The following is a 144,179-nucleotide window of genomic DNA, read 5'->3' as shown; positions in this document are numbered from 1 at the left end:
CTTTGCATGTCTACAAATCTATCTATCTATTTATCTATCTATCTATCTATCTATCTATCTATCTATCACCTATCGAGTGGTTTACCTTTTTTACATCTGCTGAGAAATAATGTATGAAAATGTATTAAATCAGGGGAAATGGCATCCTAAAATACATATATAACTGAAAATAGCATATCATAACACATATATTAGCAGAAATGTACATCTGAGAGCATATTGCCAATAATATAGGCATTTCTTGTTTACTCTGTGCCCTAATATAGGCATTTCCTATACTGTTTTGTCTGAAGAACTTTGCCACAAGATTCAATAAAGTGTGAATTTTGAATGACTGCAGCATTTCAATTTGCATCTTGGCTCAGGAAGTGTAAATTGGGAATGTTTGCATTAAAATGTCAACCAGATGTATTTCTCCTCTGATCCCTAATTCCTCTTTGGGTTTTGCAAGCTTGGCACACATTATCTCTGCTGAAAGAGGACATGAAAAAGTGCCAGGTGACAAGATTTTCAAATCCTGCCACCTGCACAGTCCAGCCTTTATTGGGCAGTCTTCACCCAGGGCCTTGGGAGTCTTCCTCTCTTTTTTTTTGCTGCATCCACAACAACAGACAGCCATGGATGTCTCTTGCTCTCTCTTTGTGGCACCAAGCTTGGTCAGAAGTGCCAACAGCTGTCCAAGAAGAGAAGAAAGGAGGGGAAATGTTGTATTTCCCTAGTCACCATTTTCCCCTCCATGTTTTCAAGGAGCCTTTGAATGTCTCACACTCCTCAGAAGCCTGCTTATAATCCTAAACAAACAGACGAGGGAAGGAAACTCATTTCCATCCTATTGGCAGCCATCTGAGAAGACACTGGAAGGCAAAACCAACAGAAAGTTCTGTGAGCTTTGGAGGTCTCTTCTGTGACGTGCAGAGCACCCATTCATATCCTGCTGGTTTTCACTTCAGCAGAACCCTTTCAAGTATTCCGAGCATTTACAAGGAACAACAGGATTCCTTGCCTCTGAGAATACTTACATCTTAAATAAAACAAGTACATGACGAGGCTGAACATTCATTTACTGCTGCTGGCTACATATTGTGATCATGCGGTGCATTATGGAGGCAATACACTCTAGCATGTGATAAACCCCACCTCTGTGATCCTTGCCTCTTAAATAATGTGTGTTGGGGGAGTCCCATATGTATGTTCCAGACAGTTAACACTTTATTGTCAAAGATAACACTGGTGCTTCTACAGCTCTGAATACCTGCACAGTGATGTAGCTAGCTACTTGGGCACCACGCACGGAGGGTGGGGCAAGGTGCCATGGGGTGGGAGGCACCGGAATCCCAGTGCCTAAGCTGTGTTCTGCTCTGGTGCCATGCAGGCCCGTGTTGCTTTTTCAAGCAGTGCGGAGCCTGCAGGGAATCCGCCCACTGCCTCCCCCTCAGCTGTAGCCCCACGCTGCTGTTTGGGGCAGCACGGAGCCTGCAGGCACTCGAGCCACCGCGTCACTCCCAGGAGAGATGTTCCTTCACTGACAGGTGTGCTGCAGGCCCTGCGGTAAGTGCTGCCCCTGTGGTGTGGTGCCCAGTGTACCCCGGCCCCCCTAGCTACGCCTCTGTACCTACGTACACCAATCTAGCATCTAAGTGGCTATCCCGAAGTCTGAAATCTATTGAGCAGTTACAACAGCTGGGGACCACTCCTCCTCCACCAGTTTATGTACCTTCCCCCAATGGCCTCCACTCACGCAGCCAGAGACTGCGCCCGCATGGCAACTTCCTCTGCTCCTCCCTTTGCAATCCCCTCCTGGTTCTGGGAGGAGAGGGGGTGGGGAAGCACCTGGCCCTTCACTTGCCTGACCTCCCTCTTCCTCCTCTTCTTCTGATGCATCCTTTCCTCCGCCCTCCAGCTCTGAAGCTTCCACTTTCTCCCACCCTTGCCGGTACAGTTCCCCACAAATCACTAACCCCCTCTTCCGAGTCAGACTCCAGCCCGCTTCCCCCTGTCACACTCACCGGCATCTCGCCACTACCTGACAGTGATACTATAAAGGTCCATAGCAGTTTCTTGAAGCTCATGAGTAGATTTTACAGAGCAGCTGCTATGCCTCAGTAGATGAGGACTATTTACCTTTATTAAAAAGCCTTTTTGATCAGGAGAAGGAAGGAAGTATACTATAAGAATGGCTCATGCATTGGTATTTTGAAATCCTGTAACTCACCATAAGGGGGTTGGGAACAAAAATGTGCTTTTAGAAAATAGAAGGGACTTTATAAAAGGCCTATCAAAACTATGTAGTAAAGCTCTTCTGGTTGCCTGTGTTCTTTCCATTGGACCAGGTGTCCTTCTGATTGAACTGCCCTCTAGTGCTGTGGCTCTTAAATATGGTTACACTTGCCCTACTGCTCTGAGCAGTGTGGATATTCAAGTGGCACAGGTTTGCTTGCCCAGGTTTGGTTTCTCTTGGAAAGGGGATATTGGAGGCTTATTGGTATTTTAAATATAGGGGTTAAGCATAGGCAGAGGAACAGCTGATGATTCCATTGCACATCAGATCTCCAGAAGGAAACAAACCCTCACAAAAAAGACACTTTCCAAAGCTTGTAAAACCCCAAACTCAGCCCAGCCTTGTCTTTGCATCTCTCACTCAATCTGTCTTACTTCCCAAGTCAAGCTGAAATATCTACTATTTCTTTTCACACAGAGAATTATTACATAACCTGTGGCCAGAAGCAAGTGGAGGAGGAGAGAAAAGTATGCCCCTTCTGAGGGCCTTCCAAGCATTTTCCAGCCGTTTAGAAAATATCTGCTGGCCTTTTAACCAGCAATCTCTCTAACGAAAGGTAGGCATAAACAGACCTGCCCATCAAGCTTGAACTTCTTTAAGCAGACCTTCCAGTTCTATTAACTATCTCCTGTCCAACTCCCTAAAATTACAACAATATCTGACTAAAGGTGTCCTTTTGGGATCTAGGCCTCCTAGTCCTTAGGTTTAATCTGTCAACTTCACAGGCAGCCTGCAATCCATAGCTCAGGTTGATGGGCACTTCAGGCCATGAAACTTGTGGAATGTCTTGCTGTCCCTCAAAGCCAAATAGCTTTTCCAGTTTCCACTACTTTGGAATGAATCTACTTGGCAGCTTTGGGGAAAAACACAGCACAGAACATCGACTGGACGGAACTTGGCTCCCAAATGGGGTGGAGGGAAGGTAGACGTCTCTCCTCTTAAACGTGTCTGAGATATGACATGAAGAAAAACACTGGGTATCTGGGAAAGCTATTAGAATTCCACAGTGCCTGACGATCACCTGTTTAATAGTTAAAACAAACAAAATAGCCAAATAAAACGTCTTTGAAGTGTCTTCCTGTCCTGGCGTCAATCACCTAATTTCTCATATTGCTTCTCTTGAGTTCAGTAAACAGCCAGAGTGCAGTGTGAACCTACCAATAATGCCAGTTTCTCCTCCTCATTCAGATCCCAGCTCAACTGGTCATAGACACACTTCACACACAGAGGGGCACCACGCCACTTTCAGGAGGAAAATGTTTAGCTCCTAGAGAGCTGTGGGGATAAAGAGGGGAAAGTACACTTGTGCTTGGGTCCTGCTTGCTGGTTTACTACAGGTCAGGTGTCTAGTTGGTCCCTATGATGCTGGACTACATGGGCCATTGGCTTGCTCTCCAGCAGGCTCTTCTAATGTTCTTATTGTTGCAAGATGGCCAATAATTGTGTCTTTCTTTCTTTCTTTCTTTCTTTCTTTCTTTCTTTCTTTCTTTCCTCCAGCACTCTGTCACCTTTCTGCCTAACTGCACTTCCTGATTTCAAAACGCTCCATGGGAAAGAATTACCTCATGGGTTACATCTAAGCACATGGATCTGGGAAGGCTGCAGAGTGCACACCACTGGTGAGACGATCTGTAGAATGAAAGAGGGGTCATGGGTGGAGCTGTGGTCTAAACCACTGAGCCTCTTGGGCTTGCCAATCAGAAGGTCAGTGGTTCAAATCCCTGTGATGGGGTGAGCTCCTGTTGCTCTGTTCCAGCTCCTGCCAACCTAGCACAGCAGGGCAAGTAGATAAATAGGTACCGCTGCGGCGGGAAGGTAAACAGCGTTTCCGTGCGCTCTGGTTTCAGTCACGGTGTTCCGTTGTGCCAGAAGTGGTTTAGTCATGCTGGCCACATGACCCAGAAACCTGTCTGTGGACAAACATCAGCTCCCTCGACCTGAAAGTGAGATGAGCACCACAACCCCATAGTCACCTTTGACTGGACTTAACCATCCAGGGGTCCTTTACCTACCTTTTTACCTTAGAATGAAAGAAAGGACATTCACAAACCTCTCTCAGCCACCTCAAAAATAAAGCCAGTGAGACCAAAAACAAACAAACAAACAAACAAACAAACAACCCTGCTGCACCCTGCCCATGAGAATTTCACCAAAATTTTCTCTCCACTTTGATAATGTTTGCATGTAATTGATTTCCCTTTTAATAGAAGGAAAATGTTAAAATATTTTTTTTCTAGCACTAGTTTTTACAGACAGAATAAGGAATCAGGCAAGAGAGGCTTGTGGATTGGCTGAAGGTGGAGCACCCTTAGGGCTCAGGGGCTGTCTGAGGGAATCTGATGCAGAGTTAGCAGATGTGCTACCCATTTTAGGAGTTTGCTTTCTTCTGATATGCAAGACTCCACTCCTCTGTTATCCGAAGGAAACCAAATCTAGTGGTGCAAGGCAGTCGCTCAGTGGTAGAGCATCTGCTTTGCATGCAGAAGGTCACAGGCTCAATCCCCAACATATCCGTTTCTCCAGGGATTGAACCTTGCCTCAAAACCTGGAGAACTACTGCCAGCCAACATAGACAACACTGGGCTAGATGAGCCAATGGTCTGACTTTGTATAAGGCAGCTTCCTATGTTCCTATTTGTAAAGTATTTATTAAACTTTTCCCTTGCAAAGTGTGTGTGTGTTTGCATGTGTGCAGTACATGAATCCTCTACAATTTATGCAACGTATGATTTGTTGACAGCTGACAGAGTAAGTTTCTCCTGTAAAGCTTTCAGCCTCAAAGCTGGTTATGCCTCAAAGATTCCACTAATTCACTGCAAAATACTTAAGTAAATTTAGGTTCCAGCCATATTAGACTTAACAGATTTTCCCCCAGACAGGGTTCTGGTGTCCTGAAAGCATCCTGATGGAAAATGTTTCTTCCCTGGCTCAGAACTTTATTCCTCAGCACACAGGATAACTGAGGCCCACTCCCAGGTTACCACTCCTTATCCTACCATAGTGTGGGTGGGTGAAGGAAAGCAATACACTGCACAGAAATAGATACCAGTGTAGGTAGAAAAGCCCTATAAGGAAAAGGGATTCCAAGCCCTAGTGGTAAGGGTTCCACCAGTCTGTCTCTGGGGCTCTGAGGATTCTCAGGACCTGAAAAGGGGGATTTCTTGTCCAGTAAGATCTGGAAGACCACAGGAGTAAACACCTGCCCTGCCCTAAATGAATTGAACACTTTGTCACAAAGAATCTCTACTGTTTGGGGACCGATTTACCTGACTCTTTGTCACACTGTAGGTACTTTCAACTTGAGTACATGGAAATTCATTGTTTTCAACAGACCAGTAGGATGAAGCAGTTGGCACTGACTATTTCTGTCCTCCATCAAAGCCACCTAAATGCGCCCTTGTGGTGGTGTGCAAAGACGTTTCAGGTTGAGAGCATTCAAAATCCAAGCACATATAATCATAGGGCTACAGAAGACTGAAGAGTTTGCGTCCCCAACATAGTCACAGAATTACAAGGTTTTCAATGGGTGGATCATTACTTCTGTGATTAGAGACACCAGCACTTCTGGCTGTTTTGACACCCACCAAATAGTCTGCATAGTATGGAATGGTGGCAAAATGTTGCAGAGCTCAAGCAAATGTTTAATGCACATTGCTCACAAAGCTTGTAGTTCTTACATGATTTTAACTGAGTCATTCATTCATTCATTTAATATGTATACCACCTTTCCTCCAAAGATCTCAGGGCAGTTAATGGCATTAAAATAGGAAAAAGTCATGAGCTCCATGATATATAAAAGGGCTGTGCACCAGCTCTGCATGCAGCCAAAACTACAAGGTGGATAAGGATGATTTTGATGAAGTTTTCATGTGCCAGGGGTCAGATTACACCATTCACAGGGCATCTCAGTCAGGGGCTGCCTAAAGTCCCGAGTCACTCTGTGTGCTGGGTGCACAAAAATGCTGCATTATTTTGCTATTTAAAATAAAGGGGCCTTGCATTGTTATTTTTTAAAGCAAAAACCAAACTGGCTGGTGAAACAGCCTGTGCTCAAGTGGGGGGAAGAGAGTGGGCAAGAGGTGGGGGGCGATTTTTGTTCTGATAAGCAGGTCTAGGTTTTAATCACAGTGAATTATTTTCCCAGGGAACTCCAGTCTCAGTAATTTGGGGGAGGGATGTTGAAGTGAATAGAAAGCTTTTACTTTTCACGTGGTTGTTCTCTTGTGAGTTCTGCCTGGGAAAGTAGAGAGGTGGACTCTTGGCATCTTTCCCAGTTGTTTTCTGCTTCCTAACAAACCACTCAAAATCAATACTTCAGTCAATTTGTTTTCATTCTGCTGGGATTTTTGTTTTTCATTTCCTTTTGCTTTGTGTTAGTTTTCTTTTGAGTCTTCAAACTTTCAGGAGAGCTCAGGAAAGGGCTCATCCACTGTCCTCCTCCTTCAGTTCACTCATAAGGCTTTCCATGCGATTTATTTGCTACTTTCATTTTAATTCCTGTCTGTTTTCCAATGAAGAACACCTAATTTATTTGCTTTTCCTTCTATTTGTTTTCTCTTATTTTTCCCCCAGCTATGTGAAAACTTGCAGTGTGTGCACGCGATGCCTTTTCTTCATTTCCAGTTGTTTTTCTCCCAGCTTTGGTTTGCTTGTTCAGAGTCCCATTTACCTCTTTTCAGTTTCAGGGTACCTGTGATTCATTATGCTGAATTCTTGCTGCCAAGTATTATTTATATTTTTATTGAAGTTTTATCCCTTTCCCCTTTAGGTCTGGTACTTTCCTCTACCTTCAACTAAGCCTGATTGTCCCTTAAGTCAGCTTCCAGTCACATTGCTCATTGCCAGCCTATTACAGTAAGCTCAAAACTTATGTGGGGGTTACATTCCGGAGATTGCACCTTGGAAAAAAAGGTGCATAGTCAAAACACATTAGGTTCAATGGCGAGGGGGGTTGTCAAAGTCTTTTTCCCCAGACACCTGCTCCCTTTTTATTTTATTTATTTATTTTTGTCGAGTGCAGAAAGCTGAATGTGCACAAGTTAAATGTGCGCAAGTTGTGGGCTTACTGCCCAGGGACATCCCCTCATGTCACCAGTTTTTGGACAACTCACAAGACACTACAGGGGGTTACATTATTTGTTCTTTACCTGCCCCAAAATGGTAAGGTCAGTCTTCACAGAAGAATTTTCTGCTCAGAATTGTCTCCTTCCTATCTGTTTTTCTACCTATAAAGGTAAAAGATCCCATTCTCCCTTACGTGGGAAATCAGCTTGGGGGGGGGGGTGATTTTAAGCAGGAAAATAGCCAAAGCCTTAAACAACTCCCCTTACCCCACCATTAAACTCACAAACAAGAATCTGGGGAAAGTCACACGTGACTGTATGCCATAGTTTGTCTGGCTCTCAAGCAACAGGAGCATGCAAACATTTGCACAACCTCTGGGATAAGCAAGGTGTATCAAAACTACCATGTAGTATAGCAGCCATTTCTGATGAAACATCTCCAAATCTTGCCTTGTTCCATAAAACATTTCTCCTTTAAATGTCAGCACTGTATTGAGTTTTGATTGGAAGCAACAAGACTGGTATGGCTTGATCCAAGAGAGGTTCCACTCAATAGAGGGCAATACTTCACAGACACATTGGCTAGCTTGTGCCTATATTCCCATTAATTATGTACCAAGGCATAGATCCTGAGGTGCTGTCCATACCTATTCATTATTTGCAGGCACTGCTAGCCCTAAGAATTAAGCCACTACCTATTATTCTAACGAAGATTTCCTCTCTGATATTTTGCTACTTAAATTGAAAACACATAAATCTGGGGGCCTTCTTGTGTCAAGGGTAGTACGCTGGCCAAATACCACAGTGCTCAGCTTTGAGACCTGGAACTGCAAATGCCCATCTGATAAAACCACAAAATTTGTAACAGCAGAACGGTGCTACAAACTAAACAGAATCAAGTTCTGGGAAAGAAAGCAGAGATTTATACCAGGCTGTGCTCTTGAGCATAGTGGTGGGGAACTGTTTACAGCTTAAAGGCCCCAGACCTTTCCAGACAACCTTCTGAGGACCATATGCCCATGGTGGTTGGGGCAATATGCAAAAATGCAATTAATGTACATTTCTATCTTTATATGGTTCATATGGTAGTTTCTATGTACACCCTCCTCTATCCTTTAGCTAGACAAGAAAGAGGCATTATCAGAGGGATATGCCAGCTGGTCAGGCAAACAATCACCACTACCCAAGATGCAAAGCAGGGCCAGTGAAGGATATGGCCTGGGGAGAATCTGAAGGCCAGAGAGAAAAGTCTGGAGAGCTGAATTTGGCCTCTAGGCATAAGGCTGTCCACCCTTTCTCCAGCAGTACAATACAATGGTACCTTGGGTTACAGATGCTTCAGGTTACAGACGCTTCAGGTTACAGACTCCGCTAACCCAGAAATAGTACCTTGGGTTAAGAACTTTGCTTCAGGATGAGAACAGCAGCGGAGGAGTGGCAGCGGGAGGCCCCATTAGCTAAAGTGGTACCTCAGGTTAAGAACAGTTTCAGGTTAAGAACGGACCTCCAGAAAAAATTAAGTTCTTAACCCGAGGTACCACTGTACCAGGAGAGTAAATAGGAGTTTTAGGAACTATTTCTAAATGATGGATGCCAGTAGAACTTAGGAAGCCTGTCTAACGATCCCCCATAAAAAAGCCTTTGTACACAATATTGACAATCTTCTAAAGTGCTTCTACTTTGTTGATGTTTTGTTCTTATTTTTAGCAGATGTTTCACATCTGCTATAAGGGGCCAAGAATAGTTCTTTTCAGAGGAATGCACCTCAGGCAAAGTGCATTGCAATCTCTCTGATTCAGGTGAATAAGATGACTAGTTTTGACAAAATATTTATTTGCCATAGTGGACACATAGCCACTTGGTAAGCCAGTTGTCTATACTATGCTGTCAGGTGGTGAGAAGAACATAGCCATACCTCCACACCTGATCAAACATTTTTGGAAATGCGATAGTGGGTCTTACCATTTGGCATCAGAGTCAGATAGTCAGATGAAGTGGGGGATCTTTGAGACCAGTCAAATGCAAATAATGTGCTCTGCCTTTCCAATGTGGATCTGCTGCCCTCAATGGTGCCCTGAATTATTCTTATCTTGCCTCATGGAGGTGGGGCTCCTTTGGCTTGCTCACACGGCTTGGTCTTCCTTGCACTGCAAACAGCTAATCTCTTCCTGAACGTAAGCAAAATATATTCTTGATTCTTTTCCTGATAAATACTGGAAGGCAGATCTTGTTCCAGCCCTTATTTTTCCTACCACAGATTCTGTACCTTTCACAACGGCATGTTGTTCAAAACGTCTCCGAGTCTAGCATTCCCCATCCTGAAATTTCTGTGCTCAGAAACCTTCACCAACTGGTTTCAACCTATTTGGCAGCTCTATAGGCATGGGTCTTTCATCTCTAATAAGGTGGCAACTCTAATCAGGACTATCATTATCAACTGTCTTGAATGCATTCACACCCAACTTCATCACATTTGCTTCAGATTGGCAGCAGCTTGCCTGATCTGGGAAAGAATTATCACTTCCTCTCAAAATGTTGCACACGTCATTACAAACATTGCGTCTTTCATTCGCTCAAAACCAGACCCATTTTTTATCCACCTGTATGGAGGACAACTGGAAAATGTAGCCTTCTATTATTATTATTTTCCTTTTTCCCCTTCTTGTACTAAAGTGTTTTTTACACTCCTCGGAGCTCTGTACAAGCTGTCAGGGTAATTTGTCTCTTTGCCTTAAAAAACCCCAACAGAAACCGTAGCACAGCCAAGTACAAGTGAAAGCACTCCGTCAGCTGCTGCTGCTGCAGAGGTTTTCTGCCTGGAAGATATCAGAGGTTAGAACTGCAATTGCTGAACTAAATTGACAGAGCACATTGCATTCAGTCACTATAAAAGAACACATAAGCCTTAATTCCATTTACCTTCAATGCATGCAGACCCTACTTGTAAACGCACACCTGTTTACTGTGCTTCCAGTGTGCTTCCACCACTGGTTTGAGAAGCAGGGTATACATGAAATTAACTACAACCCATATGTATCCTGTCCTTTCTAATGCAATACTGCATTTTGATCCAGCTTCAATTTGTCATGAGAACTTAAACCGAGTTCAATTTGCATGCCAGTCCTGGTGTGTACAGCTCTGAAAAGTACCTTTCCTGCAGGAGACTATTGTATAAGGGCGATGTCAGCATTGGGGCATACCACAGAGGAGCACCCCACTTCCAGGGAAAACACACACATACAAAATATACAGGTGTGCACACAGAAATAAGCAAACTATTGTGCAGGGCTCCTATTGCCTTTAACACCCACAGAACTGGTAGAAATTTAACTGATGAAGCTCTATCAATATAGAGAAGCAATATTAAAAAAAAAAAAAATAAGTGTGGAGAAGCCCCCTCCCCTCGTGGCTTCTACTCTGCCAGTCCTTGCACTGGGTTAGTGGGGAGGACATGTGGGCAGTTGGCTCAGAGGCAGTTCCTCAGTGGTACGAAGATTGCTGCCCACTTGCTCAACCTGTTTGTCCTCAGGCGCTGATAATTAGAGCTTCTGTTGATGCACAGATGGCAAGTGGGCCTGCACAGGGAAATATGTGCCTGCTATGGCTGACTAGCCAGCATAATAACACAGAGACAAGTGATTCAGTAGCTTCTGTGCTGGAGATGGTACCTAGAGCTTCCTGGTTTATTGTCTGGGGAATCTGGAATAGGAGAGAGGAGGTTACCCTCCTTCTGACCATCAGACCCTTTACTTTAACTGAATCAAAGCAGCGTGGAGTTTTGCCTTGCCTATACATTGAAGTTTTGCAAGGCTTGTCTGTGTGACAGCATAAGCATGCCAGTAGACCAGCGCAGGAACAGGTCCACAGCTTTCCTTCCTTCGTGCTTCCCACCCATCACCCTCCCTCTGCCTCTGAGAAACCAGGGAAGAGTGCTGATGGAAGTGCTATTTATTCCTGCATGCATATTGGCCCTCACCCTTTCTCTGCTAATGAAACCCAGCTCCTATCAACAGCATCCACCCCTGTTTTTTTTGGGAACAAGGGTGGGACCGAATTTGGAAGAGGAAGCATGTGGTTGGATTTCCCCCTCCCCTCCCGAGCACCAGAAAGAATGAAAAGGATTAGGACCGTGCTGTGCTGATGTGTAAACTCTGGGTCTCTTTGGCTCCCCAGGTTCTCTATGGCTGGAAATAAAAACCCCAAGCAGCCAGCAAAAGAATGTCAGCGTTTCCTATAGAATCCAGCACTTACATTTCTGCTATGCTCATTGTTGGCTTATGTGAGAGAGAGGGAGGGAGGGAGAAAGAAAAGAAGGAGCACTGCAGGGCTTTATTGGAATCAATGGTCTAAAATAAAATAGTAATAGATGCAGCACAGTCAGAGGGGAGTTATCTTGGGGGGGAGGGGCTTCCTTTGAGCACTTTCACAGCTGAATGGCTTCCTCGATTCAAGGAAATGGAGCTAATTATCAGTCCAGCGAGAATCTATGGGATGAGGTGGGAGAAAACAGATACAGAGGTAAATGGAGCTCCTTAGTGACTGCATCTGTCCTTGGCATGATTCCTGAAGGCTGATGTATGAGATCTTTTTTTTTAAAGCCCTGTTCAGCTATACAAGCACGGAAGTGGAATTGCTTAAGGGAATGCCTGGGAAAGGGAACTCTTCACAGTGTGCTATGCTCACCTGCGTCCATTCATCTTGCACTCATCACAGACTGATTCTCAAGATCCAAAGTGAGAAGAAACATTCATCAGTATTATCTGGGTCCTAGAAATCTTGGTTCTGCCAATGATTCGCTCATGGGAGATTCAGATCGGGAAACAACAACAACCAACTGCTTATATGCTAAAATGACTTCTAAGTAGTTTAGGATGAAACATAAGCAGAACCTGCTGGATCAGGCTAATGGCCCATCTGGTCTGGCATCCTCTTTTCCTAGTGGCCAACCAGATGCCTGTGGGAAATTCACAAGCAGGACAAGGGCACTCTCTCCCCTTGTGGTTTGCAGCAACTGGGTATTCAGAAGCATGACTGCCTCCAACCATGAAGGCATCGCACAGCCATCAATGGCCTTATTCTTCATGAATTTCTCCAATCCCCTTTAAATAATAAGAACATCAATTATAAAAATACATACATAATTAAAATTCATAATAAAAAGTCGGGCAATTAAAACACAATCAATTAAAATACACAACAAAACAAGCAAATTAAAAAGCAATTGAAACAACTGCAACCAGTTTAAAACAAGGAGGAAAAGTGTGTACTGTAGCCAGTGCTCAAGTCTCCACACCCCTTTGCTGATTTGTGGGCAATAGCTAGGCTGCTTTCATTCTAGGGTGAAAGGGGGAGACTTCCTTCAATGGTATGTCCTTTCCAGAACAGTTTTATTCCTTTTGTTTTTTTAGACAGAGCCAAAGCGAATCACCATTTTCTGGGAACATTTTCAGCAGTGTCAAAAACACCTCCTGTTCCCAAAGGCTTTTCAGCACTACTTGCAAAAAAAAAAAAAAAAAAAAAGGTTCAACTGTTCATTAATCTTATTCCACAGATCCTCAAGGTGTTAATGGGCTCCATCTCCCATCATCCTTGACCATTCCTGCTGAAAACAATGGAGGGCACCAGTCTGGAGGTTGTTCTTCTTTGTGGTGAACAATTTCCGCCCTCCCTTCCCTACAGGTGGGCAGGGTTTGCGGCACCAAGCAGGGGCTCACCTGGACAGGTGCCTCCCACCTGCTTGGGTTGGCCTTTGACCCACCCTCGGCCAGGGGGTGGGGCTAATGCCAAAGAAAAGAGGCTGACCCTTTTGACCAAGCCTCAGTTGTTTTTCTTCCTTCCAGGAAGTTTCCTTTTGAGCCACAAATGACTCATCAGGCTAATCTTTCTCTAAAAGCCTATTGTATAGGTCAGGCTAAAAGGAATAGTTTTGTACACTGTGCATTTGGCTATAGAAAGCAAAAATTGTTTTGTGAATGTTTTCTAATATATGCTGCTGCTGCTTTATATACTGCCTTTCATTTTGAGAATAAATACCAAGAGATATTTCTGACAAGTTTTTTAAAAATAGGATCTTAGGGTGATTGACTGAAGCTGCTTTAAGACTGCCTGCTCCCTACTTGGTTAACTTGTTTATTCTGTATATAAGGGATAGTGAGCCCATGGCCCTCCAAATGTTGTCAGGTTGATGTGTGTTGGAGTCTGACAGCATTTGGAGTGCCACACCTTTCCTGTCTTTCTTGTAAATATACAATGACAGAAGATCCAGAACAGATGAAAGTAACTATTTCTTCACACAGTATATACTTAAGCTATGTAATGTGCGAGATGCAAAGATAGCTACAAATGTGAATGACTTTAAAAGAAAATTAGACAAATTCATATAAGATAAGACTATCAGTGGGTACTAGCCGTGCTGGTTGTGTGTCATCTGGCTTCCCTATCAGAGGAAGCATGCCTCTGAATGTCAGTTTCTGTGAATCACAAGTGGAGAAATTGCTCCTGAACTCAGGTCTTGCTTGTGGGCTTCCCACGGGCACCTGGTTGAACAGGATGTTGGACTAGATCTGTGTTTCCCAGACTTGGGTCTCCAGCTGTTTTTGGACTGCAACTCTGACCATCCCTAGCTAGCAAGACCAGTGGCCAAGGATGATGGAAATTTTAGTCCCAAAACAGCTGGAAATTCAAGTTTGGGAAACACTAGACTACATGGACCATTGGGTTGATCCATCAGGGGTCTTCTTGTGTTCTTAAAGAGAGGTCATAAATCAATGAGGAGAGTGCAGGAGAGGTTGCATGATCCCCAAATATTTCATAAGAGCAGGTTACAGGTGAAATGGATGCCCCCAAACTGTGAGCATACCACTCTATAATAAGAGTTGAACTGTGCAAGCTCTGTTCCCCTTGAAGCCTTATGCCGCCTACTGCTCTGGGCTGGCTATATGTTTGTAGCTCTTTGAGAAGAGTAGTGGTTGCATTACTCTTCAGCTTCTCTACTTACACACTTGCCGTCCAGTCTGCTGCCATGGCCCCGTAACTAAATACAGCATGGCGGAGACACAGTCGGCGTCAGAGAGAAGGGAGGCTGGGTGTTTACAGTGTTCCATTCCTTCTATTTTTAGAAGATGATGGCCTTCCAGGAGCATTCCAAGTCCTCCATCTCAGAAACACTGTTTTCCTTTTCTTGCTCACATACTTTCAGTAGCGACCTAATTCTACATTCTGAATCCTCTTGGTTATTTGGGTTGTGTTTAAAGCAATCAGTATTTCCTGTTGATTTGTCCTCTTTCCAGTGTGCTTCACACAACCCTGGCTTATTATTCAGGTCAAAAAGCACATCTCCTTTGCCTTCATCCTCCCTCTGTTCATCCCATGCTGTAAACAGATGCTGCAATGAATGCAGGCCTGATTAAAAACAACAACCCGAAGTGGATGGAAATCTTTAACACGAAGAGCAGTTGAAGCTGTATTTGCAGGACCAAAGCCAGCACACAGGCATCAAGTTTTAACTTCTGCACTGCATATACTTCATGTATGGGCTATGTATGATTCCTTTATGGAGGTTCAGGGGTCATGTGGAATGAGAGTCTGCTGGCGAGATGCCAGGAGCTCCTAGAACATGTATGTGGCCACTCCTAAGTGATGAACCATTGAACTGCAGATAACAGCCTTCTTGATGAAGTACCTTCCACGCCAACTCTGCCCATCCAGGCTGACCCCTGGATTTTTCTGAACAAGAAGTAGCATAAGAACCTATTTTCTTTAGTTAATCCTTGCCTGAGCAACAAAGTCTTTCTGAGCCTTGGGTGTTCCTTTGTGTTGGCTTGTTCTTTGGTTCTGCTTCCAGGTTTGTCCTGCCTCACTCATTACATCTGACCTGCTTTGTAGCTCCTGGTTCTCAACTTGGGCTGCTACTCATCACTCAGCCCCAACAGAGAGGAAATAACAACCCCAAATTGGGTTTTGATCCTAAAATAAATGAACTTAAGGAAGGAAAGTTTCTCATCTTGTCCACTCTCTACAACCCCTGAAAAGTTTCTCCAAAGAGTTGGGGTTCTTCCTGAACGATGTGAGGTGCCAGAGGAGGAGAAGTTAGGAAACTCCCTGCCTTGAAGTTCCTTAAACAAACTCATCTTAGGAGCCAAGCCTATGTGTGTTAAACTGAAATGGGCTCCTATAAAAGAATGAAAATGGTTTATTTTTCTTCAGATACAGAAAGGCATGTCAAAATTCATGGGATAGAGAATACTAATCTCACAGTGTGAGGAATGGAGAGGAAATATAAGTGGGAAGGTGGTGGTCCTTTGGGAATCCATTGTCACCAGACAGTGGCATTAGAAACCGGTATGTACCGGTAATGAAAGGACAATATATTAAAGACTCTAAATTCTGTCACAAGAATAGATGATCTGATTGGCTCCTGATATCTGTAAAACACAAGCCCCAAAGTTTTAAGGCCCAAGCAAAAAAGGAATAGTTTTTGGTTGCTCCCCTAAAATATTCAAAATATCCCCAAAATGTGCTCACCCCTTTGTTGCTTTATGCAGGAGGAGATCACAGTTTTTGAAATTTAAGTAGACTACAGAAAATGGTCATTTCTATTATTTGGGGAATATCTGTCTTAAAACCCAGGTGCACAGAAGTCTCAGTTTGCAGCAAGGAGGCAGAGGTGGTCAAAGGAGCCAACCAGAAAGGATGCTCTTCAGTGGTCCAGAGGACTGTTGTGTCTGCTGTTGTTTTGGGTACTTCCATACTTGCCTTTACTTCAGCCAGTGACACCTTTCGACAATTTATTCCCAAGATCTCGCCCTGTTTCTCTCACACAGTTGCAATCCTGTTTTGTTTACTTCTGTCTCTGTTGTGTCATCCTAATTTGTTTTAAAGCACAGCTATGGGTGCCTCCAGACTGCCTCCTGCACCTGTAATAGTTGTATGGAAAAGGGAATGTCAGCAGGTATCATTATTCATTTATTACTATTTATTAAATTTATGAACTGCCCTTCATCCAAGGATCACAGGGCAGTTTTCAATATAAAAAACACAAAAACACATACTATAGTAACAAACAAAAACAACCACCACCCTATACACAGTTTTTGGCACGAGCTGAAATTCTCTCATCTGCACCTTCCATCATAAATGTACAAGTAAAGGTAAAGGGACCCCTGACCATTAGGTCCAGTTGTTGCCGACTCTGGGGTTGTGGTGCTCATCTCGCTTTATTGGCCGAGGGAGCCAGCGTACAGCTTCCAGGGCATGTGGCCAGCATGACTAAGCCGCTTCTGGTGAACCAGAGCAGTGCACGGAAATGCCGTTTACCTTCCCGCCAAAGCGGTACCTATTTATCTACTTGCACTTTGACTTGCTTTCAAACTGCTAGGTTGGCAGGAGCAGGGACCAAGCAACGGGAGCTCACCCAGTTGCAGGGATTCAAACTGCCGACTTTCTGATCGGCAAGTCCTAGGCTCTGTGGTTTAACCCACAGCACCACCCATGTCCCAAATGTACAAGAGACCTGCTTTTTCACCTGATCTCATAGCAATAGTAGGATCTGATCTGCTGCATCCAGGATGCTGTGTCATGGGTGTCGAGGAAACTTAAAATGGACTTCCTGATCTGGCTACCTGATGTTGATCAGAAGAGCATGTTGTTGTTGTTTAGTCGTTCAGTCGTGTCCGACTCTTCGTGACCCCATGGACCAGAGCACGCCAGGCACTCCTGTCTTCCACTGCCACCCGCAGTTTGGTCAGATTCATGTTTGTAGCTTCGAGAACACTGTCTAACCATCTCGTCCTCTGTCGTCCCCTTCTCCTTGTGCCCTCCATCTTTCCCAACATCAGGGTCTTTTCCAGTGAGTCTTCTCTTCTCATGAGGTGGCCAAAGTATTGGAGCCTCAGCTTCACGATCTGTCCTTCCAGTGAGCACTCAGGGCTGATTTCCTTAAGAATGGATGCGTTTGATCTTCTTGCAGTCCATGGGACTCTCAAGAGTCTCCTCCAGCACCATAATTCAAAAGCGTCAATTCTTCGGCTATCAGCCTTCTTTATGGTCCAGCTCTCACTTCCATACATCACTACTGGGAAAACCATAGCTTTTACTATACGGACCTTTGTTGGCAAGGTGATGTCTCTACTTTTTAAAATGCTGTCTAGGTTTGTCATTGCTTTCCTCCCAAGAAGCAGGCGTCTCTTAATTTCGTGGCTGCTGTCACCATCTGCAGTGATCACGGAGCCCAAGAAAGTAAAATCTCTCACTGCCTCCATTTCCTCCCCTTCTATTTGCCAGGAGGTGATGGGACCAGTGCCCATGATCTTCGTTTTTTTGATGTTGAGCATATATATATATATATATATATATATGGTGGGGTAGGGGAAGCCTCAGCCCCAGAGCTTATGGATCACAACTAGTAGACTCTAAGCCAGAATACTATTGCTAGGGGAGGAGAAAAGACAGCAAGCAAGTCATGTTCTATCCAAGCTGTGGACAATTAAGAACAGATGTGAAAGCTTGACCCCTAGCGGCTACAACAAATAGCTGTGAAGATCCAGCTGGGTGAGGAAGGAAGAGGGGGAATTTAATAACAAGGAAAAAAAACCCAAACAAACAAACATGAAGCAACAAAGAAAGTAGAATAATGAAGCTACAGAGTCTTGAATTCCATCCTCAAATTATGCAACCACAAACCAGCTTGGGTATTTAAGAATAGTTTTGTAAGATCCGATCAAAGACCTGTCTAGCACAGCACTCTACCAGTGACCAACCAGATGTTACTGGGCTACTTGCAAGAAGGGCTTGGTGCCATTGCTGTTTCCATTGCTTCAATCAAAGGCATATACCGGTATATCATTTCCCAGAATGCTTTTAAAACCTTACAGGTCCACCACATATGATAGAAGGTGCCTTCCTTTTGCTTACATTTCTAGCAGATATTTGCACTTGTCTTATACATTTATGCAAGCTTACTAGGAGTCAAATATCACCTGTACATCATTTGCATATAATTTTCTTTCAGCGTACAACATGCTGAGAATTTCACCACCGCCCAAGCCTCCCCTACCTGGATTGTGCAGTGGTGCCTGGCAGCAACAATGGCAGATTCTGGTGAGATCTTGTGAGATCTCACTGAGTTCTTGCAAGATCTTACAGAGCTCATGAGATCTTGTGAGATTTCAGGAAGATCTCACAAGATCTTGCTAGCTTAATACTGTTATTAAACCAACTAGATTTAGTAGGATTATGCATAGGGTTTCCAAGTTGGGTTGCAGCTAGCACTGTCGGCAGGGTAAGGTACTGGCACTTTCATGACCTCCCACTACTGACATTGCTGGTGCTGGCAGGGTTGAGTAAGGTTGGCACAGTGTAAACACACCGGTGCAGCCAAACTGGTGCTCATGCCAGTTTGTTCACACCACATCAACCTCACCTCCTTCCTCCTCTACCTTCTTGTAAGCCACAGTGATGTCAGGGTTGGGAGATATGCTAAGTGCCTCCCCCCACCAAATGCTACTAGTTGTGGATGGCCTATGATTTTAAAATATTCCACCTTCTGCCCAAGGCATTGTAGCTGTGCTTTTAAAGGACCACAATGGGACTTTCCTCCCTCTCTTCCCCCTGTGATCCCCCTAAATCCTTTGTATGGGTTCCCCCAAACCCAGATTCAGGGACAGCGCAGGGTTGGAAGAGAGGAAGGAAAGTCCCATTGCAGAAGTGGAAGTTGCTCTGCTCATGAACTTGTTCTGCCAAATACTGCCTATAATCCTGATTCAAAGGTTGTCCAGAACAGGCCAGACACTCTTGTTGACTTTTTCCAGACCAATTGGCAGCAAGAATCTGCTGCCAAAATAGCTCCTCCTTATTGGCCTGGGCAGGCTATCGGGTCTTCCTGTTATATACCTGCTTGGGGGGGGGGGGGGAATTAGCATCAGACGTCATGTGCATGGAAGTTGCCAAATCAATTAACCAACTAGGGTTACTGTTAATAGCACCAGTTTTCCTATAATTTGATATTGCTGGATAGTTCTGATGAACTGCAAAAGCATTATTAGTTTGCTTTCTGTTGCCACCCTGGAACTTTTCTTTATTAGTGCCACTTTGTTTTTTACGATTTCTTGCAAATAAAGGAAAATTTCCCCCTTGTATATGTTGATAATATGTTTTTGGTTACTGAGAACAAGCAAGAATGTACAGGAACAAGATTGGGTGCAGGCCTGTTTTTGCCTGGTGCCTGAAGGTGTATAATAAAGGTGCCAGCCAAACCTCCTTGGGGAAAGCATTCCACAAATGGGAAGCCATTGCAGAAAAGGCCCGTTCTTGTGTTGCCACCCTCTGGACCTCTCATGGAGGAGACACACAAAGAAGGGTCTCAGATAATGATCTCAGGGTCTGGGTAGGTTCGTATGGAGAGAGGTGGACTTCAGTTGTGGTCTTGAAGTCCTGAGGTCCTGAGCTGTTTAAAGCTTTATAGGTCAAACCCAGCACTTTGAACTGGGCCCAGAAACTAATCAGCAGCCAGTTCCATTGGGCCAGGATTGGTGTAAAATGTTCAAACCACCTTGCCCCAGTTAGCAATCTGGCTGCTGAATTCTGTGCCAGCTGAAATTTCCAAACTGTCTTCAGAGGCAGCCCTATGTATAACGTGTTGCAGTAATCTAACCTAGAGGTTGCCAGAGCATAGACAACAGAATTGAGGCTATCCCTGTTCAAAAAGGGGTGCAACTGGACCAACAGCCAAAGCTGATGGAAGGCACTCATCACTGAGGCTGCTTGAGCCTCAAGTGACAGCCAAGGATCCAGAAGGACCCCAAGCTGCATACCTGCTCCTTCAGAGGGAGTATAACCCCACCAAGAGCAGATACCCTCCCATCCATCTGGACTAGGGAACCACCCACTAAAAGTGCCTCAGTCTTATCTGGATTGAGCTTCAGTTTGTTGGCTCTCATCCAGTCCATTAGCGAGGCAAGACAACAAAGGTTCTATCACATCCACTGCTACACCTGCAGATGTGACGTAGAGCCTGAGCCAAGTCCCAGGGAACATATTTGTGACTGGGTGCAGTGATCTGAGGGCAAAATGCAGATAAGAATAGCCCTGCTAGAACAGGTCAACAGTATTGTGCTGTCTGAGGCTGCTGGGAATTCTAGTCCCAAAACATCTGGAGGACACCATGTTGGGGAAGGCTGACAGAGGGGCTCCATTTTGTTATTATCACTAAAACCCATTAATAAACCTGACATCCATGAATTTATCTAATACTCCTTTAAAGGCAGTGATAATCACAACTTTTCTTTAAATAATCATAGTCCTCATACTTCAGTAAAGATGTTGTCTTGCAGTTAAACTATATTTAACATACAATGCTGTAGAACTTTAAGCAGAAGCCAAACATCCTGTCTTACATGAACAGAGAGTAACTAAAAAAGGGCACCGCTGTTCCAAAAGCAACACGCCTACATTTCTTGAGCCTTTCCAGAGTCTTATATAACGCATGAGGCTATTCATCAACATTGTATGCCAACTTCTCCTTGTCCAGTCTTCTGTTATGGGACTTATTTGCAATAATTTGCAAGCATGTTATAGGCAGCAATTGATAAGTTTGCTAGTAGATTCCAGTCAATCCCCCCAAAACTGCATTCTTCCAGCATGTCAGAAGTATAATAGAATTTAATTGACGTTTGTACCCATTAATATCTTCCATAATGTTTACAAGACTTTCCCAGAAAACATCCACATACTTCCAATTCCACCCAGCATCTGCTTGACAACACCTCTGACATCTTGCATTTGTTGTTCTATATATAATTTTAATTGATTCTTTTATATTAACAAATGAATTTTAAATATTCTCTTCATTTAAAGGGAATTTATTACTATTTGAAACACTCTAATTGTAAAATAAAACATTCAGCTGATATTTACAGAGTAGATGGAGCGGTGGCCCAAATAAACATGATGTGGTGATAGTAGGTGAGTGAAATGCAGGTAGTTTACTGGGGCGGGGGGCAGGATTCTAACCCTTTAGAGTCCATGGGTCTATGATATACAATGTGTCAGTATGTTTATGCAAACTTATTTCCCTGTGCCATTCTGTGTGCATCTATAACAAAAGTCCAAATCTTGTGAGACTTGTTGGAGCCAATCTAGAGCAGCGGCGGAGCAAGCCGTTTGGGCGCCTGGGGAGGCGCGTGTGCCCTGTGCCTAGAGTGGGGCGAGCCGGGGCAGGATGCTCCGTGGGGCCTCCGAGGAGTCTGCCTGCCTCCTCCCACTCAGCCGCCCTACAGCTGAGGGGGAGGCGGCAGGCGGACCATTTGGGGGAAGTGCAGAGCCTGCGCACATAAGCTACCACGTCTCTCCCAGGAGAGACGCGTGGCTCCAGCATGCTGCAGGCCCTGCGGTGAGTGCTGCCTGGCATTTTGTCACCCTCCTCAGTGGTGACACCTGGGGCAAACCGCCTCCACTGCACCCCCTTCCTCCACCCCTGATCTAGAGGTGCTAACAAAAATGAGCAGCCCTGCTCAAATGCTTGTGAGTGGGACTGAGGGCAGCATAACCCTGCTGCTTACAGCCTTCATGCCCTGTTTGTGGACTTCTCAGAGGTATCTGGATATACCAACTGTTGGAAACAGGATTTCTGAGCTAGACGGCTATTTGGGCTGATGACCAAACCAGACTTTACTATTCAAATAACTCACCCCAGGATAGAAGAGAGGTGGTGAACAGGGCACCAGAAATGTTGAATGTGTTGCAAAATGTCGCCTGGCTCCAGAGTCGTAGCTAAGTGATCTTGCGCCCCTGGCAGAACCGTCCAGATTGCGCCCCCTAGGGAATGGGGTACAGAAAAACAACAACAGGGAAAATAGGGCCCCTGCATATCATATAATGACCCTCTATTCAAAACCTTTTCTTATGAGGTGATAATTGTTATTTTTATTTATAGACATATTTTTAGCCAATTTTGCGCCTCCCTATCTGCGCCCCTGGCGGGAGCCCACCTCACCACCCCCTAGCTATGGCCCTGCCCTGTTCTCCAGAATTATTTCAGAGTTTGGGAAAGAAAGTTAGCTTGCATAGGTTTAGATCCTCAGTCTGATGCAAATCAACCCCCCTCTCTCCTTCCAACACAGTTTTCCCTTTTGGTTTTCTGCATTTTTTCATGCCAGCTGTACTTCTGGCTCGGGTGTCTCCCAGCTATGCTCACATGTGTGTACTGTTTCAGAGGCTGTGCTAAAAAATAAACATAACTCGCTTCTAGCTCACATCCCCAAATGTTGCCATTGGCTTCATTTGCAGAGCCTGGAGCCCAAGGACTAAAGGGCTTTTGTTGGGGAAGACAGCTGCAAAGTTCATTTCTGAATTGTTTTTTTACTTTGGTCTGTTCTTTCCCTTTCTGCCTGGCTTTCACAGAACTATCAGGTTATTTCCCTGACAGGTCTCTGGCCCCTTTTCTCATAAAGATGAGAAGCACCTGTCTTACCCTCCCCACCATGTTACTTCTGTAGCTGCTGTGTCATCCTCCAGAACTAGAGAGGCAGGTGGAGTTTGAGTTGCATGCAAAAATGTGATGGTTTCTTTGCATGGGGCAGGGAACCACATAAGGATTTGATCTGCCTAAGTAAAAGAAAAAAATATTCTCAAGTCAGAATAAAATTGTGCATGAAATACGGATGGCACATTTTTTTTTGAGGTGCAAGACAACAGTGCAGGTAGGAAGGCCAGTGGCTTGTGAGATACTCTTCAGGATAGATGAGATTCTTGCCTCAAAGTTTGAAAATTTTAGCATTTCCCTACTCCCTTTCTAAGAACACATCTGTTCCTCTATGTTGAAATGGGCTGAGCCTGCCACTATAAGAATCCCTATATCTGCCAATGGGCTACGGTACCTACTCCGTTTCCTGCTGGCAGACTGCTCAGGTGCTATGCATCCATCAAAACCCACACATTCTAACAAGAAGGAATGTGAAAATCCTCTTCGTTGTGTCACCTGTTTATTTCTAATTGCCTGAGTTGGAAATGTGTCAGTAGGTGATCTCCAGGTGCCTACTTGTCAAACCTTGGAAGATGACCATATTTTTTGCTCTATAAGACTCACTTTTTCCCTCCTAAAAAGTAAGGGGAAATGTGTGTGCGTCTTATGGAGCGAATGCAGGCTGCGCAGCTATCCCAGAAGCCAGAACAGCAAGAGGGATCGCTGCTTTCGCTGCGCTGTGATCCCTCTTGCTGTTCTGGCTTCTGGGATTCCGAATATTTTTTTTCTTGTTTTCCTCCTCCAAAAACTAGGTGCGTCTTGTGGTCTGGTGCGTCTTATAGAGCGAAAAATACGGTACTTCCCCTCCTGTCAACCCCTCTGCTTACTCCACAGAGTATGGCTGCATGTTTTGATCACCCAGGAAATATTCTCCCATGTGATAGATCTCTTTGACATACCCACTATGGTCTTAAGCAGAGATGGGAAATCTGGGGTGCTCCAAACAGAAACAATTCACTGGGTGGGAAGGTTGGTGCAGTGCAAATGCATTGGCAGAGCCAAATCCTGCACTCCTGTACATGCATACCACCTGGGGCTGATGAGCACTGGATGTCAACTAATGAGCCCCATTATCAGAAGACCACAAAAATTGACCAGGTGTGTGTTTGCTGGGTGCAGGGGAGAGGGCAGAGCACAGAAATGCTTGCACTGGTGGAACAATCTGCTTAGCACTACATTGAATTCCTCCCCCAAAGTTTGAATCTCTGATTTTGAGATAGAAGAACTTTAGACTACTTGACATTTCATTGTTGCTTTGATTTATGGAGGCTTTAAATATGAAATATCATAAGCTGTCAATGATCATGTATATCCATCAAATGCTGTATTTTCCCTATGTGCTAGCTATCAAATGCCATCTAATATTAACTTCTGTTGCATGCCAGCCATCAAATGCTGCCAAACATGACATGCCAGCAGTTGGCAAGCTGTCTTCTTGGGAACCCTGGGTTCTTCGGAAGTTTATCAAGGGCCCCACTATGAGACGTACAGCTGAAAGACAGCTTGACAACCACAACTGTTCTTCCCTAATGACCACACATTAAAAAAGTAAGTTTTTGTGGGAACACTTTCAGGTCACAGTGGACAATGGAGAGGAAGTTCTATACTGCTTTCTCCCCACTACCCCATGAAATCGAAAGGACCCTAGAATAAGCTCCAGAAACCTGTGGCAGCCATGCAGATGTTTCTTGGTAGATGCCAATGTAGAATATGTACCCTGAAATTATATGATTTGCTAACCACTGTGATATATGATTGCATATCAGCTATCTAAACTGTGTCCTGTCAAATGCTAAAACCAATTCACGGCAGCTTTCAAATATTGCAAAATATAAATGGCCAGACATTAAATATTGAAATAACATATGTCAAGTTACAGACAGCAAATATTTAGACAAAATTCAAGCATACACGGAGCACCCGGAGAACAGCTAATGCACAAAGGAGAATATTGTGGAGAATTTTTGGGAGCAGATTCATTGCAGCTGTAACTTTTTCAAGGATCAACCAGTATTCTCTATCTGCTCCCCCTATAAATATCACTTTTCTTTTATTTCCCAGAGACTTGTTTTGTATGTAGCAGCTTCACAGTGTCTGAAGCTGAGGCCAATATCCATGGAATATTTTTCCATGTATGAAATGGTAATATTACTCATTTTAACATATAGACTCTTGTGGTTTGCTTAGAACACCCTAAATCATGCCAGAGCTAGGGTGTGTCAGGAAGCATTTTGGTCAGTCAAAGCATACTGGCTTAACCCCCCCCCCCAAATGAACATCAAACTCTGCTCCTAGTTGTATCCCAGTGAATCCATAATTTAAGGAGTATGCCAGACTTGCTTGATGGGCAGAAAGAACTGGGAGTATAAGCGGATCTCAAAAAACAGCATAGAAAAGCAGAAAGTTGCCTCTCCCAGAGGTCTCAGCTTGATGGAGCAAAAGGCAAAGACTTCAAGACAAGGGCAAGGAACAGAAATGGATGAGCAGCCGTAGAATAGAATCAGCTAGCTGGAACACACTGCAAGCACAAAATGAGGCTGATTTATGGAGCCGGGTTTGTGGCAGGCTTACCATCTAAGCCACATTAAAACCCTGCAGTGTATCAAAGTAAAGTCTCTAAAGGGCTCTAACAATGCTCAGAAATGCTTTATGCTACCAGTTCAAATCCATCCAAGATCACTTGTGGCCTCATCATCAAAGAGCTGTTTGGCAACACTTAGATAATAAATCTGCTAAGAATCCAAGTAGTTTGTGGATATAACAGCATGCCTGTTCAACGACGAGGAAATAGTTTCGGCAATTATTTCAGGGCCATTTCCCAAACATAGACATAATAAATACATGCAAATGAAAATCCAACCAGAACACAAAATGTCAAAATGTGAAAGTCACAAAATAAACCTTCGGAGTTTCTGGGCAGAGCTTTTCAGAAACTTGTCAATTTATTAGTGGTAAGAGTGGATAGTAATTGTTCAAGCTGAGACGCAACATAATTCTGATTGGCATATGTATGAAGGGAAGAGTGTCCACTCACACAATGGGACATCTCCTGGGTGTCCCCATATGTGTTCTGGGGTTTCCCACAACCCCCTAGTGCAGATTGGCAGGAGGAGAGGGGAAATGTCCTGTTGCTTGTGTGGAATAAATCCTGATGGTGGCACTGTGGAGCCATAGGGACTTATTGGCACCTATGGTGGACCGGCCTATTGGCCCCATACTTTCTGGGCTGCAGTTATGGGGGAAATTAGGAACAGTCTTGGTAACTGAATCCAGCCAGATCTGGCTCTTTAGCTCCTCTCTGTATTTCAAGACATCAACTCATCAGTAACATTAAAACCACTTGTCCTTTATTCTGTAGCAGACATGTCCAAAGACCGGGCCTAATCCAGTCTGCCGGTCGGTTTAATCCAGCTCCTGTGGCAGTTTATTTCCTGGGGTAAAATCCTAAAAAAAAAAACGTTACCAACTTCAATCTAAAAAAAAGGTCAACAACTTTGGTTGGCCCTTACGGCCCTTCACTTCATCAGATCTGGCCCTCTTTGAAAAAAGTTTGGACACCCCTGCTAGAGGTAGCCTTCCAATAAATAGCCCAGGAGTGGAAAGATGGTTCAAATTTTCCAATTGGTTATTGGCTCAAAAAGGTAGTATATATTCCAGCAACTGAAAAATATATATACTTATAATCTGTGTGTGCTGTAGGGAACTGCAGAACCTGAAGATTATGTTGGTATTTGATGGATCTTTATGGTGGACCTTAAGAATCAGTCCTATGTTAATATAGTCCTCACAAATTATGGATTCCCCTGTCAGTCGTTTTGACTAGTATTTTTCCCATTTGTCTTCCTCACCCAGGACTTACCTCATTTGTATATTTCCCCTCTAACTCTTCCTTACATTTTGATGTTAATGCTCTTTCACTGATTTACACACACACACACACACACACACACAAAAACACACACAAAATTGTAAAATCTCTATGCTGCTGTTTTTCTTTTGTATACCTACGATGACCATGATGTGTATTTTGTTGTTTTTCTTTTTTCTTTTCTTCCTTTTTTTAAAAGATGTACTCCCATTGATTTAAAAACTGTTAAAATTAATTTTGTTTTGTTTTAATTAAAAGTTGAGATTAACATGTTGCTTAGAATACTCTGTATCGACTATTTAGAACTTAAAACTTTTCAATTTTCATGCTGTATATTTGCTTCAACTTAACCTATCTGTAACCCCAAATGAAACACTTTAATCTGGACCCACTGGGTTGCTTTGTGGTGACTAGATAAGCCAAATGACATTGTGTCTCCTGCTCATTTCATGCCACTGATGGGTGGAGGGAATCCCTGACACCCTGCTAAGGTGCCATATCCAGCATAGACTAGAGGGAACAGGATGGATCTCAAATTTCCCAAGCCATGGAAACAGTGGAAAATGCTATAGTTTGGTGCCTAAATAAAATCCAAATCCTTCAGCAACATCTGACTCTGATTTTGGATATGGAGCAGTTGAAAATCTTTCCCAGAGGAACTGAGGCAATAAATCCAGGAACAGGACTGGGTCACAGCTTACACATTGATCAAAAGGATTATGCTGGGATTTGATCAGAGTCTAGATTTCAGCAACACTGCCTTTGATTTTATGCCAGATGCATGATCATCTCTCAGTCATTCCCAGTTTCCTTTTCCGCTCTTATTTTCATCTGGCTCAAAGCCATTTCCTGCTCTGTTCACTGGTCTTGGCCATACTCCTCCCTTCACTCTCATAGCATAGCTGGGTGTGACACCATGGGACTAAGCGCTGATGAAGAAAGAAAGAAAGAAACTTGTAAAGGAGATCAAATGACCAACTGAAAAAAGATCCCTAATATAACAGAAGGGGAAAACAAACAGCAGACATGAATTGGGCATGAGGCAGTGTTGGGATCAACAGTAGCGTAGCTCCAAAGTGGGAGGTAGGCTTGATAGATGAATGGACTTCTGAAAAGGCCAGCTTTTCTCTTTGTATGTCAGTAAAAGCTTATACATGTCTACTTGAAAGTAAGCTCTGCTTAGTTGAGTGGTGCTTACTCCCGGTAAATGGGTATAGGATCAGTGGTGGACCTTGGGCTTTCAATTCTCAGCAGCAACCTGTGTGACTCTAAAATTCAGTGCCTCCCACCTCTCATCTTCCATTCTACATCATTTCTGCAGTATCCTCTTGGTTAGGCACCTAGTGTGAGTGAACTGGTTGTGCTCCCCTAAATATGCCTCTGATGCGATTGCAGCGTTAGTTATATACGTTGGTAGGGCAATAAAGAGCCATGCAGCTCTAGATCTGATCTAGATTTGGATCTGACCATGGAGGGGTTGGGCTCCTCAAACAGCAGTCCTCACTGCCATATGGTGGGGACTTCCAAAAAAAGATTTCAGGACATGGTTTTGGTCTTTCCAAAACAGGGGAGAAGACAATTTTGACACACCAAATTTTTTGGGGGGGAGCCCAGCTGTGGAGATGAATATAATCAATGTCTTGAAACACAGTTTGACAAGACACTGTCCTGTTACACTCTTCTGCAAGAAGTAACATTCTGGGAAATTTGCTTTCAGTGAAGAAATGCTGCAAACCGGGTTTGAAGCCTTAGTTGCAGTCTAATCACACAAACCGTTCAGATCCCAATAAATCATGTGGTTAGAAATTAAGCTCTATAGCTCTCTCACCCCCTTTTATTCCTCTTTGTTTTCTTCTGGTTTTTTTAAGGAATGCAGTAAATTCCTTCACTGCAGTGATGGAACTATTTGCGGTAAGCAGTTTTGCTTTTAAGGAGCCACTTCCCTGCTGTAAAATAACTTTGCAACATGTACAGCCCGTGAATACCTGTAACTGTGACAATATATTAATCATATTAAAGCACCATGTAATCTGACCAGACAGCACAGCACTCTGACCACTGATGGAAACTGACCTGCTTCAACAGGCAATTTTATCCTCAAAATGCTATGTAATAAATCATGGTGAACTACTAAAACTTCCATCACTTCCTTTGGACCAGCATGTAAACAGTCTGATACCCCCCTGTGAGGCTCTGCTGAACAAGACACCAAGGAGTCAGTTGAGTCTTCCTCCACTTGTGTGGAGAAGCAGCTTCCTAAAGCAGTAGAAGTGCTCAAGGTGGTGCTACTGTGGGTGATTCTGGGGGGTCAGGAGAACCCACAGCACAGTGTGCACAGGTGGGAGGAGATTGTTCCATCTGGCAAGCAGAACTCCTATTATCATGTGGAACATTCAGTCACTGAATTTTACCATGGAACACTTCCATGTTCTACAGATCAAACAGGGCGTCAATAGAATTACCAGACCTGTCCGCAGGAAAAGTCCCCAGTGCTGTCTGGAAAGCAACTGGATCCATCAGGCTCTGAAGGTTGGTGGATCCAGTCTCTGCAGAGGGTGGAAGTCACTGTCAACCTAAATCTTAATGGGAGACGCTTTGATCATGACAAGGAAATGCTGGTAAGATCCTCCACCTTCCTCCTGACCCCCTGATAAATTGCCATGCCATATGTAATCTACAGACTTACTTGTCATGCAGTTTGTGCTACCTAGAGTAATCTACAATATACCTATTTTTTCTTTTTCTTTTAGCAATAGCAGGTTGTGCACTGAATGGTGATTAAGTGTTTGTGTGTGCACATTTATATGCTTCTGCATATCATCTATTATCAATACCCACTCAGAAATTTAACTTCCAGAGTTCCTGGGGAGGGAGCCAAACACTGCAGAATGGCAACTTTAGCAACTCATACTAACAAAATTCCAAGGTGTTATCTCCTACAGGCAAAAATAAGGACAAAAGAGAGACAGCAATTTACCAGGGACAGCTACCAGAAAATAGGGGTGCTTGGTCTGTGTGCTCGGGGTGTAAAGGTTTGTTTTCTAAATCTGGGCGAAAGATCATAGGAACATCAGAAGAACCTGCTGTATCAGGCCATCAAACCAGCATCCTGGACTCACAGGATGGCCAACCAGATGCCTGAGGGGCACCTGTAAATACAAGGGTCATGGGTAACCTGCAAACTTTGTATGCAGAAGGTCTTAGGTTCAGATCCCGGTATGGCCAGCTAAGAGGCCCAAGTGGTAGGGCTGGAAAGACTGGTCTGACAGCTACCAGAATAGGCAAAGATAGATCTGGCTTAGTGTGGGATATTTAAATGCAGTCAAACCAACAATTCATGTTTTGCTAGATAGGCACATGATAGGAGGTGAAGCTCATAGTGTTTTCATGTGAGATTGCTAGAGAGGACTCTGTGAAAGATACTCCCACTGTGCCCTCACAGGGGGAGGGCATAGTTATATATTAGGATTGCCAAATGTCCTGGTTTTCCTGGACATGCCCCTCTCCCACTGGCAAATCTGTCCTCTTTTTTGGTCTTCAAAATATGGCAACCCTATAATCTTCTACCTGCCTGGGCACCCCCTTTTCCCAGCTCTTTCCACTCTGCCAGCAATGTGAGAATATCTGCCATACCATTTTAAGCTAGACTTAAGTATGTCTTTGTAACTGAATTACCACTTTAAGCCTTCCTAAACAAAGCTGTATCTGTTACTCTTCAGCGAGTACTCAGAGTGAGGAAATATTATTTTGCCTTTTACAAGATTGTTTGTGTGATTATTGTTTTAAGGGGAAGAAAAGGGGGAAATAACAGGAAAATCCAGTCTGCCTTAAAGCATTCTGGATTACTTAAACTAAAAAGGCTAAAACTAACCTATCTAAGTTTCCCTTTAAGCTGCAAAGGGATGACACTCTGCTGAACTCACAAACGTGAGGAAGGAAGGATAATATCTAACAAATATATCCTCTTCTGGCATCTATACACATCCCGTTGGTTGGATCAATAGTCTTGCTCAGTAAAAGGCAGCTGTAGTATTAGACAGTGGCCTGATTCACACATCATGGTTAACCATAGTGGGGACTGTGGTTTGTCACACTCCAAACAAACCACAACTTCTAGATGGTTTCCAGAGTTTGTTCTTGGCTTACTGAAAATGGTTTGAGCAAAACAAACCATGGCCCAATTAGAACATAGGGATAAATGCTTGTTTCTTCTGAGAGCTAGAGCAGTAAACAACTAACTATGAGTTACAATGAGTGTGAATTGGGCCAGTGTACTGCTAGCTTTAAGCTGTGCTTCCAGCTATTAAAGATTTTGCGCCTAATTGCCAGATTGGAATCATATGGCATCCTGATCCTGTTTCTGTGAGTCTGAATTGTAATCTTACAAATTGTTGTTGATAGTGTTGTGTTAGCTGCCTTGGTTTACCCCCTCAGAAAGAAAAAGCAAGAGCGTACTGTAGTGGAAAATATAAACAAAATACCGCACTTTGTGTTCAGACTCATTAGCTTATCAGATTTCAGCCCAATGATGCTCTTTGACTTTTGAGCTGATGAAATTTCTCAGAGGCTGTCTTCTCCTACCTCTGCTTTGCATAGATATATATGCACAGCTTGTCTGTTGAAATAAGGAACAGTGACCCTTCTTCCACCCACCAGGGAAAGTGACAATTTGAAATGTGGAGCATAATGAAGAGCACAACATTTTTCTCGCAGATACAAATGGAAAATTGCTATAGATGATTTGCTGATATGTGCCAAGTATGTGTTTAGAAGCCAGAAATTCTGAGTCAATTTTAGTCACGGGAAGTTTTTCCTTAGCACAAGTCTATTCTCTAGTGTTGCATCATTTTAAAGGAATTGCTTCATCATTGTAAACTAAATATTCAGAGATGGCTGGTATTTAAAAACAGGGTGTTTGGTTTGTGTATGTGTTTAAATGCACAATAAGTTTAATAATAGAGTTCTTAAGCAAGAGTACACTCAAAAGTCTGTGTCTTAAACCAGGTTTGTATTTTTACTTCTGAAGTCCGGGTTTTTGTACTGTATCCCCAACCTACTTTAATCCACGGTCATTACCAAAAAAAGCGACATGGTGGCCATGTCCCTAAAAAGCACCAGAGTATATATCTTTTTGGTACATATTAAGAACTTGTGACCTTCTAGATGTTGTTGGTCTCCTGCTCCCATCTGCCCCAGCCAGCATGCACACAAGCCAGTGTGGTGTAATGGTTAGTGTGTTTTACTAGGACTTGGGAGTGGAGACCAGTGTTCAAATCCCAACTCAGCCATGGGTGGCCTTGGGGCAGTCAACATCTCTCAGCCTAACGTAATTCACAGGGTTGCTGTGGGGATAAAATGGGGAGGAGGAGAACCAGGTATGTTAGGTTGTGGGTGAACATATCAGACAACACAGCGATTCTTCAAACAGCTCTTGTTTATTCACAGGCCAGAACAGAACTGGGCTGAAGGGTTCAGCCAACCTGCTTATATAGAGCTCAACTACAAAGCAACAGTAACCACTTTCTGTAATTATCCAATCACTGAACATCACTTTCAATTCCTTATTTGCATATGTGGACCTGAGTGAAAACTATCTACAGTATCCCCCTGCTGGCCCAGAGTGCGAACTTCAATGCACATCACCTTAAACTTCTCAGAAGGAAAGGTGGTGTATAAATATAGGTGATGATGATAGATAGATGATAGATGATGATAGATAGATAGATAGATAGATAGATGATAGATAGATAGATGATAGATAGATAGATGATAGATAGATAGATGATAGATAGATAGATGATAGATAGATAGATAGATAGATAGATAGATAGATGATAGATAGATATAGATAGATGATAGATAGATATAGATAGATATAGATAGATATAGATAGATAGATAGATGATAGATAGATAGATGATAGATAGATCCAACAACATCTGAAGAGCCACAAATTCCCCATCCCTGCCTTAGACAGACTCATGCAGCTAAAAGGATAATACTTTATTGCACATTAGCAGGTGGCCTGTGTTACCAGCGGAGGGCTTTGATAATTCTCACCAGAACGATGCATACTTATGTGTGTAACATAAGAGCAGTGTACATTTTTTAAAATGTTAAACAAAGCTTTCCCTTTTCTCATCCAGACCTCTATAGCTAGCATTTAGACAGCCTCGTTTTGCAAAGCTGATAGATTTTGTAGGGTAGCAGAGCAGGCTTTGTGGGGGCCCTGACTTAACTCAGGACACTTTGCTGATGTTGTAGTTCAGCCAAAGGGAGGGATAAAATCGCCCTGCCATGCCTCACTATTTGATCCCAGCACAGAGTGGCTGCCCACCCCTATTTTATACTGCTCTTAAAGGTTTAGGAGCCTTTTGTGTCTCGCTTCGCTATTTGGAAACCATATAACTCTGATGAGCTCTTGTCATGGTTCTTGTCTATTCCACAACCAGTTCTGGTGTGAATCAGAGCAGCTGTTTTCTGTCTACACCAGACTGTCAAGAAAGGAGAGATTGTCAAGACAGGCATGCAGTTGCAGATGGTGATACAAAACCTCCTTATTTTCACCTTTCCGTGTTGAGGGGAGGGAGACTTGAGATACCAGTGATGGCAAAGCAGCTGCAGGAATTATTCCTTATGTCTGGGACAGCTGGCCAGACAGCTGGATGGGTAGGATTTTTCCAGGCCAGCCTCCTTAGTTTCTCTTTATGTGTTTTTATTTCCTATTAAACTCGCGCTGTCTCATTTCCTCTATGAAAAACAGAACTCTTTCATAAAGATAAACTTTCCAGGCCCAGTCTGCATCAACAGATAAACGATTTATTCAGCTTTTGTACATGGTCACCCATACACAGCCTCCTTCTCATTCCTTTACTTTACCCCCACAATCCTCTCTCATAGTGTGTGCTTATCCAGATATTACAATGAATTATGGGCACCAGGGATGCTGAATCATACAATTGTGATTAAAGGCAAAGTCTTTTTTGGCTCCCAAAATCGTTTCTGTCTGCTTTATCAAGCCCAGACAAGTTTCCATTTTAGGGCACAGTGTTTAGAGTTTGGTCAGAGGGCAGACCTCTGATTGCTAACTGAGGAAAGGCTGCGAAACAGTAACTTCTAACTTGTTTGGAAGTCCCAGCAATGAATATAGCATATTCTCTGATGATTTTCCTTTGTGTATATCATATGCCACTTATGAATCATGTACAGCCAGGCTGGACAAAATGTAGTCCGTATTCCACTGGTGGACTGCAGGTCAGTTTCTAGTGGATTATTTAGTCCTTGCTGATTAGCTAAGATTCTCACAAATAATGCTAGACTATAGTGCAAATTGTTTTAAACTCTTTTTAATGTTGTGTTTTCATTGCTGTAGCTGGCGCATGGACCTTGGAGATAAGGAGCTGGTAATAAGCTATTTTTTATTATTGTACTATTATTTTGCATTATATTTATATCCCACCTTATATTCTAGAATGCTCAAGGTAGCATACACGATTCTCCCCTCATTTTCCCTCACTACAGCCCTGCGAGGTAGTGAGACTAAGAGAGAGAGACCGACCTAAAGCTGTACAGTGAGCTTCATGGGGATTTGAACCTTGGTCTCCCAGGTCCTAGTCTGACACTGTAACCACTATGCCACATTAGGTGGGCCTCGCTCTGATCCCACATGGTTTTCCCTTCTGTTGCTAAGCAAAAGTGGAAACTCAGGTTCATCGCACAGATTGCTTATTACAGAATAGGTCAGAGGGCTTGAACAGGCACACTTGGCTCTGTATATTTCAAACATATAGAAAATAGGAACTGCAGTAAGAAAAAGCAAGAAGAAAAAGCAAGAGGAGAGGATAGGCTCTCCTTCCAGTGCTGTGCCTAGATTGACCTTTGTGAGATGAAAGCGGTGGTCTAGGCTGCAGTCTGGCAACATTTGGATGATCATAAGTTGTTGATGGGTTCCATCAGCATGAGCCAGCATGACAAAGACTGTAGACTTGTAGGAGGGCAAGTCCAACAACATCTAGAAGGATGCTTCTTCCCCATCCCTGCTCTAACAGATTTCTTTCCTGCTTGTAAACTCAGAGATGGAAGCTGCTTCTTTCCAACAAAAAAGGCAAGCCCTTTCCATGGCAACAGCTGTTCAGTTTTACTGAAAAGTTTATAGGATGCCCTTCTTAATAGGGAAAGTGATATATGAGCTAACAGTTGCTATACTGGCTAGGACTGGGGTGAAAGTTTAATATGAGGGGTTTTTTGGAGGAGGGTTGGTCTTAGGTTCCCTAAATGCTGGGCCTCCTGTCCCACAGAGCTGCCTGAACTGGCCAGCCTCCAATCCCGCAGTAAAACTCTCCACAACAAATACAGCAGTGGCCTCAGGCAGCCGTGATTGGTGCTCCTGGAGTATGTTCTGGGAATACTTTTGACAGCTGGTTTTACTACCTTGGCAATGATTCTCGTTTGCCTCCTTCTTTCCTTCCAGTGCATTTCTTTTGAAAGCAAAAAATAAATAAATTCTCAAAATTAAAATATCTGGAGTCCTCAGACTTGGAGAGGCATTTATTTTCCATCTGTGTAATTCAGAAAAGATTTGTTATTGAATGTTGGAGCTTGAGAAGGTGAAAGGCTTGGCAGAATTATAAACTGCAGCCCAGTTCATTCCCCAACCATGATGCAGGTCTCCCTATGGTCACACAGCGCAGAGTCAGCCAGTAGTGCTTTTCTCATGCTCCACCATCTCTGCATGATGGGAAGCTCCAGATAGCCTTTAAATTATTTGAAAGCTTGTGTTTCCTATATCTGATCAGGACTGTCCAGAAAATTCAGGCTGGATAAAACACAGGTGCCTTCCTCCTGAAATTGATGAATCACCCAGAGTATTGAACTATAAATGCTCCGTTACAGGGCTGGGAAACCTGTGAACCTCCAGTTGTTGTTGGACTTCACCTCTCCTCATCTCTGAGCATTGGCCATGTCAAACAACACTGGTGGGAGCTGGAGTCCATTAACATCTGGAGGGCCACAGATGTCCATCTGTGCTCTATTATCACTTTATGGACACAATTCAGGTTATGACTAGATGTGACGGTGGCATGACTCATGGGACATTTGTATGATTTTTGGGTTGTTTTTTTGCAGGTTTATAGCATTAACCCCAAAGATTTCCAGACCCTCTATTTCAAAGCCATTTCCCTCCATTAGTCGTTGCTTCTAGATAAGAAAGTATTGCACTGGCTGCTGAAAGAATTTCACTGCCTGTCATTTAGCCACTGGACTTAAGTTTCTACTTAAGTTTTGGTATATATGACTTTTGATCAGAATACCTGAAAGATCTCATCTCTTTTATACCCAATCAATCATTGTGCTCTACAGGGAAGAATCTCCTGCAGACACCATCTTACCAGAAGGCCTGTTCCACACAATGTAGGAATTGGGTCTTCAGTGTGGTTTCATCTACCCTTTGGAATACCCTCCTCTTAAGCATTAGACTGTTATCTCTAGTGCCTACTGAAGACGTTCCTCTTCCACCAAGCCTTTTAAGCAGAGCTCTTTCCCAGCCTGCATCTGTACTGGAATTGTTTTTGAGATGTTTTCTGTTTATTGTTTTATTACTTGTTGTCTGCCATTCTGGGGCCCCTTTTGAAGGAAGGATGGGATATACATTTAATTGAAAAAACAAAATAATGGTGCATGGGAGATGACTATGATAGCATGACATTTTGGATGATGCATGCTGGGTCCACGAGTGCCAGTGTCTGCAGTTCAGGTGGTCATGGGGAAGTGCTGGAGCCTGTGGATTACCAGGGCTAGATGTGTAGCGAGAGCATATTCAACCCCCTGAAAAATACCCAAGGTGGAATGCAAAGGAGTTATAGAATTTATCTTAATGCTGCCAGCATTTTCAGCTGTACACAATAAATTCCCATATATTCAATAAACATTTTCCAATCTTCTCTAAACGCATGTTCTTCTTGTTCTCATATTCTATATGTTAAGTCTGCAAGCTGTAGATATTCTGTCAACTTAAGTTGCCATTTTTCTTTGGTTGGGACCTCACTCGTTTTCCATTTTTGGGCTAACAAAACATGGGCCGCAGTAGTAGCATACATAAATAACCTTATTTGATACCAGGGAATTTCAGTCTGTATCATCCCCAGCAGAAAGGACTCTGTTTTTGTGGGGAAAGTACTTTTAAACGTTCCCCCCCCCCATTCATTATGGATCATTTCCCAATATTCTTTTACCCCTTTACAAGTCCACCACATATGATAGAACGTTCCCTCTACCTCTTTGCATCTCCAGCACTTATCTGATTCAGTCTTATACATCTCAGCAAGCCTACTTGGAGTTAAATACCATCTGTAAATCGTTTTCAAGTAGAACATGAGACTCTTAATGTCACGTTTGTGGGTTAAGCCCCACATTGGGCAAAAGATTCCTGCACTGAAAGAGGTTAGACTAGATGAACCTTGTGGTCCCTTCCAACTCTACAATTCTATCATTCTATGTTCCGGGGGTTCTCCTGACCCCTTCCCCACAATCCAATTTTTAGGAGGCATGGAGTTGTGAAGGGAGAAAGAGGGACACCCCACAGTACTAGCAAGCCTCATGCTGGCTCCTGTTAGCACAGCTCTTTAGTTGAATTCAGCCCATTATGTTTACACATACTATCCCATTTAGACATCCTTCTTTGGCACAGACACCCCTGGTAACCATTTATTTCTTCATTTGCAGTCTTTTAGATGGAGGCAGTCTCCTACCTTTTGGGGGAAAGGATTATAGAGAGTTTATTTGTAGAGCACTAAGCACAGTTTGGGGCCAGTAAAGACTTTCAGGACCATATTGAGGAGAAGGCATGTCAGTGCTTAAACAGTCTCCCTTGCTAAGGCAGTAGTTACTTGCATGCTGTAAAATGCGGCAGTTCCAAGCAAAATATACCCCCCCAAGCTGCTGTTTCTGCGAATTCCAACAGCAGGACCTTAACGAAATGGGTGTGTGTGTCATTATTTAAGGCAACGGCAAGCACAAGGAAGACAAATCAAGCAAGAGGGATCTCTTGATCTTTCCTACCCGTCTCTAAGGAAACGCAGAGAAAAGCAAAGAGCAAAATGCAAACCTGTGTCTGAACTATTCTCTTTAGTCATTATTAACCTCTGCTTTGTTAAATTCAAAGAAATGTCAATAACAGCAAAGAGGGCCTCTGGAGCTGTGCTACAAAGGTGCCCTGCGTGCTCCATTTGCTCTGTGGCTGAGACAGGATCTCCTTAGAAATGCTCTTGCTAAATCACTACTGACATGTTAATTCAAACAGAGAGAATGACCCCCTCCAACCCTGAGTAGGAATACTGTACTGAAAAAGCTATTAAAATGGCTGAACTGGAGGTGTGGCTGATTCATACTATTCCATCCTCCACCCCATCACCTGAACACAAACATGTCCTGACTGAGTTTATAGTGCCTCTTGCTGAAAGCTGGAAGAGGATAAAGCGTCCCTTTAAACAGATGCCTTGTGTTTTGTCAAAAGAGGTGTTTTCTGTTATTTAAAATACCCTTATAAATTTTCGATTTGATTGGGCTTTAAGACTGGGAAGCCATGCAAAAGCTCTGCCTTTGAGATGAATTCCTGCTGGTGTGGAAATTGATGTTATCCTGCGGATTGGAAACACAAGCTGAGAGGCACAGGATGCAGCAGTGGATGAAACTGATGCGAGCCAAGTTTAGCGGGCTGGGCTGGGTGGATATTTAGGTATGGTCTCAATTAACATTTTTTATGAATGGCTCTGGAGCTTGACATTCTTTCTTTTCACAGATGAATTGAGGTTGGGGTTGGAAAAGACCGACAAATAACAAATTAGAGCCAGAATAAGAACACTGAAACTGTGGATAGCTTTGTTATGGTTCGTATTTGGGGTGAGGGGCTGGGGAACAGTGTCTTGTACACTTTCACCCAGATCTGGTCTGGCCACCACTGAACTCATACAGTTGCATGTCCGATACTTCCCTGAGCAGTGGGGTTTTTGGGGGCAGTGCTACTTGGACATGTTTTCCTTGGAATAAAGTGCACTTTTGGGGGGCTAATTTTTGTTTTATGTACATGTGGGCTCTCCTTCCTTGGAGGTTTTTAAGCAGAGGTTGAATAGCCATCAGTCATGGATGCTTTAGCTGATATTGTAGCTGATAATATCTGCCCGCATCAACAACTACGTAGAAAGCAACAGCAGCACAAGATGAAATGCCAGTTGCACTTTTCTTTTAATAACTCAAAAGAAATATTATAAACACCCAAAATAAATAATGGTAAAATAATCTCAGCTGGAAGAACGTGATTACTCTTGATCTGGGTCACTTAAGTCTGAAGTTCAGTCCAGTGGCTGAAAGATTAAAGATCACTGGGCTGGTTATAGTTTTCTTTATAAACAAGTTTCTGGGAGAGGATCATAAAGACCCATGTGGGTTTAATAATTAGTGTTTCATTAAATTACCTAATGAAATGCTTTTTAATTGGTGGCTAGGGCTATTTTTGGCTGCCTCAGCGGTGGTATATTGCTTTAGTCGGAGAAGATTATTACAAAACATTTATTTTGGAGACAATCAGCCAGCAAGCATTTACTCAACACGTGAAATTTTAATAAATATGGTCATACTAATAACTAGCACAATCAATGCAGAAATAACTTGCCAAGGTTGTTTTTGTTTGGAACCTTCCTCTTGAAAGGATAACAGCACAATACATGTCTAATTAGAATTAGAAATGATTTACTCTCAAGTGATTGCAGTCTAGCAATGCAATCCTATGTATGTCTACAGGTGTAGTCCCCATTTTGTTCACTAGGACATATTATTAGGTAGCATGGATAGTAATGCAGGTTAGTCATCATGGAAACCGTAGCCCACAACATGTGGTCAAGGTGCTGGTCAAGGTCAACAAGAAGCAAGCTAGACACAGGACACTTTAGTATTACCATTTCCTCACAATAAAGGAACAGAGATCACTCAGTGCGTTACTTCAGGGTATATAGTTATTGGACAGTAATCAAAATATTAAGTCATTGCATCATCCGTTCACTGCACGTGCTCAAATGAGTGTTGTATCTATGAATACAACAAAGGAGACGCTACATGGCCTGTTCATATTACTTCATATGAAAGCACTGTCAGACAGTGGGAAGGACTTGATTCTTTAACGACCTATAAAGCAATTGCAGAGGAGATGATCTAGAGGAGATAATCTAAACCTTTGCAATGTACTTGGATCAAATGAACTCAGTATCTCAAGCTCCTACCAATCATAACAGAATGAAGAAGGAAATCAAAGATGAGATGAACCAGAGGAAATTTTGTTATGTTTTATTATTATAAAAGTAGTTCAATATATCCAAAAATGCAATGGGCTTTCCAACAATTAAAATTAATAATTTAAATAAAGTATATAAAAAAGCAGAAATACAAGTATTTAGGTCATCTGTGTTGCAGTAAGAATGGATGAGATTTGTATGGTGCTTGTAATATTCTTTATATCATATTAAATAAAGGAGGGAAAGAGAAGGAGGGAAGAAATCTACATTTGTTGTCATGATTACTGTAGTTGTCAATGTGCTTGGCATTCATTTTGCACACCTACTCACTGCTATTGTTCAGTTTTTGAGTTGTATTCAGCATAGCACCAAGGAGATTTCTGCTTGCCTGGTGGAATGATCTCCATCCCTCCTCCACTATTCAGGGGGTTCTCCCAACCCTAGAGGGGCAGGGGCACAGGGGGGAGGGCAGCATGGAAAGTCCTGTTGCCCTAACAGGCATCTTTGCACTGGCTTCTGCTCTGATAACAATTTAGTTGAAAAAGAGCCCTCCTTAGCTCCTGGACTTGGCAATGTCATGTGTCAATGAGTCCGATGAACCACCATGGTATTGAGTCAGCAACCTTTTCCTTTTAGGGATGTGTGTGACCTTTGAATTTCCATTGAAAAATATCCATGTTGTTTGTGTGTGAGCTGCCCAAAACATTGCAAGGACCTCACAGCCCCTGTTTCATCCACTTATGCTGATGTGGCCATAAGACAGATTTCCAACAAGTGGCACCAGCTGTCATTTCTGGCACAGCCTTCATTCTTTAATGGAAGATGGTGATCATTAGGATTAGTGCCAGGGGATGTGGACTAACTGTATATGAATGAAACTAGAAGAAGAGGATTACTTTCCTTTTCCAGTCTGCCTTAATGTCAGTGGTGAATAAACAGCATCTGAAGAATGTGTGGGAGATAAGAACAGCTGTGGGTTGGGTGGTGTACAGATGGGTTGTTTTTCTTCTTGAGCAATAAGGACAATTCCTTCTTCAGTCATGACCCAGCAGTGATAACTTTGGAGCTTCACTGAAGGTGGAGATCCAGTTTGCTGTGTTTATCTCACTGCAGCCTCTACCCTTAGTACCGCAAAATTCAAAGGAGACGTGAAATTGACTACACCAGGGCACAGTTTTGGAGGCAGCTGAAGGAACACATGGGGAGGAAAGAAACACAAGGCCTTTGAGTAAAGAACTATCTCATATTTCCACAGTAGGATCACAGAGGTTGGATTCTTTCCAGCATTGACTCTGGTTCTGTGAAACACAGAGCTAATTAATATCATGCTCTGCCCCCTTTCCCACCATAGATAACTTTATAGAGGATAAAGTGAGCTCTCGTGTTTTAAGCAGATGGGGGATCTCTTTCCTCCACAATAGCTCCTGGAAAGGAGGAAAGGTAACTTTATATTGTGGGGAATGGAGAATAGCATTGTCTGAAAGAATCCTGTGTATCATCCCCAAGAAGCTATTGGGCTACATCAGAAGATGTCAGAGAGAAGTCCAACAGAGAAATACATCAGCTCAGTCTCTTTGGGTTGAGGATCTCTCCATCATTTCTACTTAGCATTAAGAGGGTGCTCACCTAGGAGTGCGTACCAGACAGAGTGCTTTGGAAAGCAGCCTTTCTCAGAGGCTGACTAATTTGGCTCCTGGGTGGAATCTACACACATATAAAAGAAACACTATGAAAATGGTTTTTTTTAACACTTTGAAAAATACATTGAATTTTACATAGCTCACTGTTGCCATCTAGTGTCACATTTGTATACTGCACTTTACAACGCATTTAAAATGTTTTATTTGCAGCTGTGTAGCTGAGTCCCTAGACTGAGGACTGGAATGCTCTATATGGCCTTCAGGACTCACCCCAGGCCACACACCTCACCAGCACTACTCCACATCCTCCTGAATGGTGATAATCACTCTCACTTGACTGATGGAGGATGGAGAGGTGTGTATAGTCACATGTATCCTTTTTCAGGCTTACTGGCTTTGGAAAGCTTCAATAACCCTGGGAAACGGCTTTGGGTACTGATTTTTCCAGAGACTTCTGGAACTCCTTCAGCCCTGTGAATACCAGATGCATCATGTTTGAGCTATGACTTCCATAGCTCTAGTGAATGCTTCACAGTAATAGCTCTCATCAAAGGCTCTGTGTGGTTGCATGAAGTTGCTGGCAAGCCAACCAATATAATCATCACCTTGAAAAAAATATTCAGTGTGAAAAAGCTTCTGTTCTACAAATGTGTTCTGTGTCCTTCATCCAAGCATGGGATTCTATGGCAGACCTCCTCCTGCCACAAAGTAAGGTGTGAGATGGAATAAGGGATGGCACTCTGTCAAACATGTGTTAAAGCTACCTTGCTATATGACACCCAATATATAGGTTGCAATGCATTTTCCCTTCACAATCTGTGCAGTTACAGTGGGAGTGATGTAATGGATTAGTTCCCCCCACATTCACTACTCCAATTTGACACCCCCCAAACAGCATCTTGCAGTAGAGGGTTCTATCAATCTGGCAAGGAAACAGAAGCAGCCTCACACCTTAGTAAACCTGTTTTATTTGCCCCCACCTACAGGAGTTATACCACATGGGACTGGAGATCATTTGATTTCTGCATATGTGAGCAGGACAGGAGCTCATGAGATCCTTGGACATGCTGGTATTAATGGTTGTACTTAAATGCCCCCATATTTCTGGTTTTTCCTTAGCATTCTTTTTACATACCAGAAAGGCCCCAAGAAATATTGGAATGTATATAGTGGCTGAGCCAAATCTATTTACCATTTCTCAGGGACTTTTTCAGCTCTGTCAGAAAACACCTCTCTTTTCTAGCTCTGCACAACATCACCATGACTAATCCAGAGAAGAGCAGAATGCAGGAGAAACAGTGGCTGTGAAAAAGGGCTTCAGCATTGCTGTTTTCAAATTTGGAATTGAAATTCAGTACATAAGAAAAGGGTATTATGTAAGCTCCTTGCATTGATAAGATACTTTCCAGATAATCAAAATCAGAACCAGAGGTCTATAATGAGAATCAGATCCTGCTAATAGTTGATTCAGAAGTTATCTCTGGACCATAAAGAGTCTGCAGCCAAACACTCATGGCTAGACTCATCTCACTACATGATAAGTGGCTGCAGGAAGCTGAAGTCACAGCCTCAGTTATCATCCCAGGCATTTTCCCACTAGCAGCAGTTGAAAGACCAGAGTTATGTCACTGAGCAAGTATCATTGTACACATCAGCAGATAATATTTAGGTCTCTGCTTTCCATTCATTCCGTGAGCTATTCCCTGCATCTATCCAGCTACATTATTACTCCCACATGAGAGACAGAGAGCACTCACAACAACTGAGGCTATCAGAACAAGATACGAAAATCCCTCCCTTAAGACCATCCCAAAAGCTTTAAACACTTGACTGACAGAGTATACCAATGGATTAGACAACCTATTAAATCACAGTAGATGTTAAGAATATGAAAAACATATCCACTGGCAATGAAGAATGCTGCAATAAGTACCACTCACATGTCAAAACACTCAGCAGGCTATGAAGTATCCCTCATAATTCAGGCTCTGGTGTTTGCTACACTTGAATTTTGAAGGTTTTCTTTTCAAGAGGCAGAGGACCCGATTTCTAATGGGCTGATCTTCTTTATTTACCCATGTATCCTCATGAAGTACCCTAAGTGCTTTGAGAATTGAGGACTAGTTGTCAGTCTGCAGAAAGACTTTGATCCCTTTTTATGTAAATAAGCACAAATCCTCACTTGCTTTCCCACCACGCCATTGGGGGCAATAATTTGGCATTGCTTTGTTGTGTTGCTACATTTAACATGTCATCCGAATTGTTATTAATTAATGTAAACATTTTATTTCTCACAGTGCGGCAGTGACAAGACATCCTTGGAGATGGCACCATTTGGAAGGATTGCAAAAGGGGGTGGTTTTGCAGAAGGAATTGAGAAGACAACCCCCAGCGCGATGAGTTGTCAGCATCACAGCTTGGGAAATAGGAGAACATTTTAACAAACTAAAGGGATGGTGAATAAAAAGCCTAGCATCTTTTGAACTCATTCATCCAGACCACCATAGGTGCCTGCAACCAGGCACCAGGCAATTATGAAAAATGCTGTGCTGTGGAGGTTTGGGAGCAGTCAGGGCATGACAAACTTTCCAAGTATTACCCATGCCTGCTTTGTGATTCAAGGAGGGGTGCTGCTGTTTAGCAGAGGCATCTTATTGGCCATTGTGGAGAAACAGGAGACTAAATCCCCTGGAAATTTGGTTGATCCAGCAAGACTTATAACGTGTTCTCTCGGCAGGGCAGCTGCAACCGTGACACTTGCACCTATTGGATGCTGCTTCGGGATGGACAGAGTTCTGAACATCTACAAATTACTCTGGACTTTATCCCATGACTTATCCAAAAATAGATGTTTTCAAAATAAAGATGGTCATAAAGATGTAGACAATCTCTGTACTACTCATTTTTTCCAGTTTTATCCTAGAAGATGTATCAAGATTGTGTGACGAAATCTAGCATAGGAAGGATTCATGGTCACTATACTTTCAGCAAACTCCCTCCCCCTCCAGTTTGTCCAAAGACCTGCAGTCAATAGAATCCTTCAGAAAACTTTTGTTACATGAATGTCTTTCTCCCTATTCTCTTCTAAAGAGTCACTCTCTCTTTTTTCAATGGTACATACGGCACACAACTATCCTTGCGCCATAAACTACCACTTCCAGGGCATTCTCAGTACAAAATATTAGACCTACTGTTTTTTCAAGATCTATTTTGAAACTTCGATCTCACTGGAGCACGAGTGATGGGCATTCAAGAGAGTGGTATTAGAGCACAGGTTTGTTTGTTTGTTTGTTTAGTCATTTAGTCGTGTCCGACTCTTCATGACCCCATGGACCAGAGCACGCCAGGCACTCCTGTCTTCCACTGCCTCTCGCAGTTTGGTCAAACTCATGCTGGTAGCTTCGAGAACACTGTCCAACCATCTTGTCCTCTGTTGTGCCCTTCTCCTTGTGTCCTCCATCTTTCCCAACATCAGGGTCTTTTCCAGGGAGTCTTCTCTTCTCATGAGGTGGCCAAACTATTGGAGCTTTAGCTTCAGGATCTGTCCTTCCAGTGAGCACTCAGGGCTGATTTCCTTCAGAATGGATAGGTTTGATCTTCTTGCAGTCCATTGGACTCTCAAGAGTCTCCTCCAGCACCATAATTCAAAAGCATCAATTCTTCGGCTAACAGTCTTCTTTATGGTCGAGCTCTCACCTCCATACATCACTACTAGGAAAACCATAGCTTTAACTATACGGGCCATTGTTGGCAAGGTGATGTCTCTGCTTCTGATATTAGAGCACATACAATCACTTACACATGCTTCCTTAAATGGCCTTGTTAGCCCTTGTTTTGAGTGGGCTTTGTGGTATAGCTCACTGGATTTGATGATAACCCAGAAGAGGTATATCCAACAGAGACCTTGGTTTTGAGTGGAAAGCACATTTTTCAGACTTACAATGTATGGCAAATAGACACATATGGTGATGGGGAAGCAGGATCTCAATGGGAGACCTCACTACTGAACCATGTGAACACATTTAAAGGTCAGAACAGAGCAGGGCTAGCCAACAGGATGCTCTCCAGATGCTGCTGGACTGCAACTCTCATCAGACCCAGCCGGCATGGCCAATGGTCAGAGATGATGGGAGTTGGCTTCCTACATCATGTGGATGGCGCCATGTTGACTACCCCTGAAACAGAACTTACACACATGTGTGCACAGGGCTGTGTTCTGACCTGCATATGGATGTGCAGAGGGGTGAATAAATCCTGTTCCCCCTGTGTGGGCATTCATTCACCAAATGTGGAAGGTCTGAAAGGGGCTTAGTATGGCAGGCCAAGAGCTAATATGTGGGTGTGGAACACCAGTCCTACTACAACAACTGATGGCGAAATTCGATTTTATAAAGGTTTTAACTTCAGATGACTATTTGGATGATTTCATACTGGAGAAATGTGAAACCTAGCAAAATACTTCTTTTCTCTCTGTACTTAAAAGCGCCACAAAAGCAGCCGTGGATGTGTGGGTGGAGCAGAGTGTTCCAGCCTCCATAGCAAATGAGATTATTCCCTTGTAGTCCAGACCTCCCAAGCAGTCTCTGCAACACCACAAAGGCACACAGAGAGAAAGAGAGAGTCTAACAAAGACTCTGGCTCCCATGCCAGTGCAGAGTCGATCAGTGTGCGAGAGGAATTTGCGGGAGCAGGGTGGAGTATCAGCAATGGAGAGAAAGCCCATTAAAATCCCTATCAAAGGAATTTTACTGTGTGTTTTCCTTAATGGTGACTTGCCAATACAATTCAGTCCAGTCAGTAGCAGTTTTTCTAAGTAGATTTCCTTGGAGCCATGCTCTGAAAAACCTTGGACACGGATGCAATGAAGTGACAGAACCCAGGGTGCATGGCCTCCGCTAATAATATAAAGCACATTTAAAGTGCATTTCTTCTCCCAGAGGATCCTGGGAACTTTAGTTTACCCCTCACAGAGCTACAGCTCCCGATGCTCTTAACAAACTACACTTCCCAGGATTCTTTTGAGGAAACTATGTGCTTTAAATGTGTGGTGTGGATGTGAACATAGGAAAAGCACCACATAGAGTTAATCTAGTTCTCACCAACACAAGTTCAAGGATCTGAGACAGATGGATTTACTTTCCATCTTTGCTGGGATCTGAGCAGATGGTTAACTATGGGGTTTTTTTTACCCAAATAAAAACAACAACAACAAAAATAATACTATAAGAAAGGGAGCAGCACTACTTTGGTATGGAATTACTTTGCCCTGCCTTGTTTTTCCTCTTCTATTTTAGGGTTGCCAGATCCAAAAGGCTTTCAGCAGGTGCCAGAAGGAGGTAATAACCCAAGCAGAGGAGAATGAGCTGTATATTGAGTGCAAGCTTTATAAGCCTTGATGGGCTTGCCCAGTTCTTTCCATTGCTTCATTTGCCCCAGCGCTGGACAGGGCTCATCTATTTTTCTGATTTCTCCTGGGGGAAGTTTGTCCGCGGATTTAATGACCAAAGTATCCAAGGAACGTTCAAAACATGTGTTCCCCTTTGTTGCTTTCAGCACCTGGCTGGATCCAGCAAGAAGCAGAAGTCGCATTCTCTCAGTGTGACCTCACTCTTTCCAGCTCCTCAAGCAGCACCACTCCCCAACCCGTCCTGTAAAGAACAGGGAAAACAGAACATCCCAGGACACATGATGAGGTGGGGAGGGGAAATAAGGACTTTTATAAGCTAAGACTGTCCTGACCAAGGTGCTTTGTGATGGGCAGGTTATCCAGGGCCAATTATGGGAGAACAAGAGGAGCCTGACTTCTGTAGGAAGACTTAAGGCAAGTTCACACATTGGCCCATCCCCTCTGTTCTGCCGTTCTCTTGCCTTGGCTCTGGTTTTTCAGATGACGGAATCTGTTGCCAGTGGAAATAAATTAAAAGCAACACAGAAGCATCCCTTGGTCACAGCCACTTAATTTTGTGATTCAAACTTCTGTGCTGATGGAATGTTCTGTTGAAGGCTCCCAGGAGCAGGAGGGTCCCATAATAATATTTTCTTACATGGAAGTCCATGTGTGGAAGCCACCAAAAGCTGTTTCCATGGGACATCACTTAAGGCAAGCAGGCAGGCAGGCAAGAGAAATCATGCTTCTATGGCTATGAGGCACTTAGGGATGGCCAAGGTTTCACTGGTGAATGTTGTAATTAGCCTTACAAGCTTCCTCAGAGAATTATTGGGAAAGAGCTGGTTTTTATTTTTACTGAGCCCTCAAAGAAAGCTTGGAAGATCCATACATCTGAAGGAACTGTCCTGCCAGCTCTTCCAGATGCTCCTCTTTCTCAAATAGACCCAGGTCACATCTGCACTATACATGTAAAGCACATTCAATGCTGCTTCAGCAAAAAAGCTGAAAAACATCTTCACGTATGTGATAACGGCCGCGAGAGTTCTGGTAGCACAAGGATGGAAGACTGAAGAAACCCCTACTAAAGAATAATGGCAAGAAAAATTGACGGACTATGCAGAACTGGCAAAACTGACATATAAGCTATGGGACAGGGATAACTGTGACTTGAAGAATGAATGGGAACCCTTTACAAAGTATCTGAAGACGCAACAAAGTGAACTGGACTCCTTGGCAGGTTTTGAATAAACATTCATAAACTTTTTATTGATAATAATCAGCTAAATAGTTTGAGGATCTATACAACTTTGTAACATGCAGAAAACAGCAGTCTCAGAGAAACCAAAGACTGGAACTGAGGGAAGTTGGGGGGTGGGGGCGGGTGGGTTTTGTGGGGTGGGGGAGGGAGGAAAAATGGGGGGTAGAAACAAGGATGATATGTTTTTGGATAATATGTCTTGTTTTAATTTTGAATATTTTTTTTAAAAAAACGCACATTCAATGCAGCACATTTAAAGCACATTTTTTACTTCAATAAATCATGCAAAGTGTAGTTTAGACCTCACATACCTACAGCTTCTAGCACCTTTAATGAACTAAAGTTTCCAGGATTTTTTGTTAAATTTAAACAACAGTAAAACCAGTAATTAAACAATGTTTAAACAATTAATACAACTATGCAATTAAAACAAACCATATTACTGCAGCTGATTGATAGCTTTACTTTCTTCTTGGGTTGCCTAAACATGTCCAGTTTTTCCCAAGGGCCTGGATGAAAATGTGGCTCTTCAAAATCTCAAATTATGAGGGCATTGTCTGCATTTCTAAGGGAGGGAGTTCCATTAATGGTGTGCCACCACAGAAAAGGCTCTTTCTTGTGTCATCACAAAAGGACTAGGTGCATTGGTAGGGCAACAATAAAGGGCTAATCTGAAGATCTCAGGGCCCAGGGAAGCTGATTGATCCCCTCACACACCAACAATCTTCTTCTGTCATGCTTTTCATAGGACAAACAGGCCTACTGAACATAAATTGGTTATAGCAATACAGAGAAGTCAGTAGGTGAATAGTCATCCTTTAGGGACAGTCTGTTTCCAGCCTGCAAATCTTTTTATCTTAGCAACAGATGTTTTATGGGTGGGTAGAACATGAGGAATTCATTGACAGATTTGACCCTGCATCCCTGGATTGAACAAAGATTGTGTATATGTGGTCATAATTATATCACATGTGAGCAATAGTCTACAAAGGTTGGGTGTGTATGAGCATATTTTCATCTGGGGACTCACTGTCACCAAATGAATGGATTTTGTCGCCTTCACTTCATCAAACTATCTGTGATGGCTCTGCTTACAAGATGTGTTCCTACTTTATGAAACAGATATACTCCCAACTGGATCAATGCGAATGCATGAACATGTGGGTGGGTGGAAGTCACTTGGCAGTTATGCATGCCACAGTCTCTGCTGAAACCATGGTAGTTCTTATGTAAATCAAGGTGCTTTGTCCTATTGATGTGACATGGGCAGGGAAGACCTCTTGGGTGAGGCATACAGGGTGCCCAAATTTCAGATAAATCAGTTTAAAATCTGAAGGGACATGATACTTTGCATGTGATGCATTCACAGTTGCCATGAGTGGGCACAGTGGGTGTCATCCTGGGCCAGCTTCCTTGCCTAGATTGAGCATTAATTTGATGCCTGCCTCCATGGGACAGCTTCTAGGGAGCCCAGTGGCAAAACTGGCACTGCTTTTGGGTTCTTTCTGAATTGCTACAGAATTCACATGTCACAACTGTGGTTGTGATGAGAAAGAATGAGAAGGGGAGGGATGAACGTATGGGAAGTGGGTAGTTCACACTGGGAGGCATACCTTGGCGCATGACTCTGGCATGTTTATTTCAGCTGCCTGTGCCTGTTGTATATTCTAGCAGTGGTGGTTGTACAGAACAGCGAATGTGTGTTTCCACAAGCTATTTAATAATATCCCCTCTGAGCAACTCATGAGCTCTTTCCTGCTTCATAATGATCCATCTGATAGTGGATGATGGTACTCCTGCACCTCACATGCTCTATAGTTGTAAGTGTTTCAACCAAGTCAGATGGCTGCCCTTCTAGGAAGAGCATCAGTCAAAGGTCACAGTGTTGTGTACTGAGATGGGGATACTCTAGCAGGGTCACCAGCCCCTTGTAGTCCCAAAGTTCTTTTTTTGAGCTAAGTTGGAGATCTATTCCTTGAGCTGCTGCAGCAAACCATAGATCACCTGGGGTCCAAGTAACTTTGCCAGCCTCTGCTTTTCTCCACTACTCCCCACTATAACTGATCACTGCCCTTCCCTGTCACTGTATAAACTTATTTCCCCTTCATTTTTAGCAGAGCTTATTCTTTACAGCAAAGCTCTTGATCACAGGCTCCACTCCTTGTTTTGCCCTAGCATATTCCTTCCTTGCTCTCTGGCCCTACAAGCCTCACCCTGATTTTTTGTTCCCATCAGTCAGGCTGAATATCAGCTCCTCTTCCTGAACCCAATTGTACTGCCTTTCTGGAAGTGACCTCAGCATACCCCTCCAACCTATATTTTCATCTTTTCCATCAGACAATTTGAACACATGATTTTCTTGGAGAAGGCCCGTCCTTGAAAAGGTCCAGGTCAGCCTGGCCCTCCAGATGTTCAGGACTACAACTCCCATCAGCCCCAGTTCAGTTCACCAGGTGGGACTTGTGGTCTAAAACATCTACAAGGCACCAGGTTGACAAAGGCTGCTCTAGGTCTATCACTCTCTCCCTAAGGAGACTTGGCCCTGGTGAGAGATTGGCCCCTACAGTATGTGACACCCGAACTCTCTTGAAATCCATGGTAAATTAGTGGAGCCTTGAGATGCAATGCTTTATTTTTAGATGTCTCAAGGGAAGGTAGGTGATTTGCTTTATTCATCAGGAAATGCTGGCAGAATATAATTTATGTAGTGATGCATATCTGTGACTATTATTTAGATACAAGTCAGAATCACATAGGGAAAGGATATTATCATTATGCTTCTCAGTCCAATATTGAATAACTAACTAACACTCATTTCCCTACAAATCTGTTTGTTGTTAACCTTCTCTAATTCTGATATAATTAGGTCACTTCATTCTCTCAGCTACTCTCCATATTTCCCTCTCCAAAAAAGAATAATACAAACAGTAGGAGGTTTATTGTTTTCCCACTTGGCAGCTCAACCAATACTGTCCGCACATAACAAATTTATTTTAAACTCTGTGTTGCATTATTCTGCTTTCAAATTGTTTATTTTCTAAATACAAATAGCCATTTATGGGATTCTTTGGGTGAAAGAAGCTGGAAGTTCAAAGACAGATAGTTAACAGGCAAGCAACAGCGAGGTTTTAACCTGTTATATATACAGTGATTGGTGTTATTTGGGATCTTAGTTGATAGTAGTAGTAGTAGTAGCTGTAGAAGTTGTAGCAGTAGCAGTTACAGACTATAAATAAATAATTTGGTAGTTATACATTTGATCTTTTCACTTGGAATTAATTTCTTCTGAATAGCAGTTGTTCACTACAGTCCCAAAGCTTTTGGAGAAAGCATTGCTTTTTGAAAAGGCGAAGACATTTGGCAAACAAAATATTCTTTCCTGAGAAGTTTGTAGGTGAAGCTAATGGAGGAACTTGTATTTGACCCAGATTTTGGGGCACCAGCACCTAACATTTATCAGTAGACTAAGCAATCAGAAAGTCATTTATACAAACACAAAAAAACTTCGGAGTTTTCTTTGTGGCTTTTTGCACTTCATGTTTCCTCCAGCAGCTTATTGGGAGAGAAATGAGATCTAGGTATGGGCCAGATATTCAGCCAATATTCTGAGGGTGAACAAAATGTCCATTCTAGCTCAAGGTTCACAGATCACAGAGTCAAAAAATGGAAATGCCATGTACATGATGGGGATGCCAGAAGACCTTCCACTTCAGATCAGATCAATGTGTACAAGCCCCCTTTACATATATTATATCATACACATTATAGCTGTACAGCTCCATTTCTCCATTGTGTGTAAGGCATTTTCAGTTCACAGACACTCAGTGTGTGAGAAGCGGACACTTGAAATAGATGTACCAAACAAGGCACGTGTACTAATTACAGTAATCAGAAGGATTTATATGAGTTGGGCTAGATCACTGGTAGGCAGAAGGTGGATCAGGATCTACTAGCAGATCTCTTGATAATTTGCAGGGTTTCTGGCTCCCAACAAAAACAACTTTTCCCACCTCAGCTTGGTTGCTGAACTGAAGAATGCTAACCAGGAGAGGAATTTTTCTGCAAGTTCACTTCAGTTCTGGTACTAAAAACAAATTCCTTAGCTCAGTCAGTCAGAAGGTGCTTAAAGACACACTGTTCTTTAATTCCATTTTGACTGTGAGTCCTGGAAGACCTGCTCCCTGCCTTACCGGCCTTTCTCCCCCTGGCCTGAGAGGGCAAAGCCCTGACTGACTCCAGCTATAAAATCTAAGGCTGCTGGATGGGCTGGCATTTCTTTGTTTGGTCGAGGAGATTGGTGTTGTTGCTGCTGTTAGTATTTTATATTTTGGTTTTAGATCTTGTTGTGACTTGTATGGAAATAGTTCAATTTGGTTGTGTATTCTTTAAATGTTTTATTTGTTGTTTACGACTGCTTTTGTTATGTTGCAGTTTTGTATTTTTCATTTTGTAAGCTTCCTTGAGCATGGTTTGAACTGTGGAAAGGTGGCATACAAATGAAATTATGTATGCATGCATGCCCTTCTACTGTCTGTCTTTTGCCCCTGGCTCTGGTTGTGAGATATTAGGGTTCAAATATAAAACGAAGTAGTAGAACCAACAAGCCTGTTGTCTGCCTGGTTGGTATGAACTGTCTCCTACAGCAACATGCTTACAGCACAATCCTAAGCATGTCTACTCAGAAGTAAGTCCTGTTGAATTCAATGGGGCTTACTCCCATGTATGTGGGACTTAGATGACAGCCTTAGTTCCAAAGGAGAGGAAGGGAAAGTTGCCGACAGAAGGAGATCTTGCCAGTTCTTTGGGGAAATGATCAAAGCCAATGGGATGCAAGTTATATAAAGCTGCAGGGACAATCCCACAGGAATGTATTTCAGTTTCCTGGAGGACAAGGTGCCAAAGAACTCATTAGGGGCAGGGAACTAGATTTGAACATGATGCGTAAAAGAAAGGGGGGGAAAGCTCATTGACAAAGCAATCACTTTTCTTAGGGAGCCAGCTGCTTTTCACTACCAGCCAGTCCATGTTCTCCCATTCCAATTATTTAAGGCTATTTGCACTACAAAGGAATATTTGCTATGGGATTGCTAAAGAGAAGAATCACAGTGTGAGAGAAGAGGAGAAATACTGATACCGGCTTTCAGCTAGCATTCACTGTTCTCAGTCTTGTCTTCTTCCCTTCATATTTATAAGACCCATTGAAATCCCCTGAGAAATGCTGAATTGTGCGAAAATGGCAAAAGGGGCCAGTACGTTATTCCATCTGAGTTCAGGGTGTCCCAACAACTGTTCCTTCTATGTTTTTGAGTCCAGAGAATGATTCACTTTTGGCAGCGAAGTTCTCTGCGTGTACAAAATGGATGCCTTAAGAGCAACTCATCCTTGTAAATAAACAACTGCAATTACTGCTCAATTTTCCCAACTTGATAAAACTATGGGTGCTTTCCTACTGAAATTAATGGAACCCCAAAATATTAAACTTCAATTGAATCATGCACCACCAGGATCTATATTTTAGGACCTGGATATTATTAATATTTCTGGTTAATCAAGGAGAATAAATATTTGCTAAGCTATCAGTTTGTGCGTTTGCCATGCTATGTTCTATGTAGTAATATCTGAATCCATATCCTGGGACACAAAGCTCTGGATTGTCCTAATTTTTGTTAAATTAATTTCTCCTTCCTCTGTTTCTAACAGGCTAACATAAGCACACCACATTCTTAGATGTGATCCTGGACTGATGTTTCACAATTTCAAAACAAATTTTGGAATGCAGGGTGCCCATTTTGTGGAGTGTTATGGAAGTCTTTTGCAAGGGACAAAATGGGCGTTCAACATATGTAGGGAAGTTGGGGCACATACATCACCCCTGCATTGCCGGTATCCTTGTCTGTGCCTGCTCCACTACGTGAAGGGGATTTCTAAGCATGTTCAGCTGAATGTGCTCAGAAGGTTTCCTGTGACTGGCAACATCACATTATAAGGGTTCCAGATTATGGGGAGACTTTTAAATACATTCAGCCAAACATGCTTGAAAGCCCCCTCTAAATCTTCCTACTGTGGACTGTTGGGGGTGGATCAAGTGAGGGTGCTGTGGGCAGGGCAGCGCATGCCCTCTATGCACTTCCTGGCTTGATACATTAGTTGAATGCCTGGACAGGTGTCCAGAGTTACTGGAAACTCTGAACTGAGCCTTAATACAGAAATCAACATCTGCAGTCCCTGTTATCGGGTAAAAGCAAAAGGAGTTTTGGCTCCTGGCTTTATGTTACATTACCTTTCTATGGGCACCATCATGCACAGAGATTCAGTGAGCAAGCTAGTGGGTGATTCACCCTCATTACTTTTTCTTTTGGTGCTCTGACACTGATGTATTTGGATCAATTAAAAGATTCATCTTGCAAAATGGGATCTTAGTTTCCTACTGATTTTGCATTTTTCCATTTGGCAGAAGCCAAGATCAATAATTGACTGTGTTTCTAGGCTTGACAAGTGTTTACTTCTGTGGCAGTGCAACTGGATCCCTTTGGCTTTTCCATCCCTCTCACTTCCCGAAAAGGATAGATACATCACTGTGATCAGAAACGTCTACTGCTACCAATACCTCTTTATTTAGAACCCCGTGTACTGGGAAAAATAAGACAGCTAGGCTTAAGGACCAAAAGAGCTGTGTGACACAATGGTCCGTGTCCCTTTCCCCCTTTTCCTGTAAAAGAAAAACAGCCTTGGGAGACCGCATATAGAAACGAAAAAGTGGCAAGGAGTTGTTTCTTAATCCTTTCTTCTACTGCTATTCATCTGCTAAAAATGAACCCCCAACTCATTTTTCTCCCTGTGAGGATCTTTCCCCCCATTGATGAAGAAGCAGCTGGAGTGAGGCAATACTGAGCAACAGCAGACAGGAAGAAAAAGGGGTTAGCAGGCCCTCCTCCATGACAGTTCTACTCCCAGGAGCATCTTTCCAACACGACTTTTCATTAAAGGGCAGGGGGAGCAGGTAACTCTAGGCTCATCCAGTCTTCCTTTGGCACCACACTTTCCAGGTCTGTGCTTTGCAACCCTACAGAAGTTTGTTCAGAAGTATGGCCGTTTGATTTTATAGAATTGTAGAATTGCAGAGTTAGAAGGGACCACTAGGATCAACCCCCTGCAATGCAAGAATATTTTGCCCGATGTGGGGCTCGAACCCACAACCCTGAGATTCCAGGCTCTACCAGCTGAGTTATTGTGCAAAGGATTGAATTCAGCAGGAAAGGTCCCAATTTAAGGTGTTAGTATTCGCTTCAGGGTCCCTTCCAACTCTACAATTGTATGATTCTGTGATTCTATAGAAAGCTCTGATTGGCTTGGGACCCAATTACCTGAAAGAGTGCAATTCCCAGTACCAGCTGTCTCAGTCCCTATGACTGGCAGGTGTGGTCTTGCTGGCAGTGCTGCTACTGGGGCTGCCCAGTGGCGCTGACCCACTGCAGGGCCTTTTCAGTGGTGGTTCCCCAGTTGTGGAATGCCTTCCCTAGGGAGATACACCTGTCTCCATAATTATTAACTTTCAGGAGGATTTGCAAACATTCCTGTTTACCCAGGCATTTGGTGGCTGAAGCATACGGATCCTGGCAACCCTCAGATCATTGGATGGAATAATGTTTTGAATTGCTTCTAGAACATTTTTAACTGTAGCTGCTTTCAGATGGTTTCAATTGTAATTGTTTATTGAACGTTGTAACTATTTTAGAAAGTTTTTGCTTTGGTTTTTTATTGTCAAATTGCACATTTTCTGTCTGCTACCCTAGGCTCCTTCAGAAGAAAAGGTGGGATATAAATTCAGTAATAAACAAATGTGTGCCAACTGTTTTAAAAACTGAACTGGTTCAAACTCAGAGGCTGCTCACCCCCCCCCCCTTTATTAGCTTGTCTGGATTTCACTTTGCACTTTGCACATGGTGGGCGACATGTTGTCTGAACTGACCCCTATGAGCAGAAAGAGCAACTTGATACCCCCTCCACTCCAACTATATTAGACTTTATTTTCACAGTGGCATTTTGCACTTCCTGCAGCTTCTGTGGTTTAGCCCTGGTGCCTTTATCCTGGTCTTCTAGGAGCATTGAATTGCCACCCTACTGAACTCCCAGGGCAGCCTTTGACCCTTACCCTAAGGCGGCTTTAACAGCCCAGCCAGCAATACCCTGACATAGTCAACGTTAACAATGGTAGCAACAAAGGAAGATTAGCATAGAAAAACAATTGCATTTAGAAAGGATGGGGGAATATGCACAGAACTGCCTCTCGCTTTAAAACACAGGAATGCCATTTACTGCCCATTGAGCCTGGCTGTCATCTGAGTCCTGCTGCTTTGAAACGCAAACCTAGACACACAGATTTACTATAAAGTTAGGAGAGGGCAACATGCTTATAGAGAGAGAGAGAGTGAAAGCTCCGCGTTTTTTCTTTTCTTTTCTTTCTTTAATGTGATTTGTTGAACAACACTCGCGGGGAGTTTTCTTGCCCCAGCAGAAGGAAATGTTATTACACATGAACCTTTCAGCAAGCCAGGCAGAAGGACATGCGTGTGGATTAGATGCCAGGAGTTTGGCTGCCAGAGAAAGACGTTATTGTTGTGACTTTCTCCTCCGCCCCTCGCTCCCACCCACCCCTCTCCGAGAGAATCTCTGAGGAACGGAACCGGAGAAAACACACACGGCTTGCAGGAGGGTCATTTGCATCCGAACCGGACTGCAGTGAGGAGGGAGAGGAAGAGGGGGAGGAAGAGTCCTGGAAGTTAAAACACACACAGGCAGGAGGAAGGTCAGGTGGAAACAGGTAAGCCCTGGGCAGGTGTCCTCTATCTGGGGATGGCCTACTCTAAACAAGAGAAAGGAGGGACTTCTTTCTTAACCTGTAGTCAGGTGGGACTTTCCCCTGTCTTATGGATCAACAGGTATTTTCTTTCTGGGTCTTCAAAGGCTGCTTTTTGTTTCGGTTGGTCATGCAAAAGTTCTGTCAAACAAACAAAGGAAAAGTGAAATAAAGAGGTGGTTAAAAATTCTGAGACTCTTTCCATGGCAGCAAAACCTGGGGAACCCCCTTTTTTTCTCATATGCTGCACACATCCACATACATCTGGTATGTTTATAGCCTTTGCCAAAGCAAGTTGAGTGTTTCAGAAGTCTCACTATCTGTAAGCTTGATTCATAATCAAAATTTTGTAAGGTATGGGGAGATAGGAGGTGAGTTTTATTTTCAGAGAGGAATATTAGGTTGTGGTTTCGTTTTTTCCTTCTAAGTTGCTTCCGTTAATTCTGCTTGCACCGCATGTGCAATTTGTAAACGGTTTTGGATAGAAAAGAGTTAAGAGTCCCTAATTAGTTTAATAAAGCAGATTCAATTCCTCTTCGCACTCTGGTAGCTGAGAAAATCGTACGATGTTTATTTTTTCCTTGAGGGAATGAATACAAATTCTTTGCATTTCTGAGAATTTAGGGCTGCTTTCTGTTTTGTCACAAAGAGGTGAATTTCGGAAGACAGACTCATTTTCCCACACTCAGAGACTCCTGTGGCACAATGGGTCAGCACATCTGGCTGTTAACCAGAAGGTTGGTCGTTTGAGCCCACTCAGGAACAACTGTGGGCAGAATTCCTGCATTTCAAGGGGGTTGGACTAGATGACCCTCAGGTTCCCTTCCAACTCTAGAATTCTTTGAGTCTATGACTTGGTCCCTAGTTCAATTACATAAAAGTTTTGATACCTAAAGAGGAGAACACTTTAAAATGAGTGGTGTGATTTAAGAGACACTAACTGCAATCCCATAGACACTGATTTAGGAGTAAGTCCCATTGAACTCAATGGGATTTATGCTGAGTAGGCATATATAGGATTGTGCCATAAGGCTTTAGTCCTATATATGCACTTATGAGAGAGTAAGCCCCTTTGGGCAGAGTGGGTCTTCTTCTGAGGAAGCATGCATAGGTTTGCTCTGGTACACACCAGTATTTACAAACCGCATTTACTTGGAACAATGTCCCATTGATTTCAATAGGTTTTTCTTCCAAGTGGGTGTATGTAATCTCTAATAAGGTTACTTGTAGCACCATCCTATATTTGACTACTCACAAGTAAGTCCCACTAAGTTAAATGGAGCTTTCTCCCAGGTAAATGGATATAGGATTGCAGCATGAGTGTTAAGATTATTCAGTTTCTCTCTCTCTCTCTCTCTCTCTCTCTCTCTCACACACACACACACACACACACACACACTGCATTAATGTTTTCCTAGGAAGCAACACACACCCCTGGTTCCCAAACACAGATACATGGTTGTTGTCTTTTTTAGATGATTAGTTCTTGTCTTTCGGTCAAAGAAATCTATCTGGCAGCCCATTTCAGTTGCTTATGCTTCCACAGATTTTGAGACAAATTCCTAACTATCTGTTCTCATGGAAATGTGGGAGTCAGGAGAGAGAGAATAACTACTCCTGGCTTATTGAATATATAAGTTAGAACCATTCTTTGAATAAATAGGTTTGCAGGTAACTGGGACATGGGCTGCATACACCCCACACATTTAAAGCACATACCCCCTACCTGTAAAGAATATTCAGAACTGTAGTTTACCCTTCAGAGCACTCCAATTCCCAGCACCCTCAACAAACTACAGTTTCCAGGATTCTTTGTGTGTATGAGCCAGGGGTGCTTTAAATGTGTGGTGTGTATGCATTTTGTGTATGCAATCCATCTTGCTGAGCCTCAGAGATTTGCTTAGGAACTTCAGCAGCCAGTCCACATTTATCCAGCATTTACCCACGGAAAAAAAGCCCACTAAAGCAGGCTTTGGGGGCACTCTTTGCAGTGCCCCTTTCTTAGCCAGTAGCACCTCCATTCCTGGTGGGTTTAGGAAGTCATGTGCCTGCTGGGGGAAGGGCTATTTTCATGCAGGATGTGTACTGCGCGCGCGCGCGCACACACACACACACACAGAGTCTTTCCCTCTTGGAACAGAATCCAACTCATGTGATTTTTACCAGAGATTAGATGTTCAGAAGAGGAGGTTGGGAGCCTTCTCCTCCACTATGAAAAAGGGGGGGGGGGGATAGATGAGGCTGATATAGGAGCAGAACTTAAGCAATCAGGAAAGGGGCTTGGAATTGAACAGGCACTTCGCCTCTGGGGGAGAAGGGAGCTTTCAAGCAGCCGGGCTGAATTACCATCAATGCAAGCAAATCAGAAGTGCAGGATTTAGACTGCACTTTTGTTAGCTCTTTGGAAAGTCTTCCCTGTTCCTTGTGACTGGCAAAGAGCAACTGGAAAGAACTGGAGGTTCCAGGGAGATCTGAGGTTGCAAACATCAACGGCAAGCACGAAGGCACAATACAGGGAAGGCAAAAGTGTCGCCAGTAGCTGGTGTTACCAACCATACTGGTTAAGGGTGTGAACTGTGATCTGGGATGCCCATGTTCCAGATCTCATCCCAGCTACATCAGGCAGCTGTTATTTAGGGGGCTGGGCTACCAGTTCCAGCACTACCAGTGCCTGAAATGAATAAATGGAGGATCACTGTAGAGTTGGAAGGGACCCTGAGGATCATCTAGTCCAACCCCCTGGAATGCAAGTGCATGTAGCTGTGTTAAGAGGATCTGCTTTGTATGCAGAAGGTCGTAGGTTCAGTTCCCAGCATCCCAGTAGGCCTGGGAGAGATCCCTGGAGAGCCACTGCCAGTCACTGTGACTCAGGTCAACATAATGCCCTCTGAATGTTGGTGAACTCCAACTCCCATCAGCCCAACCAGCATGGTCAGTGGTTAGGAATGATGGGAGCTGTAGTCCAATAATGACTACCCTTGGTGTAGATACTGAGCTTGATGGACTAAAGATCAGACTTGGTATGAAGCAGTTTCTGATGTTCCTATCCAAGCTGCTTCAACCAAGAAGTTGGTGAAGACTAGGGCAGGATCTGTGGAGTCTGTATTCAGCAATGAGTTGCTGGGAATATTATCCGGGCCAAAGGGACCTGTGTTTTTTCAGGAGACTCCCTGCACTCCCAAGTTGTGTGCGCTGCAGTGCCAGGCCACATGAGCAGGAAATTCCCATCCCAAGACATGTCCTCTGGGCAGGCCTGTTGCAAAGACTGGGAGGCACAGCCTGTGCTATTCACTTGATTTTTTTCTCATTTTATGCTGTGCAGTTGAATGGGGGAAAGACAAAGGAGAGGCATTTCACCGTATTTTTGCACTCCGTCTGGGAATTATATATACACCAAATAAATGCATGATGTTTGCATTTTATTGTGCTGCTTTTGAAATGTGGACTCGGGCAGATGGAAACATAAAATGAGCCCTAAGGGATGTAAAAGAGTTCAGGCATTTAGCAATGGGGTTTTTCTTTTTCTGTGTTGCAATATCACAGGAATTATCCAGCCAGTTGATTCCAGATGCTTTCTGTATGAGGCACACCCCATCTGCATGCAGGCGCAGAAAGCCTTCCCTGCAGACAAATGGCCGTGGTGGTCGAGGCTCCCTCCTTTAACCAGCCCACAAATAATTTGGAATGGTTAATGGTATGATGGCTCCAACCCAATGCAAACACTCTCTTGCCTGGCTTTTCAGTCATTCCAGAGTCTGCGGAGAGAGATGGTCTGCAGCTTCACCTCTCTGGTCTTCAATGTCTTTTGGAGACAGCAGAAGAAAAGACTATTTTACTGAGGGTAAAGTTTCCTGCTTCTGTTTTAAGTTCAGGTACACCCAGCTTGGACTTCAATGCAGCTTCCAAGAGGCAGAGAGAACCAACATCTCCCTCTGATAGGGAGAGGGGTAGGAAAGCTACCCAAAATATCCACAGTTGTCTCAATGGAATGGAAATTGATTATACACATTCGACAAGCATATGTGAATCTTCATGCTTAGGCTTTACAGCATGCTTGGTTTGTGCTTGGGTTAATTTTTTTCATATAGAGTTTGAATGTTTTTGTCACGGACTGGAAAAGAAGGATAATGACTCATATAAACACTGGAAAGAGAAAGAGGTATGAACAGAGAGTCAAGGCCTGAATGTTATGGCAAAAGTTCAGAATCCATGCTGTCTGAGTGAAGATCTCCAATTCCTGACTACACTCTGACTTCTAAGGACCAAGGTACATATGACAGCAACAGATCCATGTGCTTCTATCTGGATGTTTTCCAGTTACAGTGGTACCTCGGAAGTCGAACGGAATCTGTTCTGGAAGTCTGTTCAACTTCCAAAACATTCAGAAACCAAGGCACAGCTTCCGATTGGCTGCAGGAAGCTCCTGCAGCCAACTGGAACCCACAAAAGCCGCGATGGACATTTGGGTTCCAAAGAACGTTTGCAAACCGGAACACTCATTTCCAGGTGTGCGGCATTTGGGAGCCAAAATGTTCAAATTGCAAGGCGTTCGCCAACCAAGGTACAACTGTATATATAAAGTGGGGTTGGGGGTTGCAATTTAGGGGGTGGGTAGATGCTGAGGCTCAGAGGGGCAGTAGCTCAGTGGTGCACCCCATTCAAAGTCCCATGTTGAATCCCTGGTATCTCCAGATAGGACTAGGAAGGACTGAGTGTGAAACTCTCAGAGTAGACAGTACTGAGAATAATGGTCTGACTCGCTAGTCCCTTCTGCATTATACACTTAAAGCAGTATCAGACCACTTTAAACAGTCATGGCTTTCTCCAAAGAATTCTGGAACGTGTAGCTTCTAATGGCTGCTGAGAGGTGTTAGGAAATCTCTATTCCCCTCACAGAGCTACAATTCCCAGAGTCCTCTGGGGAAATGGATTGACTGATAAACCACTCAAAAAATGTAGCCATGCATGTGTGGTGGTGGGGAATAAGGGCCTCCTAATGACTCTAAGTGTCATTAACAAACTGCAATCCCCAGGATTCTTTGGGGGAAGCCATGACTGTTTAAAGTGTCCCATTCAAGGGAAGTCATAGTACTGCCCTATTCTGCCTTGGTCAAACCACACCTGGAGAACTGTGTCCAGTTCTGGGTACCACAGTTTAAGAAGGTTATGGACAAGTTGGAATGTGTGCAGAGGAGAATGACCAAGATGATCAACGGTCTGGAAACCAAGCCCTATGAGGAATGGTTGAGGGTGTTAGGTATGCTTAGCCTGGAAAAGAGGAGAGTTATAGGAGGGCTATATCTAAAGGGCTATCACATGGAAGATGGCGCAAGCTTGTTTTCTCCTGCTCTGGAGGGCAGTACCCGAACCAATGGCTTCAAGTTACAGTGGTGCCTCGCAAGACGAAATTAATTCGTTCTGCGAGTCTCTTCGTCTAGCGGTTTTTTCATCTTGCGAAGCAACCCTATTAGCGGATTAGCGCTATTAGCGGCTATTAGCGGCTATTAAAGGCTTAAGGGATTAGCGGCTATTAGCGGCTATTAAAGGCTTAAGGGATTAGCGGATTAGCTGCTAAAAGGCTATTAGCGGTTTAGCGGCTTAGAAAAAGGGGGTGGGGAGCGGAAAAAAATCTCAAGACTCGCAAGACATTTTCGTCTTGCGAAGCAAGCCCATAGGGAAATTCGTCCTGCGAAGCGCATCGAAAAACGGAAAACCCTTTCGTCTAGCGGGTTTTCCGTCTTGCAAGGCGTTCGTCTTGCGGGGTACCACTGTACAAAAGAGGACTAAACATCAGGAAGAACTTTCTTTCATTAAGAGCTGTTTGACAGTGGAACATACTCCCTTGGGAGGTTATGGACCCTCCTTGCTTGGAGGTTTTTAAGCAGAGGTTGGTCATCTGCCATGGATGCTTCAGTTGAGCTTCCTGCATTGCAGGGGGTTGGACGAGATAACCTTTCCAACTCTACAGTTCTAACTGGTAGCTCTTACCTGTGGCAAGTAATTACTTATAGCTGATGCTCTGGCACCAAAATATTCCATTTTTTGGATAAGGAGAAGTGAAGCAGTTTTATGTGTTTGTGTTGACCTACCCCATGTCTTTTACCATGGAGCCTGTTCCACAGCCACTTTTCTGCCAGCTAGGCTCATGGATGCTGGCTTTGGCTGTCTCTCACCTTCTTCTGAAGTAGCACAGACACAACTGGGAAAGGCCCTTGACTGAGTCAGTGTGTACAGCTCATATTCTAGCAGCTATTGTGTATGCAGATGCATAGCTCTGTTCAGGTGACACATGCTGGCCCACCACTGCTGCTTCACGGCTTCACGGCAGCGTATATTTGAGTGGGCAGCAAGTGGCAACACAGTGTTGGAGGACAGAAGTGTGTGTGTCACACGGCTCGCTGCCCTCAGGTGTGGTGGAGGACGCTGTCCTGTCGCCAGTGCTGAAATTAAGTTTCATCTGCCAGTCTAGTTGGCTTCTTTATGTGGGGTGCATGTGTGCCATACTATCCTTTGCCTCAGACAGCAAAATGCCTTTGGAGTAGGTAGGCCTCAGGCTGCGTAAGCACTATACATTTAAAGGACATTCCAAGCACATTTTCCCTCTCAGGGAATTATGGGCACAGTATTTTGTTAAGCTGGTATTTGTAACTCTGTGAGGGGTAAACTATGCAGAATTCTTTGGGGGGGGGGGATGTGCTTGGAATGTACTTTAAGTATTTAGGTCTACACTTCTGCTTGCCCTGTGCCTAGAAAGCATGGGTTCAAGCAGTTTTCCAGTCCGAGTGGTTTGGCTTTTGCCCTGTGGCTTCCCCAGGAAAACCCACTCTTCTGCGCTAAATCAGAACAAAGCAAAGCAAAGTGTGGATTAGCCCTTTGTGTATTCACAGCCTCCATTAAATCGAAGACAATGCAGCAGGAGGTTTTTGCTCACTCCTCATAGGCAAAGGTGTACACATAAAGGGCCATCATATTCTATTATGACACAAGAATGCCCCCTGGGAAGTCAAAAGCAGCAACCGTACTTGAATGATAAGGAAGGCAGGACAGAGCCTGGTAGACAACAACAGCCTCCTTGTCATTTGTGAAAGCCCTTGCTTTTAAATATTGATCACTCCATATTGAATTGTTTTTGGAGTAATCAAACGACAGCTTCCCTGGCACGTTGCAAGTGTCCTAAATTCACTTGCCTCAGCAAATCTGTTTGAGTGTCTAGTCTGGCAAGAAAGAAAGGAGTTTCTGCCAATTCACCTTCTCACTATCTGCTCTTCTGATGTTTGAGAATCTGTCAGTTGCTCAAACCCCAGTGTTAAAAGTTGATATGCAAAACATGTTAGTGTTCTTCATCCTACACCACACCTATGAGACAGTTTCTATAGGCCAAGTCTTGGGAAATAGCTACACCCATTGGCTGGAGGGGAAAGCCCAGTCTCTGCCTCCTCAGTTCACTCATCTCCCTTAGATCTTCTGCACTGTATACACACAGTTCAAAAGGAGAGTATCTCTGCCTACAAACTGTCAGTTTTTTGGACTTCCAAGGAGCTTCTCCTCACACTAGGCTTGCCATACATCAGGAAAATTTCTGACATGTCCTGGTTTTGGGGTGTAAAAATGGTGTTGGGAGGGAATTTTGCCGAACTGGCAAAATGTCAGGAAAAACTGGGTGCATGGCAACACGATGGAAAAAGCAGCAGAAACAGCCCTGAAAGCTTGAAATTGCAGGTTTCAGGATTTTTTCTTTTTGAAATATGGCAACCCTACCTCACATCTAACATGGTGAGTTCATCTGCCAGATTGCTGCATGTATGGCAAGAGAAATTATTCTTTTGCCATCGCTTGTGTTGTGCATTTTTGCCTCAACCAGTAATAATAATAATAATAATAATAATAATAATAATAATAATAATTTTTTATTTGTACCCCGCCCATCTGGCTGGGCCTCCCCAGCCACTCTGGGCGGCTTCCATAGAAACAAAAAATACAGTAAAATATCACAGATTAAAAACTTCCCTGAACAGTGTTGCTCACTTCAATTCACATCTGGTATCTTACCTAAAATAAAACATTTTCAGTCAGATATTCTGGAGTTTGCCGAATGGATCAGCTCTGGAGTTTTGCCCCTTGCATGTCTTACCTGCTTGCTTCAAGAGAAAAAGAATTTGAACAACTGCCTCTTGCAAGCCCTGTCTTTCTAGCTGTTACTCATTAGCCAACATGGTTCCCTCATCCCTAACCAGAGGGCATGCTGCCTTAGGTTGGTGTGAGTTGGCAACATGTTGGTGGCTCCTGCATTGCCCTATAGCACACCTATGTCCACTCAACCATAGAAAAATATATTCCAGTTAATTGAAGAGAAAAGTCCTGTCTCCACTAATGCAGAGGTTGGGATCAGTGCTTGGGTGAAAGGCAGGACAGATTTGCTACAGCCCCCTAAGCTATTGCTTTTAGAAATCTTTGTGGAAGCCAATAATTAATTAAATTTTGGGAAGTCAGGGAGGGAGTCTTGTGGATTTCATTAAGTACCTCACTACATATTCCTCCCAATGATCTAAGAACTTGCCAAAAACTGCCGCAAGAAGGAGAGAGTTTGTATCTTTGATTTTCACAGTGACCCGTATACATTGGTTGGAGGACACGCTAGGGTCACATCCTGACTCTCTCAAAACAAAAACAAATTAGGTCAAAGGGTTGTTCACATTTTCCCTACACAGCTGGCTTCTCCTTGCATGTTTTTTAAAAATGGGGACTTAGGGTGACGCTGAGTGCAGAATCTAACTAAAATGATTTAAGAACCTATTTGAATTTTTTGGCTACTTTCAGAATTTGAACACATCAGACATGTCCAGGTCATACACACCAGCATCTTCTGAGAAACTTTAGAAGTTAGCTACTTTTCATAATAGACAAATACATCAAGCTAGCCATATAATTTTCAATTAAAATTATATCCCATAGAGTTAGGCCACAGATTGCCCCCTTCTGTGTGTACTGAGGGTCACTGTTTTCCAGACAGGGGGCTGGAAAGGTATGTTGCCGCACAAACAGACCCCAGGTTCAATCACATATGGTACATGTTACATACAAAACCAAAAAAAACATATTAAAGGTAGACTATCTGTGGGTTAAACCTCAGAGCCTGGACTTGCCGATCAGAAGGTCGGCGGTTCAAATCCCCACGACGGGGTGAGCTCCCACTGTTCGGTCCCAGCTCCTGCCAACCTAACAGTTTGAAAGCACGTCAAAGTGGAAGTAGATAAATTGGGACCGCTCTGGCGGGAAGGTAAACGGGGTTCCCGTGCGCTGCTCTGGTTCGCCAGAAGCGGCTTAGTCATGCTGGCCACACCGGCTCCCTCGGCCAATAAAGCGAGATGAGAGTCAGCCACAACTGGACCTAATGGTCAGGGGTCCCTTTACCTTTACCTATCTGTTTCTTACAGCATTCCTTTTTATGCTTTTATTAAAAGATTTCTTGGGCAACAAAAGTACACACAACACCTCTCTTTTCAAATAATAGAGTCCTTCCTACAGGTTGGTTACATTCGGTGTGAGACATTCTCTTTTTTAAGGCTCAAAGTTGTGGCCAGAGTTCTTGTTACACTTCCATAACATGCACAGCACAATCAACAAGGCCAAATAAAGTTGCCTTGGGAGATGGATTCAGCTCAGGCTATCTCTGATTTAAACAGTGGGATTTAAGTATGATTTTTGCTTGATTTTGCTTAAAATTTGCTTACTTAGTTTGTTTATTTGTGGCCAGCTCGTTCTTAATTTCACCATCCGTCCTTTATAATTTGTGAGCTCAGCTCACAAATGTTATTTCAGGGTTGAGCTAGTAAATAAATGTGTATTATATTGTTGAAAGCCCAGCTACATAAATATAGAAATAAATGACACACTTACAGATTGCATCATCAGAAACTAAAAAGTTCTATGCTAATTCAAAGCAGATTGGCACTTCTTTTATGACTTTATAGGAAGCTCCTGAAATGCAGTATTCACATTTTGCATGCATGGAGGTTTGTTCGCCTCCAGTGCCTCCAGATCTGAATTCATTTTTAGTTCTCCTTACAAGAAGCTTACATTAGTTCTTGTATCATAAAAAAGAAACTTTTGGGATAAAATCCAGAGGAGCAAAAGGAGGGGCGTTAGAGTGAAAAGGCTGTGTTCATACTAGAGGGAACTAGACTTAAAGAAAAGATCATTTTGCTGAAATAGTTTTCTGAGGCGTTCATTTTCTTCCCATAATTCATATGCTATGTCCCTGCTGAGTCCACCGTTTTGTGTTGGAGCTAATGATTCCAAGCCCCAATCCCATTATGATGATGGGAAAAAGCAGGAACCAAAGAATTCTAGGGTTAAGATGAGACAGATGGCAGCAAATACAGGGGGAGGGGAGGAGGCACAGAATCTCTTTATGGAAAGAGTCTGTAACTTAGATGCCCAGGAATGTTTTGAGACAGCTCAGCCAAAATATGTCAAAGGCGGCCAAGCTTCCCACTAATCCGGTATGCCAACAGCCCTGTAGTGCATGTTCCTTCCCATTGCCCAAGTATCTTCCTCAGCCTCGGACAGACCTTGTGGTGTTGTGTGCATTTGAGGAGGGGGTGTCAGGTGGCAGTGTTATTTGATGATGCAAATAGGGTGGCCACTTATGCACCACCAAAAACATAAGAAATGCATCTCTGAGAAAGAAGGCAAAAGAGGACACAGAATTGCATAAATTTTCAATTTGCTGATTTATATTTTGTAGATGCAAATTTAGAAATAGATGTCTTTGCGCTCCCTTCCTACATCTGTTTATCATTGAACTGGACAGCAAAGAGAAGATCCTTCCAAACAGAGGATTGACAGCCTTTCAATAGAGGACATGTGTAAAGTAGGAGACATGTCCATTCTCCAAATGAAGACACTGCCAGGCCATCATATGTATGTAAGAGAGGTTCCTAGGAAAGCATCTGCAATCACTGGAAAAAGCGTATGCAGGCCTGCTTACTGGCAGATCTCGCCATTTCCCAAAATATTTTCAGACCGATCTTTTTGACTTCTGACTCTGTCTACTGTTGGTCCTCAGTGTTTTCTTGTTAGCGTAACACTGTTGACATTTCCTCACCGCAGACCAATTGGGAACTTGACAGCCATACAGCGCTGTTTGTTAATGGGGCAAGAGCTGTCTGATGAAGCCTGGCTGGTTGGCTGGCTGCATACATGATGTCAGTGGCAGCTGGACTCCTAGCTGTATGATGGACGGTTGATGAAATGAAACATGCTGAGGTTAGTAGACTGTAGAGAATCACAGCACAGGCGCAAAATATTCCATTTTTTAAAAACCACAAGCCATATTTGAATGTGGAAAGTCTAATTTTTAGAAGCTTCCAAATGCTTTTGACAATCTAAAACCATTGTCCACCAATTGCTAATGATGCTAACACTAAGTTGGTAAAGCACCTTAAATAGGAGGGAGATTAGGATAACCCACTGCATAAGAGGACGGGGCTCCTGAACCTTTGATTGTTATGTTAAAATGGCAATTCCTGCAGGGACAGTTTTTCTCACCCTTTTTGCTGTTCTGTGCAACCCTCAAAGCATAGATGGGAAGCCTGTGCACACACCTGATGTTGCTGGACTATAACTCCCATCATGCCTAACCATTGGGCCATCCTGGCTGGGGCTGATGGGAGTTGGAGGTCACAGTTTCCCCATAAATATATAGTAGCCCTATCTTACTTTGCATGAGCAGTCAAAGCATTTATAAAGCCGCATACATGGGAAGGGGAGAATTGTACCAATTGCCCAACGTCCTTGTTGTATCTGACCATACATGTTGGAACTCACATCTGCACAGGGGCCTTACACAGAAAGTCCAATACACCATGACTATGTTCGTGTGATTTTTACCCTTGAAAAATAAAGGGTAGGAATCCTGTGTTCAGAGCCTACATTCATTGGATATAGGCAGAAGTCCTTGTGTGGACCAAACCTATGTGGAAGCTCAGCATGGTTAGGGATTAAGTTTAGAAGACACTTCATGACCATCCACATTAGGGTTCTAGTAGTCCTGTTTACAATATGGGGATATGCTTGCAGAGATTTTTGAATTTTCATTAGTGAAGTATCTTTAAAAATACCTAGGATGATCCCATTATTAAAGCATTTTCAAGAGAAACTCATTCCACGGTGGTGCAGCAGTATTGGACATGCCTACTCTGCCCAGCCTCCATGCATTTGAGGCAACATCTAGCTAGTTTATGATGGAATATAAACTATTTTAGCCATTTGCCAAGGCTTGGTGGCAGCTGATTCAGAATATACATGGATCTCAGATGCCCTGTCAGCTAATTATTTTTAATGTGGAACCACAGAGGGAATTTGACTTGATACACTGTTATTATTATGTCCGCAATTAATCATAGGTACAGTATTGTTTTCTTACTATGTCAGCATTGAATACCAGATTTGTCCATATATGGCCTCTAAATGTCTGTATGTGGTTTAACATCACCTTCTTTGCTTTAATTTAAGACCTGACAACTTTGCTAACATCAGTGAAGTTTTGAACATTTTAGTGCTGGTATAGTATTAGTAGAGGATCCTGGAAAAATACATTAAAACATGTTTTATGTATTTTAAGATTATATTTAACCCCACTTTCCCAATTCTTCAGGCAGCTTACAAATCAGTAAAAGGCAAGAAAAATAAAACCCAATTAAAACTAAGCATACTATTAACTACACTAAAGTGACAATAAATACTAATTCAGCTGCAGCAAAGCCATAAGCAGCCCCAAAAGGAAAGCAGTTTGGCTGTTGGGACAGTGCATTCCAAGACTGGGACATGGGGGTCAGAGAGGTGATCAGTTTCTTCGGTGAAAGCAGCACCATAATTGAAGAACAATCACACTGTGACCTTAAAAAGCAACAAAAACAGTACAGCAGCTGGTAACCAGCAGTATACTTTTCAGCAGTGAGATTTAGGAATGAGCCAAACTATAAGCATGCCAGAATAAAAAATGTGTTGGCCTGAAGCCCACAAAGAAAGGGAACAATTTGATCTTGTGGACTAGGGAGTTGTACAGCCTGGCTTTCATAATTCTCCTGTGTCTTCACTAAGATTTTTATCTATTTATTTATTTTTGCTGGGTATGTTGTTTCCAAAGACAATTCAAGCCATTGGTATTAAGCTATGAGTCTATCATGGCTTCGGAACCAGGTACCTTAAGGACTGATTTATGAGTACCAAGCTCTATGGAAGTTAAGATCCTCCACCGAGTCCCTTCTCAGAGTGCCACCGCTGTTGGCAACAAAGGGGTGACTGCCCAGAGTGTATAATTCCCTCACAGAGGAGTTCTTCTGGCTGTCTTTAAGACACTGGGGGATGAAGGTGGGGGGTAGGGGGAGCGGTCCACCCCGGGTGCCATCTGGGGGGGGGGGGTGACATCACGTCTGCTCGGCCCCCGCCCCTGGGACACTTGCCACTTGCCCTGCACATCCTGGAACGCACACCGCTTGCCATGCACCCCACGGTACACGCCAGGTCCCCAAAGGGCGGCGCACCATGGCCCCTGGTGCTGGAGCAGGTAGTTCTTCCACTGCTTTAAGATGCCACGTTAAGACATTTTTAGTCCCTTGGGCAGGGGTAAACAACCTAAGGCCTGGGGGCCAGATGCGGCCCAATCGCCTTCAAAATCCGGCCCGCGGATGGTCCGGGAATCAGCATGTTTTTACATGAGTAGAATGTGTGCTTTTATTTAAAATGCATCTCTGGGTTATTTGTGGGGCATAGGAATCCGTTCATCCCCCCCCCCCCAAAAAAAATATAGTCTGGCCCACTACACGGCTGACAAAGGTTGTTGACCCCTGCCCTTGGGCGTTTAAAATGAGATGAATTTATTAGCACTGAAGGGAAATGAAGCTATGTTTTAGACTCTGTAACTATGTTATGGGTTCCATTTCACTTGGTTCTGGCATTGTGGTGATTTTAAAATGTGTTTTTGTTTTAATGTGTTTTTTTTGGCTGGATATATATATATATATATATATGCTTTCGTAGATTTTCACGGGTACAGGAATGCAGGTTTTGGTGTCCTCGGGTGTCTTCCCGTGTAAAAGATGGGGTGTCTAGGCGACGTTTCGACGAGGTCTCACTCGTCATCTTCAGGCTGGTGCTTTCGGCTTCTTGTTACTGGAACAGAGCAGGATCTCAGTGTTTGAGTTCCTATAAATACTGTTGAGGAGGTGTGGTGTATAGCCTCCAATGTTCTGGGCAGAGAGGAGGTTCCCAGGCTAGTGTGCCTTTTCTTCTTTTGTTCCTTAATTACTTGAGGGATATCTTGAGTGATTTCTTGAGTGATTTCCTGAATCCCACTTAGGTGGGTCATTAGGTGTGGATTAGTTGCTAAAGCCTTCGTGTCTTGAACTCTTGAACTTTGTGAAGAGTTTTTCTGAGAAGATGGCTGTACTGCACTTGGTTGTGCTCTGGCTTGGCTTCGTGTATAGGGGCGAGCTGTGGTTTTGTGGCCTGTGCCAGCCAGATCTGTGTAGGGATTGCAGGGGGGTGCAGCATCCGGAGGTGCCACCCTGGTTTGGCTACTGGATGGTGTCTGTAATTTATCTGTGGAGAGGGTCTGGGTTTGGGTCTGGTGTGGTTGATTGGTGATGGCGTTCTGTGTGCCTCTGGATCTGGTGTCAGATTTTGTGGGGAGGGCTAATTTCCAGATGTCTGGCAAGCGGGATGTGTCGTCACGCTTGTTCATGTTGTGAGGGTGTTTCTCTATCTCGATGGCTTCCATGATTATTCTCTTGTGGTGATGTTCCATGTTAAAGAGCAATTTGGAATCTGCAAAATTAATTTCGTGTCCTGTTTCTTTCATGTGTTGGAAAAGAGAGGAAGTTTTTTCTTCTTTTTTGACGGCATTCTTGTGTTCTGCGATACGTGCATTTATTCGTCTGTTTGTTTGTCCAATGTACGTGGCTGGGCAGACTTTGCAGGGTATTTCATAGACCCCTTGGTTTTCCAACTGAATTTTATCCTTGGGGTTTCTGAGGATATTGGCTATTTTTTGGTTGGTGCAAAAGGCTGTTTTGATATTGTGTTTATGGAGGATTTTGCTAATTTTATCTGTAGTGCCCTTGATATAAGGAAGGAGGGCTATGCCATTGTTTTCTTCTGTGTCTTGGTTTTTGGGGGGTGTTTCTTTTTGGATTAGCTTCGTAACCCTGTTTTGCTGGTATCCATTGGCAATTAACACATTTGAGAGATTCTGTAACTCAGTGTTCAAGTGGTCTTCGTCAGCCAGGCGTTTGGTTCTGGAGATGAGAGTCTTGGCTACGGAGTTTATTTGTGCAGGGTGGTGGTGTGATTGTGCATGTAAGTAGCGGTTGGTGTGTGTTTTTTTCCGGTAGATAGTGTGTATATATATATATATATATATATATATTCATTCATATATGAATGAATAGGAGCAGCCCACCCATGAGGCAAGGTGTCATGACCACCTCAGACAGCAGGATCCACAGGGGCAGCTGATATGGCCTCCAAGGAATGCATCACTTGCTGATACTGTGGTGGCGACAGAAGCAGCAGCAGCTGCAGCATGCTCCTTGGAGGTTGAATCTGCCACCTCCTCAGCTTCCTAATACCATGTCTCCTCCTAATGTCACATCTACAGCAGCCACATGGTGGACTGAAGACACTGCTAGTCTCCTTCTCCCACACCTGTTCGAGATGTAAATCTTTATTCCCCCTGATGTAGATCTTCACTCACTCCTTCTTCCCTGGCATGGAGGCTGAACATTTTGTGGTCTGCCTCAGGTGCCAAAATGTCTTGAGCCAGTCCTGTATACAGTATGACTGTAAAATGAGCAGTTAAGGTGCATGACAACTGGCCCTTGTACATGAAGGTTACCATTTTTTTCCCCCAATGAATCAGGAGACACTTTTCAACTACAATGGATTTTGTCAGGGGACTGATTTGCAAATCCAGGGACTGTTCCCGGTAAACGGGGATGTTTGGTACCCTTATTGTACATACTCCCGAGGTTTCATGGAGAGTGTGCACATAATCTGTCCATGAAGAAGGAAGTGTGCACATTTCCCCAACATGCTTTAGAAAATGTGCATATATTGATGTTATTATGTACATTTTCTGGTCATTATGCATAATCCCCAATTAGCCATTATCTGGGCTGTTTTTGCCCCACAGACTAATCTTATATGGTCCTCAACATATCCTCAGTCCAGTCTACTTTTCACCATTCTCAGCAGTTCTCCAGTCAGCTGAGCAGCGAAACAGGGATGGAATTGCAGGAAGAGGAAAGCTTAATATCTTCCCTGCCCCTTCCACCATATTGATAGAAATTGCTCCCCTACACTGCTATTAAGCTCAGGAAAATGTTGAATAGCAGCATAGGGTCAGTAATCATTGGAATCACAGGGGAGGGAAAACTTAACTAGCTGAGAAAGGCTTGCCATGCAAAGAAAAAAGAGCTGGGAGAGAAAGAATGTGAAGTACCAGAATTCTCATGGGAAGGAAAGTGGAGGCAACACTGAATTCTCTGAGAAATCAACAGAAGCTGCTGCCAAGTAATAGGAATTGTTAATATTGATTCTGTTAAGCAGGGATGCTTTCACAAGAGCACTTGAAAAAATAATCTTGCACTAAGTGTGATTGCCCCCTGAAAGAGAAAGCAGCTCATGATTGTGAACTCTTCTGTGGCATCAGCCTGTAACCTTTTTCATGTAATAGTTTCTCTATACTAGGTATGGGGAAGCTGTGGCCCTCCAGATGTTGCTGGCCACCAGTTCCCATCAACCCCAGCCATACATGGCCAATAGTCAGAAATAATGGCAGTAGAAATTCAACAATAGCTGGAGGACCACTGTTTCCCCACCCCTGATGCAGGAGGAGATGGTCCTTCAAGTAACCTAATCCCAGGCTCTTTGGTTTATTGATTTAAAGGTACTAACAAGCACTTCGAATTGGGCTCAGAAATAAACTGGTAGCCGGTGCAGATGGAATAGCAATGGAGTCAAATGGAGGATGTGACTGTGTTCTGCACTGATTGCTTATTTGCTTCAGAGACAAATCTACTGCAGGGACTATAACAAAGCTCCAGTGGCCTCATTTGTCTTGCAAAAATACCATGAAAAGATGGTGATGGCTAACACACCAGCAGGTGTGGAAATGCAGCTGTCTGAGAGGTTTTGGGGGGTGGGGAGGAAGCAATTGTCATGGGAATATTTCTAACCTCTCCCTTCCATTTTATTCTTTATCCTATTCTTTGAAAAGGAAAAGGCATTGTCCAGGCATGGCTATTCATAGCTTTATCTGTAGTTTGTCCCACAGTATGCTAAATACATGATGGGTGTGTGTGTACACACACACAAACTCCGGGAACCCTTTGTGTATTGCACTGAATATTTCCAGCACTATCCCCAACTTTCGATGTATCGCATGGAACATTTCTGCACCATCACATTACATTTGCAACAACAGCGGTAGGAAATAAAGTAACATACTTGGAGCAGTAATATCTGAAAGTCTTCCAGGCCTACAGTGCCAGGTTGCTCTGTAAATCATTTTGACCCATGTCACTCGAGCAAGTAAGAAAACACAGGGCGAGACTGTGTACTACTTCTTTTTTTAAGCCAATGTAATCAAGACTACAAGCTCTGTGTCAATCTAATGGCTTGTCTAAGAGAGAAGCAAGATGCTTTGTACACATTTTCACACACCATCCTGTAATCTTATGGAAGTGTCTCTCTGCTGAATTGACTTTAGGTTAGCTTTGACTGGTAATCTTCCTTCTTGCAGAAGCCTATCTGCTTAGCAAGTCTGTTCAAAGGCGGGTCAACTGCTGTCAAAATTTCAAAAATCCATTGTCACAGTACCATGTCTGGGTATTAGCATAAATGTGGCTTGTGATTACCGGCCTATAACCCACTTTAGCTAAGTAGTTATATTGTTAATTTTCAGGGCTTACCTCTGCTTAAAAACCTCCAATGAGGGAGAGCTCACCATCTTCAAATGGAGTCCATTCCACTGTTGAATAGTTCTTACTGCCAAAAGTTCTTCCTGATGATGAGTCGTGATCTCCTTTTGCAACTTGAATCGATTGGGTCCTAGCCTCAGAGCAGGAGAAAACAAGCTTGCTCCATCTTCCATGTGACAGCCCTTTATATATTTGAATATGGTTATCATATCTCCTCTCAATCTCCTTTTTTCCAGGCTAAATATACCCATCTCATTCAACCATTCCTCATAAGGCTTGGTTTCCAGACCCTTGATCATCTTGGTTGCGCTACCCTGCACATGTTCCAGCTTGTTCATATCCTTGTTAAATTTGGGGGCCCAGAACTGGACCCAGCACTCCAGGTGTGATCTGACCAAGGCAGAATAGAGTGGGACTATGATTTCATTTTTAAGCCATATAGCTCTCAAATAAGCATGGCCTATGTTTTTCAGGGTTTTTATCTTTCTTTCTTTCTTTCTTTCTTTCTTTCTTTCTTTCTTTCTTTCTTTCCACACTTCTGTTTGCCCCAATGCTTTTCCCAAGGAAAAGCTGCAGTTTAGAACTGAATTGGAACAAACAGCAATAAGGTTTCCGCTGATTGCTACTTGTTCCAGTTTAACACCAAAGACCAGATTTTCTTTGGGAAAATGGCAGAACAGAGGCCAAATTGCTCAGACCTGTACCTAGAAAGCATGGAACAAGCAGAAAACCACCTGGACTCGTGTTTTCTAAGCACGGGACAAACAAAAGCATCAATGAGCCCTTTCTTTTTCTACTAGTATGATAATCTCTGGACTTAACATCTGACTTGTTGCCACTTCTGTGGCCTTTCATACCTGGAAGGTTACTCTTTTGGTAGCAAGTGTCATCCAGTGGGCCATATATGAGCTGTAATTCCACATACATGGAAAAGAAGCTAATGATATTCAAGTTCACTAGCAGCATCTTAAGCAATAAGGAACTTGGTTATACAGCATGAGGCTAGAGAACGGAAAAGAGTCAGCTGGTAAGCATTTCTTTAGTGCACCCAATAAAACATGACTGCTGGGCCTCGGCAAAAACAGACTCTTGCGAGCACTATTATAAGATAGAGTTAAGCCACACAGGCTTCATGTATCCGACGATTCAGAAATCCCCTACAGCTCAGAACATTTCTCTTATCTTACTTCACTTACAAAGGCCGTGTTCCCAGATGTGGGGAAATTGAACATGTTGGTAGGCTGCACAGCACAGCAAGCAGAGCAACCAATATGTGCATTGCTCTGCCACAGTGAAATTAATAGGACAGAATAAGTCTGCCTGCCTGTGTGGCCCAGAGTTACACAACTCTGTTTATCTCTGTGGTTGCTCATTGTGTGTGGGTGTTAGTACAAATAGGAGGGGGAGTGTGGCATATGGGTCAGAGAGGAACAATTTGGGGCCATTGCCACAACTGGAATAGGCTCTGAATAAGCCCTTTTAATGGGTTGAAAGGTGTATACTTTAAAAACTAGAAATCTCTCTGTGTGTGTATTCAGTTGGGTTTGGCCAGTGCCACATTTAGGTGCTGAGCTGAGGGGGCACAACATTATGATGATGATATCACCTATATTTGTATAGGTCATACTGAGAAGGTCCATAAAAAGCAGCTGTACCAAAAATAATTATTGTGAAAATAAGGAATATTGGGGGGCACCCAATTTTTTTCTTGCTCAGGGCACCATATTACCAGAGTCTGGCCCTGGTTTGGGATTTGTCAGTTGATCCAAAAGAGCTGCATGGGGGCAGAGAGAGAAAGAGAGCGAGAGAGCGTGCTACCTGTGCATTTTAATGGAGATAATTCAGTTCCTAGAGTTACACCAGCTTGACTCAGTGTTTCCAGTGTGACCAATTGCAGAATACATTCTAACAGACCACAATTAAGAGCTGCTCTGTTAGGTGAAATAAGCAGAAGGAGCAGCAAAATTCAACATAGTCCCTTGACTTTAAATCTTGTGATTGGATTTGTTTTCAAAAGTCAACAACTGGAGGGCCACGGGTCCCCTAGACCAAGTTTTAATACAATTCTGCAGAGAGACTCTGGAAAAGTTTCCAAATCAAGCACAATGACTTGTCTATGGTTGCAAAGGAAGTTTGTGACAGAGTATGGGCCTGAAACCATTTCTTTTCTGCCCAAGGGAGAAGCTTGCTCCTGTTTTGCTGGTTGCTGTAGTTGAGAGCCTGACAGCACCCTTAAGACTATTTGGTACTGATTCATTGTCTTGTGAGTCAGCTTCCATATTAAGCATAGATCACTAAGGCGATATTTCCATTGAACGTGTTCCAAAGCTGCAATAAACCATTTTGGCAGAACTTCTAATGGCTCCAGTGCCCCTTGGCACCATTTGAGGCTCCTAAGTTAATTAGGCCCTGCTTGTGCATTTTTACAACTGAGAGAAAAAGTGTGGTGCAGATTTCAGTGCAGGCGCTTGGTGGCAGTGCTGTTAAAATATCCATTTGTGTTGAAGTGGAACACTGTGGTTCAAAGCTGTCAGGATTTTTCCACGCTCAGTAGGAGGATGCCAGGAAACGAAGAAAGTAACCTCGCCCACCTCATCACACCCCAGCTAAGCAACTTTCCCTTTCCTCTCCATATGTTCTGACAATTTGCATTCATATTTGCCAGATACATTGTGTTGGAGTATTCGCAACCTTGGAACCTCGGCGGCATTGCTCCTGCCTTGCTAAGGATTTAATAAGTTGACGGTTGCAAAATCTCTTGGACCCAGCCATTTCCCTTGCATGGCTTTAATGATGACAACCACTGTGCCTGTTTGGATCCAACTGCCTTGTGCTTCAGGGTTTTAAAGACCAGATGTCCAAAGCACTTCTCCCTTCTCTGTGTGTGTCACATTCTTTTAAAAATCTGGCCATAATTGGAGCTGTGTTTGGTATGCTGAAAAATCTGCCACTTACTTTGATGCCTAATGAGAACCAAGTCCTTAGGAAGCCTGATGGATGGAATGATGGAAAGCAGGGGGGAAACTTAATTCCATAATTTGAGTATTATTTTCTTTTTATTGATGACATCCTAAGTTCTCTGGGTGGCACAGCTAAATATGGCTAGGATACAATATGGAAAATAAAATAAATCACAATTACCGTTTGAGACACAGCACAGCAGAGATTAAGCAACACAATTAAGCATGAATAAGTCCTTAAAAATTTAAAGGATACACTAATAAAAGTAGGATGGTGGTGGGTGTGCAATTGAATTCCAATCTTCAGTGCTACCACACAAAATAATTTGGACCCAGAATTAGATAGATCCCCAAATACTTATTAGGATATATCACAAGCAGAGAACAGGAGCGAGTAAATGAAGTCATCATGAGAATAATAAAAAGAATCATTGTGTATGTTGGCACCCTTTTTTCTCTAGTTCAGCTTTCCCATGCAAACAATTAGCTTTGTGCAAGATGCACGTTTGGGTGGATCAAAAGCTGTTGTGTTATTTTCCACAGGATTCAGACAGGGCAGTATGGGAAGTTAAATGCCTCCCGTCAAATGCTGCAAGTAATTTTTTTCAAAAAATTTTTTTTGAAGGAGCCACAGTCCAAATACATAGGTATAGGTACATGATTCTTGTTTCCCTTCCTCACATGAAAAATGAAGAGATGGTAGACATTAGCTTTTCAGTAAGAAGACAGCAGTTCTCTGCACCTTTCTCAGCTGCTATTACACCTACAGGTTCTTTACAGCTTTCAAGGACATTGTTGTACAGACTATAATTTGCTCACATTTCCTTCACATCTGTGACCATGAGAAGCCCTCTTATTCCTCTGACACTCTTGAGAATAAGGGCCTTTCCAGATGGTTGTTTAAGAAGAGGATGCTATTCTTCAGTGAGATATTTATGCTAGACGTACTCTAGCAGTGGCTGTGTGGTGTCCCAGCTTCCATGCAATGAGGGGAAGGGCAGCCTTGCTGCAGAGGTTAGCTATGCTTATGCTTAGATGTGCTCTTTGTTTTCAAGATGAAGGATACACACACAATTGAAAGGATGGTGCTGAAAAAAGAAATGAGGTATTCTGAAAATGGAACTGGCTAGCAGGTGCTGCTCAGTTTTTCTAAAACATATACTTAAAAAGCTGTCCGAGTGTAATCATCACCATCATCAATAAAACAGCCATTTTTAAAATGTACAGAGTGCTGTGGGATTGGGAGGAAAAGATACAATGGAGAACTTTGTATGTGTTACAGCATTGGCTGTCCATCTATAAAATTCTTTAAAAGAGATATATAAATAAGACAACGGGCCTAAACAATTTTCAACTGCAGGGTTTGTTGTGCAAATTACTTCCTTTTGGTATCGTAAAAAGGAGATGAGATGGCAAGCTGTAAGCACATGATTTATGAAAAACCAAAAACCAAATATATGCATTTCAATACGTCTTCATGAGCTTAGGAGATGCCCTTGGTAAAGGCAGGTGCTCTCCCTTTTCCAGGGAACCCTCCTGTACTCAAGGCTGGAAGCCAGCTGTGCTGATGGCACAAGGAGCACTGATCCATGGCTGGGTTTCCAGGCTGCAAGATGGGGATCACATTTATCTCTTTCTCTAATCCACAGCTGTGAAAAGAAAGCTATGAAAATGGAAGATATTGAGTGTAGTATTCAACTAAGTTGACCGATTTAACTTAATGAACATGACTGGGTTTAGGACTACAGGTTTCACTAGGTCTGCTCTGAGTGCAACTTAGTTGACTACCACCATAAAGCAGTACATCTAGTTCCCTAAAGTATGAGTCAAGGAACCAGAAAATGGAGCAAAAAATTGAACCACACCTTAGCATTCTCTTCTAGTTTTGATGGCAAATATTCCTTGTTTGTTTATTGGCTGTATGCATGTTCTCCAAACATTTACTGAATATCCTAGTGTACAAATATTTGCAAGGTTTGACAGTTCTCCGTTGGCTGATGTGATCAGCATTTGATAGCATATTTTTTATTAATAGTTTTTATTAGTTTTCATTTATAAAAATCCAATAAAAGCCACATTAATACAACATTATACAACATTATACAATGTTATACAATTATTATACAATGTTATACATTAATACAGCATTATACAATGTTATACAATTAAAAAAGCCAATTATCCAATACCAAATTAAACTATTTTGAATGACTTCCCGTGTTCTGGATTTCAGGTAATGATGTTCTTATTTCGTCCTGCTCCAATACTTTTAGTTAGTCCAAATACAACAGTTCCGATCTTGAGCCTTTATTTTAACAGCCACTGATCTGATCTGATGGCTTTCATTCGCATTTGATAGCATCTTACATGCATGATTTTTTTTTATATTGGCTGAGTCGTTTTATAACTGATGTGCATTTATTGTACTGCTGTATTGTAATACTAATTTTTGAAAGCCAGTTTGCCAGGACCTTGTCCTAAAAGGTGGAATATAGATAGGTCCATTAATTTCACTAGGTCTACTCTGAGCAGAACTCATTTAGTGATGACCCTTGGCCTTTTTCTTTACCACTAACAGCCAACTCCTTACCAGTCATATCCTTCCTAAGTCTTTGTCCCTGGCTGGAATGTGCACTTGAACCCTGATAATGCCTCTTCATTGCCTGGCTGGAGGCCAGAGCAGGGTGTATGAGAGTGTGTGGAAACCAGCCTCCAGCACAAATATAAGATTTACATGCATTGCTTTGCCCACTTTTGCCTCTGGCCCTGGATGCCACTGGCACGTGGCCCCCAGAAGGTGGGCCAGAAGAGAATGTGGCTTTTGAGCTGAAGAAGGTTCTCTTCCCCCTGGTATACAGGATTCCAGAGGCGTAGTTGGGGGGGCATTGTGCACTGGGCGTCACATCGTGGGGGCAGCGCTTACCATGGGGCCTGCAGTGTGCTCAAGCCATGCGTCCCTCCTGGGTGTGATGTGGTGGCTCAGGTGCCTGCAGGCTCCACACTGACTGAAAAAGCAGTATGGGGATTGCGTCTGCCCACCACCTCCCCCTCAGCCACCCTACAGCTGAAGGGGAGGCAGCAGGCGGACTCCTTGGAGGCTCCGTGGTGCATCCTGCCCCATCGCACCCCACTCCATGGGTGGCTTGCCCCACCCCTAGGGTGTGCACGCTGCTCCAGGCACCTTAACAGCTAGCTATGCCACTGCAGGATTGCTCTGCCTGACCATAAATAGTTGTGCACCAAATAAGCTATGTACTACTGGCCATTAAAGCACACACACTTCACTTTTGCACCTAAAGGTACTCTGGTCAGGGAAATCCAGTGCTGGAGAAAAGGATAGCAACACTAAGTTAATGTCCAATATGTATGTGTCATGGTCCTATTTTCGATGGTTTCTTCTTGTCTTCTAACAGGCAACTGTCTAGACCATGAAGGGGCTTGCCAGACTGATTTTCCCACTCATTCTTGTGCTGATTTGTGAGGTGAATGGACAGAGGCGCAAGCCTGGAAGAAAGCGTGCTACTCCTCCACCCTTTGAACCAGTTGAACCTACAGAATTGCCTCCGCCTCTGCCACCTGGACCTCCCTCAGTTTTCCCAGACTGCCCTAGAGAATGTTTCTGCCCTCCAGATTTCCCTTCAGCCATTTATTGTGATAGCCGCAACCTGAGAAAAGTGCCCATCTTCCCACCCAGGGCCCATTATATCTACCTGCAGAATAACTTCATTGATGAGCTTCCTGAGGAGTCCTTTAAGAATGCCACAGAGCTGAGGTGGATTAATCTGGATAACAACCGCATCGCAAAGGTGAACAAGAAGGTGCTGGGTAGTTTGGCAAGCCTTATGTTCCTGTACATGGAAAAGAATCATCTTAGGGAAGTACCCAACCATTTGCCTCCCAATCTGGAACAACTTCGGCTGAGCAGGAACCGGATCTCTAAGATCCCTCCTGGTGTATTCAGCAACCTCAATCACCTCATCCTCTTAGACCTTCATCACAATGAGCTGAATGATGGAAACTTCAACAAAAATACTTTCAAGGGGCTCAAGAACCTCATGCAGCTCAACTTAGCTCACAACAGGCTACACAAGATGCCACCTTCGGTTCCCAATGCAATCCACCAGCTCTTCCTAGACGAGAATCAAATCGAAGACATCCCCAACAACTACTTCAAAGATTTCCCTAACTTGGCTTTCATTAGGCTTAACTACAACAAGCTCTCCGACAAAGGACTGCCCAAGAATTCCTTCAACCTCACTAACTTGCTGGTGTTGCACTTGGCATACAACAACCTCACCAACATCCCCTACATCAACTCCAAGCTGGAGCACCTCTACTTGAATAACAATTCCATTGAAAGTGAGTCAGCAGAGATCTGCAGTTGGCTAGGCCTACAGGAGAACATGTGGCAGAACCAAGCCACCTAAGAATGGTCATCAAGGCCAGTCCAAGACATTTTGCTTCCTGAGGTGAAGCAGCAAATGGTGCCCAAGTCAAGATATATAGTGCCCATACTTTTTATCTGAGGCAGATAATCTAGCCAATGCTTTTGGGCCATACACTTTTGGGCAAAGCCCATGTCAGTTCATAGGACAGGTGTCATCCCACAGAGTGCGCAAGCACAGTCATGGGAATAACAAAGCCCTTACTACCCCCAGATGTTTGTGCTGCTGGAGCTCCCACCACCTGCTGCCTTGATTGAAAACATCTGCAGGAAAGCAGGAATGCAGAATCCTTTCCAGAAATTCTTAGCAAGCAAAGGAAACAATAAGCCATGAAACAACCGGCCCAAGTGCTATTTCCACCCCCCCCTCACTTTGCTTTAAACTTTTGGCACTCTGGAAGAGCAGTGGGTTAGGCCAATGAAGCCAACTTATACAATGGGCTCCAAAGAGAGAAAATGTAGTTAAATTCTGAGTAACTTTATTCACATCTGGCAGCTCAAGGCAAAAGCATTTCATTTGAACCAGGCTAGCTCATTGATGCAACATTTATGACTCCTGTGCTCAACAGAACACAGGCAGGATCTAAGACTAATGATTCTTGTGTTAAAATTACAAGTTTTTGTTTTAAATTCATAACTTAGATTCACACGCCTTGCAGTCTCTAGTCTAAGGTTATCCTAAGGTCACACTTTACATCTTTTATTAGCAAGTACAAAGGCTAGAGACCTACTTTTAGAAGCAGGGAAATGTGGAGCTCAGATTTAGGGGCTTCTTCTTCTTAACCCCACAGCATTGAAGTTGACACTTAGCTTGGATATCACCTAGAAAATGCAATGGGACTTGCCCCGTTTCAGGAGGCACTCCCAAACTTCTTAACCCCTTGGGGAGTTTTCTCAGGATTAAGACCTAAAGGGTTTTAAAATTTCTTTTGAACAGATAAGCATGTGTTTCACAGCATCAGTTGTTCCATCTGTGCAGTAAGGATAAAAGCATTTTGCACAGCAGGGATGTGATACTTGTGGGTACAGATATTTTACTAAATGGTAATGGGGTCTCATTAGTGCTTCAGTTTGAGGGTACTAATTACTTCATTAGTTACTTTCAGTTAGAGATGCACTCCAGCAAAAGACATCACCACACTTGCCCTTTGCTCTGCCTAGGTTGCTACATGAAAGAAAATATAATATAAGGAGAATCAACCTTTTGGGGACTGTGTAGGTGGTGTTCAATTAAGTTTACTCAGAGTAGAACCACAGAAATTAATGACAGGAAATAAGTTTAGATGGGTCTACTGTGACTAAAATGTTATTGACTACCACCCAGTGGGTACATTTTGAACTTTAAGGAAGGGCCATGGGTGCCAGTCACAAAATGGCTGCCATCAGGATGTGGCATAACAAGAAATGGCTGCCACTCCTCAAAGAGCAGAAAAAGAGAAGCACTTTGCACCTCTCCTCTGCTCAAATTGGATAGGAAGGTGGGTGTCCAAGCATGACAGATAATGAAATGTTGTCATGTTTAATTGGCAATGTAAGAGAGGCTAAGCCAGTGCAGACAGGAACTGATTAGGAAGAGCCAACATCTCTCTTATATTGTGAGTTTTTTTAATGGGTTAGGTACAAAGACCTTTTGCAGACACCATAGGAGGTACTGGTGGGCACACTGGTGACCATGGGCACCAAGTTGGTGACCCCATCCTAGCCGTGCCCCCTAATATTCTCAAGATAACTGAAACAATAAAAGAAGAAATGGCATGGATATAATCCTTAGCTTGTGCCATGGCATGAAATATAAACTGTTTGCACTGAGATTCAAGTGCACATATGGTTCATGATTTAGCAACAGGAAGCAAATTCTGATTCATGAACTCTTATAATTAAGATTGCTGTTAATCATAATTGCAGTGCTTATAATGTGCAATGCCTTGGAGCCAAGCATGGCTTTTTACCAACCTCTTTGCCTTACATCCTCAGCTGGTTCCCTTAAAAAGGTTTTTTCCCCTCTCTCTTAATAATAGGTGCCACCCCTACCCTGGCTTCTCTAGGAAGGTGGAAATATATCAGCTTGCTTCTGTTATATATTTTTAAAGCCCAGGTATCTGGTTTTCAGAAGCATAAGCACAGGGAAGCAATTGATCAAATGAAGGCTTTGTTGTGCTATGAACAAGTTCCAAATCTGATGCAAGGTTTGCCACATTGTTCACGTTGCATAGCTTAAAAAAAAAAAAAAAAAAGCTGGCTCAGGGTGGGAGTTGGATGGGGACTGTGGCTTCATTGGTCTCTGCCATAGTCCTAATGAGAATTGGACCCCCCCCTCTCTCTCACCCCCCCCCCCCCGGTGAGTCTGATACTTGCAATGCCAACAACCCCTTGATCCTTTGTCTAACAGGCTTGTTGAAATCTCCAAGTAGAGTCAAAGGTGGCTTGTTGATATCTAAATCCCATGCCATTGACACAGAGGAGGAAAGAAGCATATGTAAACATAATTTTACTAACCACCACTACCAGTACTCCAGGTTGGCTTTGCCTAAACATGGTACAAAAGAGTATTAGACTTTACTCTTACTCAGTACTTTCACCAGTGATGTGTGCCTTTGGATAATTGATCAGACTTCAGGGAAGTGTTATAAGGAGGGTGGGGGCAGAGCCAGTCAGGGCTAGGGATGAATAATATTGTAACCTAAATAAGAGTAAATGTCTGCTAAGCAGCAGATAAATTAACACCTAAAAACTGGGCCTTTTAAGAAAGGCTGTAGTAGTTGGCTACTTGATAACCAGCCTTCTGTATAGCCCTCTGAGCACTAGGGATTCAGGTATGACCAACACTTTGGGCCTCCAGATATTGCTAGATTACCATTTCCATTAGTCTTGATTGTCACACTGGCTGAGGCTGATGGAGTCTGGAAACATTTGGAGGAGCATAGGTTAGTGATCCCTGAATTACAGAATACTTAAGGTTCTTTGAAGAATAGATCAAAGGAAGAGGTTGGATGTTTTCCTGCTTAAATAATGGCCTACTTTGTTAGTTAGGTTTTTTAAAAAAACAACAACTGTTTTCCCCCTTTAAATAATGTTAGCCAGTATTTATAAATCACAATCAGCAAAGGCCCAGTAACTTGTTTATTTTATCTTCATAACATCCCCAGCGAGGGACCCATTTGAATAGTTTCATTTTACAATAATAATATGGATGCGAGTCTTCATTAGCCTGAGGCCATCTAGTGTTATGTTTGAGCAGGTCTTTGGAACCTAGAAGTGGAACAACACTGTTCTGTTGATATAATGCTGCTGCTGCTTATCATCACCATCTCAGTGGCACTGAATGTCTCTTACCAAAAGTAACTTGAAGGGTATGCAAGATCCCCTGTAGAAATACATGTCTGTGTTGTTGGTATGGTAGGACTCAGATGGCAGAGGTGCATAGGAGGGCAGTGGGGGCCTCGGAGCAGAGTTCCGGGTCTTCCTAAGCCTCTTCCTTCTCTCCTCCCCCCCCCCTTTTTTTTGCCCAGAATCAGAGCTGCTCAGTGACAAATGCAGACTGATTCCAAGGCTTAACCTGCAGAGAGACCCAGTGGCCAGTTTGTCTTCCATATGGGAAACTGAGTGCAAGTTTCTCAGTTTTCTCTGTGTGGTTCACAACGAGCAAAACTTGTATTGCTTACCTAAATGCATCCCATCACTTTAGCAATCAATAGTTATACATGAATGAAGTCACATATCCGTACCAAGCATTTAGTTACATCTTTACATCGGATCTGCTTTAAGATTGGAATGTACAGATTGCAATATTGTGTACTAGTCTGAATATGCTAAACACCAAGCTGTGTTACATTAATCCCTTTTCTAAGCAGCCTTGGAATGTGACATTCATCTTTTTCTAACATGTTATATCTATGTGCATTTAAAGCTATGTTCACTTTTGTGGTGTGGGTACACACAACAGCATTGTTGCCAACCTCTTTTGAAAGATGTCTGTATTATCTATAAACTAGATTATACAGGCCTATGAAATGAGTGGGGGGAGGGTGATATGGGACTTGAGAAATGAGCTGAGAAAGCCCTTGTTCAAAGCAGACAAGGAGGATTTCTCCAGATATTTCACAATGATGAATGGAAACATAGGTCTTAAAGCCAAAAGGGACCACTGCATAACCTTGGATTTTGAATTGACGATTGGTGGAAGCTCAGAGGGTGAAAAGAGAAGTGCAGAATCAAATATCTTGGCTCTCCTAACTTACTGCTGTGCTTTCTTTTCTCTGTTTAGAAATCAACGGGACCCAGATTTGCCCCAATTCTATGGTCGCTTTCCACGATGCGTCCTCAGATTTCGAAAACGTGCCCCGTCTTCGCTATCTGCGCCTGGATGGCAACCATCTGAAGCCACCGATCCCCTTGGACCTGATGATGTGCTTCCGACTCTTGCAATCTGTCGTGTTCTAAGCCTCGCAGCAATCGCCACTCCTCTGGGACTTTGGCTTTGCACAGTGACTTGATTTCAGTCTATGTTAGACATGGGGAATATATGTTATCATCCCTACCCTGACCTTGCTGCCCCAGTGCCTTCTCTTGACTGCTCCATTCTGCTGCCTCCTCCTCCTTCTGTTGCAGGAAACTCTGCAGGTCTTGTTTTACACAGCCTCTTACGGAGTCTCCTAAGAGAGTTCCACAGATTCCTCTTTGATATGTGTATTATCCACAGAAGTGCTAGAAGTCACAGTAATACTGGCTTCTTAAATACCAACTCCTTAATTTGTCTCAAAATTAGAGAAGAGAACACACCCAGATGTAGCATTTGTGTTGTACTCTTGCTGTCTAACACTTCAGATTGAGTTATTTGCACCCACCCACCCCTAGCCAACAACATGAAGCTTATAAAAGAAGTCGGATTTGTTATTATTTATCGAGACCAAAAAGAAGAAGAAAAGGAAGCAATTTCATTTAAATAGGTAAAATTTCAAAGTGCCATTTGTCTAATAAGGATGCTGGATCAAAAGGAAAGGGATATTCAAATTTATTTATAGATGACGGGCACTCATAAATACCATGGTAATAGGAACACCATACTGTGGCATGTGCTAATCAATAGATAAAAGTGCATAGCAGATTGTATTCTGTGGAGCCATGTGAAGTGCATTGTGGGTACAATGAAGAGTGACAGAGAACAGATATTCCCCCCGTTTAGGCTCTTATGGGATGATACGGATGATGGTAGCAACATACTGTCAATATGTACCTGAGTTGCCAAACATAATGGGATTTGGATGATGGTACTTTAACAGCACCATTTTAAAATGAGAATAATTGCTTGATTAATTACTCATTCTCTTCCCCACAGTATAACTCCTCTTCAGTTCACTACTGTGACACAAGTGCAGTACTAGAGAGAGATTGCCAAAGGATAGAACGGTGTACCTGAAAAGGACAATCCCATTGCCATGATGATTTGAAGGATATGGCCATACCTTCTGGGCCATGTGTATGTGTTTGTATGTGGGAGTCTTTTTGCATAAGAGGCTGCTTATCAGAACGCTCTGTTGCCTCACTAACTTTCACACAATTTCCCTTTGCAATGTCTATACAGGACAGGTGTCACAGGGGAAATTGTGCCTCCCCATCCTTCAGGCAATTTCCCCTTGAAGCTCTCAAGCATAATGTTGCTTTCCTTTCAGTAAAATTACTCAAAGAGGAGGAGCAACGGCATGCCAAAATACAGTTGAGAGAAGCCGTGGGAATGTGGAACTGAGCTGGCATGGACTATTCTCTTGGACTAGGAACAATAAACATATGTTGTTTGTTAGAAACAACTAACAGATATTAATAGAGTCCCATATAGATGAGTAGGTACCCCTCCATTGTGTGTGTCTGGGGTGTAGCAGGGTACCAGTGGCGAACCTTGGGCTCTCAAATTCCAGCGGCACCCTGTGAGATGCTAAAATTTGGTGCCCCCACCTCTTGCACTTTGTTATACAGCATTAGTGTGGTGCCCCCTACAATGTGGGGCCCAGTGGGGCCAAACTAGTCATGCTAGCCTGAAATAGCTAATGCCTTGCTTGTGGGTAGGGACAGACCGACCCATTAAAGCCCAGTCCGTCTTAGTTCCAGAGGGGACAAAGTCCATCCCATTCCATTTCTGGGTAGATTTTTAATTGGAAACCTGTAAGAAAAAATCGATCTGAGAACGCACACTTAAAAAGAGAGAAGTACGGTACTTGTGAAATGATTTGAGGGTTGTGTGCTGCCTCCATTACTCTCCCCAGGTCTCCTTAAAAACTTCTAAAAACAGGGTATCAAGTTGTCAAAGCCTGAGTGGCTTGCATTCTGGGCATCTTGCCACTATGTGTCATGAATGCACATAGATCAAGCCCCCCCTGGTAGTGACAGGACAATACCATCTCATTGTTTTCGGGAGGAATTCTGTGGAAAAAGCATGGCATCCCCAGTCCTTTTTTTCTGCTGTGCTGCAGTCTCTTTATCTTAGCTTGTCACCTGAACTGGGACTCATGGCTAAGCGCTCTCCTCACTAACCACAAGCTATAGCCAAAGCCTATTACCCACCCTACTTTCTGGAGTAAGAACTGAGACTGAGAAATAGGGGCAACACAAGGATTTAAATTTAAGCTGCCCATATGTAATATTCCACACACCAGGCCCTACCAATAAGGTGAAAATTTAGGTGCCGGCCTCCTGTAGCCTAGGGCAGCTTCTGGCTTAATAGCCTCCTGAGTTAAAAGATAGGCTTTTAAATGTGATTTTGCAAGCACTTCCCATATGACAGTGGTTTTCAACCAGTGTGCACACTGGGGTGCCTTGAATGATGGCCAAGGGTGCAACGGGCAACACTAACCTCTGTCCCTCTTTCTTCCACTCCCTCTTCTGATGCCCTCTCTCATCTCTGCCTCCCCAAGGCTTGCACAACTGTTTATTGCAGTAGCCTACAAGCTCCACAGGCGAATGGTGCCTTTGAGAGACACCTCTCTTTGGGGCGGGGGGGGGGGGCAGTGGCTGACCAGAGGACTCCCAAGGAGAGGGGAGAGGAGGCTGAGGGAACAAGGGAGGGTGTTCAAAAAAGGGTGAGAGGCTGCCAGCTCTGCAGGCAAGGGGTGACATAACTGGGCTCCTGAGCCCCATAGGGGTGCCACATAAAGAATGCATTTGGTCAAGGGAGCCGTGGACTCAATAATGTTGAAAACCTCTGCCACATGGAAACATTCAGGGGCGCCAACTATAGGTGGTAGAAGGGGCTTTGGCCCCCTCAATATTTGTGCACAGGGGGCCAAGTCCCCCAATATTGAGGGGGCCACCATCCCTCGCTGATGATGGGAGAGTGCTGGCGTGCTGGGCAGGGGCAGCACAGGCAGAGGGGGGAGATCATCCTCTGTGCTTCCCATATGCCCCTGCTGCTGGGAGAGCACTGGCATGCTAGGTGGGGGTGGGATGCATCATGTGACACTGGGCCCCCTCAGTGTCAGCACCCCTGGAAACATTACTTGAGGATTAGACATCTATGTGACTTTGTCCAGAGCTGTGTCCACCAACACAACTTTACTTGAAAACCCTAGGATTCTGTTCAGAGATCCATTCAAGAAATGTCACAGTCCCCAGGTAACATTCCCATGCAGAGGTGCTTGCGTAATAATTTTGAAATGTCAATTGGTGAACATAAACATTACATCAGAAGGGGACCCCAGCGGATAAACAGGGCACAAGACTTTCCTATTCTGCTGACCTATATGAGTCACTTCCAACACATGGAGCAGTTCTCTTCTCCTAATCACTTGACACCGACTGAGCTATGTTTGCTCAACTCACTTCCATGACTCAGGCCCCTTTTGATCCTCATGATTTGCTCTGCCCCAAGAGCCAGGTTCCACTCTGCACGCTCTCTAAATCCTTCTTTATAGCCAATCAAGTCTTTTTACAGCTTAGTGAAATGAAACTCAGTGGGGGTTTCTTGAAAGAAAATTAGGCTTTGGACCCGTGCATAACTTCTCCAGTTGAGATTCTTCAGTACATTTTCATATTTCAACCTCAGTTCCAAGAGCGCTAATGACTCTCCGGTGACTCAGAAAAGCTGATGATTTAGTTCACTGGCCATTCTCATGTTCTCTTCTCCTTTCACATTGGATTTGAAGATTTTGTTATGTGCTTCCCAAGCTGAAAGGCAATGACACGGGGTCTAGCTTTCTTTGGATGAGAGAGCACTGGAGACATAGAGTGTCTTTATAATAATTGAAGTATAAATATGCAAGCAGAGCATAATAGAAATAGAGAATTCTAGAGAAGGCCCTGCACCCTAAGGTGTTTCACCTTCAACCATCAAACAACTCCAGATTCTTCCACTGCCTTCCTGATCCTCTCTTACAATTCAGACTGAAAGACTTGAACATTGAGAAATATCTCCTGTCATGATTTTTCCTGTAGCCCCTTTATCACTTCTGTTATATTTCACAAACCAGTATGAGGTCAACCATGCTAAATGTAAATGAAGCTCTGCAATCAGCAATATACACAACCTACCCTCTTCTTTCTTTCTATCATCTATCTATCTATCTATCTATCTATCTATCTATCTATCTATCATCTTATCTAATCAATCTCTGCTCTTTCCAAACCACTGCTTGGGTGGAGCCTTAATCCAAATCCCTTGAAAACAGAGGACTCTGGATTTTGTCCCTAATGACCAAACAACCTCAGTCCACTGGACATCCCTCCGGATAAAACTCAGCATCTCCCACTGGTACCCATGTTGGGGTTGGGCATGCTTGGGATCATTTATTTTAATGGAAATGCAGGCATGAAACTTGCTTTTAATTTAATCTATCTATCTATCTATGGGGCCATACTTGGCCTTTTGTTACACCAGTGTAAGCTAGCGTAACCCCATTGATATTTGTTGAGTTACTCTGGATTTATGCTTGTAACATTTGGAACATGATCTGCTGGTTTCTTTTTATATCATATTAAATATGTTGTGTAAGTTTCAACTCTATGCTGTGGTAAACTTCATCTGCTAATTTCTGTTAAAGGTACAAAAGAAGATCAGGCCATTTCCCCCTGATCAATTGGTAATCCTATTTCATATGATATCAGCTACAATGGGTAGATATATACACACTGATTTGTTTTCAGGGGTTAGATGGTGTTGGGTATCTAATGAGTATCTAATGAGTATCCATAGCTGTCAACGTTTCCCATGAGTATCCATTCTGATTTGTGTGGAGGCTAGATGATGTTGCATCAAAGCAAGGGTTAGCCACACTTTTCAGCATATTTCCCAACATTTTCCTTCTAATAAAAAGTCTCATGTTTTGGGGAAGTTGGCCTGTTTGCAAGATCTCCCAATCAACTTCAACCTGAAGCTGGTATCTGACTGAATCTCACCTGAAAATGGCCACAATCTGGAAGTGCCCCCAATGGATGGGTTCAGCAATAAACTGGTAACGGAAGCTCCCCCACCCTCCACCAGTCTCCATATAAGCAGAGAAGCTTCATTTCCTTGATTTTTACATCTTGGCGTGCTATTAAAGATGCAGGGTTGTTTTTTTAAAGCTACTACAACAATGTAATATAATTCCCTTTTAATTGCTTGGAAAGCCTGTACAATCATCCATGCACTTCCTGGACTGGGCAGTCTTTATGCACTTAAACTAATCAATCAATCTGTTAATTACATTCAGATTCTTCTTTGCTCTCTTTGACAGCTATTTCCAATTGTATGGTCCAGACAGAGCACAGAATATTCATCACAAAACAAATTTAATTTAATTTAATTTAAACTAAAAGAAAATTCCTAATAATACTGTCAAAATATTTCATTTCTTATTATGTCGTGTTTCTGCCCTCCCTCCCACTAAGAAAAATGACTACTGCTGCCATAGAAGACCAAAACAGTACTGTAGTACTATTTCTGAGAGGTTTTTATGCCTAGTTTCTGAGGATATATCAGTTCCAGGCTCATGTGTGAAATGACACAAGTTATATACCCTTCTCTCAAAGATGGATCTGATTGGCTTCAAATTACTCCCAGGAGCCCTGTGCAAGTAAGAATCTATATCTATCATCTATATCTATCTATCTATCTATCTATCATCTATCTATCTATCTATCTATCTATCTATCTATCTATATCTATCTATCTATCATCTATCTATCTATCTATCTATCTATATCTATCTATCTATCTATCTATCTATCATCTATCTATCTATCTATCATCTATCTATCATCTATCTATCTATCTATCTATCTATCATCTATCTATCTATCTATCTATCTATCATCTGTTATCTATCTATATCTATCTATCTATCATCATCATCATCTATCTATCATTTATCGTCTATCTATCTATCATCTATCTATCTATCTATCTATCTATCTATCTATCTATCTATCTATATATCACCTGCCTTGCTTGGGCAGCAGAGCAATTTAATCCACTTTAATTGAGCAAGCCAAAATTATGTGCTTGAATCCCTCCCACCACCACACAGACATACAATACTAGCATTTTGGAGGTCACCATGACCCTAAAAATAACCCTAAGAAGCCATTATTGCAAGTAAGAGATATAGTATTATTATTATTGGTGGTGGTGGTGGTGGTAGTAGTAGTAGTGTGCTTTAGTCAGGCACTACTATCATTTGAAATACAGTGGTACCTCGGTCTACGAACAGCCCTGTTAACGAACTATTCGGTGAACAAACTCTGCAAAACTGGAAGTAAGTGTTCCAGTTAGCGAACTTTGTCCTGGAAAATGAATGGAAACTGAACGGTGGAAGGGCACTGGCAGTGGGAAGCCTCAGTAGGAAAAGTGCACCTCGGTTTAAGAATGCTTTGGTTTAAGAACGGACTTCCGGAACAAATTAAGTTCATAAACTGAGGTGCCACTGTATTTAGGAAGGTTCCCAGAAGCAGTGTATGTCCCCAGGGTGTCCTGTGTGAGTTGAAATCATCCCCACACTACAGACCACCTACCAACTTTCCAAACCTACACAAAATTGCAACCGAGTCTGAAAGGTCACTCCCAGGCCTGCAGCATTTCATCCCAACAACAAGACCAGCTTCTTGGAGAAAAGGTTTAACTGAGCATGTTTGTTTTCTGGTGGACTTTGTTAAGGTAGCCATGGGGGGTAAAATGGGAGGGGGTAGCCTGGTGACAGATGGGCTGAATAATCATCATCCTGATTGGCTGCCCTTTCTGCCTGCCCCTGTCCACCCCTCACATCTGCACAGTTGTGTTCCCTCCTCACCGCCACCACTCTCATTAAAAGCTTTTCAGTCCCATCGCACTTGGTGCTACAGAAACACCGAGCCTCTCCTCTCAAGGCAGGCAAGCAGCGAAAGTGGTATGTATGTCAATAATTTGCTCCTCTCCCCCCCCCCTTCCCTCTTCGTTGCTAACAAGCAGAGCTCAAGATCTTTCAGGCTTGGTTACAGGCATGAAAACTACCCGGGGATTGGGACTATTACACAAAGCATGAGTTCTTCCTGCAGTGTGAGGCTCAAAAGCTGGCCATGATATTCCCAATGCTGGATATGATCAGTGGAAGATCTGTGGGGAGTAATGACCACAGCCCTCACATAAAGGCACCTTTCTAGAATGTTTTCTTTTAGGGTTAAATTTACATGTGTCCGTATGTATGCATGTGGGGGGGGGGGCAGAAATGGATGTTACAAACAGATTTCTACTCAGATATGTACATCCACCCATGAAAGACTGTGTGTGTGTGTGTGTGTGTGTGTGTGTGTGTGTGTGTGTGAGAGAGAGAGAGAGAGAGAGAGAGCGCACCTCTGATAATGTTTTGATATGCTTGCAAGCTCTTCCAGATCCTAAAGGCCGTGTGTGCACACAGATGTGTGAGTACACCTATGCTAGGACGTGGGTGGCGCTCTGGTATAAACCACTGAGCCTCTTGGGCTTGCTGATTAGAAGTTTGGTGGTTTGAATCCCCACAACGGGGTGAGCTCCCATTGCTTTGCCCCAGCTCCTGCCTAGCAGTTTGAAAGCATGCCAGTACAAGTAGATAAATAGGTACCACTGCAGCAGGCAGGTAAACAGCATTTCGAAGTGCTCTGGTTTCCGTCACGGTGTTCTGTTGAGCCAGAAGCGGTTTACTCATGCTGGCCACATGACCTGGAAAGCTGTCTGTGGACAAACGCCAACTCCCTCGGCCTGAAAACGAGATGAGCGCCGCAACCCCATAGTCGCCTTTGACTGGACTTAACCGTCCAGGGGTCCTTTATCTTTTTTTTACCTACACATATGCATTCCTATAAAATAGTCATATGTGTGCCTATTTTATTATTTAAATAAATGTAAATATTTATATACCACTTTCCTACCTGATGGTCTACAAGGTAGTTCACTGAAGTAACTACCTTGCAAAAGTCTAAAGAACCACTGTCCACGCAACCACAAAGGCGATACAATGTAAGAAAGACAGCAGCAATAAACCAATAAAGTAGAAACTGTATAACAAATGTATAACCACAGCATATAAAAAACCATACCTTAAACAAAACCATCAGAAGCTGTGGCATTTGAATGGCATAAATGTCATTCATATCTGACAAATCGAAAGGGGGTGGGCATTCCATAAGGTTGGGAGCATCATCATGAAGAAGGACCTTTTCCCTGTTGCTATCAGCCAAATCTCCAAAGTCAAGGGTGGCTAAAAAACAAGTTAGCTCTTCCAGATCCTAAAGGTTAGGTTCAAATATCTGGGTCCCAAACCATTTAGGGATCTGAAGGTTAAAACCAGCATTTATAATTGTGCCTGAAACAAGCTTAAGTAAATGTAATGTAGGCTTCTTGTATGCTTCTGTGGGCGAGCTTCTGTGTCTGTTTGCAAGTATTGGACATATGTGATGCATTGCTGTGGGAACATATTTGAATTTGTGTGTATGTGTGCATGCACCTAGGCTTGTGTAAACACCATGTACATTGATGGTTCTATATATATAATCATTATTATTATTAATCATAAATACACAAACAGATGGAATAAATGCGTTGGCAAACACATTACGATCCAAAAATGGCTGCTGTCCAAGCACTGGCATCTTCCGAACAAAACAGATTCTTATTCCAAGAGAAGTTAATCGGTTTTAAATTCTGTCACTCAGTCTCTGTCTCTTCCTCACATTGTTCAGAGGGGAAACTTTGTACCAGACTCAGAATGCCTCAACCATTGGACCTCTTCCTTGTAGGTGGCTAAAGCTATGGGTTCTAGTCCTGTTCTCTTAAATGTTTTGGATCCTTTCTGTTTTGTTTTGCCAATTGGGAAGGAAGGTGGTGGCCTGGTACCCTGGTCCTGAATGGGGTAACTGTGCCCCTGAAGGACCAGGTGCGCTGCCTGGGAGTCATTTTGGACTCGCAGCTGTCCATGGAGGCACAGGTCAATTCTGTGTCCGGGGCAGCTGTTCACCAGCTCCATCTGATACACAGGCTGAGACCCTATCTGCCCGCGGACTGTCTTGCCAGAGTGGTGCATGATCTAGTTATCTCTCGCTTGGACTACTGCAATGCGCTCTATGTGGGGCTATCTTTGAAGGTGACCTGGAAACTTCAACTAATCCAGAATGCGGCAGCAAGACTGGTGACTGGGAGTGGCCGCCGAGACCACATAACACCAGTCTTGAAAGATCTACATCGGCTCCTAGTACATTTCCAAGCACAATTCAAAGTGCTGGGGCAGACCTTTAAAGCCCTAAACGGCCTTGGCCCAGTATACCTGAAGGAGCGTCTCTACCCCCATTGTTCTGCCCAGACACTGAGGTCCAGCACCAAGGGTCTTCTGGCAGTTCACTCACTGCAAGAAGCCAAGTTACAGAGAACCAGGCAGAGGACCTTCTTGGTAGTGGCACCCACCCTGTGGAACACCCTGCCACCAGATGTCAAAGAGAAAAACAACTACTAGACTTCTGAAGGAAGCCCTGTTTAGGGAAGCTTTTAATGTTTGATGGACTATTGTATTTTAATATTCTGTTGGAAGCCACCCAGAGTGGCTGGGAAACCCAGCCATATGGGTAGGGTATTAATAATAATAATAATATTGATAAGCTGTTGCATCTCCTAGTCATGCTTTCATTCCCTCAGCTGTGAACTGAACCCAAAATAGCTTTCGACAGGGTTCATGCACTTGGCAATCTGGGAGCAAAAATGCAGGTTAAGACCTAAGGAAGAAGCATCCTCTTTATTGTCTGCAACTCACCAAGTTGCTAATGATGCCTCAGCATTCCCACTGGTGGCAGCGGAAGCTTTAACTCCCTCTTTCTGAAGCTTTGCCACCCTGGGTCTGAACGTCCTTTTCTGCTGCAGTCAAATCTGGCTTGTGAGTAAGAGGTGAAGTTGCTCTGGGCCTCTCCGGCATGGCAAAGCAGTCAGGCATGAAAATGACTGAAAGGGGAAGGAGATTAATAATCCCCTCAGGGCTGGAAGCTTCAGCCATTTGTTCCCTGGCGCTGTGAACCTCCACTGCTTGTCCCCCCCAAAAAAACTCCCCGCCGCCTGCAAGCTCTTTATGAAGCTTGTAGTGGAGCTCCTTTTGAAAGTGCCGCAGGGCAAGGTCAGGCGGTCTCTGAAAGCACTGGAAGGTATAGTAATAAGGAGCTAAAGTGGAGGCTTTGATGAGGAGTTGGAGCAGGAAAAAGCAGCAGCCAGATTACTGAGAAGGCAGAGTTGGAAGCGTGGTGCTAGGAAGAAAGGCCTAGTGAGCAGAAAACAATATTGAGGCTCCTTAGGATCTGTCTCTGCCGCAGAGAGTGGAGGCTGCTCCAGAAGGGCAAACCAACCTCAGTCTGACCTCAGCCAACCCCTGCCTCAGAACATAAGAAGAGCCTACTAGATCAGGTCAATGACCCATGGTTTTATTTATTTATCTTATTTTATTACACATATATCCCATATTTTTCTCCATGGAGCTCAGTGTGGTGTACATGGCTCCCTCACTCTCCATTTTATCTCCACAACAGCCCTGTGAGGTAGGTTAGGCTGAGAGGCAGTGACTAGCCCAAGGTCACCCAGTCAGCTTTGCCCTCCATTCTTGAAAAGGGAATCTGTAAGGGGAACCCAGTGTGAGGGTTTCACTGCAAACCTGAATTCTAGATTCATAGGGAACCAGGGTCTTGGTGGTGCTTTCTCAGTGGTGGAAGGAAAGCACTCAGTTTACGTTCAAAAGCTAGCTCCTTTCTTTCCTCTACACGGTACTGAAAGCAGGTTCTAGACCATGCTCTGATGTCAGGTTTTGAAAGGTTCTGCCCATCACCATCCTACTGGAGTCTCTTACAACATACTCAGTGAGGCAATATCTTTTTCATTTTATGGATGCAAAATTAATGCCCAGGTAGACCAACATGCCAAAGGGCATGGCAAAGGGTCTGTGTCAGAACAAGGAATGGTACTCGTCTCGTGCTGGCTTTCTTATGGTGCTTCTGCTCTTGTTGCTCCCCACCTGACACTCAGGCACAGGATGCAGACTGCAGCCTTGGTGGGCATAATATCCGCCCTGTCTCTGGCTCTGGCTGTTCCACTGAAGGAAGATGGAAAGAAGAAGGAGAAGCACAGATCTGCCACTTATGACAGCCTGGATTTAGGCAACTATGACCTCAACCTGGACAACTATGGAGAGGTCATCGATCTCAGTAACTATGAAGAGAACTACGATTATGGAGACCTGGCATCAAAGGTACTATAGAATTGCCACTGAAATGTGAGGTCTGCTATTCAGCAGATTGTTTGTCCTGCTCAGAATCGCAGCTTTAAGTGCCTCCCAATAATTTAGCTGTCCCCAATATTCATACTCTGCCTTTCTAACAACCCACTAACTCTTGCCAGATGGTTGTGTATATAGTGTACATATGCAAAGTGGTGTATTCCGCTTGCAGAATTTGGATTACCCTCAGGCCAAATCACAATTCTGGGTGTACAGTGTGGGTGTACACTTGTATGTAGACATAGTCACCCTGTGCAGAGGCATCAGCTTCTCAGGTTTTACCACCTTACCTCAGGAGCTCAACTGTCGGCAGCAATTTCAATTAGCTATGCACATCTCTTCTACTGTCTCCCACATTTACATTGTTAGCTGCAATAGATTGTACTCTCTATAAATCCTTCACCAACGCTTTTGTCAGGGCAGTTCATAGGCAGCCATCAATATGCTTAAGGAGACCGAAGAGCAACTGCATGCCACGGTCAGGACCATAGTATGCTGGGAGGGGGACCTTCTCCTCCCCTGCCACAGCACCAACAAAAACGACACCAAAGGGAGATTCCCTCCAATTGCAACCAAGAGGGGGATTCGGAGACTGCAGGAGAGGAGGGTTAAGATCTCAAATTCTCCAAATGCCACTGTTCTGTTCCGATTCTGTCACCCTCTCATAACCACCTACATTTACTAGTTAAAGCAACATTTTAATGTAACTTATGATTTAGCCCTCAGAACCAAACTAAATGAGATGCCGTTTCTGCAATTAATTGAATGATTCAATTTTTTCATATAAAAAGGTACCCGATCCAGATTGAGGCCCCCGTATATGCAGGTAGGAGGTTTTAACCCTTTGTCCACCAGTGCAATCTTAGTCTGGACCCCCCACAACTGCTATTCGGATTGGAAGAAAAATGTCCAGTCGTGCAAATGAGAGCTTTTCTTCCCAATGCAAGTAGCAGACACAAATCTTCATCAGAACTGCAGCAGGTGACAAAACGTTAAAGCCTCCTTCTCTGCCTACCCACTGCTACCAGGGTCCTGATCCAGATCAAGACCCCTGCATCCATACATAAAGAAATGTATTGCGATAATCAACTGGCCTCTAATATGGTGAACTGCAATTTCCACAAGAAGGGTGAACTTTCCTTTCAGCTGCTGGGAACATTAGACTATGTAACATTACCCCAGCAAGGGACACCTGACGTGTCTGTGTGCAGAAGAAAAACAACATTGTGTATGAATCGCCCTTAGAAGACCAACCTGGAAACTTCTGCCCTACATATGACTCGGTTTCCCCCTGTGTAAAATGGACTCTGAGCATCATAACTAATGCAATCACAAGACCCTTGCTTTACTTACAGATTGAGGTTGGCACCCTGCCTCCTCCTACCAAGAGCTTGCCGGGGCCTCTGAGCACAACAACTGGGGCAACTGAAATTCCACAAAAGAGCCCACCAACATCCACGGCTGCCAGGCCTCAGGGACCAAGCCTGTTTGGGTCCATAACAGATCAGGGTGAGTAAAACACTGTCACTCAAAACCATTAGTCTTTCTGCATGAAACAAAAACTAAGGATAAGGGTGGCATATGCTGCACAGGAAATTTCAGCATGAAGCAGCTGGTGAAATATTGCCCCAGTTGTAATGCTGGGGTCTCTTGAGGAATGTGAAGCATCTGTGTGTTTCTTCATATCCGTACAGGATGGGTTCCTCAATAGCTACAATTCATGACTGTTTGGAGTGCCATGTTAGGCTTAAGGCATCACACAATACCTGAAGGCCCAAGGAAGGGATGTTTTGTCACATCTGGGAATGAATGGCTCCTTTATTCTTTTGGGACCTTGCTGTGGTGATAGCTTCCTTGTCTTTAGCTCAAAGGGGAGAAGTGATGGTTAAATAAGAAACAGTCTAAAAGCAACAGATCACTAAATATTAAAAGCTTATTGAAGTTGAACATCTAGAAATAAATAAATCACTAAACACCTGATCAGCTTTGCCTGCAAAGCCCTAAACAATCTGCATATATTCGGCAGCATCTGCTTCAGACTTGCTGTTTAACATCAACATGAAAACATCGAGTTGGGTTATCGGGGGTTTTGGAATGCAGCTCTACTTCTCCTTCACATCTGCAGGTGTGGCAGTAGATGGGCTGGACCATTGTGTTGCCTCAGTGATTAACTAGATGAGAACCAACAAACTGAAGCTCAATCCAGATAAGGCTGAGGCGCTGTTACTGATTGGTTCCCCAGACTGGATGGTTTTCTTCCTCTTGATGGGGTTACATTCCCTCTGAAGGAGCGGGAACTCAGCTTGGGGGTCCTTCTGAATCCTTTGCCGTCACTTGAGGCTGAGGTGGCCTTAGTGGCTGGAATACATTCTATCAGATGGGCTGGTGTCTCAGCTTTGCCCCTATCTAGACAGGGATAGCCTAACATCTGTTATCTATGCTCTGGTAACCTTTAGGTTAGACTACTGCAACACATTATACATACCTCTGAAGACAGTTCAGAAACTTCAGCTGGTGCAGAATTCAGCAGCCAGGTTGCTCACCTGGGCCCAACGGTTTGAACACATTACACCAATTCTGGCCCAACTGCACTGGCTGCCAATTAGTTTCTGGGCCCAATTCAAAGTGTTAGTTTTTACCTAAGCCTTAAATGGCTCAGGGCCTCAATACTTCAAGGACTGCCTCTTCCCATAGGAATCTACCTGGGCCTTGTGGCCATCCTCTGAGGTCCTTCTTCATGTGCCTCCTCCATGAGAGGTCTGGAGGAGGCACACAAATGGACACAAGAATGGGCCTTTTCTGTGGTGGCTTCCCATTTGTGAAATGCTCTCCCCAGGGAGGCTCACCTGGCTCCTTCATAACTGTGAGTGCTAGGCAAAAACTTTTCTCTATAACCAGGTCTTTGGCTGATTAATATTCTGTGGCCTTTTAAATGTGTTTGTGGGACTATTGGTTAGTTTTTGTTTTATTGTGTACTTTATTATGTATTTTGTGTTCTCATTTTGTATTTTTCTGTTGTGGACCTCCCTGTGATCTTCAGATGAAGGGTGTTATACCAATTTAATGAACAATATATTATGGTAATAAGCATCCTTCTTCCACCATAAAACAAAAAATTCTGTTCAAGTAAAGCCTGATTTTTTCTTTTTTTCTTTTTAAGAGAATGGTGCTGCTAGTGTTGTATTTATCTCTGCTGCCAGCTTTTATATCTTGCCTGGTTTATTTTTGTATTCCTTTGTTGTCCTTATGTTGTTTTTTCAAACTGCATGCCAGTTTTGAGTATTTTAATTGATGGGAAAAGCAGCTCCCATTTCTTTTGATAAACAAACACACACTGTTGAACATTTAAAAGAGGCGCCTGATTCTTTTCACCTCACCCCCTCTCTGCCCTATGCCCATCCATCTAACAGATGGAAAGAAAGCAATATTTGCTCTGCTTGTACATTTAAAAAGCAAGCAGGCTTGGGCTCCTTATTTGAGACAGGAGAGAAGCTTGATAAAGGAGCTGCTCAGAAACAAACAGAAACGCCAGCAAAGCACCAAGACTTTAATGAGCAGCGACGCAGCGAAAATCGGACAGAGTAGCAATTAGATTAGTGACAATTAAAATCCTGTAGTGAGGGATAAATATCTTTATTCATTTTCTGCCACTCTGAACTGGGACAAATTAAGTAGTAGGCTGAGCGAAATTGTTGGCTTTCTGCTTTGAACTCCTCCACTAATAGATTTGGAGTCTGTTTAGTCCTCTGAATAGGAGGTTTTTTTATTTTAAATACTCAAGCAGTTTTAATTGGTGCCTGGAATCTTGTCACTTTGACTCTGCAATGGGCTGTTGGCTCCAGACGTAACAGCAGCAATGATTTCTCAGTGCAAAAATAACTCCCATTTCCTTTCGGTTGGGTTTCTCTGAATATGAAAGGCCAAACAAAATTCCTGGGGTAACACCATAAGGTTAATAAGGCAATGTTGCACCCTTTGTATTGGACTTGGCCCAGGCTGATTCATTGCTAAGCAGCTATTTGGACTAGTGGTTTGTGATTCGTTTCTTTAATTGGAATTGACTCATTTGTTCCTCTTTTTTGCCTTTTAAAAGAACTTAGCACTCACTTGTGAACAGAGCCAATCTGACACCCCACATTTTCCATATCAGGACATCACAGAAACTCGGCCTGCTCTTTGGTCGTCCTCTCACCTGATAGCAAAATGAGAATGGCAATTCCTTCTATCCCATGCCCACAGTTTTCAGAAAATATTTGAGTCTAGGAGAAATAGCAGATCTATTATTTATCTCTTACATTTCAATCTTACCCTTTCCTCAGGGAGCTCAATGCAGAATACAAGGTTCTGCCCCCTGTATTATCCCCACAACAAACCTGTGAGGCAGCCTAGGTTGAGTAAGTGTGACTGAGCAAGTGACTGGCTCAAGGTTACCTGGTGAGGTGCATAGCAGAACCATGTATGCCAGCCCAAGCTCCTTTGGGAAAAAGTGGGGTATAAATATATACCAGTATACCTGAAGGAGCGTCTCCACCCCCATTGTTCACCCCAGACACTGAGGTCCAGCTCTGAGAGCCTTCTGGCAGTTCCCTCACTGTGAGAAGTGGGGTTACAGGGAACCAGGCAGAGGACCTTCTCAGTGGTGGCGCCCACCCTGTGAAATGCCCTCCCATCAGATGTTAAGGAAATGAACAGCTATCTGAGTTTATTGAAGACATCTGAAGCCAGCCCTGTATCAGGGTCACATCAATGTGTGATGTTTTGCTGTGTTTTTATTTATGTTGGAAGCCACTCAGAGTGGCTGGGGCAACCTAGTCAAATGGGGTGTGTGTATAAGTAATAAGTTGTTGCTGTTGTTGCTGCTGCTGCTGCTGTAGTTTGTTGTAATAATACAAGTATACATTTTGTTTGTTTTATTGCTATGGCTGGTGGATGATGCAAATAAAGATTCATTCATTCAATATACACAAATAATAAAATGAATGTCCAGCTGACAGTTCACTATGTTATGGCTTTCAAAAGAGACAAATGTTTAGCAAGATTTTTCAGGTCATGTGTAGTCATGGACATGTTGGAAAACTAGCCCCATCTGGAGAGGCTGTCCCTTCTCCCTGCTCCCGGAGCTGGTTTACTGGTGATCTGCCTCTGGCTGCATTCCCAGACAGACCAGGGAGATCTTGATATAGGCGACATTTCCCAGCATGGAAAATACACACCCCTTTCTCCCCCTTTCGCAGGGGAAAGAAGAATAGTCAAAAAGTCCCTTTACATATTGTTTATTTCTGACATTATAGCTGTACAGAAAACGTGTCCGATCACTTCAGTTTCCATCCAGCAAGTAAGTGACGAAGACTTCCTTTACAAACACAACAGGAAGGTCTCATATTACACACTGAGCAAATTCCGGTGAACCGCCCTGTGAACTGACTGTAACATTCTTTCCCACAGTCAGCCCCATCATGTGATGTTTTCAAGCTACCAGTTTGCAGCTGCGTTGCTTTCATATCGTAACAGGACATACTGGAGAATTCTCAGGATTGGTTTAGCAAACAAAGGAACACAGTAAAATGCAACATCATTTCAATTAAAAAAGTAATACCAGAAACAATGCATGATGGGAAAATATGATGTGTAAATAGAAAAATGGAAAATGCATTTAAAAAAAAAGTAATACCAAAATGTGAGCACTTAAAGAATGGATGTGTCCAGTAGCTCTAATCCTCTAAAAATTAAATGCTTGTCTTATTCCTTAAAGCAGAGATAGGGAAGTTGTGGCCTTCCAGATGTTGTTGAACTCCACCTCCCTCTGAGCCCTTGCCACTATGGCCAATGCTTAGGAATGGTGGAAACTGTAGCTCAACCACTAGCAGCCGAAATGGTGAGGCAGAGCTACAGAGCCAGCCTCTTGACAATGGTGTTGCTCAGCTTACCTGGGCAGTGCTGGGGTGAGGCAGCATGGCCAGGATGTGGATACCCCAGCTAGAGCACCCAATTTCCTCTGCTGGTGTGTTTGTGCAGCCACAATCACACCACCACTCTGGCTCATCCCAGTGTAATCCAGGTTAAGCTGTATCAATGCTGACCTCAGGAGAGTAGCTCTGTGGCTTTGTCCCACCACATATCTCATTACTGGGTTCAGCAACGATCTCTCCATCTCTGTGCAGGGCCATTCCTAAACTCTTTCACTGATCAGGCCCACATTAACTAGCACTCTCTACCCTGTCTCTAGGTCTTCCCACCTGTTTGGTCTGTGTGTGCATCAGCACCTCTGTGTACTGTGATGACTCTGATCTAGAACACATCCCACCTCTGCCCTTGGAGACCACATATTTCTATGCCCGCTTCAACCACATCAGCAAGATTCAGGCCAGTGACTTCACCGGACTTGGTATGCTATGCTCCTTAGGGCTTCTGGTTACAGTTCTCACACTTGCAAGCTGCTTCACCCCATCTAGGCAGCCTTGTCTGTTACAAGCAAAGTCACCTGTGCAACTCTCTGCTCTTCCTCTCCACTCTCCTGAGGGTGAAATGGGTAATGTGTTTGCCACACGCTTGTCTTGGAAGTGGGTATCTGAATACCAGAGTCTGTTTTCACACTGGCTCTTATTTCATAATGCAATCTGAAAGAAGATTGGGTCGTTGCCAGATTGCAAGCCAAGAATCTGACCCAATCAGGCCCTATTTTCAATGGAAGCAGCAGTGGTAAAGGAATTTGGTTTTGGGCATGTCACCACAAATTCTGCGACGTGGTGAAAGACACATAGAGCTGGCACAGCATAGGCTAGATTCCTACAGGCTTGCTCTGTGGCTATCAAATGTTAAATGGATGTGTGAACAGGCTGAAAGTGTGCTGAAAAATGTGAATGGGGTGAATCTGGGCAAAATCTGGGTTGCAGTGAGCATGACATAATTGCTGCACTACCTGGAACGATATCCACCTTTATTATGTGCTATCACAATGGATTCTGCAGTGATAACCGTGAGTTGAGTTACTAATCTGGGCGTGTGAGGAAGCAATCAAACAAAGCCAGTTTCACTGTTCATCGGGACATAACCTGGTTACATTCATCCCATCCTGGTAGGATTTGAGTGAACTCACCCTTTGATCCCCAAGTCCATTAACAACTGGGCAACCATTTTGAGTTCCAACCATATGTAAAACAAATAAAGATCTCAAATAGTATTCATATGAGCACCAAACTATTCTCTCTTGCACAGCCTGATATTAATTTGACTCCTGTCATATATGATCTTTAGTGCACAAATTATGCGTACAGTATTTTTCGCTCCATAAAACACACTTTTTCCCTCTTAAAATCTATGGGGAAATGTCTGTGCGTCTTATGGAGCGAGTGTGGTCCCTGGGCCTGGGGCGGGGGACCCGGGCTTTCCCCGCCAGCCCCAACCTGCTCTTTGGGGGTGGGGGAAAGCCGGGCTTCCCCCACCGCCAGCCCCGGGGAGCAGCGGGAAGCCTGGAGCAGCCTTTCCGCTGCTCCCTGACCTGCTCTTTGGGTCTATATGCAAAAGAAAAGCTTAGGACTTTTGCTTCTTCTGCAGCCAGGTGCCAGCATATGTAAGGCACAAAGGCTTCCTCATGTTCGTGGTTGCAAAGCATTAGCCCCAAATAACTGTGGCCCAAATGATTTTTTTCTTTCTTAACAAATAAATATGTCAGGATCTGGAGATAGAAAAGACTGCCCAATTTCTGCCAGGCACATACATTTGAGACCTTGTATTCTCAGCCAGTGGAAAGCCTCAAGAGGAATGTAGTTTTCACCTTTGAAGGTTTTGAGCCAATACCAAAAGAAAAGGCTGGCATTTTGCTAGCATCTCACACTGTTTAATACCAGGGGAAACTGGTAGAAGAGAACATGTTCACTTCACAAAGCCTGTCAGCTGTGCAGTTCCTGGGCTGTGCGTTGAAAGCAAGTTGTTTTGTGAGAAATCAGTGTCAGAACAGCTAATTTCATTTTGATTCTTTAAAAAAAAAAAAAAAAGAAGAGGTCATATTCAATTCTGGTGCAATAGAACTTCCTCTTCTTCTCGTGCCTTTTCCAGCCCCTTGTCTGCCCACCCTCCAAATCAGCTTAGGAGAAATTGGGGTACTCTTAAGAGCAGATTTGTGGGGAGGAGAGGAAAAGAAGGCCTCATTGCACCAGTGGAAATGCTGGCACAGCACTGGATACAATCCTGTTACAATACCAGAGGACTCAATATTTCAGTCCACCCCATCAAAGCCCTAGAGAAAGACAAATACAACCAAACATGTCAAAAAGAGGAAGTGGTCCTATTTGGGGCTGAATCTGTGTTACACTCCTGCATCAAGGAGATCCCAGATTCTAGTTGCAGCTCCCAAATGTTGAGAGAGGAGTGTATCCTGCACATTTGCTTTTATCTTACATTTTGTGCATGCATTGAAGCAGCCTTTCAGTGGCATGTTTCTTTAGCTGCTTTTATTTTCTTTAAATAGCATATATGTACTCCAGTGCTGGTGTTCGTAGTAATATTGTAATTAAAACAACAGCACCAAACCTCAGGTGGCATCTGCGAAATTGACAATTTCCCCTAACCTTGTCAGTTCACCAGAGATCACTGCAACAAGTGTGTGTGTGTGAGGGGAGGGAGGTGGGTTGAACAGGCAACTGATGCAGAAATGGGCTTGTACAGGGGCTATCATCAACTACCAATGCGAAAGTACATCCCAGTCTACTCTCACTCTCTTGGAAGGGATGTGTGGTCTCATTTAAAATAGGAAACACTATGGTAGTGATGCGCATTAACTGATTTCCAAGTGATCACCTGTGATTTGGCTCCCAAAACTATTTTTTCCACAGCAAAATTGAAACGAATTGACCTCACAAGCAACTTTATTTCCTGGGTGGATGAAGACGCTTTCAGGATGCTGCCTTCCTTGCAAGAGCTTGTCCTCCCTGAAAACCAATTGACTTCCCTGCCTGAGTTGCCCAGTTCCATTGTGCAGCTGGACGCCCGCTTTAATGCAATCCAGAGTGCAGGCATTCAACCGGAAGCCTTCAAGGTGAGCATCTCTCAAATGCTGCAAGGCCTAGATTAAGACCCCTTCCACTATTTGCTGCTGCTTTTTTGATTGTTCTCATTCCATATTGGTAAGAGAAGGTTGTTCTACATGGATGTTCTGCATCATTTCACAAGTGTTTTGGGGTGGGGACAGACAACGTGAGTGAAGCATTCACATGATCTAGGGTACAAAGTGATTGCCCCTGGTGTTGTGGACCTCTTAATGGACCTGAGCTATAGAGGCTGATCAATCTCATTGATTGCTGCTACTTGCCATGTCACTGAGTCACTACAGCCCTACCTGGGATTTGGGCGAATTATCACCAGGTTTGAGCCCTCTCCTTGTGGTTTCTTGATTTGCTTTAGAACAGGAGTAAGCAACGTGGGGTCCTCCAGATGTTGTCCCAACTCCCATCAGCATAACTGATTATTGGAGGTGATGTCTAGCAATATCTGGAGGGCATCACTTTGGCTGCTCATGCTTTAGACATTAACCATTGGTGATGAACCCAGCAGTGGAATTCTGGAAGGTCTGGGGATGGGGCTCCCTTATTAAGGTAAAGGTAAAGGTAAAGGTACCCCTGCCCGTACAGGCCAGTCGTGACCGACACTGGGGTTGCGCGCCCATCTCGCTTAAGAGGCCGAGGGCCAGCGCTGTCCGAAGACACTTCCGGGTCACGTGACCAGCGTGACGAAGCTGCTCTGGCGAGCTTGCACCAGAGCAGCACACGGAAACGCCGTTTACCTTCCCGCTGTAAAGCGGTACCTATTTATCTACTTGCACTTAGGAGTGCTTTCGAACTGCTAGGTGGGCAGGAGCTGGGACCGAACGACAGGAGCTCACCCTGCCGCGGGGATTCGAACTGCCGACCATACGATCGGCAAGTCCTAGGCGCTGAGGTTTTACCCACAGCGCCACCCGTGTCCCATTATTACCTTGAGGTCTCTGCATTTAACCTTTTGTCTATGTTTTATGCTAACAAACAAAAAAACACAATATAAAGCTGTAGAAAATCAATGTTCATTGGTACTACATCCTATGTAACAGACGTTTAGTAGGCTCCAAAGCACCCAAGACTTTTTGCCATCTGTTTGTCTCTTTGCCTGGGTGCTTAAAGGTAAGAAGGCAGTCATTTCTATTCCAACCTGTATGGATTCATTAAAAAAATTCATAATTTTATTCATAAGAGTTTATTCATAAAAAGCAGCATTGTTTCTTTTCTGCTGCAGTTCATTCCCAGCATCTTGCTGTCTGTTTGCTATTTTTCATAAGTTCTGCCATAATTATTGTTGCTGTTATTGATTCCACACCTGCACTTGCTAATTGAGGCAGAGGTGGGGCAGTGGTTAAATCCTATTAGGTTGGCTGGGTGCTTAGAGGTTTGCCAGAGAAAGCCGGATTTGAACACACATACACACACCATCACAGCTCCTGAACAGGTAGATATGCAAACTGTAGCAATATCTGCTCCAATGGCTGCTTAGGATGGAATTCTCTGACATCCTTATGAGGAACCACAATTTGATGTAATATTTTGGGTTCCTCCTATCATCTGTGGAGGCCCAGCTTCCTGCTGGGTTAGATTTTTACCCCTGCATGAACCCTTAGCTGCTTTGTCCTGGATTTCAATCTGCTAGGGCCTAGCCAAGCTGACTTCTTTGGAAAACTCACATTTCCATTTGAAAATCCTGGGACGCCTCACTTGAACACTCAAGGAGGCAAAGGGCTGATAGTCCTTCCTTCTGCTTTCAGGATCTGAAGAAGCTGGAGTTCCTTCATCTGTCTGACAACAAACTGGATTACATTCCCATGCTGCTGCCTGAGAGACTGAGGTCTTTGCATCTACAGGTGAGAGAGTGACGATGAACTCTTTAAATGAGAGAGAGAGGACACCAACAGCCAAAGCACAAGCCTCTGAGAGACTCAGTCGTTTGCCGTTCATTTCCTTTCAGATTACAGTGGTACCTCAGGTTACATACGCTTCAGGTTACAGACTCCGCTAACCCAGAACTTTGCTTCAGGATGAAAACAGAAATCGGGCAGCGGCAGTGGGAGGCCCCATTAGCTAAAGTGGTGCTTCATGTTAAGAACAGTTTCAGGTTAAGAACAGACCTCCAGAATGAATTAAGTACGTAACCAGAGGTACTACTGTACTGTTAAAAAGCAAGGAGCAGTTATAATGTGGGCTCATGCATTATCTTTGCCATTATTTCTCTAATTGCATGTGATCTGTACCTACCAATATTCTTTCCCTGTCTTGCAATTGCGATTGAACCCTAAATGGGGTCTCTTGCCAACCTCCATGACCAACGCCATGCCCCGCAAGAGACCTGGATGCATTCAATCAGACCCTAAGTGTTTTGAAGTCCATGTCCACCCTGGACTATACTGGTGAAGGCCCTCTCCAGTTAGCTATCATGCCCCCCAAGGCTTGCTGATTGGTCTGAACAAGGGAAAACACTAATAACTTCGAACCTCTTCTTGATCTGAGTGTTGGTGATTCCCCCCCCCCTCCACCAGCCCCACCTGGTGATCGCTTCTCAGTTTCCTTCCCTAGAACAACAACATCCAGACCATGCACGTAGACACGTTCTGCGACAGCAGGGACCACAGCCACATCCGCCGGGCTCTGGAGGACATCCGCTTGGACGGCAACCCCATCAACCTGAGCCTCTTCCCCAGTGCTTATTTCTGCCTGCCTCGCCTGCCCACAGGCCGCTTCTACTGAATGGAGCAGCAACCATTCACCTCCAGCTGGCACCATAAGCCTAAGGGGAACAGATTTCAAGAGAAAGTGACCCTGGTATGAATTTCACTGCCAGGGAGAAGTGATGCTGCTGGACTGCTCCCTTGGACTGCCTCCTCTTTCTCCCTTTTTCAACTTAGTCCTTCTCATTTACTTGAGTATATCTGGTGCTGGGCTGCATAAGCACCATTAATCCTTGATCTGCCAGTGCTGGGAAGAAGAATCAATGACTCTAGTGCTATTTTTAAAAAATTAAGCATTCACTCAGTACATCTTCTTCTCATTCTCCTTTAATCCTAATGTGCAACTGTCAAGATACTTGCTAGAAAAGATTGACAGATCAATTGAGGTTCCTTTTCTGAGACTCCACCTTGCAATTTCCTTCCATGAAGCAACGGATTTGTGCAGCTTTATGACTTGGCATCCTATTCTAAAGCATCTTCTTCAAGATTCACAACTAGTCCAGTTTTGGATCCCTGGGTTGCTCTGTAGCTGACCTTCCATTCTTGATTCCCCACCACCAAACTCCCCCAGCCTGACACCACCACCTGCTGCTATTGTAGTTTGGGGACCTTTTGCACTTTTGCAGATGCCCCCTCTGGGTCCTGACCTTTCGACCCTCTTTATCCTGGCAGAGTATCTGCTGCATATTAATTGTGCTGCACAATAACACAGCCTTTTGTGCAAATCAGGGCCTCTCATGGAGGATGCAGCTGGTGTGCTTCCAAGCCCACATGTAGGCTTGGATCAACACACAGGAGAATTTGTCTAAGGCTCAGATATTACAGAATCAGGACAATGTGGGATGTCTTTGCTGGTCTCAGGCACACCATCCTTCCCTTCTGGATTTGGGCCTGAAGGACCAAGGAAAAGGGGGGGGGAGATGCATGAAGGGTAAGTTGTAAGAAAGCACAGTTGTAACATTGCACAACATCGTGGTTGATGGAGGGGCCCAGCTGTTAAGGTGTCGACCTTGACTTCTAATTTCCTGGTTTTGTTGAGTTTGAGTCAACTCAGGACTTAAACCAGCATATATATTTTTAATCCTTTAATTTTCCTGGTTTTTTAAAAGCAAATGTATTAAAATATTAGGATCTCTTAAACATGAAAGTAGCTTTTTTGCAGGAATGATTTTTTTGAATGTAATCGTTAGTTCTCGTTGTATAGCTGAAAAGGGTGTGTTGGGCTGTGGGAGCAGGAGGAGTTCTGTGGTTACATGAGGTGTGTGGTAGTAGAGCATGTATTGTATGGTTGTGTTGTGTTGCATGGTTGCAGGGCTGTGTGGTTGAGGGCTGTGTGAGTGATTGCTGTGGAGGATGATTGCAAGGAATGTGATTGTGTGGAATTTTGTCTTATCAGAAGGTTGCATTGTTGCAGTGGTGGGTGGGGCTACATGGTAACGTCACTGATTGGTCAGTTGCAAAGTGTGTGTGGTTGTGTGATGTGTGTGAGTGTATGTGGTGCTCACAACAGGTTTTCAAGTTTCCAAAAGTGCCCTGGGCCCCCAAAACATTGGTGCCTCCATGTCACTATTACGATATATTCCAAAACTAAAGAAATACTTATTGCACATGGAATCCATTAGGTGGCTCCCTCTTCAAACACAGTAATCCTGGCAAAATTCATGCTTCAAAATTCAATTTGTACAAACACCACCTTATTTCTCCGGTAGTTGCTGCCATAGATTTTAATGTGGGAGGAAAATATTAGTAGCTTTTGAACCCCTGTTGCATGCACAAACACACACTCAATCTGGATCAGGACCACAATTGCCCAAAAGGTTAAAACTGCCTCTAAGCCATCCCCGGCTTTAAAAAACAACAGCTGCTTTTAAAGGCACATATATGTGGCTCACATAACATGCAATTTGGCCCTAAATGTGTGATAATGGAGCAGGTCGTAATTGTTTAGTGCTGTGAAGAAAACACTCGGCATGTGCTCAGATGCACTATGTGGTTGTGCCAGGCTACAGTGGAGGGAGAGTTAAGATCTGGTCCCATTGTGGTCAGGCAAAGCGATCAGGTCCATTGGCTCCTCTTCTAGCTGAACTGCTTCTATTCCAGCTGGATTTTTGCAGGACTTCAAGAATGGGTGCCTGAGTCTGCTTCTTTTCTGCCTCCTTTTACCCATTTTTGTTGTGTCTTGTAGACTGAAAGCTTCTTAGCTTGTTTTTAATTATGTTATCAACGTTGCTATGGGAGGTTTTAATATGTTCTGGAGCCATCTAATTAATGGTATACGTGTGCAATCGTTTGATTAAAATAAAATACAAACTAAAGTGAAAATTAATTTTCTAAATACTTCTGATTGATTTCTGTTAACCTAATGAAAGTTAAAGGTTAAATCCTGGGGGGTTGCAGCCAGGCCCATGCAAAGCAGGGAAGGGGGGGCATTGTGTACACTTGCCCCAGACCTCAGAGGGCTAAGTTGGGGGTGGGGGCTACCAGAGACTGCCTGCTTTTTTGTTTGAGTTTATAATTTTATTCTAACAAGACTCCCGCCCCCGGCCTCAGACAAGTTCTGCATGGGGTTGGTTTTAGCACTAAGTAAATGGTCCCATCAGTGCAAGGATTTCTGCCTGGCCAATGGAACTTCCCCCTTCCCCCTGTAAATTTGTTTTCAGGGTTCCTAGGAACAAATTTGGGGCGATAGGGCACACACAGGTGGAGGCAATCCTTGTGCTGATGGGACAGTTGCGGTGAGATCCCAAGATAATAAGTAGGTAGGCTGGGTCTACTCTTTAAAATAAAAAGGTAGTCAAATCCCTCAATTTCAAACCTGCATTGCAAAGTTTACATTGCTATGAAACGGAATAAAAGTGGAAGCTCCAACACAATTTGAATGGTTCAGGTCAGAGGATCTGCGATATAGCAACCTGCCCCAGAAGCTACATTAAAATCCGGCCTGATAGATCTGTGGAGAAGTCATCTATTTCTTTAAAATTATGTATTAGAAGAATAAATTCAAAGATCACATTTGCCCATATGTTTGTGTGTTTTTTGTAACTTCTTCCTTAAGATCTTGTTCTTAAAGTTGAATAAATACATGGAAAATCTGTTTCAGATAGACAGAAGCCTGAAGAAACATCAAGAAGCATTTGATTCAGCACCAACCTTCTGCTAAATTCAATTAGATGGAAATGATGTGGAGGAGAATATAATCCCTTTGCTTAAGTGCGCAGTCTCTAGGAAGCAAAAGAAGAAAGGGAAGGGGGGAACATTTCACTTTGTTGTTTTTTCTTCTTCTCCTGCAGTGATTCTGCTCAACCAAAATCACACACTTCTCTGCCCCGAAAGCCCACAAGATCTGTTGGGTTTCTATGAAATTCTCATGCACAAAACACTGTTTAGTGTCTACAGCAGAGTGATAAGAAGTGCACATGGCTGTATCATAATGCACATAGAAGGTGGGTCACCAGTGATTGTCTAAATCCATTTTATGTGAAGCAGCCAAACCTCATTAGTGAAATTTCCATTTAGCAGTCCCATTGTTTGGGCTGGAGAGGAGAGAGAGGTTAAGGATGCTGGAGGAGGAGGAGGAGGGGGGGGAGAGAGAGAGAGAGAGAGAGAGAGAGAGAGGAAACATTAAGGGGGTATTTAGAAGAACTGGCATGTATTCTGTTACTGGCATGGATTTACAGGGTGAGGGGTATCAGATCTTGCTTTAAATCCCCAACTCATCGCTTTAAATTTCTTTCTACTCTCTCCTAGAAAAAAAAAGCAATAGAAAGCAACAAATTCCCCAAGATTTTTTTGTTTAATCTCCAGTGAAATAATTTTAAACACCTATTGTTGCACCATTCTTTGGACAGCAACAGCCATCACTGTTGTTATTGTTAAAAAGTTTTATGGGGTGTCCCCCACCCCACTGCAATATTTGGGCCTACAAAGAAATGGAAAGTATTGCTCGCACAATGCAAGACAGAACCGAGTGCCTTTAAGAGAGAATCAGTATGCACTTTTCTTCCTTGAGCCACTAGGTGGGGCAACAGAATGTTGTCAAAATACCCACCTCTGTAAACTGCTTTCTTAATCTCTGCTGTTAAGGGTTTTTATCTCCCTTCTGCTGCTGTTTTAATATTTAAACTGATTATCTAAATCAATGGGAATCGTGAGCTCCTGCCCTTCAGTTAACAGCATCGTCTATATCCTACTGGCTGGTTGCTGGGAAACACACACTTTGAATGGAACTTGTGCTAAAGGAAAAATAAAGAGGACGGACGGCCCCCGCCCCCAAGAAACCTAAAGCAAAATTGCTAGGAAGAAGCATTTCTGAAACAGTGGAATTTCTCTCTTATTGGGAAAACCGTTTCTGTTGGGTGTTGGTGAAACTGGGTATTATGACTGAGGAGGCCTCCAGACTGTCACTCTCTTGTGGGAGGGATTCACCAATTAAAGTGAATTGATGGTCTCTGTCATCCTAGTGTAATATATCACTTTTTAAAAATAGACTTTTTAGGGTTGGGAAAGTGACAGGAAAACACATTGAACAGTGCAGGTTGAACAAATGTTGAACCAGATGATACACCCCACAATTTGTTCCCTATTCCTAATAACAATCCACTGGCCTTCAAAGTTTGCCCTTTCTAGAGGGGGAGCGGCAAGGCAGCAGGAGGTTGGCATAGTGCAGATATACTGGACACCTGTGCAGAGCCTGTACATACAAGGAAGTATTTGTGTGCTGGATTTTCTCTGCAGACAACCACACAGGAACAACTGCAGGAATGGAGAAACTTTGGCTGCTGAACTACAACTCCCATCATTCACTGGCCATGGTGCCTGGGGCTGGTGGAAGTTGGAATCCTACGCTATCCAGAGCGTTACAGCTTCCCCCATCCCTGACGTTGCAGTCTGGTGCCTAAAGGGCTGTGTTTATGGAGCAACATTAGGAGAACTGAAACTCTAGAGCTTGGCCTAGTTTCTGGTGAGGGTGTGGCCCTGCTGAGCTGGTGCAGATATGTGCTTGGATATGGGAAAGAATCCAGGAGCAAAAAAGCAGCTGGTGATGAGAAGGAAAGGAATTGGCCTTGAGCAAATGCAAGGGAACGGTAGCCATTTGCTGACTTGCCATGAGAGCAATTAGTCTACCAAATGGCCTCTCCCATGGGAAGAGAGAGAGGCTGACTCATGTGAGAAATTGCAAATTGAACTGGACAGAGCTCTGAGAAGGAGACTCAGGGGAGCAATGCAGCATCAGCAAGGGATGGATGGGCACACTGTGTATTTGCATGGGGAAAGGAAGTACTTGCAAGGAAGAACACACATGGACACCCACGTCTCTCTGTGTATATGCATGCACGTGCACACATGCACACACATACATATCTGCATGTATTCCTGCACTCAAAAGCAACGGACACAAAATGTAGATGAAGCAAACGATGCCCAAGCCCAGATCTATATACAGTGGTGCCTCGCAAGACGAAAAGAATCCGTTCCGCGAGTCTTTTCGTCTTGCGGTTTTTTCGTCTTGCGAAGCAAGCCCATTAGCGGATTAGCGCTATTAGCGCTATTGGCAGTTTAAGGGCTATTAACGGCTTTTTAAGGCTTAAGGGATTAGCGGTTTAGCTGCTAAAAAGCTTAGCGCTTCAGAAAAAGGGGTTGGGGAGCGGGAAAAAAAACTCAAAAATTTTCGTCATTTTCGTCTTGCGAAGCAAGCCCATAGGGAAATTCGTCTTGCGAAGCGCCTCTGAAAACGGAAAACCCTTTCGTCTTGCGGGTTTTCCGTCTTGCGAGGCATTCGTCTTGCGGGGCACCACTGTACATACAAAGGATTTCTACATGGGTCTGGTTCTTTCTCCTGGTTTAATGCATAGCTGTCAATGTTTCCCTTTTTTAAAGGGAAATTCCCTTATTCCGAATAGGATCCCTCGCAAGAAAAGGGAAAAGTTGACAGCTATGGTTTGATGGCTGACTTCCAAAGCAGAGATTCAGAAATATTTTCTGGGTGGTGGAAAAGGGACAGGTATGATATAGCAGGGGAGAAACCCATTCTAGTGCATCACTTATTATGGCCTTGTGGGTATTGCGGGAGGTGGGAGTGTGGATTTAAGGAGGTAAGAGGCATCTTTGCTGTGTTTCAGCCATGTCTGATCATTCCAGGATTTACCTTTGATTATCACGGAGCATAAAGAGAATCCAATGTTCTTAAAATACCCTTTCTTGCTGTTTAATATTGAATGTATCAAGGCCTGAGATGAATCTCTGCCCACCTACAGTGAACACACCTTGCCCAGCATTCCAAGTGGCACCCCTGACCAGGTGCCAGAGGGTGGTGCTGGTGATGCTGAAAGCATCAATTCCAAGAAAACCTGCACCCCAATATATCACAGCAGCTTTCCCCGACAAATGTCTGCACAAACACAGCCCCTCCGCGAATACCAAACAGAAAACAACCTCTGGCTCTTGGATAGATCCACAGAGTCTTCTTTGCTCTGTCCAGTGACGTTGCTCTTCTTTCTGCTTGAACAGCCCTGTGCTGCCTTCCTCCTGCCTGTGAGCTTCCACCCCCCCCCCCTTGTACTGCTGCTTACGCAGCGAGCACAGAGGCAGATGCATAGAGGACACGGGTTCTGCCTCGCTCACTCTTTCCATCCCAGGTGCTCTCTGTGTGCCCATAAACCATCCCTCCTCTCTCATTCCATGCAACTCTCCTCTCCCTCGCTTTCTCTCAAGGTCACCTTCTGTGCCTGGGCTGGATTTTCATGTATCGATTGCTTGGCTCGCACAGCCACCATCGCCGTGAGCTTCCAGGGTCACGCCAGCTTGGCAGCCTGCTGCTCTCACAGAGAGATAATGATGTTCTCCATTCATGTGCCCCACACTGCCTGCCCCACTGCCTTCTCCCCCACCCCCTGCTTCAAAAATCAGAAAGCTCACAACATTGGGGGAACCAGGGAGGAGACCATTAATTCATTTTAGCTCCCCAATCAGTCAACTTTTCTCTCCTGTACCCCACCACAATTTTATTTTGCTTACTGTATAGCCTGAAGAAGAATTCTGGAAAGCTTGAAAGCTTGAACACCACTTTGTAACATTTTGGTTTGCCCAATGGGTGTTTTGGAATTATGTTAGAGTTGATGAGTAATGGGGGTTAGGAAAGTCCTTTTAGGCTGGACTATTTGGCAGTAGGCCATTTTCAGTCTTCAACAGACAGGGGATTGGATTGTTTTAATACAACCTTCCCGAAGGGCGGTGGCTCAGTAGGAATACCTCTGCTTTGCAGGCAGAAGGTCCCACTTTCGATCCCTGGCATCTCCAGGTAAAGCTGGGAAAAGATCCGCCTCTGAAATTCTGGGAAGCTGCTGCCAGTCAGAATCCTGAGCGAGGTGGACCAATGATCTGACCCAGTAGAAGGCAGCTTCCTATGACAGTGGATGGGTGTCCCATACTGCGTGCAGATGGCTGGCAGCTTTCCAAAGCTTTGGCAGACCTCAAGATTTCTATTTCTAACTCAGTGCCCTCCAGGGTGTTTTAGATCCCAACAACTCACATCAGCCCCAGACATCATGGCCAATTGCCAAGGCTTGATAGGTACCAGGCTGGAGAAGGCTGCTTTAATGGGTAGCAGAGCACGAGTCAACAATGGGATGCTGTAGCCAAAAGGGTTGCTGCCATTTTTGGCTTCTGTTGCATAAAGACAATTCACTCATCCAACCAACTTGCGTCTTTTTAAAACCCTACACCTGGAGAAAACGGAGCATGGAGATGAGGGTCGGGGGCGGGGAGACATCTACCTGCTCTCTGCCGAAAGGAGACGTCTGAAAGCACAGCAGTCAATAATCAGCCCCATCCACTCCTTTCTCTCCCAGTCTGAGCCTGGGTGAAACCAGCAAGAAATATTGACAAAATGAAAATCAGGAGAAAAGCTCTGCAGACTATAAGGTGCTTTTAAATCAAACACTGTGGCTGAGAAAGTCCAGGGCTGCCTATCTCCCTACTTGGTGGTGAGTTGAATACAGCACTATTGACAACATTATTTACAGCCTTGACTGGCTGGTGGCTTATGGCAGCTATTTATATTTATGTGACAATGTGTGGAGTGTTATTACTGATGTCAATTGTGCAGCAAATGAGCAAAGAGTGTCTCACGTGCAAAGCAATGTAAGTACCTGTGTATATAAACTGAACAGGGTTTTGGTTTACCTCTGAAGAAAGTGATGCTTTTAATCTAATTATGTCTGTTCATATTCAGGGCATTTAATGCACCAGGCTTAAACTGATTCTTGCTTCAGTTGCTTTCAGGTGCAAATGTAAAGAACAGAATTGGCCAGAAGGTTCATTTGCATTAGAAATGCCTCTCATCACTTCACCTTCTACAATGATTTTAAAATGATTAATGCAAAAAGGGACTCAGAAGTGATTTAAGTCTCACTTATGAAAAATGCTCAGTTTACATTTAAAGTTGAAGTTATCAAATTTGTGTTTTCTGAAACAATACGAGAAACAAAATGCAGCCATCCTTCAACATTTGCACTTTTCCAGATTTTGCAATTATCCAACCAAAAATAGATATGCTAGATAAAAGCATGCATAAAAAGGAATATATCCATGAAAATAACACACAAAAATGCATTATATTTGGAAAAATTGCATGCAGAAATGTGTGCATTATTAGAAGAAATTAATTCTTCAGAATTAGAGCAAGCATCTTGAATTGAGCCTCCTTTATCTGTGATAGTTTGAACCTTGAGGGTGTTCAGCTATTGTAAAACTCTGTGCAGAAGAATGAGACTTGTTTTACCAGTGCATATGTCTAACACAGGTGAATGGACACATCATGCACAGCTCATGCAACCCATGGCATGATGTATCCCCAAGGATGCAGTCAAGAGGGATGCAGCAAGCAATCTAATACATCCATAATTTCCCATAGTGAGAGAAGCAGCTGCAAACACACACACACAGAGAGAGAGAGAGAGAGAGAGAGAGAGAGAGAGAGAGAGAGATGGAGGGAGATCTTCAAGGAGACTTTACATGTTATATCGTCTGCAAAACTCTTAGTGGCAGAAGGAGCACCACATGGAAGTGGTTTTGGTCCTGTGGACATTGCATTCTAAAGGCCAAACTACAAGCAAAACAATTTTCTTTTAGTAAACATAATGTGTGTGTCCCTGGGGGTGGGGGCTGATTTGGTTTAGGAATGTAGGGGTGGGTCTAACATTTATCTCCTGTGCTTTGGCCCCAATCTGTTGCACAGGCTGGAGATGATATAGAGAAAATTTTGCAGAATCAGTTTTGGCCCACAAACTTCTTAAATTATCTGCATGCATTACCTTAATTTACAGAAACAGTGTGGCATAGCAGTGAATGTCAGATCAGGCCTGGTGAGACATGAGTTCAGGACGCTGTTCAGCCATGAAACTCACAGGGCCCATCTCAATCTCTATGTGTTCTACTGCTATTTTCCCCTTGTTAATTGGTTCATAGCTACTACAGCACCTCCTGGTACAGAAAACCACTGTACAGTGGTACCTCAGGTTACAGACGCTTCAGGTTACAGACTCCGCTAACCCAGAAATAGTACCTCAGGTTAAGAACTTTGCTTCAGGATGAGAACAGAAATTGTGCAGAGGCGGTGCGGCGGCAGCAGAAGGCCCCATTAGCTAAAGTGGTACCTCAGGTTAAGAACAGTTTCAGGTTAAGAATGGACCTCCAGAACGAATTGAGTTCTTAACCCAAGGTACTACTGTATATGTGCTCTCCAAATATGCTCCGCTCTTATCTGTGGCACAGTTTTGTTGCATGTGGGTTGGCAGTCCTCCTCCAAACCATGAGGAAGGAGTGCCTTGAGTTACGGTAACTTCCTTCACAGGGTACTAAAGGTAGCACCATATTGCACTGAGTGATGTCGGAATGAAAACCATGGAGAGGGAGACCCCTTGTGTCAGAGAGCAGGGACTTTACAGTTTGCCAGGAAATGAGCTGACGTGACCTCCGCAGTGTATAGAGGAAGGTTCTGCTTTTATTTTATGTAACGGAATTTGTATATCACTTTGTTGTAAATAAAACCTCTATGTTCTTTACAAAACATATAAAATATATGTTAGATTCATCCAAGATAAAAACAATTTTAAAAAAAAACAAAATATAGATAAAAACCAAAAGATTGAAAAAATACACATTACAAACCAGAAGTGTGGATTAAAACGCATGTCAACTTCACATATATGAATAGGCTTGCCTAAACAAAAGCTTTTAGCAGGTGCCAAAAAGAGTACAGCAAAGGACTGGAAGTTCAAGAGTGTGGGAGCTACCACCCCGAAAGACCAATCCCTTACAAGCGAGGAACAAACTTTATGTGTCACCTGTAAAAGCGCCAGGACTACAGTTCAAAGTGGTCAAGTTAAAGTGTAAGCTGATCCTCCAAGTAAACTGGACAAATATATGAAAGATGGACCCCTTGAGTTTGGTTACTTCTAATATAAGTGTCAGGCTTCATAAGATCCAACCCCCTACGGTAGGTTGCCAGGAATGGATAAGACAAGGAAAGTACTTACTAATGTTGTTTACTCAATATTCACAGAGAGAAGCTTAGAAATGCAGCCTCTTGGAGTAATGGTGTTGCTCTGAGTAAATCTCCACCCCCCCCATCTCTCCTACTTCCTCATTCGTCAACAGCACCACCCACCTTACAGGTGCCACTTAGGGCCATCTGTCTCCGAGCCCTTTGCTCTCCTACTTTCAATGCTCGCCGGGTTCTTGGAGAAGGGGGGCAGGGTCTGGAATGTTTTCTAGTGATAACGTGTCAGCCAGCTGTTCCGGCTCTGCCTCCTCCTCCTCTCCCATTATTTCCAGCTTTTCCCCTCATCTGCCTCTGAGCTGTGACCTCCCGCAAGGTAAAGGTAAAGGTAACCCTGACCATTAGGTCCAGTAGCAGACGACTCTGGGGTTGCGTGCTCATATCACTATATAGGCCAAGGGAGCTGGCAATTGTCCACAGACAGCTTCCGGGTCATGTGGCCAGCATGACTAAACTGCTTCTGGCGAACCAGAGCAGCGCACGGAAATGCCGTTTAATGCTCTGGAGCAGTAGCTATTTATTTACTTGCACTTTGACATGCTTTCAAACTGCTAGGTAGGCAGGAGTTGGGACCGAACAACGGGAGCTCACCCCGTTGCAGGGATTCGAACCGCCAACCTTCTGATCGGCAAGCCCTAGGCTCTGTGGTTTAGACCACAGCGCCACCTGCGTCCCTTGACCTCTCGCAAACCACTGTTGTAAATCTATACTGTCTTCCTCTTCTCTGGAAGGTTCAGACTGGGGAGGCATTCTCCACCATTCCTCCTCTGCCCGGTCCCTGACATCAAGGGGGTAAAGGAATGTGTCACTTTGGGGCTGCTAATGCAGCAAAAACAGCACGGGAGGCAACAGTTACAAGTTATAAACTCAACCTGGTGGTGTAAAAAAGGTAAAGGTAAAGGACCCCTTGGATGGTTAGGTCCAGTCAAACTTGACTATGGAGTGCAGCACTCATTTCGCTTTCAGGCCGAGAGAGCCAGCGTTTGTCCACAGTTTTCTGGGTCATGTGGCCAGCATGACTAAACTGCTTCTGGCACAATGGAACACCATGACAGAGACCAGAGTACACAGAAAGGCTGTTTACCTTCCCACCGCGGTGGTACCTATTTATTTACTCACACTGGCATGCTTTCAAACTGCTAGGTTGGCAGAAGCTGGGACAGAGCAACAGGAGCTGACCCCGTTACATGGATTTGAACTGCCAAATCCTTCTGATTGGCAAGCCCAAGAGGCTCAGTGGTTTAGACCACAGTGCCACGCGCTTCCTTTACCTGATTGGTGTAAGGTGTGAGTGTCACGGGTTGCCTTCATCAGTGGGAGAGAAAACATGTCTTTCCTGTATCGGTTTCTACAGCCACAGCAGGCGCTGTAACTCTCCAGTGGTTTGACTTTACCCCTGATGGTGCACTCTTCCATTGCCTTTGGAGACAGACAGATGCCAACAGGTTATAAATATTTTTGCCATTTGGAAAAACCATTGTATGTGAAAATAGGTGGAGATCAACATTGTGCTCATACAATGGTTCCCTCAGTGCAAGCATTTATGCATTTATGCTTGCTGGATGGAATGATCTCCCCTCTCTTCCCTCCCCCAAAATGCTCTGACCCACCAGAGTGGAATTGGGGGAGGCACTGAGGGTGTGCAAGGGAATGATGGGGCACAGCCCTACTGCATTAGCAGCAGCCCTTCTACTGGTTTCCACTGGCGCACCATGTTAATTGAATCTGACCCATTATATTGATTTTATAGTACGTTTAACCTCTTTTAAATGGGCAGGTGCTTTGAGGGTTGAAAGACAGGGATCAATAAATAAGTAAAATGTGGAACACATACCCTGCAAAATGAATAACAAATGAATTTTGACTCCTGCTAACGGTATATTGCTTTTTGGCAGAGTAACAGCTGGGAAAGTGACTTCAGCTTATGTCCCCTAAATATCTAAGATGAAAAGATCCAAACTCAACCCCCAAGGCTTTATCTTAAAAAAACAACAACACCCCAAACTTCTTGTCCCAGTCTCCTGGTGTTCTCTGTTACCTTCTGGGTTTTTCTTCTCATGCACAGCCCTTGAAATGCAAAGGAAATAAATACCCGGTTGTCTCATTACGTTGTCCTCTCAAACCAGAAAAACTGGCCTGGCAGAGACCCCCTGGGATTCTTGCAGCAAAAGCGTGACTTGCAGCTGAGCCTGTAAATGGGAGAGGAGCACAGAGCATGTGTCAACAACATAGCTTGCTCTGGCTTCATCACTTTGTGTTTTTCCATGTTGCTTTGCAACCCACAGTGCCCAATAATCAATGCAATGGAGGTAGCAGCTGTAAGGGGCATTTTTCTGACTTGGACCCCAGAGGGCTCTCCTGGAGATCAGGCAGGGTTTCAATTTATAGCACCTGCAACCTTCAAATAATCCATAAAGCCTCTGCTGAGAAGCAGAGAAATAAGCCGGAGAGGCAAACACCAGCAGCTATTGCGTGTGGCAATAGACAGGAGTCTGGCAGGTCGGTTTCCATCACAAATCCCTGGGTACCATGAGATCTCATGGATGTCACATCACTGGCTTCTCAAAATGTTCACCATCTTTCCTTAAAAATCCCCTGCTTGAGCTAAAATAGAATCTTATTGCTTAAGCACCACACAAACAAGGAAGGTGGCACTGGATGCAGATTTCAACATCCGGAAAGTTCATCTAAGATTTTTACTCTTAGATTTTTTTAAAAAGCCAACCATTATACTAGTCTTTAAGAATGCACAAACATGCTTTAATCTTTATGTGTGCACTGCATAGCACACAGCCTGTCCTTCTTGATGATTGCTCAAACAAAAATAAACTATATAAAAAAAGATGTATTTGCTTGCATTGTGTATACAGATCACATAATTCTGTTTTTCTCAATGTTGAGTTGTTATATTTAGTATGGGGGAATACACAAGCGACCAAAATATCACAATTACAAAACTGTTGTATGTGTTTGTCAAGTCCACATGGGGAAAGTGTGGCTGAATAGCAAATTTGATGGTTAGCCAGTTTTTGGTTTTTTTTAAAAAATGCTATTTCTTGGCTATTTCTGCCTCCTGAATCGCAGCAGTCTGTGTCACTCCCAAGAAAGGAACAGAAAGGATGATATGTTACAGTTTCTTCTGAACGTGGCCTCAGAGAGTGTTGGTCTTAGAAACGAGAAACTGAGGAATGATGAGTGATCCTCAGTTGCCTCATTCACTTCAATGGGAGTTTGTATCAGCAACAACCAGCAGCAGCACATCTCTTACACACGCAGGACCTTGAGCTCATCCTTGCCCATATCTGCATGGGCAACTGTATTTTGTGTTTTTATATTGTAATTTTATGTTGTGAGCCGCCCCAAGATCTACAGATGAAGAGTGGCATACAAATTTAATAAATAATAATAATAATAGCTGTAAGCATTTCCTTTTTTAAACCACTATATTGATTACAGCAGCCAGCCATGCGTAAGTGGAATTCTGGTTTATGTGCTGCTTTCTTCAAAATAACATGGCCAATCGGAGCCTGAATACAATAGCATACAGTAGTACCTCGAGTTACAAATGCCTCAGGTTACAAATGCTTCAGGTTACAAACTCTGCTAACCTGGAAGAGTTACCTTGAGTTGAGAACTTTGCCCCATGATGAGAACTGAAATCGTGTGCCGGCAGTGCAGCGGCAGCAAGAGGACCCATTAGCGAAAGCAAACCCTTAGTTAAGAACAGTTTCAGGTTAAGAACAGACATCTGGAATGAATTAAGTTTGTAACTAGAGGTGCCACTGTATAGGAAATGCGGCAAGAGGGCCTCATAAAATGTGCAAGATGGCCCTCAATGTTCTTTCTAGTCTGCCCCCAAAAAGATTGACCTCTGGGACAGAAATGCTGATTGGCTAAAATATGTGGTTATTGCTACCTCTTGAAGATCTATTTGTTAAGGCAGGGATTTGATTTTCTAAGGTAGTTGCCTAGAGGCTCTGAACTACTGCATTGTTTTCTGCTGGCTTGGTGCTTTCTTTTATTGTTGAGTTTTAAATGGATTGTGGAGCATCACTGGCACCCAATACCAAATAACAGATGTAGAAACTGCACCCAGACTTTCCCACACAGTAACCTTTCCCAAATAAATTCACAACAATCATCCACATACAAACCTGACTCTCCTGACTTCCCACCAACCGCACAGATAACACAGCTAATCCCCCGCCAACCATTTATTATGACAAAGCAAGTGTCTTCTTAGAGGTGAGGCTGAGGCAGCTCTCTGTATTCAGTCTGTGGGTTGGGGGCAAGTCAATTCACCACAGCTCTTTTTAGTCTGGTGGGGTGGGATCCATCCTTTTGAAAACATTGCAGCGTGAGCACTTTTAGTAGATCCTGTGGCTTTATTCTTTTGGTGTTGGTTTGAAACTTTTGCATCTAGAAGTTTCTTTGAGACTTTTTTGTAGGAAGGGATGAAAATGTGTGAACTGAAACATAGCCTTTTTTTTTTTAATTCACACTTCTACAGATTTTACAAAACAGTTCTTCAGCCCAATAATGCTGCATACCTTCCAACATTTCTCTGGTGAAAATAGGGAATAATAATAATAATAATAATAATAATAATAATAATAACCTGCCCATCTGACTGGGTGGCCCCAGCAACTCTGGGCTGCTTCATATATATATGAAAACATAATAAAACATTCAACATAAAAAACCTTCCCTATACAGGGATGTCCTATAAAGGTTGTATAGTTACTTATCTCCTTGGCTTGAGGGTCGCATAACTCCAGTGGCGTAGCGTGGGGGGTGCAGGGGGGGCCGGCCGCACCGGGCGCAACATCTGGGGGTTAGGGTTAGGGGGCGCAAATCCACGGGTTAGGGGGTGCAAATTACTTGCCTTGCCCCGGGTACTGACAACCCACGCTACGCCACTGCATAACTCCATACCCTCCAACATTTCTCCAATGAAAATAGGGATGTCCAAAGGAAAAGCAGGACATTCTATAACCAAATAAGAAACTGGGGCGGCTTCTGTAAATCCTGGACTGTCTCTACAAAATAGAGACACTGGGTCTGGTAATGTGTACAATAATGCATATACAGCACCAGGGGTCTGTGTTGGTGCATAAAAATGCAGATATTTGTGAAAATAACATATAAAAACATGCCAGGGGAAAATGTGTATATCAGGAGAGATTTGCACTCAAATACTTCTGAATGTTCATAAAGACTTTTTTTAAATGCGGAGACTGGAAAATCTTCTGATTTTGTTGGCAAATTAAGAGAATGGGTAAGGGGATTCTTTTGTCATTTCTAATATTTTTGCGTTTTTGCACTTGTAGTACGGTATTTGATTGTGTTTGTATTTTATCTATGATGTAATAAAACCAGTTAAAATTAAAAAATTAGAAAGACTGGGGAAAGGAGAAACCGAAATAAACAGAAATTGATAGACTCACCCATTCCTACCCCACAGTGAGCTAATTTGGGTGACAATAACGCAGGGAATTCTATGTGTTTTTACTTGAAAACAAATACAAACCTTTCAGTGGGACAACTGACTTCCAGGAACGCATGCTGCCCACGACATTGCCCGTGACATTTGGTGCCTGCTTAGGCGTCTACTTAAATCTCTCCTATCAAGATCAGTGGGACTTAAAAAGTGCTCAGCTTTGATTGGATTGTGCCTTTCCTTCTTTTCTTAATAGGATTAATGCTGCCTCTCTTGCAAGCTGTAGAAATAAGATCAAACGTGGCTGCACTTTCATTAGTTAATGAATGAGAATTGCAGCCAGAACATGGCAGGCAACTGTTGAGCTCTGCCCCTGCCTTTTCCCACTTGCTGATGTGTATTAGGACATACCAGCCTGCAAAGTGACAAGGTTTAGAGGCTTTCAGTCACTGCTGCTTATCACCATGACATCTTTTTGCTGCATCGGCATCAGGGCTGCAGCAATCCATCTCAGCGAGGCACATTGATGGTAATGCTGCCACCAAACTATGACATGGTCACAAAGGAGCCACATCCTCCTGCAGTTTCACAGTGCTGCTGGACAGGTTTAGTGACACGGTCATACATCAGGCCTTACGCTTGAGGATCCCTGCAGGGTGAAATAGAGGGACAGGGAAACAAATGATGGCTCCACCATTTCTCAATCAGATGCAGTTCCATTCTTCGGTGCCAACCAGGCTAAATTGCACTCTGCTTGTGGCCAAGTACAGTCATACCTTGGAAGTTGAATGGAATCCGTTCCGGAAATCTGTTTGACTTCCAAAGCATTTGAAAACCAAAGCACGGCTTCTGATTGGCTGATTGGAAGAAAGATGTCATGTGGCTCCAGACTTGGGCTCACTAAGCTCTGGAAAGCTTCTAAACCAAACTATGGACTCAGCTATAGAGCTGCAAACAAAACATCTTAAATGTGTTGTAAAGTACAATATACAACTGTGACACCAGATGGACATGGTAAATCCAATATATTTTTCAAAACGTTTTTTAGAAAGCATTTTCACAGCATTTTTTGTATGTGTGTAGATTCCACCTATGGCATAAGGAAAGGCTTTTATTGCTATGTCTGCTCACTATCCTGCTAGTCCAGACTTCCCCAGCCTGGTGAAGTCACTCAACCACACTTTCAGTCATCCCATGGAACCCTTGAAAGTACATGTATTGCATGAATGTTCAGTAGCAGTACAGCAAAATCAGACTTAAGTTAAAAGCAACCCTCTGTTTATGTACAGAATCAAGTTTTCCATTCCAAGCCATTGAAGAACTTGGAGGGGAATAATGCTTAATTGGTATTACTTCTGAGCAAATCAGACCAACACAATTGCATTTGCAGCTAGGGAATTTTATGTGTTTCAGTGGCATCACTTGTCTGCAACAGCCACAGATTTCAACTCATTTTTTACTGTATGCATGAAACTCCTACTATCATGCTACAGCTTTAAGGATTTCTTATACTACTTAAAGGTTTGAGACTAAGCAAGTCTTTATGATCCCCCCCCCACCCCATCCTAGATGTCTGCTTTGACTAATGTAGAATTACGGGGACAGGCCAAGTGTTCTCTGTGGGTAGATCTAGTTGATATGAATTTTATGAAAAGGGTTCCCCAAAGGAGGGACAGTACGTAGGCTTTGAATAATTATCCCAAGTTCCAATTTGTGTAATTACCTTCCACCCACCTAACGTTCCTCAGGTGCTGTCAGCTGAAGCTAGCATGCTTGGCATCATTTATTCAAATCAGCATTGAATAATGGCTATATGCCACCCCAGAGATGTTTGCACTTCTGTAGGGACTAGGTAATTTATAAGAAGTATATTGGGAGAAATTCTAATTCTGAATTGCCATCACATGTCATATAATTGCATTTAAAATATTGAGAGCCTGGCAATACTATGACTAATGGGTGGCCTGGGAGAAAGAGAGAGGCTCCCTCATCGCCCATTTTAATTCCTCTCTTCCATTATCCTCTCTTCGTACTTGGGATAAGATCCTTCATTTTTGAAAAATCAAGGAATTGTTATCTAAACCTTCATATCAGGCTGGGAGGAACCTTGGACAAAGGTTCCCATATCTTCCCATATCAGGCTGAGAGGAACCTTAATGACTTGAGTTCTTGGCACTATAGGGAACCAAAAAACGGGTTCCCCATTTCCTACCAAATCACTTTTACCAGTTTCTTTCCACAGCAGCAGATTGCACTATGGTTCCTTTTCCATAGTTGGCATCCATGGAGAAATAGAAATTTAGAGGCCTGCCAAAGCTCTGAAAATCTGCCAGCCATGTGCCTGCAATATGGGACACCAGCCCATTGTCATAAGAAGCTGTTTTCAGTTGAGTCAGGCCATTGTTCCATCTAGCTCAGTATTATCTACAGCAGCCTTGCTCAACCTACAGTCATTGGGTGTTGTTGGACTACAACTCCCATAATCCCTGAACACTGTTCCTGCTAGCTAGGAATGATGGGAATTGTAGCTCAACAACATCTGGACACGGGTGGCACTGTGGGTTAAAGCCTCAGTGCCTAGGGCTTGCCGATCGAAAGGTCGGCGGTTCGAATCCCCGCGGCGGGGTGCGCTCCCGCTGTTCGTTCCCAGCGCCTGCCAACCTAGCAGTTCAAAAGCACTCTCGGGTGCAAGTAGATAAATAGGGACCGCTTACTAGCGGGAAGGTAAACGGCGTTTCCGTGTGCGGCTCTGGCTCGCCAGAGCAGCGATGTCACGCTGGCCACGTGACCCGGAAGTGTCTTCGGACAGCGCTGGCCCCCGGCCTCTTGAGTGAGATGGGCGCACAACCCTAGAGTCTGTCAAGACTGGCCCGTACGGGCAGGGGTACCTTTACCTTTACTAACATCTGGAGAGAAAGGCTGGTCTACAGTGTAGGGGTGGGGAGCCTCCTGCCCACAAGCCTAATAAGGCCAATTTGGCCCGTATAGGCATCCCCCCCCAACCATGCTCACCTGCTCCACACCTGATATTGTATGTGATATCAGGTGTGAGACCAGTAAGGACACAGCTCCAAGAGAATAATCTGAAGCTTAAAGTAAGCTCCAGATTATTCCTCTATTGGTGGGGCTTTCTGACAGTAAGGCCCAATTGAACTGGCTATATGTCATTGGCCCTGCAGCACTGTCAGGATCAGGTTTGGATCGGCAGGTTCTGATGCAGGGGGAGGGGGGAATGTGTGACTGAATGGGGGGAACCTGGGTTGGAGGAGGGTCTTCCCTTTCCACCCTGACATTGGCTGCTTTGGAAGAGGAAGCAGAGATGGCAGCTCTCCCCTGCCCTGCCCTGCCCTGCCCTGCCCTTAATGCAGAAAGAAGAGCCTCAATGGAGGCTGTGGAGAGTTTGACCAACTATGGGGGAAGGTGAAACCAGAGGTGGCAGTGACTAAACTGGAGCCCCACCAGAAGGGTGCAGTCTTGTTGCCTAAAACAAGACAGTGCCTTCTCAGACTCACCCACCCTGAAGGAGTGCACATTTGCAATCCTGGCATTCCCTCAAGGTAAGCAAGCGTGCGCGACCATGACTCATCTTTAAAGGTTTGGCAGGCAGGGTGTGGACACTTATTGGGATATCTTTGTTGCTTCCATACAGTTGTTGCCCTGCTCTTGAACTCCTGAACCATCCTCTTGAGCTTTGTGTCTGCTGCTGAGTCTGTAACATTATTTGCCTGAATAAAAGTCTCCATCTTACTTACAAGTCTCTGCTTCTGTGCTTTGTGGTGTGAGCTCCCACCAGGAACATCTGAAATGGGACAGTGCTTTGTGAGCACCAACAGCCAGCTGATTGACAGTGCCTTGGCAAGTACCACCCATCACAACAATGCTTCTTTCTTTTTGCCTGCAGTGATTTGATTTCAAATCATGCCAGCAAAGGGAAAGAGATCACCTGATGTCATTGTGATGTCAGGTGATTGACAGGTGGTTATGAGCATGCTAGGTCTGTATACACTATACTGACTGGCTCTCCAGGATTTCAGACAGAGGTCTCTCTCAGCCCTCAATGGAGATGCCAGGGACCTTTTCTGTGTTTGCTCTGTCACTGAGCTACAATCCTGTCATCTCTGGCTTGAGAGAAAATGTTAGCAGGCACAACTTTTCAGCTCCCTCCAGAACTGTGATGTTACAAGCTACTCTTGCCACAATTCCTTGTTCTACATCTACCAAAAGTACAGAGACCCTAGTGTTGAACACTTAAAGGTAAAGGTACGGGCCAGTCTTGACAGACTCTAGGGTTGTGCGCCCATCTCACTCAAGAAGCCGGGGGCCAGCACTGTCCGGAGACACTTCCGGGTCACGTGGCCAGCGTGACATCGCTGCTCTGGCGAGCCAGAGCCACAGACGGAAACGCCGTTTACCTTCCCGCTAGTAAGCGGTCCCTATTTATCTACTTGCACCCGGGAGTGCTTTCGAACTTCTAGGTTGGCAGGCGCTGGGACTGAACAACGGGATCGCACCCCGCCGCGGGGATTCAAACCGCTGACCTTTCGATCGGCAAGCCCTAAGTGCTGAGGCTTTTACCCACAGCGCCACTTAGTCATCCCTAATATAGTCCAAGCCTCCAATGCTGGCTGGGCCCCTGTCCCAGGACATGGTGTTCTTCAGCTGAGGCATCTCTGATAGGAGTTTGTCTAGCTTTCTTTGGCAAATGTAATCAGAAAGAGAATCAATTAATTCCTGGCCAATTTGTTTCACTTCTGAATTACTCTTAGAGTTTGGAAGTTCTTCTTAATGTTTCAGGGGGGCTTGGAATTGTGTGGAGACAAGTGCAAATGTTCCTCCATCCCACCCCCACAAACCACCCAGATTCCTTAGGCCTGTCTACTTCTGTTCACTGTGGATTCGTCATGATTCCAGACAAAGAGCCAGATGCTGAAAAGGAAGCTCTTCTCGAATATTTGTCAAGGATTTTCAGGGACACCCATTACTATGAATTACACGTCTCCCCTTTGATCATAGCTGTTCGGTTAAGTTGGCGCTGAGAAGTCAGGAGTCCTTTGTCTTGTCCTCCTCCCTCCTCCCCATCCTTGGCTGTTGCAGAAATGAAGGGTTTTATGCAGCACGCTATGGACAGCTTTTCTAAATGTTGTCTCTGCCTGGTGCATGGGCTTCCTCAAAGAGCCGATGAGTCTCTCCAGCACATTAGTAAACCCCCCACTCACACCCCAATGTCTTCTTCTTCTCCCCACACCCTCCTTTCATTCTCTTTGGTCTGATATGAATATTCATAGTGAGCTCCAATTCACAGATTTGCATCACGACACAAAAGCAGAGCGGCTTTTTTAGCCAACTAAATGAGTATTCCAATTTAATTTTCTAAAATTCATCCAAACCTTTCTCTATCCCTCCCCCATTTCACCCTCAGGTGGTTGCTTGGCGCATTTTATTTTTTATTTTTTCCCCTTCCTCGGCATCAAAACACACGAATTTTTGCTGACTCCCCAGCTGACCTCTTCCTCTTTGGGGTTAATATGCCTGTCCGCAGTGCCCACATCAAAGCTCTCTCCCTGCCCTTGACCCCCTTGCTCATCATTCCCATTCCTAACAGAAAACGTCTCTCCACCATGGGAGATTCGAGTTAACGTGAAAGGCAAGTGGATGCCTGCCAACCAAGAGTGTTTTATGGCAGAGCCTTGCTGGAGTCAGCACTAAATTCAAAGGACTCATGGCCAACGTATCCCAGGGGAACCACTGCAGTGCCCTCCATTCTATGCCCTGCCAGAAGATCTCTCCCCCCCACACCACACCCCCGGACCAAAAGACAGATAGTTGGCTGGGAATGAAAAGCTCATTCTGGAGATGGGCTCATTGTGTTTGGAAGCACCCAGGAGAGGCAGGTCAACGGAGAGGGGCTGCAGATGGAGCAAGTGATAAAACACCTCTGCTGGACCAAGTGAGAAGTGGAGGAAATAGCTCCCAGGAGAGACGAGGCAGGCTCTGCATCCAAATTACAGGATGTTGACTTCATCCAAGGAGAGCAACCTGCCACTGCAGGCATAAAGGAGCCATTCTGCATGAACAGAGCCAGATGCACTTACAAAATGACATAAATGCTATAAAATCCCTGGAAGAACCAGGAGGGTTATTACGGCTATAAGTTATGCAGCATCCCACCACCCAGTATTGAAAAGCAGTCACTGAGGAGAGCTGGTGAGGAGAAGATGGTGTGGCAAAGGTATATATGTCCCTTTCTGGGGCAAGCAATTATATATGATTTTTGAGGATTAGAAGAACCAAATAGAGTATAATATTTCTGTCCCACTATAGAGAAACATAATAAAACATGGAGTATAAGATGCTGTCTTACGCCATGACACACTATTTGTCAATCAGTCCAGTATTGCTTACTCTGACAGTGGCTCTCCAGAGCCTTAGGCTCATGTCTTTCACCTGCAATGCCACTGGGGGCTTATCCAGACTTCCTTTTGTACGGCATTTCTATGCACAAGTCCAAGCATTAAAGCTGACCATGGGTGGATTTTGTTTGTTTGTTTGTTTGCTTTTTGACCTGGAGCTTTCCCCAGGAAGACCCTTATTTTACCACCGAATCAGAGCAAATAGCAATCAGATTTGGAGCAGGTTGCCATTTGCTCTGATTCAGCAGTAAAACGCGGGTTTCCCTGGGGAAAGTACTGGGACAAAAAAAATTGCTCAGATACAGAGCTTTAAAGCCTGTTTAGGGAAGTTTTTTTAATGTTTGAAGTTTTATTCTGTTTTTAGTGTTCTGTTGGGAGCTGCCCAGAGTGGCTGGGGAAACCCACCAGATGGGTGGTATATAAATAATAAAATTCTTCTTCTTCTTCTTCTTCTTCTTCTTCTTCTTCTTCTTCTTCTCCTCCTCCTCCTCCTCCTCCTCCTCCTCTTCCTCCTCCTCCTCCTCCTCCTCCTCCTCCTCCTTCTTCTTCTTCTTCATCATCATCTTCCTCTTCTTCTTCTTCTTCTTTTTACCTGTACCTGGTAATGGGTCTTGGATTTATCAGTGCTCTAAGCTAGCCACCCATACAGTAGACTGTATCATCAGCCCCCACCCCCGCAAAAAAACTAGGGGGCTTGGGTCTGCCAGCCAGTCACATGCTTAAACGGCCACATCAATAAAACATGCATGAGAACATGTGCACACACACAAAAATCCATTATTGTGCTTATGAATTAATGATCACTCAGAGGATCAATCCTGGCCAAACTGTGCACATGCTGTACTTATAATGAGCATTACCAGTGGGAGTGCAACAGATGCCGAGGATACATCGTGCAACAAAGATTCCATCCCCTTCTTTGCATTCGTTATTAGGGCTGCTTTCCCTCTGATGGCTGGTGCTGTCAAACAGGCTAAAGCGGTGCATGGGGAAGGAGGGGGAGGGAGCAATGTATATTATTGCTCTCCTGATTGTTCTCTGCCTCTTGGTTGCATCCCTGCTGCTGGAGAAGGCTTTCTCTCCCCAATCTGGGGTGCAAGCTATAAATACACACGTGGGTAAATCTAACTGAATGCAGCCGCTCTGGAAACTGGCATGTGTCATTCTCCCTGCATTATCTCTGCAGTTAGATTGTTTCCTACAATTGCATAATAGCCTCTCGGTGACTCAGCAGTAAATGGGAAAGATGGAAGAAGCAGGGAAGGGGGGAAAGAGTGGCGTCTCAAAGATGGAGGTGTGTGCACCAGTGTCAAATTCCTAGGCCTCCTTTTTATAGGAGTTTTGTACTTCTCTGCTTACAGGCACGAACACACCTTGGCCATGGACATGTCAGCCTGCACTACCCAGGGTGAGGGATTGCTCTGGAGGGCATGAGATACCCGTGTCTCTGAACCCTGGGCCCTTGCAATGCCCTGAGGAAGATATAAATGATGTGGAAATACAGACTGACCCACTAAAGCGGGACGCTCAGCACCTCTCTTCTCAACCTGGCTGTGTAGCACTTCCACCTTCCTCGTAGTCAGAAGATGCGCACCAAACAACATAAAAGTTGCCACCTCATAAAAGTCACCAACAGCAGAATCAGGAGAGAGCCTTTAAGACAACCCAGCCAGCTCTTCCAAAGAGGTGCAGTCAGCTACAATAGAGGCTTTGCCAGCCTCGCCTCCTTAAGTTTCCAGCTGGCTTCACCTCTCTCTGTTAGGACAGTACAGGCACTATTGGCCTGATTCTTGTATAAAATGCCTTGCCTTTGTGGCAGCCTCCTCTCCCCAATAAGCCTGGCAGCCAGGTGGAACAGGAGATTGAGGAGGGTTTGAACTGATAGGTGGGCAATAGGCTGTTTCCACCAAGAGTTGCTACTATTCCTGTTCAGTGGGAAATAGTCTGCTATCTCACAAATAGTCTGGAAATAGTCTGTTATCTCACAAATGGTAAAGAAAAGTCCAGCACCGATTATGCTTTTGCAGAAAAATGTTTCAGACATTCTAAGAACTTCAGATAATTCTTCATGAAAGAGATTTAGCATCAACCATCTAGATTTTAGTCAATAAATATGAATCCTAAGTTAGTTATTATTTAAAACATTCCTATACTCCTTTGGATTTTTTAAAAAATAAAATACTTCCTAATACTGTACTATATTAGGTGTCTGCACCTACATTTTTTATCCCTTTTTTTAAAAAAAAAAAAAAGTTATACTATATTTTCCATAACTTATTATTATTCATTTATTATTGTTATTGAAATGTTATTGAAATGCTAGTAATATGTCATGAATTGAACTGTTATTTATAGATTGTTAAAAAAATACCAGTGTGGATGCTATGTTACGTATCCCTGATTGCTGTTTTCATTTGGTATATTGTGGGCTCCCTGTCTTGTGAGGAAGTGGCATATAAATTAAAGCCTAACAAGCTAATCAACAACAACAACAACATGTATCACAATAAACAGTAAAGATAAGAGCGATAAAAGAGCCTGACCAGCCATTTAAGAATTCAGCAGCGATAAATAACAAAACAGCAAGATCGTTGTTATAGTATCCACTATAGCCTTTGAAGAATAAAATTAGGAAAACAGTGGTGAGAGCTGGTGGGGTGAGCTCCCTCCACCCCCACTCCCCTGCCATGTGCCCCCCCCACTGCATTAGCATACGCTATGCCCCTGGCATGTGGCCCCCAGAAGGTTCCCTAGAAGGGAAAGTGGCCCTTGGATTGAACAGCTTCCCCATCCCTGGCAGAGAAGAGGATGGTGAAGAAGAAGCAGTAGCTGAAGAAACAAAAAGCACAACACAATATACTGGAGGGAGAGAGAGAGAGAGAGAGAGAGAGAGAGAGAGAGAGAGAGAGAGGGACTATGTTTCTAGCAAATGTTAAATATCATTAAAACTGCAATAGACATGAAACTAGGTGAATGTTGTTGTTTTTTGGCTCAAGCCTAACAAAACAATGCCTACTGGATTCAAGCTAGTTTAGTGGTGTCACCATGACAGATTATATTTAATAATAAAATGAGCGGAGGCAAGAACTAGATAAAGCATCCATCCACTGGGGCTGAGCAAAGCTTTTCCATTCAGGAGGGAAGCCACAAAATGCAGGTCCCTTTTAGTCCAAACGATAGAATTTAGATCTTTCTGCTAAACCAAATAAGAAAAATTGGTGGTGGTGTTCAAGTTGCTGGGTTTTTCTTTCCCTCCTTTCTCAGGCTCTTTCTGATTTCCAGGCAAAGTGGAAAAACTGACTGAAATATCAGTATCTCCAGAGGGTTAAATTTCCAGCAGCTCTACAGAAGGGTTTGACTTGGGGTCTGGTTCCTGCCCTTCGTATAGCATGGAGGTTAGCTGCATTTCACAGCAGGCTGTGGAATAAGTGGCTCTTTTCATTGCTCGGTTTTCCTGCTGGCATTTTATTTTTGATCTCTTTATTGTTCTTTTGTTCTCCCTCTCATTTGCTCAATGGTGACCCCCCTGGAACCAATAATAGCATGTTTCGGATGCCTGATTAAAAACACTGCAATGGAGTGCAATCAATAAGCATTGCAGGCTGAGAACATAATAAGTATAATAATCACCATTAGGGTAACGAGTAGGGAAAGTGAGAACGAGGCTGGTAATATTGTAATTATATTAATCTGCTTCGATCAGCTTCCACATCTGAGCTTTGTCTCTCCTTCCCCTCTGCTCTCCATGGAATACAATGGAAAGAGCATGGCATATAGATAGGTGGGGGGAAGAACAGGCTTCTCTCCTACACAATCCCTGTCACTCAGGACTGCACACAAGCACACTCACACATACACTCAAGTCACAGAATGTGCAAGCATAGTTCACCTGCAGCTCCATCCTCAACCCCAGTTTGCATTACTCCCACACGACCAAAGGAACGCACGCACAAGGCACAATCCATACAGCCAAACACTCCCACGGAAAGCATATGCACATATACGTCTCCCGCGGAGCAAAGCAGACTGTCAGATAGAGCCTTGGAGAAACAAGCCCTGCCTGATGAGGCTGGGATGCCCAGAGGGTAGCATAGAAACATGCACACATAGACATAATATGGCCCACTCCCTCTGGTGAGCCAGCAGATAAGAGGCATCAACGTCAAAATCTTCCCTCTCAAACGACGGTGCAGAGAAGCAAGAATTCAGGTGAGAGTGGCTCCGGTACATTTTTTTCTCAGCAGGAGCAATGATATCATGTTCTAGGGCACTGGTCTTCAACTAGTGGGCTGGGATTCACTACAGTGGTACCTCTGGTTAAGAACTTAATTCACTCCGGAGGTCCATTCGTAACCTGAAACCCGTTCTTAACCTGAGGTACCACTTTAGCTTCCCACTGCCGCCGCACGATTTCTGTTCTCATCCTGAGGTAAAGTTCTTAACCCGAGGTACTACTTCCGGGTTAGCGGAGTCTGTAACCTGAAGCATTTGTAACCCGAACCATTTGTAACCTGAGGTACCACTGTAATGGGTCATGGCCTGATCTAAGGTGGGTCTCAGCAGGAGCACCACATCCACACACAGCACTACGGACCTGTGTCTGGAAAGAGCAGGGCCAAAGGGAAGTGTGGATAAGCCCCAAAATTTGACAAAGAAACAGTAAGAAGGGAAAACAGGGGCCTTGAAGTTTCCCATCAACAGTCAGCAACTTGACAGCAGCCTAAGCAGGCACACAGGTGATTTGGTCACTGCCTTCCCTGCTGTGGTACTACATATAGCACTTAAAAATATTGCAAGTATTTCCAAAATTTGCATCATTGCATACACTTTAGCACATGCAAATCTGTTTCCTCTTTTTTTTTTTTTTGTCAGTACCTAAGGGCAGTGCTCTTTTTCTGGGGGTACCTGCTTCTTCCCACCCCCCCATGTTAAAAGTGTGACACTTACTACTCTTACAACTTCATGGTGAGTAGAGGCACCATTTTTCTTTTCTTTTCTTTTTTAAAAAAGCACTGCCTAAGGGCCTGGCCCACCCTAAATGTATTGAGCTTCTGGGATCAAAAATTCAAATGATAAACAGACCCTTAAGTGCTGAACCTTGTCATTCATTTTTTAAAAGCCCACAGCTTCAGCAATGGCTGTAACCCCTGGTCACTTACCCTTGGCCTTGGAGGCTAGAACAAAACAAGCAAAATTGCTTTGGGCTTGGTGGCTGATTTCTTCTCTGTGGCCTGGATTTGAAATTTGGCCTTTGAGCATTACTCATCCCTCCCTGGATATTGGATCAATATCTCACTACCCTTCCATACAGTGAGTGCAGGGGGTGGGGCCAGGCCATTTTGATGGACCCAGAAGGAAGCCCATCCCCCTCTAAGCTGTCTAAAATTAATGCACATCAAGCACAGAGAAATGTGGGGGCTTGGTTGGAGAACAGAGGGATTCCTGCCCTGTATATTAGCTTTCTAAAAGAGATTGTTTTTGGGATTATAGAGGGTGGGATGTAGACTTCATGGACTAGCTGCCCAGGAAAAAATAGAATCAATATTTAATTCTGGCCACATTGATTTGCAGTTTGCACACTCCATCCATTTGCTTTGTTTCATGGCCTTAGATTAGAGAGTTCTGGCTCTTGGAGCAGCTGGCTGTTGGCATTAAATGACATCAAATGCACTGAAGGCAGAAGAATAGAGAAGCTGTCCTTAAACAGAAATAAAATGTAGGGTTGGGAAAGGAGAATAGACTATTAGAGGAAAGTACTTATACCTCTGAGATGGGATTGCTTTTAGGAACATAAATCTCACACATTCACCCTGCTTACACTCCAGCTACTTCCTGGCCTCCACAAGACAAGGTTTCACTTGATGAACTTTCCGCTATGAAGCTGCAAGGTACGCCTTTCACCAAGGAGAATTCAGCAAGAGGTTGGCGGATTAAGACCACCCACAGATCCATATGCCTGCTTCTAGATTTGATGGGTTTTTAAAAATACACTATAGATATACCAACAGGGCAAATTTTAGGAGCATTGCATGAATAAATAAAAGTTCAGCATGAACTTTGAGGGCGAGGGTAGGTCTTTTGTCTGCAGTAATAGCTATTGCTATAGTTACACACCCTGATTCATAAAACAAGAACCTTTGTTCCCAGGCAATGCTTTTTAAAAATAAAAAATAAATAAATAAATAGCAAATGTGAAATACATATTACTTTTTTTGCATGCAGCCTGGTTGAACAAGGTTGTGGAGGCCAGGGATGTTTCAGCTTCCAAGAGCTAAGTTTACCAGTGAGAAATAAGAAAGAAACTCTATATTTATTTGACCAACTAGTTTTTCAAACACCAGAAGAGAGCTTTCGGGCAATGCATTCTTTGTTCAGATTGTGGTATTCAGAGCAAAAAGGGGGGGAAATCATAGAAAGAATGAAGAGTAGAGCCAGTCTATTTTCTGGAAAGGGGCCCAATCAGGGGTCCTCTTTGTGCCAGTCTGGAGTTCATTGGTGTCTTAAGGCATTCTGTAATATTTGTGTTTATTCACAAATATGCAGGTTGCACATAGTTAGAGGTTTACAGCATTAATACCTTACAAGACAGCCTAAAATCTTCCATGACTGCATCTGTCTCTGGGACCTGCTGCCTGCAGTATTGAGCCAGTCTGATGTCATGGTTTGTCCACACTTTCTCTTGTCCCATGCCTAGGAAGCACAGGCCTGAGCAGTTTTCCACTTGACCCAGGGAAAACCCACTCTTTAGTGCTAAAGCAAATGTCATTCTGGAGAAAACCCAAATTGCTGTTTGCTCCACTTAAGTTCTAAAGAGTGACTTTCCCTGAGGAAAACAATGGGACAAGAAGAAGTGTAGATAAGCTCTCAGGTGCCCTTCTGCACGTACTTGGACAAGTATGGACACATTGCTTAGGAGAAATCCTTGGTTTACAGCAATGTTTCCCAAACTTGGGTCTTCAACTGTTTTTGGACCACAGTTCCTATCATCCCTGACCACTGGTCCTGCTAGCTAGGGATGATGGGACATAGTCCAAAGACAGCTGGAGACCCAAGTTTGGGAAACTGGTTTACAGATATTGGCTGTAGACTTCCTCTAAGAATTCCAAATCTTTGGCTTGGAGACTGGGTGGAGAGCATAATGGAATGGTCATTTCATCCCAACCAACCATTCATCTGCAGAGGTTATCCTCTGTTCTCTGACCAAAAAGCAAGTGGAGCAGATCCTGTCTGTCTGTCTGTTTTTTAAAAAACAAGAGTTCTAAAAATCTCATGAGTAGTCACAACAGAATAAAATATTCAAAGGGCAGATTTATTCTGTTTATTAGCTCAAGTGCTTTGCACAAAAGGAGGATGGAAGGGATGCATACATTTTTTTTTCTGAGGGTTAATAGTGCCGGTGATGAACTGCTCACTTTTACAGGTTGGAGCTGAGCATAACAAATGATATATGTCGGGTGAGAGAGAGATAATCAAGAAGGAACAGACCCAGATAATAGATCACAGAGGAAGCTTGCTGAGATCAATGACAAAGCAGAGCACCAAAACGATATTGCAACAGCCCTGGAGAGAGCCATGTGTTGAGTCATCTGACAGTCCTCTTTTGTTTATTATTCAATATAGTTGTTGATTATCTCCACATGCCTGCAGAATCTCAGACGCTTGTTATGGAGAATATCATGAGATAATAGTGTATCCTCATACCAAAACCAAGAGAGTAACCATACAGTCACGGTCTCTTAATGCCCTTGGGGAGAAAATTATTGGTGTATGTTGTTGGGGTGGGGTTGTTGTACTTACAAAGGTTAAATAGGATCAAATGGCTAGAAAATATAAGAAGCTACAATATGCTGAGTGAGACCATTGCTCCATCTAGCTCATAGCTCCATCTTGCCTGCTAGTTTTTCTCCAACATCTCAGGTAAGGTCAGCTGAAGCTCGAAGTTGAGCCCAGACTATGATCAGGCTAAAGCATATACAGTGGTACCTCGGGTTAAGAACGTAATTCGTTCTGGAGGTCCGTTCTTAACCTGAAACTGTTCTTAACCTGAGGTACCACTTTAGCTAATGGGGCCTCCCGCTGCCGCCGTGCCGCCGCCGCACGATTTCTGTTCTCATCCTGAAGTAAAGTTCTGAACCTGAGGTACTATTTCTGGGTTAGTGGAGTCTGCAACCTGAAGTGTATGTAACCTGAGGTACCACTGTACTTTCTCTCCAAACTATGGGCCTGTCCCTAAACTGGACAAATTCAACTGAGAAACAACAACAACAAAAGATAGAACTAATCACATATGAAAGAAAATGGAAAGATTCTCTCAATAATCAAAGTGAATTGTATCTAGGGCTGGGAACAATAACCTCCCAGCAGCAGCAGCATCACTCCAGCTTACTGGGAAGGAGGAGGAGGAGGCGGGTGGTTGTGGTGAGTTTGGGGCACCAGAGCCAATCCAGCACAACCCCCCCATGCAGATGAACAGCCCCGTCTTCACCACCACCTCACCCCTCCCACTAAGTGGTACCATCACTGTTGCTGGCAGGTGGTTGTTGGAGTTGCTCCCTACTGAGTGAGCTGCTCTTGTCTGGAATGCCACAGGTTCCCCATCCCTCCTCTAGAGCACATTGAAGGATCTTGGTCTACCTGTGCATATTCAAATGTTGGCAGGTGTACATACCCCTCTGAGGCCTTTTAAGGGATGCAGTAACAGAGGGAAGCAAGTGGAGTTTGTTTTTCTCCTCCTGATCTTTCCTGCTTTTTTTTCTTCCTCTGGATTTTATTAAATTAACTCCCCCCTCCCCCTCCCACAATCTAAGGAGACCAGAGCGGCAAAAGTAATAACTCCAAAATGAGCTCTAAGTTGAAAAGCCTCATCTCACAAAATAGCAAGCCATATGTGACAGCCTGGGTGTGGAAATGGAGAAATATGACTTGACATATGGGCATTGGCTTGGGCTTTTCATTTTCTCCAAGAAAAGCTCTTAGTTGTTTACTGAAACAACTTGGACGCTCCAAACTGAACTACAACCAGAACGGAAGGAAAGGAGTGGAGACAAAGCAAAAACATCTTGGTTATGCATTTCCTGTAGGGCCGCTCCTGCATCTTCATAATAAAATCCATTTCCACATCTGTCAGGAGCCGAAAGATCCATTTTAGGAAAGCTATGCAGCAGTAGCAATGGAGGGGAAACAGTTCAAAAACATTACATCTCCCCCACCTTTTTGAACACTGGGTTCCCCAAGTGGCAGGTGGGATGCCTCTGGGGTTTCCCATTCAGAATCTACTTAAATCTCTTCCACTGAAATCAGTGTGATTGAACAGCTGGCTTGTACTTAATGGCAGTGACAAGTGTGAACCAGCTCTCTGGGAAACGATGTGTAGGAAAGGAGGTTCCTGGTCCAAAGAGCAATAGATAACAATGGGCCTTGATCCAGGGTAAGCATAAAACCAGTTTTGTGGGGCAAACCTCTATTGAGATCAGTGGCGTAGCATGGGTTGTCAGCACCCGGGGCAAGGCAAGTAATTTGCGCCCCCTAACCCGTGGATTTGCACCCCTAACCCGTGGATTTGCGCCCCCTAACCCATGGATTTGTGCCCCCTAACCCTAACCCCCAGATGTTGCGCCTGGTGCGGCCGGCCCCCCTTGCACCCCCCACGCTACGCCACTGATTGAGATTAACTTTCTTTCTGCCTGAAACTACTATCTGATTCAAATGTCATAATAACTAAAAGTTATGTCAAAATGTGAGCATAGTTGTTGTTGTTGTTGTTGTTTTTAAAAAACAAACCTGTTATGCTCATGGCTAGACATACTGAACCTAAAGAGAAGGCAGCAATCTTGGGAGGAGCGCCAAATGACCCAATTTCCTTTATATTGTTATAAATCCTAAATAATTCTTTAATTAAATGCTCCATTGCCCTTGCACGTGCCCAAGTGCTTAGGAGACAGAGCAGACAAGGAGAGAAAGAATGAGGATGGGGCAGAGAGGAGAAGAGAAGTCTGATCCACAGAGGGCCCTTTTCAAATCCTGGCGTTTCATAAAAGCCAGCTTGTCAGCTCTTCTAAATGGAAGGCTACAGGCACCAGCTGCTCTGTGAAGGAATGTAAGCTCTTGCTCAATGCACACTTAGGGAACCTGTGGTCCTCCAGACATCATCCCTCACCCATTGACCATGCTGGCTGGGACTAATGGGGCAGAATCCCACAACATCTGGTGGACCACAAGTTCCCCATATCTCACTTAGAAGGAAGTTCTACTGAATACAGTGGGACTCTGGCTGCAGGCACACCATGCTTTGAAAGCACATTATTACCTCCAAAGAATCCTGGGAACTGTAGTTTGTCAAGGGAGCTGGGAATCATAGCTCTGTGAAGGAGTAAACTACTTCCAATGTGTGTTGTGTACACAGCCTTACTCCCAAGTAAGTGTATAAGAGTCCAGCCTTAAATAATTAGAAAATAGAGTGCATGGCGCAAAATTGCAACTAGTCATGGTGGCTGTCCAACCTGCTTCATGGCCGTCCGAAGGTGTGTGTGAAGAAGGGCATTTGCCCAGGGCCTCTGACCAGTTCTGCCACTTCCCACCTCCATCTCTATCCTTCCTAGAGCAAGGCAAGCAAGGAAGAGGAGGAGGTGGAAAACCTAACTGGCATAGCAGCCACTACTGCAATGGAAAGGGGGATGGAAGCAAGCTGAAAGTGAGGGAATGGCAGGAAAACCACAAGTAAGCTGGGGGATGGGAGGAGTAGGGCCTCCATTGCCCCCACCATCACCATGAAAAGAAGGAGGGGCAGCAGAGACAGGGAAGGAGATGGAGGCAATTGGGAGACCCGCCCCCCTAGGAACATGCCTGACCTCCTTTATGAGAGTCTGTTTACCTTGAGTACTCGGTACTGGGGAACACAAGTAGTAAGGGGTCATTATGGGCTTCCCATTAGTATCTAGTTGGCCACTGTGAAAGCAAAGGACTAGATGGACTTTTGATCTGATCTATCAAGGCCCTTCTTCTGTTCTTAATATCCTCCAGCTTATTCATTGGGTTTTGAGCTCTTCATGTTCTGATCACTCAGTTCATTATACAATGGTACCTTGGGTTACATACGCTTCAGGTTACATATGCTTCAGGTTACAGACTCCGCTAACCCAGAAATATTACCTCGCATTAAGAACTTTGCTTCAGGATGAGAACAGAAATCATGCAGTGGTGGCACAGCGGCAGCAGAAGGTCCCATTAGCTAAAGTGGTGCTTCAGGTTAAGAACAGTTTCAGGTTAAGAACAGACCTCCAGAACGAATTAAGTTCTTAAACCAAGGTACCACTGTATAGTATCCTGTGTTGGTAGCATGCAGTCCTCACCTTTTCCCATTGAACTCAGAAGGAAATGGCATGCAGACTCAACCTTTGTGCCTTGGCAGGTCATACTTCTGGTACATGAAAATTTAGCAGAATTTGGATAAATTTAACATTTCCTAGAATTGAGATAAGCTGGTGGGGGGAAATTCACTTCCTAACTTTGTGAGTGTCTGGATGCTGTCAAAGGAGCATGGGCAGTTTTCTAAAAGTGGAAGGAATGGAAGCACTCAAAACTGTGTTTTATATTTGGGAAATACAATCAATGCTGTATTAAATATCTGGTACCATATTAAATATCGTGTCTCCTGGAGACCATATTAAATATCATGTCTCACTTGTCATGGCCATCTATTGAATATATGTGTAATTTAATTAGGGGCAGTACATCCACACTCAGAAACACAAACACACTTCCTCACATGCCCT

At 43.8% G+C, this 144,179-nt stretch overlaps 3 protein-coding genes across 4 annotated transcripts in view; 2 read left to right on the top strand and 1 right to left on the bottom strand.

The window, feature by feature from the left end:
* The window catches only part of FMOD (fibromodulin), a 73,056-nt gene extending 30,074 nt beyond the window's left edge, over positions 1 to 42,982 (bottom strand). Inside the window, exon 1 of the mRNA XM_083445581.1 lies at positions 42,842 to 42,982. Coding sequence (XP_083301707.1) covers positions 42,842 to 42,844 — 3 coding nt within the window. The 5' untranslated portion in view covers positions 42,845 to 42,982. The remainder of the gene's footprint in view (positions 1 to 42,841) is intronic.
* Positions 42,983 to 56,637: 13,655 nt separating this feature from the next.
* On the top strand, positions 56,638 to 91,525 carry PRELP (proline and arginine rich end leucine rich repeat protein). Its single transcript, XM_083445590.1, has 3 exons — positions 56,638 to 57,117; positions 81,511 to 82,456; positions 86,806 to 91,525. Exons 2-3 carry the CDS (start codon positions 81,526 to 81,528, stop codon positions 86,979 to 86,981), a joined length of 1,107 nt encoding a protein of 368 aa, XP_083301716.1. The 5' UTR covers positions 56,638 to 57,117; positions 81,511 to 81,525; the 3' UTR covers positions 86,982 to 91,525.
* A 1,458-nt stretch (positions 91,526 to 92,983) lies between these two features.
* OPTC (opticin) lies at positions 92,984 to 112,957 on the top strand. Of its 2 annotated transcripts, none has more exons than XM_083445591.1 (7): positions 92,984 to 93,889; positions 98,008 to 98,230; positions 99,613 to 99,766; positions 104,484 to 104,642; positions 107,089 to 107,291; positions 109,044 to 109,139; positions 109,849 to 112,957. In XM_083445591.1, the coding sequence occupies exons 2-7, from the start codon at positions 98,015 to 98,017 to the stop codon at positions 110,017 to 110,019; spliced, it is 999 nt and encodes a 332-aa protein (XP_083301717.1). In that variant the 5' UTR covers positions 92,984 to 93,889; positions 98,008 to 98,014; the 3' UTR covers positions 110,020 to 112,957. The 2 variants fall into 2 exon arrangements, with proteins under 2 accessions (XP_083301717.1, XP_083301718.1); XM_083445592.1 differs by lacking the exon at positions 92,984 to 93,889 and adding an exon at positions 96,899 to 97,395.
* Positions 112,958 to 144,179: the final 31,222 nt, after the last annotated feature.

This window comes from Podarcis tiliguerta (assembly GCF_965153285.1).
Source record: "Podarcis tiliguerta genome assembly, chromosome: 6".
Taxonomy (NCBI): Eukaryota; Metazoa; Chordata; class Lepidosauria; order Squamata; family Lacertidae; genus Podarcis; species Podarcis tiliguerta.
This window is presented reverse-complemented; position numbering and strand designations above follow the sequence as displayed.

Bases quoted from the DNA above. Each gene is read 5' to 3' on its own strand.
- PRELP (XM_083445590.1), top strand. From the start codon at position 81,526: ATGAAGGGGCTTGCCAGACTGATTTTCCCACTCATTCTTGTGCTGATT. The intron at 82,457-86,805 runs GTGAGTCAGCAG...TTCTCTGTTTAG, and splicing joins GAATAACAATTCCATTGAAA to AAATCAACGGGACCCAGATT.
- OPTC (XM_083445591.1), top strand. From the start codon at position 98,015: ATGCAGACTGCAGCCTTGGTGGGCATAATATCCGCCCTGTCTCTGGCT. The intron at 107,292-109,043 runs GTGAGCATCTCT...TTCTGCTTTCAG, and splicing joins TTCAACCGGAAGCCTTCAAG to GATCTGAAGAAGCTGGAGTT. The intron at 109,140-109,848 runs GTGAGAGAGTGA...TTCCTTCCCTAG, and splicing joins TGAGGTCTTTGCATCTACAG to AACAACAACATCCAGACCAT.